This window comes from Lonchura striata, chromosome 7, assembly GCF_050655825.1.
Source record: "Lonchura striata isolate lonStrDom1 chromosome 7, ASM5065582v1, whole genome shotgun sequence".
NCBI classification, from domain to species: Eukaryota; Metazoa; Chordata; class Aves; order Passeriformes; family Estrildidae; genus Lonchura; species Lonchura striata.
This window is the reverse complement of record NC_140709.1, coordinates 24,010,210-24,154,388: the sequence shown is the minus strand read 5'-3', so window position 1 is coordinate 24,154,388 and position 144,179 is coordinate 24,010,210. Positions and strand designations below refer to the sequence as shown.

General features: G+C 39.2%; 3 protein-coding genes across 7 annotated transcripts; 2 read left to right on the top strand and 1 right to left on the bottom strand.

Annotated features, from left to right (window-relative positions):
* Window positions 1–15,111: 15,111 nt before the first annotated feature.
* NEUROD1 (neuronal differentiation 1) lies at window positions 15,112–18,842 on the top strand. Of its 2 annotated transcripts, XM_021531306.3 has the most exons (2): window positions 15,112–15,227; window positions 16,308–18,842. In XM_021531306.3, exon 2 carries the CDS (start codon window positions 16,317–16,319, stop codon window positions 17,406–17,408), a length of 1,092 nt encoding a protein of 363 aa, XP_021386981.1. In that variant the 5' UTR covers window positions 15,112–15,227; window positions 16,308–16,316; the 3' UTR covers window positions 17,409–18,842. The 2 variants fall into 2 exon arrangements, with proteins under 2 accessions (XP_021386981.1, XP_031361256.1); XM_031505396.3 differs by lacking the exon at window positions 15,112–15,227 and having other exon boundaries at window positions 16,302–18,842.
* A 7,932-nt stretch (window positions 18,843–26,774) lies between these two features.
* Window positions 26,775–79,501, top strand: CERKL (CERK like autophagy regulator). 4 transcript variants are annotated; one of them, XR_014956746.1, is made up of 14 exons: window positions 26,775–26,997; window positions 48,127–48,369; window positions 56,628–56,759; window positions 61,760–61,823; window positions 64,452–64,594; window positions 70,626–70,700; window positions 71,792–71,969; window positions 72,236–72,304; window positions 72,631–72,656; window positions 72,740–72,848; window positions 75,765–75,861; window positions 77,064–77,230; window positions 78,042–78,233; window positions 78,797–79,501. XR_014956746.1 is itself a non-coding variant. In XM_085585166.1 (13 exons), exons 1-13 carry the CDS (start codon window positions 26,775–26,777, stop codon window positions 78,121–78,123), a joined length of 1,587 nt encoding a protein of 528 aa, XP_085441292.1. In that variant the 3' UTR covers window positions 78,124–78,606. The 4 variants fall into 4 exon arrangements, 3 of the variants coding, with proteins under 3 accessions (XP_085441292.1, XP_031361257.3, XP_085441293.1); XM_085585166.1 differs by lacking the exon at window positions 78,797–79,501 and having other exon boundaries at window positions 77,085–77,230; window positions 78,042–78,606; XM_031505397.3 differs by lacking the exon at window positions 78,797–79,501 and having other exon boundaries at window positions 78,042–78,606.
* ITGA4 (integrin subunit alpha 4) lies at window positions 79,224–113,203 on the bottom strand. The gene is made up of 28 exons (XM_021531305.3): window positions 112,993–113,203; window positions 112,784–112,905; window positions 106,859–106,965; window positions 106,639–106,768; window positions 105,294–105,361; window positions 104,513–104,642; window positions 101,117–101,202; window positions 100,734–100,793; window positions 100,503–100,640; window positions 99,762–99,873; window positions 98,055–98,149; window positions 97,654–97,744; window positions 96,324–96,369; window positions 95,805–95,959; window positions 94,287–94,441; window positions 92,336–92,485; window positions 90,844–90,920; window positions 88,448–88,598; window positions 87,637–87,735; window positions 87,129–87,208; window positions 86,707–86,793; window positions 86,033–86,123; window positions 85,259–85,366; window positions 84,928–85,047; window positions 83,421–83,540; window positions 82,797–82,895; window positions 82,469–82,588; window positions 79,224–81,605 (listed from the first exon to the last, which is right to left on the bottom strand). Exons 1-28 carry the CDS (start codon window positions 113,175–113,177, stop codon window positions 81,513–81,515), a joined length of 3,075 nt encoding a protein of 1,024 aa, XP_021386980.3. The 5' UTR covers window positions 113,178–113,203; the 3' UTR covers window positions 79,224–81,512.
* Between the last annotated feature and the right edge of the window lie 30,976 nt (window positions 113,204–144,179).

The window sequence follows — 144,179 nt, the reverse complement described above, 5'->3', positions numbered from 1 at the left end:
TTTGCACAGGGACAGGCAGCGGCAGTCCCAGCAGCGGTGCTGCGCGGGCAGCGTGCAGCCGCACCCGGTGTCACAGCGAGCCGCGCAACGGATCGTGGAGACCAGGCACCACCTGCTGCCCAAAAAAATTCAACTCTTGAAATCCATCATTGCAGATTCCAAGCTAACAGGCGTCATCTGACAGTCTGAAGTAACCTGCAAATCTTAACTTAGTTCTGCAGAATTGCAAACTTTAACACTAGCCCTTACCAAACCCCAGAATCTCATGGCTACTTTGAAGTTTATCCACATCTGTGAGTACTAACCCAGTGTGCACTTTGAAATGCATAGTACTGCTCTCTACTCTGTAACTAGATTGCTTAAATAGATACGATAAACTGTTGCTAAAGTGACTCCAAAATTTAAACTATCACATTAGCTTCTCCTAACTTCAGCTTGATATTTATTTGTATGGTTACCCAAAACCAAATCTTGACCCTAACTTCCAAGAGAGCTATCCAAAATTTCAGGTGGAGCCTTCATTTTGTACCACACTTTCTCCTCTCTGAAGAGACCTTGAAAGGTCACACATAAACCTGATCCTGCAGTCCTAGTTGTCTCATATTCCCTCAAAGCCTTCACAAAAGCAGAGCAACACCACTCCTGCCTGAAAATTAAGAATAAGGCACCAGATTCATGAGGTCAGTCCCCAGTGATCTCATGCAACTTTGCCAAACATTGCAGGGGAGATCCATCTTTGAACAATACTGTCCTAACTCCTTGTGCTACACTTACTCTTGGACTTCTAGAAAGCTCAAGATGACCTACAAGTCCTGAAAAATAGAAATGCAGCATTCAAACCCAGCCTTGAACTTGCCTCAGAGTATCCTACAGATTGGAGAGAGAAATGTTCTTGTCAGTATTTCATGTCCCCGTAATTCTATCTGTAAGTGTACACCCATAACAGGGAACACAAGACTTAGGTGGAAATTAAGAATAAAGGTATGCAATTATTTTTTGGGAGGTCATCTCAAATCACCACAGAAACTGCTGCTGATATCTGATTTTCTAGAACTTGTCCTGAACTGCCCTGTTGCTCAGGTGGTTTGAATGAGACCACTATATGTTTCCAGACCTATTTTTCCCTTACCTCAGGCAGCCCTAACTTACATATGTCTCCAAATTACATTTTCCAAAACCTAAACTGAGTGATAACTGTCAGCCTGCGGGTGCCCAAACATGTATGGCTGCTCCAAATTTGACATTAACACAGGGCTATATTAACCCCATGGCTTTGAAAATCCAGCAGAAATCCTGCTGCTGCAACACTTGTTTTCCCAGATCCTAAACTGAATTTTAGCCTCAAATGCTCGTTTTGTTCAATGAAACTTCAAATTTTACTAATATATTGGTTCTCAGGGCCAGTTTCCTGATTAATTCTAAGAAAGTTTCTGAATGTGGGAGGGAAAAGTCCAAACTTGAGCTTTCCCATTCTCTCCGTGCTCAGATTTACAGGTTAAACCCGTCCCAAACCCAGTTATTCGGATTTTCTGTAGCGTTGTCCAGCCTCCAGGCAGTGAGCTGACGGACAGGGAAGGGCCGAGAGGCCCAAAGGCGGAGGGGGCCGGCCGGAGGAGGCTCCCCCGGGGCGGCGAGCCCCCCTGCCCGGGCGAGGGAGCTGCGCGCCCGTCCTGCCCCGGCTGGGAGCCCGTCCTGCCCCGGCTGGGAGCCCGTCCTGCCCCGGCTCCTGGCCCGTCCTGCCCCGGCTGGGAGCCCGTCCTGCCCCGGCTGGGAGCCCGTCCTGCCCCGGCTGGGGGCCCGTCCTGCCCCGGCTGGGAGCCCGTCCTGCCCCGGCTGGGAGCCCGTCCTGCCCCGGCTGGGAGCCCGTCCTGCCCCGGCTCCTGGCCCGTCCTGCCCCGGCTGGGAGCCCGTCCTGCCCCGGCTGGGAGCCCGTCCTGCCCCGGCTCCTGGCCCGTCCTGCCCCGGCTGGGAGCCCGTCCTGCCCCGGCTGGGAGCCCGTCCTGCCCCGGCTCCTGGCCCGTCCTGCCCCGGCTGGGAGCCCGTCCTGCCCCGGCTCCTGGTGTGTTCTGCCCCGGCTCCTGGTGTGTTCTGCCCCGGCTCCTGGTCTGTTCTGCCCCGGCTCCTGGTGTGTTCTGCCCCGGCTCCTGGTCTGTTCTGCCCCGGCTCCTGGTGTGTTCTGTCCCGGCTCCTGGTGTGTTTTGCCCCGGCTCCTGGTCTGTTCTGCCCCGGCTCCTGGTGTGTTTTGCCCCGGCTCCTGGTCTGTTCTGTCCCGGCTCCTGGTGTGTTCTGTCCCGGCTCCTGGTCTGTTCTGCCCCGGCTCCTGGTCTGTTCTGCCCCGGCTCCTGGTGTGTTCTGCCCCGGCTCCTGGTCTGTTCTGCCCCGGCTCCTGGTGTGTTCTGCCCCGGCTCCTGGTGTGTTCTGTCCCGGCTCCTGGTGTGTTTTGCCCCGGCTCCTGGTCTGTTCTGCCCCGGCTCCTGGTCTGTTCTGCCCCGGCTCCTGGTCTGTTCTGCCCCGGCTCCTGGTGTGTTTTGCCCCGGTTCCTGGCCCGTTCTGCCCCGGCTCCTGGTCTGTTCTGCCCCGGCTCCTGGTCTGTTCTGCCCCGGCTCGTGGCCCGTCCCTCTCTCGGTTCCTGGCCCGTTCTGCCCCGGCTCCTGGTCTGTTCTACCCCGGCTGGGAGCCCGTTCTGCCCCGGCTGGGAGCCCGTCCCTGTCCCAGCTCCTGGCCCGTCCCTCTCCCGGGTCCTGGCCAGTTCTGCCCCGGCTCCACGCCTGTCCCTCTCCCGGCTGGGCGCTCATTCCTGCCCCAGCTCCTCGTCCGTTCTGCCCCGGTTCCTCCCCCGTTCCTGCCTCGGCTCCGCACCCGCTCCTCTCCCAGCTCTTTGCCCGTCTCTGTCCCGGCTCCTCTCCAGTCCCTGCCCCGGCTCCTCTCCCTCTCCCTCTCCCTCTCCCTCTCCCTCTCCCTCTCCCTCTCCCTCTCCCTCTCCCTCTCCCCCTCCCCGTCCCTGTCCCTGTCCCTCTCCCTGTCCCTCTCCCTGTCCCTCTCCCTGTCCCTGTCCCTGTCCCTCTCCCTCTCCCTCTCCCTCTCCCTCTCCCTCTCCCTCTCCCTCTCCCTCTCCCTGTCCCTCTCCCTCTCCCTCTCCCTGTCCCTCTCCCTCTCCCTGTCCCTCTCCTGTCCCGGAGTCGCGCCCGCCGGCCCCGCGCCGCTCCCGGGTGGCGGCTGCAGCAGCGAGGAGCCCCAGTTGAAACACGCTGCGATTATCTAAACCCTGATGTGGCCGCTTTCTGCCGGTCTGTGCCTCCGCAGCAATTAGCTGTGGTGCACGAAGCGCTGCGGGCCGGGAGCAGCAGCCTGTCCCTGCGCCTTCAGCCAGTGGCACGGCTGAGTGCGCCCAGAAGTAAAGCAGCAGGTGAATACCGAAAATACAAATTTCAGTTTAGAATTACCAGGAAAATAAAGGGAAGTACAGCGAGGGAAATGAAAACCTATGTATTTGCACACAGTGATAGCAAAAAACAAATCGTGATGTTAAAATGTGAGGAAAACAGCCCAAATTCATCTAAAAATATGACACATAATTTTCAAGATGCACACTATATGAAATACAAGATGTCGAAGTAGTTTACTAAGATATACATTCAGGTGCAACACCATAACTAAATACTAAAACCACAAGCAAAAATATTATTTTAAAAATTCTGTAAAAAATGAAAGCTAAATTTGAAATGTGTTAAAGTATTTTATCAAGGCATACATAAATTAACGTATTTTAAATAAAGCCAATAAGAAAACTAGAAGATATCCTCCCGGAGCACCGAGAAAACCCCAAACAATAATAGGTAACACATAAAAAATGAGTAACAGATGGACCAACTGGAGGATTGTGCTTAATGTAATTAACATTAGCACTTACTGGTAACGGTTAATGGTCCTATACCATCACACCTCCCAAAACAAAGCCTGATCAGGGACGCATCAAAAGACGTGAAGGGAACCCTGAGGCATAAGTGCCATTTAGATCATGTTGAAGACATTTTCATCAATCTTCATGAGAAGTAACAGCTACTGGAGGGAAAGAAATGTGAGCAAGTTTCCATCTTGTAATCTCTGAATTTTCTTAAGTAACTAGACTTTTCCCCAAAAATATTATATATGGCTAATTTCTTCTCATGTCTTTGCTTCTACATCTGAAAGATTTACATCCCTTCACCTGTCATTCAATAATAGGATCCTATCTGAAAGTACCGTTCTTGCATTTTAAGACAAGAGTTTGAATTTATTGCAATTCTTCAAGAAGCCAAATAAAGGTTTAGCATATATCAGATAAGGGTTTAAAAGGTGGAAATATTCATGTCACTAGAAAATCCTATGCATTTTTTATTAGAGTTTGAAAAAAGTTTCCACATGAAGTTGCTAAAATGCCTTTTTTTCACTTCACAGTTATAGTTCTATTCAAAAGAACTTTCAATGAACTGATTGTTCATTCTGAAAACAGGTGTTATAAAAAATAATTATATGAGAAGAACACTTTTTGCTCATAAGACCTTGTTTTTGAAAGCTTATCAGTGTTGTAGGACCTACTTCAGAAAACTACAATGTGGATCACTAGGCAAACCCAGATGGCACTCACTAGGTACTGAGGCTGGTTTCCTTTTAGCCTCTTCATCATGTTTGAGAACAAAATAAAAAAAAATTAAAAAAAAACAAAAACAAAAACAAAACCAAAAACAAAGCCTTGAGTCCTTCCTAAAAGCAAATACTACCGAGGAGAGATACCTTTCGAATTATTTCGTATTCACAAGCACAGACGCGGTTTGTGAAGCTGCGTTTTTGCCTTCTCGGGTCTGTCTGTAGGACAAGTTCTTCAGTGCCATCTCCTGGTGGGCGCGACCCGCAGGAACACCGACTGTGGCGCCGAGCCCCATGAGGGGTTGAGAAGACGAAATGTCAGTTAGATACTTATTTCTGCCAACTTGTTAAACAGAATGACACAGTCTAGCATCAGATAATATTTTTTTTTTGCATATGAATTGTATAATTTGTACCAAGCTTTGTAATCTTACAGTACATACATATATACATATATATGAAATTACTTATGGAAATAAATGGAGCACACAGAGCATTACTGCTTCATGTCTAGAATATGCCAGAACGTTTGGGTTTTTTTCCAAATAAATGCAAATGTGAAGGTGGTGGGGGGTTGGTTTTTTGGTTTTGTTTTTGTTTGTTGTGGTGGTGGTGGTTTGTGGGGTTTTTTTGTTTGTTTGTTTGTTTGAGTTATCTTTCTTATTTTCATCATCTAATAAATATTTTCTCTATTGAGTACACACTAAAAAGACATCCCCATCTTCTCTGCCTCAAAAATCAGGCAATTTTTGCAAAGGAGAAGAGGGTCACTCTCATTATCATCACTTTATTGCTGACTTTACAGCAACCCCTCTGTGCCATCTTCAATTATATATGTGCTGAGCTGGACTGAGGACAGAGGTGGAATAAAGGCAATTTGTGCTCAGACATTAGTGCAGTTCCGGAGCAGGACGGAGCACCCACAGACAGAATCCTGCTGCTGTGTGAGCATGGCATTGTCCTGCATGACAGGCAGAGGGGCCTGTTGGGGACACAGCAGCAATGCTGTGAGCTCCCGTGGCCCTGCAGATCGTGGAGCACTGCAGCACCTCTCTGCACATTTTAATTGTGCAAGGCAACTGGCAGCTGGTGTAAGTTGGAGACATTCTTCATCTTCTCTAATTTATTTTGGAAGTTGATTGGGAATGCAGGAGGCAAATGAGCACAGAAATGGCTCTAAGTTACCTTGTTTCACGTCCTCCCCCACTCCTCCCACTCATCTGCACAGCACTGCCCCCATCACCATCCATCTCTCCACCACAGCAGTAATACACACAAATGAACTTTGTGCAGGTGCTCCATTTCTTCTCTGTTGCCTGTAGGAAGCAAAATATCTGATCAATTATTTTTTGCTTCCTTTAATATTCTAATGTCTGTATGTCACTACAGGCTTGTTTTAGTCTCTTTTAAATTACCTCATCATAATGGTAAAGAATATTATCTCTAATTTGCATCTCAATGCAAAGAAATGAAGATATATTCTCATGCACTTAACTGGAAACAAAACAAAGCAAAGCCTTGCTTTAGTTGCCTTTAGCGTTAAGTCTATTTAATGATTTCAGTTCTTTGTAAAAAGAATTCATAGAGAACACTAAATTTTTTATTAAATAAATGTTAGCCTTAAGGTTGTTAGAAGCCAGCTTCTGATGGTTAATGCATGAATTCCTGTGCCACTAGTGATGGACACTGAATGCCTCCTTCTCTGAGTCTGAGGCAGACTGTTGTCTGCTTCTTCCCAAATATTGCTGTGAATCCTTTTACAGAATTCCCTCCAGCCTGGTCTTAGACAAAATCAGTATTTGGCTGAATATTTTCTTGCTGGTTTTGTTACTGACTAAAGCTATTGGCCAGATAAATGAAAGCTGCCATCTCTTCAAACAGAAAATGTAGATCTAAGCAGGATTGTGTGTCTGTTCTTCAGAGTGATGAGCACAGGTGACACATCGGAGTTAACTTGGAGTGAGAATGAAACATGTTGCAGATGGACGTGCAATGGGTAGGATGACATGGGCTTAAGCCATACAGGGAGACTTCAGCTTCACTGAAAACCTCTCAGGGATCATTTTTTCAGAGATCCAAACTCAGATAGGCAGGACTTCCCTTCTGCCATTCCTACAAAGCTAAAAATGAGGAAAAGGACAAAATATTGTAAATGTGATCCCATACTGGGCCAGATCAAAGATTCATCTATACTGGTAATGTTTTCAGCAAGCCCACCCCAGATAGTTTAGTAAGGAGCAGAAAACAATGCAGTGCCACCAGTCCTGACGGCTCGGTGCAGAATCACATTGCAGCAGAAAAAGTGAGGGTCTCCCTCTATTCCTTTCCCCCCTCTCTCGCAGTCCTTATTCTCTCCTGGCTGTGTGCTTCTGCTTCTTATCCTGCATGAGTGAAGGTGTTTGTCAGGTCTTCTATGAGACAATGTAGCCAGCTCAGTGACAAAAGGGCTTTCTCAACTGAGTGTCACAGACACAAGATCTGTATCAGAGGATGGAGCAGATTACACCAAGAGCAAAGGGAAGAGAGAAATAGAAAAGTAGGCAGGGGGAATGAGCTTCCCAGCCTGAGCAGCATCAAGCTGTTCCATTTTTCCAACTGCATGCAGGAATCGCGTGGCTTTTGCTGAGCCCTCAAGGCTACGTGCACCTGCACTGTCACACTCGGGCTCTTCTCCTCAGTCCTTAATCCCAGGGTGGGAATACAGCCGTGCTGCCAGCCGCTGGCCAGGCTGACTCCTCATCACTGCTCCTTCGTGCTCACAGCTCTCACACGTCTGTCCACAGCAGCTGAATGAGCTGTCCCAAACTCTCAAGAGAAAATTTGAAATCAAGGTGATCCAAGAAACTTGTAACTACTTGTGGATCTATAGTAGAAGAAAGGGACTATAAATTACTTGAGATAGAGTAAATGCCTGACACCAGCTGAAATTACCAGCTCTTTTCAATAATAAATCATTTTAGAAATGCAAATCTATCAGAGGTAGAGATGATGTGAACCTTGACCCACCCCAGTTTAAAAGAAAACCAAACAAGAACAAGCAACCTGCTGACAGTTGCTTTTCAATCCTGGACAACTGTAACCTTTAAATTAATTTTGGAAAGAATATGTAGTCATTGTCTTTATTGATAGTTTTACAGAGCATCAGTCTACCTAAAGAGGACATGGATACAGAGGAACTACAGAGGATAGCTTGAAATAGATCTTTGAAAAATACATCTTAATGTTATACTCCATATTTCTTCTTCCACCAACGATTTTAAAAAGTCAGTTGTAAAAATGCTAGATCTCATTCTTCATTGTCTTGTAATTGGTTTTGAGTTTTTTGTGTATTGAAAAAGATTCTTTAAATACCACAGAAATACAAAAATAATAGATTTCTTCTCCACTGCTTCACATGTGCAATTGTTGACTACAGATCTGCAAGCCACCTGAAGAGTGTCCAGGTGAGAATTCTCCACTTCTGTTGGAAGGAGAAGTTTAACACCCCCTTTCAACAGTGACCCCGCTCTGCAAAACAATGGAGAGCAGGGTTATTTATTTGCTCTTGTTCAAGTGAACATAAACAACAAGATGCTCTAGCAAACTGACAATAGATTATTAACAAAGGGACAGATGCTCTTATCCACTTGCAAGGGTGAAGAGAGAAAAAATGGGTAAATATTTATATTATCATAGTGGCATGTAACTGGAGCTCACTTGTAGAGAAAACAGTGATTTACAAGCATGTTCCTCCTCTCTTGGGAATCCACATACACCAAGCAAAGGTTCAGCATTGAGAAAAAAACTCTAACAGAAGGAATAAGCCAGATGACAGAACTACAGGTTTATAGGACATACTTTTCTCTGGGCTCAGATGATGATTTGCAAAGAGAAATGTTTTCCTGGTCAAGACTCATCACAAATTAACAGGAAAGATCTACCTGTTACACAAGAGAAGTGAGTGTGCATTGTGACACACAACTTCAGTCCCAGCACCTCAGAAATAGTCCCACCCAGAGCTTTGGGCTGATGCTCAGCATTAAGGATGTCTCTCTGCAAGTTTACTCCAGCCAGAACATCCTTAACTGTTGCATCACTGCCTGCTCATGCCAGAGCTCCACTGCAGCCAGCCTTTCTTCAAAGAGTGCCTGACAGGCTACAGTGTGGAGACTGTTCCCCATCTACTGCTTTTTTCAAGCTTGTCCACACCTCTCCCCCAGTCAAAGTCACAGCCATCAGTTCTCTGACACTGAGCACCTCAACAAGGCTTGCATCTTCCCAGCTGAAAGGTCACAGAAAGTTAATTTTGCACAAGAACTTAAAATATTTTGGTGTTTGGACATATTTTTGAACCTCATGGACATTTGCTTTTGAAAGTCCTTGGAACATAATTAAATTTTATTTATGTCTAGCTTGTACTTGGTTTCAGCCCTAGGGCCTTAATATATGCATACCTCCTGGAGGTGAATTATAAGATTGCCCCCAGACAATGGAGGACAATAAAATCACACTCTGCAGGAAGTGATATAAGAACAAAAATGCTTTTTTGGATGACAAGATTTTCTGTGAATCTTTGCAGTGAGAAGAGGGCAAACGAAGTGTGCTATCTACTGCTTATCCTGTCCTTTGTGGATTAGAGGTTGAGACACCTCCTCAAGAAACAGAGAAGAAGCACACCATGTCAGTGTACTTTTGGGATAATCACACTCATAGCTGGGATGGTTGATGTCCCAGGAGCACCTCTGAAAAGCAGTCCCATGTGGTGACACACACTCTTAGGCATTTGACACAATGTTGTGAGCTAACAGTGACAGTCACAGGGGTAAAAAAGGAGCAGTAACAGGAATGGCAGAGGAAGGACATCTCTTAAAATGTGGTGATGTGTGTAACTAAGAATATCCTCATACACACCAAAAATGCTTAGCAAGAGTTTCAGCTGTGGAAGTGACACTGTACTGTGATGGGAAATGATTCTCCATCGTGCCCAGCTCACTGTGGAGTGCTTAAAGCACAGATCCAGGTGTGAACTCACTCCAAGAGGTAAAAACAAAGCCGCATTATGTAATAAGATTTAATGATTATTTGAATCTCTTTTTCCATCCCTGTGGATCATTGATTTAACCTTTCTTGTTTTCTTCTCAGGATATTGCTTAAACAAGTAACCATGTTCTGAGATTAATCAGGACCATTTTTGTGTATAACCCTTTAAGAGCATTTTGGCTTTAACATTCTTCAATAAAGGAGCACTAACAGAAGCAATAGATTTGCTAGGAAGTGCAAAACGTTGGCAAAAATTTTCAGATTGGATGGCCATAGGGAACAAACACATAAGCTTTTATCTGCACAGGCTGGGGTTCAACTGCTATTTTTTTCTCAAAGGAAAACAAAAGCAGACCTTTTAAAGCCACCACTAAGGAGATTTCTATTTAGAGAATATGCAATAACTCATATTGAGACAAGATTTTAATCTCAGCAAAGCTTTGGATAATCTGCTGGCACCTGTGTTTGATGCTCTTCCACCCCATTGCACTGCTTAGACTGAGGCCAAAGGCCAGATCCTGCAAGTGTGTTTGTGGCAACAGTCCTGCTTATGTGAGGGAGAGTTTTAGCAGAAAAGAGACAAAGACTGTGCAATCTGCCCTTGAAAATATCACCTGTGAGGAAATGACACCAATGTCATCATCTTTTATATTCCTTTAGAGCCTCATATTCTTTTTAACAAGCACTGCACCAACTGACATTGTTTGTTGTGGTAAATATGACACCAATGCCTTGTGCTGCCTTGCTTGAGGACACGGTGTGACGTATACACCACTCAGTCTGAGGGAATCAGGAGAAAGGTAATACCTAGGATGATTTTAGAAAGAATTGGGAAAGGTTTTTTACACGTAAATCTCAGCTGCTGGAGGCAGTGCATCAGCCTGTGTGTGATCTAGAGAGATTTTTATAGAGGTTTCATGTAAGCAGGGATGGGTTTGGTACTGTGTAGATACCATTAGAGATGCTGTGGAGTCTTGTTGCTGCTGAGGCCTCTGCATGCAACTGAGATGTGAGCTCCAGCTAACAAGTGTGATGTTTGCACAAGTTCAGCCTCTGCAGCTCAAGGAAAGAGAAAAAAAATGTACAAAATAAAAATGGGCTTGGGTTTGATAATTTGGGCACACAGTGAATGACGCTGTAAAAGGAGATAACGTGGCCAGGCATAGGAAAGAAAATTTAAAAAAATCTACATTGATGCATCTTACATAGATACATGTATCTTTCATCCCCTTAAAAAATGAGCACTATTCATTTGAAAGGGTTAAAAATAACATCAGATTTCTCTCCTTCTTTGATGCTGTGATTCATGTGTCCCATTTTGAAGTCTACACCCTGTGAAGAGGAGTGCATTATCAAGGAAAGAGGCTTGCCAGGGACAGAAGGTAATTTCCCGTAGCAGGTGTGTACAGCAGGTGGTACACAGTGTACCTGCAACGAAAAGGTAGATTTAGGCTAAGATTTTATTTAATATGGAAAACTTATTGCATCCTGAGCCACTACTGGGGATGTGCCAAAAATCGTGTCTGCAGCATGATTTATTACGTGAAAATACCACCGAACTAATCAGTGGAGTTACTAATTAATACAAATCTGCATTTTTGCATAAGCAATTAGTGCAAAGAGAGTGCAGTGAAAGAGGAAGTTTGACTCATTTAATCTCAGTGTCTATTCAAGCGGAAAGACCCACTAGGGCAAGGCACTAGGATCTACATTTGGATTTTTTTTCCTTTTGATTAGTTAAAGGAACTAAAAGGTCAAATTATCAATATTTAATTCAAATGGAAATTCATTTGTTCAAGGGGAAAGAAAACACTTTATTTAAACAAGGTGGGACTCTCTGGGGGTAAATGCCTGGATCAAAAATAATTAGGTTTTGCAGTTACAACAGCATCTAAATCCCTTCTGATAAGAATCCTTTTTCCTAATAACAGAGGTGGTTTGACACCGATAGCAAAGAGTGCTGACGCTATTTAGACTGTAGCTCAGGAGGTAGCCGGCCTACCAAAACAATTTAGACATTTGCTTTAATGGTACGTACTTCTCTGATTTGTTGTTTTTTTTTTTTTTTAATCAATTTGAATTATATTTTAAATCTATTGTGATTTCATAATTGTGTGCACTTGACTAAAAGAGTAATTTAAAAAGCTGATAATTAAACCTCGGTGGTGATGTATTTTCCATTAACTAAATAGAAGTTTACATTTATAGAATTAAAATAACAACAGCATTTATCTAGCAGGGAAAGGCTCAATAAAATTAATAAACTGAGGTTTACGGGGGAAAAGAGCAGAAAAGGCACCTTAATCAGCCGTACCAATTTTGGAGCCCAGATGTACACTGCATCCTAGAGAGACGCTACGCGGCGGTCTCACCCCCACCGAGCCGGTACCGGAGCGGCTCTGCACAGCGCTGTTCTCCCGCCGCGATTGCCGAGCCGCGGCAGCCCGAGCAGGCTGGCCGCAGCTCGGGGAGGTCCGGGCGATGGGGCTGCCCTCCGCTCCCATCCGCTCCTCTCGCCGCAGCGTTTGGAAACGGGCGAGCGGGGGAACACCGCGGGCAAACCCAAGCCGGCCCTTCCCGAGCCCGATCCCCACGGCGGCGGCGGCTCCAGCCCCACGGTGCCCACGGTGGGGTGGGACAGGGGGACAGGGACAGCGGGAAGAGACGTTTTCCCTTCTCTTTTTTTATTCAGGATAACCTTCGTGTTTTGTGTGCGTGCCTCTCTGGAGAGGGAGAGAACGGGAAACCTGGCAGCGAAAGGAGAGAGCCCGAGCAGCGCGGGCTACCCTGGCAGTAAATCACTCGCTCAATTATAAGCGCGGCTTCCTCTCTCCAATAGCTCCAAGCTATTTGGGGAGGCATCTTTTCCCCGCACTCTCGCAGGTGCAATATGAATCAATTATCTTAATTAAGATAATGCCGCAAACCCAAGAGATTTCATCGGGAGCGGATTTCGCGCTCCGGACAACTGTAAGGCGTTTCCACGGCGCTGCTTCCCCCGCAAGAACCCCCCCTCCCCGCCCGGCTGGGTCGGGGCTCGGCCCCGGCGGCGACCCGCGGAGGGGCCGCGCTCGCCGCCGCGGCGGCGGGCCCCAGGCGGCCCCGGGACCGCCTCCTGCCGCGGCCGGGGCAGCAGCTGGGGCGGGAGCGGGGGCGGCCGGGCCGGACCGAGCTTTGTTGGGACGCGTGCGGCTCGCGTGCCGCGCCGCGGGAGGAGGGGAGGGGGGCGGGAAGCGAGCTAGGGAGGGAGGGAAGGGCATAAAGGGAAAAGAAAAAGAAAAAGTAAGGGAAAGGAAAAAAAAATAAGGAAAAAGAAAGGGAAAAGGATAAGACAAAAGGGAAAAAATTAAATAATAAAAAAAATAGAGATAGAAAATAAAATCAAAGTATTCGGGAGGAAAAATAAACAGAAGCCGAATTAGAAGCCAGATGGAGAAGGAGGAGTCTGTAGGTCAGGGAGAAAAAAATAGGCACGCTTGGAGCGATAAAACCAAGCGGCTGGGGGAAGAGGAGAACGGGGAAGGTGGGAAACTGGAGCCGTTGAGCCAGGGGACGGCCCGAGCAGGGGAGGCAGAGCCGACTGCCTGCGAGAGCCGGGTGAAGAAGCAGCGCCGAAGCAGCGGGAAGAGCGGGAATGATGAAGGCGGAGCGGCAGAGAGCGCGGCGCCCCCGCGGCGCAGCGCTCGTCCCTGGCCCCGACGGGCGGCTCGGAGCAGCGCCTCGTACCTGTCGGCCCGGCTCCTCCACGGCCACGAGGGTGCCCTCGCCAATCAATCACCGACTGGGACGGAACGAGCCGGGCTCGGCGGGCTTAAGCCCCTCTGTCCGACTGCCTGCTTCTTCATTTGTCTCTCTAGTTACCTGCCAATCGACAACGTGTTGATTTCGTTTTGCTCCCAGGGAAGATGACTGACTGTGTTCATCACACTCAGAAGCACACGAGCACCCCAAAGTTCTCACCGCTCCCCGAGATCCAGTTTTGTGCCGGTGCCCTCCCAATATTTTTGCCGGGCGTTTCCCCAGCGCCCCACATTCCTAGGTGTATTCCCAGACAGACCCATTCAAAGGGACATTTTCCATCAACCGAGACAGGGATGGACCAGACCCATCTCTCTCCTGCGCTCTCCAAACTCGTTCGAACCTCACTGCCTCCAAAACGCGTCCGTTCCAGCAGCGCGCTGCCCCAGCAGCTCCCGTTAATGGGGTCGCGTTCTCCCGGGGGCTGCCGGCCCTGCAGGAGGCCCGGCCCAGCCGCCCAGGGTACGGGCATGCTGCCGGACCGTGGCCCGGGGCAGGCTCGCCACGGGCAGGGGCTATCCACCGGTGGGTCGGCACCGGCGCTTCCCGCTCCTCTGTGCCCCAGGGAAGGGCCGCAGCCGCGGGTGGCCCGAGGGTGCCCGCTCCAGCCCCACCCGCCGGACCGGGTGCTTCCCGCTTCCCACAGAGTACTGGCCGGCTTTGACACAACAAAAAGTAGCCGGTTGCCCTCTGTATTTTATTACCGGGAAGGCGAACATCCCCGGAGTCCCCTCCCGCTGCCCCGCCGGCCCCGAGCTATGTAGGTCACCACAGGAGAGAAACATTTTAGAAATAACCCGACTTGGAAAATTATCTTCCAAATCCATCTCCTCAGGGCGGAATTATTTGTTTCTCATTTAAAGCCTCAAGAGGTGAAAATAATTCTATTTTTATTGAGTAAATATCCGGATAATGCGAGCCGGTAGCACAGCTATAATAGGAAGGGGCTATCCCCCTCCTTAAAGCGCATCCCTAAGGTTTGGCGGCGTTTGCAAACTCCGCCGGGGCGTTTAAAGACTCTAAAGCCACCCACTCGGCGTCTTTCTTCCAAACTTTCCGTTAACCGGCAGCATTCCCACCGAAAACCCGTGAAAAGCGAGCCGGCAGGTGCGCGTGTGCGTGTGTCACAACAGCCCCGGGACGTCCGTTTTCCCCAGCACCGGCGAAAACCGGGAGAGGAGGAGGGGGCCGGTGGCGGCGAGAGGGCGACAAGGACTGGGACGGGGAGTCTCGGGGGGTCGGAGGCGCCCGTTAGGAGATGTGGGGGGGGCGGCGGGGACCCTCGGTGGCCGCCGCCCGGAACAATGGGAACAATGCGGCTCGGCGGTGCCGCGGCGGTGCTGTGGCGGTGCCGGTGGCGGTGCTGTGGCTGTGGCGGTGCTGTGGCGGTGGCGGTGCTGTGGCGGTGACAGATGGCGCGGCCCGCGGGTCAGCGCGGGCGTGGCGGCTCCGCGGGCGGGCGCGCGGCCGCATACAAATCAGGGGCGTCACGTGGGGGGGGCGCCGCGCGCCTGACGTGGGCGGCCATATGGCGCGTGCCACCGGGCGGGGCGGGGCGCGGGGCGGGGCGCAGGCGCGCGGGGCGCGGCGGCCGCGCGGCGGCCGGGTCCCGGTGCCGGCCCCCCGCCGCGCATCCTCCGTCCCGCTATATAACGGGGGGAGCCCGGCGCCGGGCAACCTCGGGAAAAAAAAACGCCACACGCACACACGCGCGGCGCCCCCGCACGGAGAGCTGTGCCGGGGTTATGAGACCGTCACCGCGCAGGAGAGGCTGAGCGACGGAGGTAACGGGAAACCGGGTTTTACCCCCGCGGGAAAAGGGTTCGCGGCGGCTGCCGGGGTGGGAGAGGACCCTGCGACGTCGGGGCGGACGGGATATGCCTCTGCCGGAACGGCTTCAGGTTTTATTGTCGCTTGCGGTCGTTCCCGCTGGTGTGTGCGGGCACACCTGTATCCGTCCACATACGCACACGTACGTGTGTCTATAGATATATATGTAAATGTGTATGTGCGTCCATGCACACATATAAATGTGTATATGTGCGTCCCTTTATTACATTGTAGAGACGCATATTGCATATGTAAATGCGCCTCCGCCGATGCACCTCCGAACTTTCGGCTCCCTTTCCTCGGCGGTCGCAGCGCAGGCTGTGCCTCGGCGGCCGTGCGGCATTGTTTCTTCCCGGTGTGCCCGACGCTACCGGGGGGCCCTCGCAACCCCACGCGGGAAGCAGAGGACCCGTTTGCAACAGAGGAGACGACGGGGACGGGAAGCCGGGGCCGGTCCCGCACCTGTTACCCCGGGCAGGGGCCGCGGGCGCCCAGTGCCAGTCCTGCGGGCGAAGGCGGGACCGGGGAGCAGGTGCTCGGCGCCCGCCGGGGCGGCACAAGCCCCACGCAGGGAGGTGACAAGGGGGAGCCGCGGAGAGCGGCGGGGACGGGCATCACGGGAGCTATCCGTCCCTGCAGGTGCCCTGTGTGTCCGTGTGTCCTCCTTCCCGTATTCGGTAAAAATGTTTAAAGATTATTTTGAAGCAAAACAAAGCAAAACAACCCAGGCTTGGTCCACTTGCGTCGTGCCGCCCGGGCTGGCTCCCGCACGCATAATCTGCTTATATTCCCCGCTAATATCGGCGAGTTACATAATGGTATTTGAACATATGTCAACTTAATTACAAGGCAGAAACGCGGAGACAATTAAAAGTTTGCCCTGGCACGGTGGGGAATCCAGGGCTTCCCTCGGGAGGGGGCGGCGGGACCGGGGAGCGAAGCACGAGCAACTTCTCCCCGCGGGCGGTCGCACGGGGCCACGGCCGCTGCTCCGGGTGCTGACACGTCTCTTTTCTGTCTCCTCCGCCATGCAGAGGCTCACCATGACCAAGTCGTACAGCGAGAGCGGGCTGATGGGCGAGCCCCAGCCGCAGGGCCCCCCGAGCTGGACGGACGAGTGCCTCAGCTCCCAGGACGAGGAGCACGAGGTGGACAAGAAAGAGGAGGACCTGGAGGGTCTGCACGCCGAGGCCGAGGAGGACTCCCTGCGGAACGGAGAGGAGGAGGACGAGGAAGACGACTTGGACGAAGAGGAGGAGGAAGAGGAGGAGGAGGAAGACGACGACCAGAAGCCCAAGAGGCGGGGCCCCAAGAAGAAGAAGATGACCAAGGCGCGCATGGAGCGGTTCAAGCTGCGGCGCATGAAGGCCAACGCCCGGGAGCGCAACCGCATGCACGGGCTGAACGCGGCCCTGGACAACCTGCGCAAGGTGGTGCCCTGCTACTCCAAGACGCAGAAGCTCTCCAAGATCGAGACCCTGCGCCTGGCCAAGAACTACATCTGGGCGCTCTCCGAGATCCTCCGCTCGGGCAAGAGCCCGGACCTGGTGTCCTTCGTGCAGACCCTCTGCAAGGGCCTGTCGCAGCCCACCACCAACTTGGTGGCCGGCTGCCTGCAGCTCAACCCGCGGACTTTCCTGCCCGAGCAGAGCCAGGAGGTGCCGCCGCACGTGGCGGCGGCGGCGGCGGCGGCGGGCGCGCCCTTCCCGGCGCATCCCTACCCCTACCAGTCGCCGGGCTTGCCCAGCCCGCCCTACGGCACCATGGACAGCTCCCACCTCTTCCACCTCAAGCCGCCGCACGCCTACGGCGCCGCGCTGGAGCCCTTCTTCGAGAGCGGGCTGGCGGAGGGCGCCAGCCCCGCCTTCGACGGGCCGCTCAGCCCGCCCCTCAGCGTGAACGGCAACTTCTCCTTCAAGCACGAGCCGGCCGCCGACTTCGACAAGAGCTACGCCTTCTCCATGCACTACCCCGCCGCCGCCGCCGCGCTGGCCGCCGCGCCCGCCCACGCCGCCATCTTCCCGCCCGCCGCCTCCCGCTGCGAGATCCCGGTGGACGGGCTGGCGCCCTACGAGGGCCACCCGCACCACGAGCGCGTCCTCAGCGCCCAGCTCAACGCCATCTTCCACGACTGAGCCTCCCCGCCGCAGGGAGGGCCGGGGAGCCGCGCCCCGCCGCCCGCCACCGCCTTGTTTCCAGCGGGCGGCCCGGCGGGTCCCGCCGCCGCCGCGGCCCCGCTCGCCCGCTGTCTGTGCTGCCGCTCCGCGCAGCGACGCTGTAAATTGGGGTAGGGGCATTGGGATCGCGTCAATTACCTGATCGGGATAACAAAATCACAAGCAATAATTAGGATCTATGCAATTTTTAAACTAGCGATGGGCCAATTACAAAATATATATGAAATCTATATTTTTCAACCAACGTTTTACTACTTGTTACCTTTCCCATGCTGAATTATTTTGTTGTGATTTTGTACAGAATTTTTAATGACTTTTTATAACGTGAATTTCCTATTTTAAACCATGCAGCTTCATCAATTTTTATACATATTGGAAAAGTAGAATTATATCTAATTTATACAAAATTATTTAACTAATTTAAACCAGCAGAAAAGTGCTTAGAGAAGTTATGTTGCCTTAGCACTTCTTTCCTTTTGAAATAGATGAAGAAGAAAAAAACAATGCACAATCCGGGCAATTTCTTTCCCATCCAAGTCTCTTCTTTTTCCATTTTTTCCCCTATTTTCTTTATTTCTTTTTCTTTACCCCGTACAATAAGAACCAGATCCCCTAGGTCTTGAGAAGATATAAGAACGATAGACTTATTTTCTATTAAAACATATCATTTCAACACATTACTTGCACAAACTTGTATATAAAGATTATAAGCAAATGCCAACACCCTTTTTAAATCAAAAGCTGCTTGACTATCACATACAATTTGCACTGTTTCTTTTAGTCTTTGAACCCCTTGGCATTCCGTGGTTTTGGTTTATTGGATTTGTTTGTTTTGGTTTTTATTTTCTTTCTTTTTTTTTTTTTTAAGATAACTTGAAGGTGTTAATGTTTCCAGGCGCTATAAATGCATGATTTTATACATGTTCACACAATCCGTGGTTGTCATATGCTCATCTTATAAATCTGAACCGAAATCTAATCAGGTTGTTAAAAGTCGGGCTATATACCTATTGTAGTCGATTAGTACGGTAGCTTGAAACAAATTCAAACCATTTAATCCGTAATTAGAACAATAGCTATTGCATGTACAATGCAGTCCAGAATAAGTGCTGTTTGAAATGTAACGCTGGTTCAACTGGAATCAATCTGTACTGTAATTTTGTTTGTAATCCTGTATATTATGGTGTAATGCACACTGGGATTTTAGAAAAAAATATCCATCCTTTGGCAACAACATAGTATTGAACATTTGGTCGAATGTTGCATTTTTCCTTAAATGTGATTTTTTTTTTCTTAGTGTGAGTAATTCCTATGGGATTATTGTTTTATTCGGATAGCTCATGAAAGGTGCAACACTTATTATTTGTAGAATAAAATTGGACTAAAAAAATGGACACGGATTCTTGACTTACCTTGAGAAGCACTCGGGGTGGGGGGCGGCGGGGGCGTTCGTTTGTTTCCAGCGAACCCGGCTATTTGCAATGCTGATTTGTTGAATGAGGGGAACGGGGCAGAAGCGCACTTCGCCTGGGAGCTGCGGCTGCCACAGCTCCCGCACCCGCCCGGGCAGCGTTCAGCCCAGCCCCGGCTCTGCCCCGGCTCTGCCCCCCGGCCCCGGGCCGTCCGCGTTCAGCCCCGGCTCTGCCCCCCGGCCCCGGGCCGTCCGCGTTCAGCCCCGGCCGGGACCGCACACCGGGAGCGGGCGCCTCGGCCCCGGCGTGGCGGCAGCAGGTGCGCTTTCCCCCGGGCAAGGCAGACCCGAACCCACGCCATCCCTCCTCTTCCCAGACGGGAAATGTATTCCTTTAATCTTCGCTGATTACTCTGAGGCTTAAGAAACCCCGAGACACAACCTGCGGGAGAGCAATTCCCCTAATGACCAGCAGCAATTATCAACAGGTCTTTGCCTCCGACCATCAGAAACAAATTTAAGACGTTACCTGAAATACTTTATATGAAGTCTGTCACAAAGCGGAGGTATTTCATAAATATTTCAGCTAAACCCAGCAGAAAGTAAACAAGCTTTCCTGTGGATGAGGGCATTTTCTTTTCCCCAGGAGAAATCAAGCTTCTGGCGTCTATTTTAAAGGTGTTTGTAGCTATGGAAATCCAACGTGTAAGCATGGCAAACCTGTCCTAGCAGTTCAGCAGCCCCTGCTGCCAGGCTTCCCCGTTAAAAACATGCTACAATTTAATTGTGATGCCGCCTGATGCATTTTGCAGCATTTCCCTGCATTTTGCCGGAGCCTGCAGCTCCACACTAGAAAACTGTTGCTGAATCTGAAATGAAAGAATGCAAAATGCAACTTTTCAAGCACCTATTAACCTTTCACAATCAGTGGCAATACAGGTAAGTGTGCCTCAGATAACCCGAGGGAGATAAATGAATGATGATTTTTCAGATAAAATTCGAAAAGCTGACCCAGGTTTGCTTGCCTTTTGGTTATGTGCCTTCTTCCTAAATACGAGGATTCTTCTAGTCAGTCAAGGGGCAACTCACATGCCACCATCTTTTATTCAAAGGCAGGCACAGATGTTCCTTCTGCAGGGGAGGTTTTAATTTATGAAAATGATATTGTTTATGCATGAATGCACTCTGCATAACACACAGTACTTCCATCTGATGAGAGAAATACCACAGAACCAGTGCCAATGTCAGGAACATATTCTGCAAATTTAGTCGCTTAAATGTTTAATGAATATTTGGAAGGCATTTCCAAAGCACAAGAAACCTTTTTGATTACCTTTTCTTTTTCCATTGTTAATAACAAAATTCAACTCCTCCAGCCAATGCAACCTACTTAAAAGATCTACCTAGGCTATCTCACTATTTGCTACTGTGATACTTCAGAGAAAGTAATATTTTAATGTTATGAGCAATTTAATAAGGAAAATTAATTAGGCATTTTCATAACTAGAGGCTCTATTTTACAAATTACTGGCAAGTTTTCTTATTTCAATTAGTTTTGGGTGGTTTTTTCCCTACCACCACCCTTATAAAATACTGGAGACCTTCCCCCCTCCCCCGCTTTGCTGATGCTTCTGATGTCTCCATGATATTTCTTTCCTACTGTTAACATGAAGCCAAATGTTGAAATTTCTGCTCATAACTCCCACAGGAAGATCTATCAAGGTCTCTTTTAATGGAAAGAATTACTCACACTGTTCCTGTCCTACGAACATATCGCTAATTAACTAAGGCTATAGTGGGATTATCCAACTTCCGCATGCAGAGTCAACTCTAGGGTTGATTTGTACCCACACACACACTGGGTTAGCCAGCACAGGCCCAAAACTCTATTTCTAGGGCTGGTTGTGACCAATGGCCTTTCTCTTCTTCTTCATGACATACTTCTGACAGCAGAAATTGCTCTGCTACCAGCGCATGCTTGAGGTGAAATCTGCAGGTGCGGTATACGAGAAACAGTCACGACTTGCTGCTGTTCCCTTCTTGGTGCTCTGGAACAACAGAAGAGGATCTGCGGAGGTTGTGGACCCTTTGTTGGCTGTGACAGACACAGCTGAGGAGTCTGAAATGATGGAATTCCAGGATACATCCACAAGATGCCTGGGAGACTGAACCCTCTGGTTTTACCTAGCCCAAAAGAAAAATGTGCCTGAACAACATCAGACCTTGGTCCGGTGCACTCAGAAGGAGTCTCCAGGCGAAGGGAAGTAGATTCAGAAAAAAACAAGATTCCTGAATTCACCACAAGAAAACAGAGAGCCACTTTCTCCAAAAGATACTGTTACAGAATTTTAATAAACTAACACGGAAAAGCAACATGCAATTCCAGAGGAAATAAGGATTAATAGAAATAATTCTAAATTAAGTACTGAGTAAAATAGAAAATAAAACAATCATTTTCTATCTTCCGTAACAGTAAAGAAATCTTGCAATTATTTCAATATTGTAACTGATTAGAACTACACCCACCATGACCTTATCAATTGCTTTTGACATATTAAAAACATTATTATCTTTTTTTAAAAAATACAATACTTCTGGTCAGAGAACCATCCTTTTAAATAGTTTTAAAAACCACAGAGTTACATTTCATTCTCTTTTATATATATATATAAAGTATTTTAAGATTTAAAAAAAAAACAAAACAAAACAAAAAAAAAAAACCCGCTCATTTCTCACTCATTTCTATTGAGGGAGAACAGAAATGAAACTTGGAGTTCTGCCTGGTGTTGTATCAGGGAAAATATGTAGAAATTGCTCATTATTTTTATTGACCAAGATGGGTTCTATGGTAATTATTTCAGAAATTATAAATGGTCTCCATTCTTTCCTTAGCTGAAAATCCCATATTATAAAAAAAATCCTTGAAAAACATAGTACATAAATACATACTGCAACAGTGAGCTGAAGCTCTACAAATATACTAATATCTACATAAGTGTTTTTTAAATAATTCATATACGTGTTTAACAAACTGTCAGAGGCTATGCAATACAAAATTAAAACTGACAGTGCTCTCAAAGCATTCTCTTAAGTATTTAGGTTGCCTACAGGGTATGTAAAACATAGAATATCAGCCCTAGTTTTCAGTTCCCTAGCTTGTAGTAGTTTGCAGCATAGACTTAACTGCATTTTGCATGAAATAAAAGCAACTAATATTCACATGTTTACCAACACTGTGACAATAGAAAGCAGTAGAAAATAAGATTCAGAAGGAAAAAATTACCTTAAAAAGATAGCACACCAACCTTAATGCAAAGAAAAGACAATATCATCTGATCAATACATTCTCATTTCATACTCTTCCTATTACCACATTTTCCTCTGTTGTTCTGATTAAGAATAATTTAAGTTCATTTTATCAGGGAATATCAGGAATGGCTGCAACTTCAGGCTGCATTTCTGCAGCTTCTTATACCTGCATAATAATTTCACTTGTCTTTGTTCTCTTTGCAAAGGTTTGTCCATTTCCTTACCTACTTTTCTTTCTCTGTTCTTTAAGGCTTTCCTTCTTTTGAAAATTTGAAGATGTTTAGCAATAGTAATGTTCTCTTCTGCAGACCATTTATACCATTTTCCTTTGGAATAATTTATGGCTTTGCTTATCATGCAAAAAATTTGGTGTTCTGCTTAATGTCACTTTATGGTAAACCAATTCAGAGCTGAATTAATATTAAGAGGTACAAAAGATTATTTTCTAAAGTAGAAATGTAAGAAAGGAGCATACATAGGAGAGCTCATATCTGTGAATGAACAGCTGAAGTATAACTGACTATACACTAAACTCTCATTGTATAAACACATACTGTAGCCAGAAAAACATACAAGCCAAGGGTATGCTGCCAACTTCAAAATTCAGGTTTCTCCAGAAGGAAGTCTCCATTAGCTACAGAAAACAAGTCAACTACCAGAAATATTCAGTCAAAAGCTCTGGAATGAGGATATTTTCCCCAGAGTGTCCCCTCATCACTTTTTGTCTAAATTCCTGTTCCTTAACTTGAACATCACATTTCTTATGAATCCAAAACTGGCCTAAATCCCTCATTGCCTTTTTACAGACACTTTTTTTGAGGTGGGAGGACATATTTTCCAATAGCAAGCTTAACCTGCTTGCTATTCTTCAGTGAACACTAGTTATGCTTCCCTCAGTCATTATTTCTGTCACAGGTTGTCCTACTTCTTTCTTCACTTCACAAGGTTCTTCTGGAAAAGAGTTCTGAGGCTCTCACTACTTCTTAGCATCTAGAGAGCAAGGGATGCTTTCCAGAAAGACACATTGTTAATTCAGGAGAGCTTAGCTCCTCTGCTTCTTTCCTACAACCTCTTCGTCCAGAGGATGCTTCCCTCCCCGAGGCCATCTGGTTGTGCTCAAGGCCAGCACTCTGACCTGGGATAAAACCTCCCCTGGTTTTGTCAACAAAAACTGAGAACAAACTCTAAGAAACCATGAGGGAGATGTCCCCTCCCTCATGCAAGATCTGTGATTTAGAAGAGGCAGCATGGTGTCTGCCTTCATCTTATTGCAGTCATGTCTGTGCCATATCCAGGTCCTGACCCACAAACTTGTCTGGCTTTGGACCTGCCTTGATAACACAAGCTTCCCTGGTGGCTGCTGGGCTAGCACTGACACTGCCTGCTGTCACCTGGCCTGACCTAATGACTCTGCTTTTCAGCTTGGTGCTGGACCTACCTTGATACAAGGGGTTTGTCTGGCTGTTTGGGCTCTTGTGGAACTTAGCTACACACAGTTCTGTTTGCCTTGGTCGGGTACATGGGATCCTACCTGACTTGTAATCACTCTAAACCCCATTTCCTTTACGAAGCAGCCTGCTCCTACTGTTCCTCAGACTTTCTCCCCTTGTGCTTCTGGCTGCAAGGTCGTGAGGTCACTACTGAGCCTTAAAAACCTTGAGCATCCCCACCTGTAACCCCCTCACTGACCTTACGCATGAGCTTGGAGCTCTATTCAAGTTCACTCTGGGACTACAACTTTTTCAATTACAGATGCTGTGTGATGCTGGTCTGCAGCTCAGCCACAGTCCTGATCTGGCTCTGGACCCTGCTGATCCAGACCTGCCTCATCATTATAAACTTGGCTGATGATTTAGGTCTTTGATGAATTCTAACACCCTCCCCAGACTTCCTTGCTCAGCATGTGGGCTCAGTGCTCTGTGCTGCTCGAATGCCTACTATACAATTCCTACTGATTGTCTTGCATCTTCTCTCTCTGATACGAGAACATCACGGAAGATACTACATTAGATCATTCACACAACCATTTCTTACAAGAAAGTTAAAGGGAATTTTATGTGTGAGAGTTTCAGACATAGCCTAGAAAAATTGATAAAATTATATTGCTGGACTATTCCATGCATTTCCAAATTCAGTGTGCAATTCTGAAATTTGTGATAACTAAAAATAAAAGTCTGTTAGAATAGACTTGTTTGGAACCTTTCCCTCCAGGAAAAAAGTGTCTGCCTCAGATTTACAAAGAATTGTGGGCATTGAGGATTTATGAACATCAGCAAAAACACAATGTACAGAATTTTGTTTTTATCACTTTGTAGAGTTATCTTACTATTTTATGTTTTTATCTAATATATGTAGTACCTTAACTGTTACTGTTTTAATAGACTTTTCAAATAATGCCTATAAGAAGGTGTTAGAAGCTGTAATTACATCAGTTGAAGGATATTACAAGTCTCTTAGGAACTGCAGTAGTTTCCCACTGGTAGTACTGAAAACACTATTATTTTAGGGTTCAGTTTACCTTTTCCTCTGCCTTAGGAGAAATTATCTGGTCATAATATATAACATACACTAAATGGTATAGGCTAATAAATTGTCCCAGAAACAAATACAAATGACTGCAGGGAATTATACAGGGCATACAGCCTCAAAAGAGATTTTACTCTAGCTTCATATTGTGCTTTATCTTCCAGTTAATGATTTAGCTTTCCTCTTGAATGCCATCAGGGCAAACACATAAAGATCACTAACACCAAATAACAGTAACAGATGAGCTGGTTCATCTACTGCTGTGTCAGAATGATAAATGTTAAGGCAAGCTCTTGTTTGGCTCACAGTTTTTCCTGCCTCATCACTAGTTTGTTTTTTTGCTTAAAGATATTTTGCACAAAAGTTCTACACTCCACACATTATTTCAATTATTTATACCTTATTCTATCTGATTACTTTGCAGTTGAGATATTTATATGCCAACAAAGAAGACCTAAGGGACAAAACCAAAAATGATATAATTACTAAAAGCTTTAAGCAAACATAAACCTTATGTGGTCATGTGATTCAGAAAGGCAAATTGGTGATGAATGCATTTCAGTAAAAGCTGTATTAATGGCTTGATGCAAATTGAAAATGGATTGCATATTTAACAAATATTTCAAATATACTTTAAACATGACAAAGTAATAGATAGAAATAAGCATCAAAAAGTTGTACCATGATGACTTTTAGAATGTGTTTTAAACCTGTCTTCTCAGCTACGTAATAAGCAGCTTGGTACTGTTTTTATGGAATTATGAAAGAAGGCAAAGGCCTTGAGAACATGCATCATCTCATGAGCTCTTGGCTGGTTTGACTGCAACCAACATTTTGCTTCTACAAGGCTAAACATCACAGGATACTCTAACATGCGGCTTGAACCGTATCTTGTATCCATCAGCAAAGGGCAATGTTTTCAATGTATTGCTTTATTTCTCAGAAGGACAATTACATTTGTATTGTTACAAACATTAAAGATAGAGTTAGTGAATTTCTTGTTTAAGAATATCCTTTTCATGCCCTAGCAAGCCACCATGACATTCGAAAACTTTATAGATGTACAAGTTTAGCCCTTACAGGCTCAGAAGCGTGTTATGAATGGGAGTTGGCCCTGCACTCTAATGTGATTGTCATCAGTGAATCTTACAGCAGCTGAGTAAAGCTGTCATACTTCCAAAGAGTAAAGTCTGTAATTTATAGAGCAAGAGTAAAGTGGTCTTCCTCCTCTGCATTCAAGCTTTGAGGATGAGGGATGACTGCAACCTTTCTGGGTATTCCTTCTGCACCGGCCCACTTGATAGCAGATCTGTTCTAGTACGAGTCAGTACCAGACTCCAAGTCACTGTTTTGCTCGAATGCAATGTTTTGCATTCTTATGAATGAAGAGTACAGCTGAGTGATGCCTCCACCCGGGTTTATGGCAATAACCTCTTTTGCAGCAGGAATGCCAACATGGTTTTTACATTAAGGGTATGTCAGAGTCACAACTTGTTAAAGACAGCCTTTTTAGGATGGAAGAGCTATTAGAACTTCGTGTCGTAGTTTTCTGAAACTAAGTAATAGCAATACTGTTAATGATAACAGAAAAGGGGAAGACGTGTGACTCTGACAAGGAAAATTAATTTCTGTAGTGGGAGCGTTCCTTCCTCGGAGAAGTAACTGAGGAGAGAACAGCGCTGAGATGCCCGAGTGCCTTCGGGCCGCTGTTCCCCGCGGGCAGCGCACCTGACGCGGTGGGGCCGGTGCCGCCCCGCGCTCTGCCGCTGCCGGCAGCCGAGCCCCGCCGTCCCGCCGCTGCCGGCCGAGGGCCCGGCCGGCGCCCTCCCGCCGGCCCCCGGGCGGGGCGGCCCCGCCTGCGGGGCGGGGCGGGCGCGGCTGGGCCCGGCGGGCGGCGGGCGCTGCGGCGGGGCCGGGGCGGAGCGGGGTGCCGGCTCGGGGCCGGGGCGGAGCGGGGGTGCCGGGGCGGAGCGGGGTGCCGGCTCGGGGCCGGGGCGGAGCGGGGGTGCCGGGGCGGAGCGGGGTGCCGCGGGGGTGCCGCGGGGGTGCCGGCACGGAGCCGGGCTGCCGCCGCCGCCATGCCGGGCGCCGCCGCCCCGCTCGCCCGCCCGCAGCGCCGCGCCCGCGCCGCGCCCCAGGAGCGGCGGCGGAGGGTGGTCCCGCTGGCCGCGGCCCCGCCGGCCCGGGAGGGGGACGAGCCGCTCCTCAGGGGCATCTTCGAGATCGGCAAGAGGAGCTGCGACGTGGTTCTGAGCGCCCGGCGGCTCCGCTGGAGCCCCATCCTGCCCGAGAGCCCCACAGGTGGGACGGGGCAGGGCGGGGCAGGGCTGTCCGCCCGGGCCGGGGCGGGCTGGGCTGTGCGGCCAGCGGGGACAGGCGGCCGGGGCAGCGCGGGGCAGTCACCCTAAGCCGGGATTGCAGTAAAGTGCTTAAAGGCAGTGCTGTCGGGCACCTCTGTTCCCTTCGAAGTTACTTTGCTGACTGAAAAGAAAAAGAAATTGTTCATAACGCTTTGAGTGTCTTGTACCTGAACCAGCTCTCTCTGGCAAGAATATTGTCCTCTTGGTGGGTCATACGAAAGGGACAGAAGGTAGAGAGCATGTTTTTAAGGCCTCTTAGCCCCAGGCAGAGCAGTAAGAGGATTTGATTTTGTTTCTACGGCATCAACTTTTCCCGGCTTATACTCTTTGGCAGCTACGGGAGCTGCCAAGTAGAGCACAGAGGAGAGTATGGTTTTGCGGGATGTGCCTGAGTTTTGTGATGAGGCTTCTGTTGCCACGTCGTTGCTCTGTGGTGTTCACACGGGGACACACTGAGAAAGTGTGGTTCCAGGATTTGATCAAGTGAAACAAATTATGTACAAAAGTTTAAGAAGCAAGGGAATGCTGCTTGAACGTATCCAAATAGATATTTTTCTCCTAGAAACTGTGAAAGCATATACATAGTTGTAAAACTGCATACACCCTCCTAAACGTGCTTGTTTATTTCAGTGACCTCCCAGTGTTTGCAAGAAAGAGGAGTCAAAGTTGTTGTATTCAGGAATGCAGTTTCCAGGCAGCGTGTTTGCCTTCCGGGATGGCATGGTTAGGTTGTCGGGCTTTTTATAAGAGTGTTGGACAGAACTTAAAAAGTTCCTATAGGTAAGATCTCATCGCCATGGAGTCAGCACTTTGAGAAGCAAAGAAGTAGTCGCAGATGAAGTTATTATGGTTCATTTAATGTAAGCATGTTGGGATACCGGAGCTACCGAAATTGAACAAATAAATACACAGTCGTGCCCTGCCGCTGACTCCTCTCTCTGCACAGTGTAACCGAGTTAATGTAGTGCTGCCCTCACACTTAAATACCTGCACCACTGAGTTCTGACTGCCTTCAGCCGGTGTGGGGACACAGTCCCTCCTCTTGGGGAGCCAGTCTGGTGCCTTGTGTAATGCTGGTACTTACTGCTGAAGGCTCTCTTCCTTCTCATTTGGGACTATCTGCAGGTCTCTGTGTATGTGATCTGTAATGTGATTTATTAATTATTTAGTTCTGTGTGTAGACCTCTAATATGAGTGTCACTTTACATTTTGCCTCCTTTAATGTAGGTTGAATTGCCATATATCAGGAACTAGGTCTGTAATTGTCTTGTAATCATCATCATTGAAGGATATTAAGGTTCAGACAGGAAGAATAGATTCTGGTGTATATTGCCCCATTCTTCCAGGGATGGGGAGTATATTCTGTGGTTTGGGATTTGTGTGTTTTTGACTTTTTGTTTGTTTGTTTGTTTGGCTGGTTTGGTTTGTTTGTTTTCCTAGGAAAAATTAATCCCTCTCAGTTGCTACTTTCATACAGGCATCAGAAACTTTTCATAGCTCCTGAAAGGTAATGAAGTATGCAGTGCCTACAGTCAGACCTATAGCAGATGGCAGGACTTCAGGAGCCCTATGGAAAGCAGCACTATGAAAAGCTGCTGCCAATTTTATCAGGATTTGGGCTTTTGCTGCACATGCATTAAATATATGCTGAAACTTCTTTCTCTGACAATTTGGTTTTATGCATTGAGCTGCTGAATAGTTTCATTTTTGAGAGGCTGCAGTTGCAGCAGTCAAATGCAAATTCTGGAACTTGAATACTTTTTCTCTCCCTCATTCTTGGCTCCCAGTAGCACTTACCCTGGGGTGTTCTGTACTGGTGCTGGGAGGAGCCATCTGTGGTAGGGTCTCATTCGTACATACGTACAGCAGTGGAGTGTTCAGAGATGGCTAACAGCTCTCTGGACAAGTCTTTCCACTGGGATTTGGCTTATGCATGTTCTCTCCAACCCAAAAGCTTCCTAATGTAGCTTGCCTGAGGCTCTGGGAGGTCAAGCCAGGTCTTCACTCTTTGCAAGTGCTGCTGAATGTCACTTGCTTGGACTCATATGTAGCAATTCTTCCTATTTGAGGGAAAGGTCTTTCTTCTATGGCAATTGCTGTAGCCTGTCAAAATCAGAGAACTATAAGGTAGTTGCTTTATTCCCTTTTTCCTAATCTCCTATCCCCCATAGTTCTCTAGATGAATTCCTGTCTTGCTGAAGTTGTCGTTTGTCATCTGCAGCTCTGTGGTTCCGATTGTTTGTTCTTACACGTGGTAGGTTGTGCAGCCTTGGCTCCTCCAGATTCTACCAGAGCTCAAAGCTGCAGCTCAAAGTTCCCAGGCAAGGGACATCTGCTGTGCCTGGGCCCAGGCACGTCACAATGATGTATGTGTAGTTCTTCTCCGCTGTGCTGTTCCTGGGGGGCTCTAGGCAGCCTGATTATCCAGAGGACTTCCTTCTTTACTCTGTCCTGGTGTTCTGCAGCTTCTGTCTTCAAGAGGCTTTTGGCCTATCTACCTTCAATTAGTCAATATCTAAACTGACCTCTTCTTTCTGAGAAAATTCTTTTTTTGTGTCAAACCACGACACTACCCATGCTTGCTGATGATTTTTGATGGCTTTCTTCATTGCTCACTCTACAGCAAAGTTCCTACCTCTGAAATAAGCATGACCCATTATGAATTTTGTGTGTTATTTGTTATAACAAAGCTTATGGCAGAAATGAGTCTTGGGCAGGCAGCTGGGTGTGGAGCCTGAGGGAGTGAATGTGTCAGGTGGGAACGTGGACAAGTGTGAGGCTCAGCTGTCCCCTTGGAAAGGCTGCAGCTCCAGCCTGGGTGTGCAGCTCAGCTGAGCCTGTTCCCCCCCCTGGGGGCACAACCCCTCTGACCCGTAGCTGGTCGCTTGCTTTTAACAGTGCCCTGGATGCCCCAGTGAAAAGCAAAGCTCACAGTCAGTAGCTGGTAGTTTTTTTCTCTAGCTTCTTTCTATGTGGCATTCCTATGCTATAATAATGGAAATTAAGAAAAATACAAGGCTTCTCTATTGATATTCCAGCCCTGAACTGTGGAGGTTTTCATTTGGAATGCTGCTTCAAAACTATAGCAGATAAAACTATGTTAAGTACAGATTTGAATATTATATGTGATTTTTCAAAGTTCCCAGAAGATCATTTGTATCCTCTTTATGCATATGATTTTTTTTTTTTTTTTGTTGCTAAATAAAGACTTTAATTCTGATAATTTTTAAAGCCTCCATCATGTTTTTAAAGTTTGCTACAGAGTTTCTAAACTGACAATAATTGCAGTTTTTCAGCAGATTTCTGTCAGGAAGTGTAACAAAACTGGCAATTGTCCAGTGCTTTACCAGTATGCAAAGCCTGGAGGATTTTGATCATCCTGAAAAACTTTTTAAGTGTAATTTCTTGTGTGTTTAGTGTACTAAACTGAATGGTATATTAAGTCATTATCTGACTGACAGCTTGCAGGTGGGGCTAATAGTCAGGATAATAATAGTAATAATCTGGATAAAACTTGCTTTTTTAAGTATAGGTAATTGAACATAATTTCTAAATTAATTAAAGAACAAGGAAATAAGACCTTGGAGTAATCCAGAGGTCAATGTACTGTTGAATATATATTTCACGATGAACAAGATAAAAATAAAAAATATATACTTTATAATTAATTAAAACGAATCAATGTATTGTTTAAGTATACTAGTCTTATCTGTAGTATGCTGTAGTTGTTGTTGATATTAATCTAAAATATAGATTTACAGATATTCTATGTAAGTGCAGCAATAGGGAAAAAGAATCACTGATGTATTTCAACAGTGAAAGAGTCAGCAATAAAGGACTTAAAATTAATTCCGAGTGCATAGTGGCCTGTTGCCAAGGCTATTTAGGAACAGATGTGGCTGAAATAGATACCAATAGTCTGTTTGGGATCTCTAAAGTAAGACATCTGTCAGTCTATCGGTCAGTCAGGAACAATGGCAGTGGAAACTAGCTGTTACAAAAAGTGAATTACTGAAGTTCCAAGAGGACCGAATTCCAAGCTTTTGGTTCTACTTCTGATATGTAGAGAACATATTTTGTCCAAGTGGCTCACCTGCTACCCAAACAGAAGAACTATTTTAAGGAAGAGAATTAAAAAATATGAAGCGTAACTGAAAGTGAGGTATTCATGTGCCATGTTAATACATGGATTAAAACATGCAGTTTTGAACAATCCCATGGTGTCTGAAGTTATAAGACTCTCAAATCTTTTCCCAGGAAGTCTGTAAAATTAATGTATTTTAGAAAAATGCTGCATGAAGCTGCAAAATAATCTACTAATCTACAATTTATTGTGGAAATGGAAAAATATTTATGGAAGGAGTCTTAAAATTTGTTCTTTATTTCAGGGGACTGTTTTGTTTTTTTCCTTTATTGAAGATCAGTTCATGTGTTTGTGGTACAATTTATGTTGTTTCATTCTTTCTGTTCTTTCTTTTATTTCACACATTGATGCACCTCTTTGCTTACATTAAAAAGGGCTAACATCTTTTGGAGATCTGATAGGGCCTTTTATATGCACTTTAATTCTCTACCTCCAAAGAGAGACATCAGATATTTAAATATTTGTTCCAGGAAAAAAGTTCCTTTGCTAGTTCTTGAAAATTATATTTGTGTCTTCAGGTTTGGATACACAGCAAGTGTTGCCTGCATTAGTGAGTTGGATTCTGATGCTATGGGAATTTGAATAACAGGATTTATTTAGCTTTCCTAGAAAGTAACCCTTCTTTATGGTCTTTTTAATGCAAAACTTTCTGTTTATGAATTTGTGGCTCTTGTAGGCCATCAACTCAGCAAGTTTTAGGCTTGGATTAAAGTGATGGGCTTTTTTTTTTGTGGTTGGGTTTTTTTCCTTTGTTTCTCCTGTAGCACTGTGTAATGATTAAGTCTTTTCCATGTTCTGTTATTACAGCTAAGGCTGTGTTTTGCTTTATTCCTCTCCTCCTTTCTGCCTGGGGAGTGAGGCTGGTGCCTGGCTGGGTGCTTGGCACGTTGTGCATCATGGGGCAGTTGGCACACCAGGAACAAGCCAGGCGTGGCTGGGGCTGGGCTTTGGCACTGAGCAGGGGGATCGAAGGATTGATAGGAGGGAACTGAAGGATTGATAGTTGGGGATTGGAGGATTGATAGGTGGGGATTGGAGGATTGATAGGTGGGGATCGGAGGATTGATAGGTGGGGATCGAAGGATTGATAGTTAGGGATCGAAGGATTGATAGTTAGGGATCGAAGGATTGATAGTTAGGGATCGAAGGATTGATAGGTGGGGATTGGAGGATTGATAGGTGGGGATTGGAGGATTGATAGGTGGGGATTGGAGGATTGATAGGAGGGGATCAGGGGGCAGTCAGGAGCTCTGTGTGGGGGTGAGCTGATGTATTGTGGGTGCAGGGGCTCTGGGGCAGTGCCCCGTGGGTGTGGGAGGGATTTGTGGGTACTGTGGAGAGGGTGTGAGTGAAGGGAGGGGATGCTGGAGCTGTTGCTGGGCAGACAGGGAGACATACAGGGTGATGCTGTGGTGGGAGGGTGTGTGCTGCAGGGTGAGGAATCACTGGGGAGTTAGAGGAGACATAATAAGGTAATAAGAAGTAGAATGTGAATTTATTAAAAAAAAAATATCAAGGTTCTGTAATTTTCTTGTTCACAGCGTAGTTGACAACTCTTGACTATGCCTTTTGGGCAAAGGTGTGCAAGAATCAATTGATGGTCCTGCTTATAGAACATGATGAAGAAAATCCAAAGGTGTATATCAAAAAAAAGTTGATATGCTAACCAATCTTTGATACCCATGCTAGTGATATTTTAATATCCACAATAGTGCTGTAACACTGTAACTCTTTCTCAGTGTAAATGAGTGTTCCTTTTAAATTATTAAAGAATATGCAGTCAAATCCCATATCTAAGTTTTCTTATCTTCCCATATCTAAGAGAAGTCTCTTATCTCAGTTTCTTAATTATCCTGGTTTTTGGCCCTTCAGAAACACTAACTTTTTTAGCCCTTCTTTCAGATCCTAGATGCTGTTGTATTCTTTCTTTGATTGTCATTTATTATATCATCCCTGAATCTGTACCCCTCTCTTATGCGCCTTTGTCTTTTTCTATTGCATCAAATGTTTCCTACTTATCTTAACTTTTAAGTGTAATTAATTGGAAAATGCATAAAAATGCATTTTTTTTTTCCTGCAGTTGCAAAATAGAAATAAAAGCAGGGAAGTCTGCCACCTGCTCTTGTTGGAATCAATAAAACTAAACTTAGAGAAACAATTTTGCTCTCCTTGTAAATGTCACGTTAACTACTTATGTTACAGAAGCAGCAAGTAAATAATAGATACTGTTGCAATTATGTAAAACCCAAATAAATAGATATTGGATAGAAGAAATCCCTTTTTGTTTGCTGTTTGCTTTAGGTTTATCTGGCTATATTATGCACTGCCTTTAGAAGGAAGGTTTTATTTAGCACATGCAGTACTCCGAAGGTATTTTTATCCTACTAAAGCAATTTATGAAAAAGCTTAAGTGGTTGAAAATCTGAGAACATAATCTGAAGAACAGAATAATCTGTGTTCCTTAACATTTGTGGGTTGTGGAATGAATGTTTTCCTTTTGAGGAAATCAGTGGTCCTGGATTTTATGACTTATGTTGCAACAGTATGTGCAGACAAAAAGCCATAATGTGTTGAGTATCTGATACATGTATTACCATATTGCCATAAGGAACTGCTATTATGTTAGACACCAACTGATTTCGTGATAGTGTTGGATTTCTCTCACATATGCTTATGTTTTTGTACAGATGATCCTTTAGGAACATCTGCTAGTTTTGTGGTGGTATCTGCTGTTTCCTTTCAAAATTTGACCTTTTTGCCATTTAGTGCTGTGACTGCTATAGAATTGTGTTTTACCAAGATCCTTTTCTAAATTGATTCCTGTCTCATAGATATTAACTGTCAATTTTTTGGGTTGTGATTTTTTTAAAAACTTTTTAAACTGCTGGCTTAAAATAAGTGACTAGAACACCTTCCTTTCAATTGTTCAGGTTGTTTCAAAAATACTGGTGTCTGTGGACTAAAAGTGTGGATGGTACGTCTCAAACTATTTCTCTAGGGAGGTAGTTTTGGAACTCTTGTCCTGTGATTTAGGAACCCTTCCCTCTTTAGTTGAAGAGAATATTTGAACAGTGACTCAGGTGTTATAAAAGAAAATGGACATTGTAAGCATCGTTGTTTTTTTTGTGTGAGACTTGATGTCTGGTAGCCTACCTGTAAGGGATTTGATGAAACATAATTCACTTATGTTTAAGATCTGGTGGAACTTCCTCCTTCCCCAGTTTTTCACTTACTTGTCATAGGAATATTTTAAATCACTGACAACAATTTTTTCAATGACTTGGTGTAACTCACTGGTCTCTAGCATATGGCTATTTCTCACCTGTGTGTTGCAAGTTTAAACAAGTGGTCAGTTCATTAACAGAATTCAGTGCTGAACTCTGAATTTCCTGGCTTTTGCCTGTTTGAGCAACGTCAGATGGTAGCTGGATGCTTTTCAGTACTGAATAGTTGCTGTAGTTGTCAGTTTATTTGAACTGTGACAATATATCTGTTCTGCCAGTCCATACACTCAAGTGAATATAGGAAAGTATTCTTTGTGAGGCTCTCAAAATGCAAAGCAACAGATGTTATGTACTGCACAATTATAGGTATCCTGGAAACAGATCTTTACACAGAGCAGACAGTCTTGGAAAAACAAAATTTGACACGTGAATGATCAAGTTAAGGGTAACAGCAATGAATCCTTATGAATAAGTATAATGCTGTTTTGCACATACTGAGCTGAGTTTGGGTAATTAAGTACTCATTGTTATATTACCCTCCTGTCATTTGACAAAAGTTTAAAAATTATCTTGTAGTTATATTTTTCTGTGTTGTTTTAGTACAGCATAGTATAAATAGAACAAGTATTGTCACTTAAAAATAACATATGAAAATGGCTTTTGAAGAAAGCCCTATGTAATTCTAAGGAGTGAAAATTCTTGTAAATAGGTTGCTAACAGTAAATAGGAAAACATTCAAGGTGATTTGCTGTGTTTCTATGTGAAAATAGCACATCTTTGCCTGGCTGATCTGTTGACTGTTCTGAAGATGGTTCAAAATGAGATTGCTCCTGTCCAAGTCCTCTCTCTGATCTCCTGTTTGTTGCATGGCCTTTTAGAGACTTGTCAAAATGCTCTGTCAAGAAAGGCACTGAAAGATTTCACACTTGGATGGTTTTGGGTTTCCCAAAGGCCTGCTCTGTCACATCTATGTAATTGAACTTGGAGTGAGGTGATTAGCTAGGGATCAAAATTATTGTGGTGCCAGTGAATAATATACTAACAGTTAGATGGCTATAGATGGTGGTAACTCATGTCAGATTCAAACTTTGAACAGATTTGTGATTTCATTCCATATATTCTGCAGCTGACATTCTCTGGTAAACCTAAGTGTATTGTATGTTTTCATGATTGGGAAAAGATTGTATACAGATGTCTATTTTTAATTTTGTATTGTTTTTATTTAAGGAAAAAGAATACTCTGAGTATTTAATGTCAAATGTAATGTTTCTTGGTCACTTGACTGCAACACACTCATTAAACAGGGCTAATAGTAACTGGAGTTGGTTTGGAAAACAATGCTTAGGAGAGAAATATGTACATGATCAATGTTTGTTTCTTTTTTTAACTGCAGTACAAGTTAAAATTAAATAAGAGCTTTTTTTTTTTTTTTGTAGTTAATTATTTAAAATATGATGGAGATGAGCAGGTGGTGATTTTGAAATTTTGTCCCTAGGTCTCACTTGTTTTATGGAAACCATTTGGGGAACGTACACACAGAAATTCAGTACTGAATGTATCATGATTTAAATGTACCCAAATGTTTGTCTTGCTTAAAGCAGATACTATTTTTTTTTTTTTCATTAGCATTTAACAATATTGATTTTATGCAGGAGCAGAGCAATAAAGTAAGTTCTTGCCTACAGCACAACTTCAAAGGTATTGCAATTTTACAGATTTGACTAGGCAACAGGACAGTGAGTCCAAGAGTGTGAATAATTACACATAGTGAAATTATTAGTGTATTGATCTCTTACTTGAATGCCATCATCTTGGAATAAAGATCAGGAGCTGAAGCTATACTGTTCCTAATGTGCATGATTATAGGTTTATCATGTGGAAAATGTCATCTGTCACTTAAACAGTTGTTAGGATTATTATGTTAAGGATAATTAGAACGTAAGTAGAGACTAAAGCAGATGTTTGTATGCTCTATAAACCAGCAGTTATTTAACCACATCTTGGATACTGTGTGCAGTTCAGTGTCCTCAGCAAAGGCAATGTGGGACTGGAGAAGGTTCAAGGGGTGACAGTGGGTAAAGGTACATAATGGCTTCTGGATGAGAGTGGCAGACCAGGCTGGCACTTTTTGGTCTGCAAGGAAAGTACTTGAGATGGTCTGGAACAAGTAGGTGGCAGTTTTGCAGCATAAGAAATAAAGTGCTTCTAATAAGGCTGAGCAGAACCAGACTGAAAACCAAATGAATAGATAAGAGAACTGTAACACTTACTGCCAAAGGATTGTTAATGCTGAAAGATTTTGTGGATTCAGATGGAGATAGAAGGTCTCATTTTACTGCTCTTAAATGTGTAGAAACCACAGTCAGTTCAGGATGTCCCAAATGAAAACAGGTGGGGAATGGAAAAGTACTAGTGGGAAACAGAATAAATGCTTTCTTTATTCCTTCTCTTCTCTTAGCATCTGCCTATGGCTATGGTTTGATATAAGATACTGGGACAGATGGACATTTGCTCTGTCCTGGTATTGCTGCTCTTACATACCAGAAACCAGTTGAATTATATTTAAAGGATATTTTGAGTAAAAGCACACACATCACTAGTTTGCAATTCCACCAGTGTCTGCAGTGCCAAGCAAGATTTGATGATAGAATTTGAACTTCAGCTTGCCTAACCTTCCATTTGCAAGGTACTTCTTTTTATTGGTGAAACAGTACCACTTAAAGAAAGTATGTTATTTGCCTAACAAAATACAAAGGGGTTAATTTTATTAAATGTTGGTTAAGAATTACAGAGCAGGAGCAGACTGTATAGGAAACTTGAATTTCTTATCCATAATTCCCTTAAAAATACTGTTCATGTGACTGCTTCCAATTATTGTAGTATTGGGTGTTTTTTTATATATTTATTTTTGTTGTGGAGAAAGGAAGGTAAATTCCAAAGACATAGACTTGTATAGGATAAGAGTCTAAAACAATTGCAATTGGTCTAGTTTGATCAATTTCAGATAGGGAAAAAGTGTAACTTCAATATACTTTGATGGTATTTTCCCATAAATATATTTATGGAAAAAATTATATTTATTTAAATAATTATTTATTGAAAAATATATTTATTTATCCATAAATATATTTGAGAAGATTTCTGATGTTCACAGAAGAAAACCCTTAATATAAAACATCCATTCCTGTTTGTTATGTCAGCCACTTAAAAATGTGTGCCAAGATATCAATACTGATTATTACTTGAACACAGGTGGTGATAATTTTCTTGCACTAATTCACTTTATGGCTAAGTCAAAGATTATTGTATTATTTGTAATATGCGTCTGGATATGTGTAAAAACTAATATTTCTTAAATTTACTTTTAAATGAGGAAAAATAGACTTAATATTGTGATAAAGGAAAACATGTATGGAATAGTAACAATAACACACTGTGCAAGTGTGTGCTGAAGAGTCTGAAGATGCATCTCTGTTGCTGTGTGGGTGCTCTGAATGGGAATTGCTCCCTGACTCTGCCACCATATGCAAGATTGTGATACTGTGAGTAAAATTCATAGGATCTGCAAGTAAGATACTTACTTCAGCCTCATAATGACAATCCCTGTGCATACTAGTGTAATGCTAGCATTTAGAAGTTTGAGGAAGTAAAATTTTCTGTATATTATGGGAGATTTGAAGTGCATCTTTGTCATCTGGCGTATTTATTCAACAGTGAAGACTGATCAGAAATTGGCTTGTTTGTTTGTTTTTATATGTCAATAAGTAATCTTTCAGTTTGATTTTAGTACTTAGTACTAGGATTAGGAATGTAAATGTGAACTGCAAGTGCAGTTACTGTACTGGAGGTAAGAGGAGTTGGTAGTAGATGCCAAATAACTTGCATAAAGTACATTGGAGAGGTTTGTTTGAAGTTGTTGGTGCATGCCAGGATGCAAAGCAGACATTGTGGAGCATTTTGGGGTGTGTTTCTTTGGAGGGTTTTTTTGATGAGTGGCTCTGTTTTAAAGCAGTCAGAAAATAGGTAGGTTTCCATATATGTACTTAGTATACTAATACAGTCATTTGATATAAAAGTGAAAGTTAGCTCTATACTTAATGTTGAATTTCATGGTACTCAATGTTGACATTTTATTCATAAAGCATTTTATGAATTCTGCATGTTCTCTGAAATGCATTAACTTATTCTACTTTATGCACTGATTATGTCACAATTCAAAATGGAGATCTCCAGATTTTTGATAATCTCATGAAAATTTCAAAAAATATTTAAATGACTCATTACCATTTATTAATATAATTTCTGAATGGTATAACAACATAAAATATTAAAACAACTCTAAGGGCTACACCTGATAATTTTGAGTGCATTTTAATTTTCAGAATAGCATTATATATAATTTTTTATAGACTAACCAGATATTGCCTAGCATTATTTTTTTCTGCTAAATATTTTGTAGGCCTGTTGATAGACTTTATAAGCATCTGATGCAATGGACCACAATTTAAATTAGCTCAGAGATATTTCTTATCTGCAGTTTTTGTTTGACACGGGTGTGTTGCAGTGTGCCTGCTGCTCGATGCAGTGAGCGTGCCCTGAGCTCGGTGCAGATCCACGGGCACAGGTGGGTGTCCTGGTGGCACCACGCAGGGAAACACATGGCACTACACAACATGGGGCAAAGAGCACGCAGTTGGAATTAGAAATCATTTTCTGGATACCTTGGACGTTTGTGCTTGTTCATGTACGGGTAGTAATTTCTAAAAAGGGTGTGCATGTTGTTCTATTGAACATTTGTGAGACACACAGCACTCTAATGTAGTTATCCTTACTTTGTGCAGAGATGAACTATTGTATGAGCTTGTTTGTGTCAATATTTTAATAATTTATCTTTATAACTGCTTTTGACTATATTTATAGTAACATTGGCACCCTGTGTACAGAAGATAAAATCAGTGCTGAAAGGAAACTTGCATCCATCTGGAAGCAATAAACTTTTCTAAAAGACTGCACAGTGTTACTTAATCCTGTGATTTCTCACTGTGAGTGAAATTAAGGTTTGGTTCAGTTGTGTCACATCATATTGGTATCAAATCTTTTGTGAGAGCTATGTCATAGTGTTAAGCTACAAAAAAAAGAAAATTAAAATTGATGACAGTCTGAGAATGTAATTTCCTCAGTCCCAGAATTATGCATCATCGCAAATGGAGTCAATTCTATATAAGAAAAATAATTGTAATACAAGAAAGCTTCTGGAGTGTTGCATTTTGTAAGCCTTCTCTTTATATGAAGTGCTAATTTGTATACTGCACAATTGACTAAGAATATCTTGAATTTGGTGTTGCATTCCAAGTAATTTTTTTATTGTACATCTATCATGTAATATAAATTATATTTTTTATATGAAAAAGTATTTTATAAAGTTAGAGAAATATGAACAGCGTCCATAAGAAGAAAGGGAAAAAAAAAAATCTCTATTATAAAGATAATCTAATAAAATTCTGGAAGTTTTTTGATACTTTTCTTTTAAGTTTGTTACTAGTGTGGTATACATGAACAAAATAGGATTTATTCACCCCTGCAGGCAAAGTGGTGTAGCCTGCATTCTTCCTGTTCCTAAGTGGCAGCTGAGTGTTGGGGTGAGGGAAGGGTTTTATGCTTGTCAGAGGTTCTGGTGGTGCTATTGCCATGTCTTGCCCTTGGGCTAGTGCAGGAGAAGCAGATACAATGATACAAAGGATCACAGAGTTTCCTTCATAAATCTCTGAAAAAAAGGAAATAGACCAGAGATCAATGAGGATAAAGCCAAACATATAGAAGTTCATGGATGAGCTCATCTAGCAGCTGATAGCTATGCTTTGATAGCTAAAAGCATCACTTGCTAGGGTACATGAATTATCAAGTTTACAGAGGGAAGTTGAATTGTCTTTAGAATGGGCTGCTTGTTCTTTTTTCCTGAAGAAAATATTTCTTGAAAACCTTTTCCAGAAGAGACTAAAATTCAGATATTTGAGACATGATGAATTCACTGAACACTGATATTTAGCAATGTGGATGGTTTCTAAATCTGTATTTGAGGCTGAGGCAGATCTAATGCAAGACTCCAAGTAAAAGTAATTGTTAACTTGTATTAATCAAACTCAGTAATGTTATGTGGCCATAAGAGGTAATTTGTTTCCCCACTTCCCCTTATTTTCTGAAATGACAGAAGTAATTGCTGTGATTGTAGCATAAATTAGCAGGTACAAAACATTGTATATGTGAGATGCTTTCAAGAACATGTAAAATTAAGCTCATGTTTCCTCTTTGGCGATTCTTTAGTATATTTCAGCTCTGCTAGCCCATTCTATTAAATCATGTAGGCTACTAGATACCAGTCTTCTCTTTATTTCAGAAATCTCTCACAAAATAATTTCCCTTTTATGATGGCTGTATATTTGGTCTGTGTAAGACCAATCATTTAATTTGATACATATGTTTGGGGAGGTTTTGGGAAATGATGGAAATCAGTGATGCTATTTACCATGTTGTTACTCTGAAGTTCCTACCATAAGTTCTCTTACTTATTAAATGAAAAGCCTCAAAGTTTAAGCCACTAAGGTTTGCAGCTACTTGCCAAATCATATTATGAAATTAGGCAGTATGTGGGCCATATTCTTAATATAAAATGTAGAGCTTTCTATAGTACATTTCCAGTGACCTCTTTCTTGCTCTGATGTTAATAAGAAAGTGTAATTATTAAAAGCAAAGCTTTTGCTTAATGCATCCTCTCAAATGCTTCAGGATGGGAATCAGTCCTTGTCTGCCTTGCTTCTTTTCAGCTTACCTTGTTGTTCTAGCATTATTCCCAATAGATCTTTATGCTATTTTAAAATTAATCATCTCCTTCAAATGTATTTGTAGAATGAAGGGGAACCTCTTCCTTAAGCTGAAGCTTTTTCTCTGGAACAGCGTTAGACCTTCTGCTAAAGCTTCAATCACACTTTTTTTGCAGAGGTATTTACTCAATTAGCTCTCTGACTTCTTTTCAAACTGCCAGTGTCAGTATGTTTTTCTAATGAAATTCTGCCATTAGCCTGTAGTTAATAAGCAGGGTACTTCATTGCTCTATGTGAGAGCTGAGTCAAGACAGTAATGAAAGCTTGATGGATGGATGTCTGATGAGCCTCATGACCACAGGAAGGCCTTTTCCATGGGCTGCTGACCAGGATTCTGGGTATGAGCATGGCTCTGAGATGTGGTCATGCTCAGAGGGGAAGTCCCAGGCCTGGCCTTTCTCCACAAGGCCTCAGCTCCAGCAAAGCCAGCCTCTGAGCTGTACTCAACTATGCTCTTACAGTGTGGGATCCTCTTTTCTTTTGGTTCTGCCAGAACTAAGTAGTTGGGTGATGGTTGTTCTTTTTGGAAGTTTGCCTATTGCCATCATTTAAAGCTGTAGTGAAACTTAACCAAATTTTAAGTGCTTGAGTCTGATGCAGCTCAAGACTTCAAGGACTACACCAATTGTCCCCGAAAGCTGCCCTTCTTTCAGTTGCTGTGATAGGATGCTGTGCACAGGGGCTGTATGTGCAACAGCCCTGTGGTTTGGTGGGGATGTTCAGAAGCTTGAGGATTCGTTTTTAACAGATATGGTGGAGAAGAGGGGCTGGAATCAGCTGGTTGTAGTGTCTTGAGGAAAGAACCATTTGAAAAGTGGTGAGGGACAAGAGGAGAAGTGGAAAGGTAGAAGGTTACAGTTTTAGATGGATTTACCCATGCTGTGACTATAGTAAAAGTGTTTAGAAATAAGTGAAATTATTCTGTTATGTAATGTAAGCCTTTATCCTGTGACTGAGATTTGCATTGGAAAATTACTTGGATTTTTTGGCCAGTGTTGTGTTGAAAAATTGAGACTTGAAGTACAAATTTATTCCGGAATTTTATTTTACAATATGTCTGCTATTCTTTGTAAAAATATTATTTTTTAGAGGTAGCTATCTGTGATAGTAGTTTAAAATAAGATGACTTCTTCTTTTCCAGTTCTTACTGACTCTTTGGGGAGTTACAATTGGAAGGGAAAATGCACAGCAGATTGGCTCAGGCCATGTTGACTACCTGATGAAAGGAGACAGTCCCAGGTCTTCCTTCTTCCCTGCTGTGAATTTTCATAGCATTTTGTAGCATCTCTAGTTTTGTAGGACTTGTGTTGAACTGATTGTACTAAACAATGTGTCAGAAGAATAAACCAGGGGAAAAGTGGGCAAGCTCTGTTACTTTAGGAGATGATTTGACTCAGCTGGGTTCTGCCCAGAGCCAGACTTGGGGAAAAGGGCTGGACTGCACAGTCATGGCTGGGGAGTGGAGGGTAGGTGTCTGTATTGAGAGAGGGATTAGCAGGAAGGAATTGCATTTGCTTGGCAAAATACATCACTTCTCCCTAAGATTCTCTAGAGAAGGAGAATGAAAATGGGTTGTATTCCTGTCAGATGTTTTTAAGCTCAGTTTTCTGCCCTGAAGGAATACAGCTGCTGCTGCAAGTGAATAGCTGCCATTAAAAGGTGAAGTGAGTAGTTGCACCCTGCTTTTTCTCTCCAGCTCTGCAGAAACCGAGATGCATCCCTTCAGTCCCTTGTAATACTTTCTGAGCTCCTTGCTGCTCCCAAGCAGGTTATTGCACGCAGTCTGAGAAATGCATTTCTGGATTAGGGCCTTACTTGTGTTAAACTTCTCCTGTAACACCTTTTTAAAGGACTAGAGTAATGTAAAACTAATCTTCAAAGAAAAACCAGCCCTTCCCCAACCTGGCCCTGGCTGTACCACCTTCTCCTCAGCTTACGTTTGATACTTTTGGCAAACAGAAACTGGAATTTTGCTTTCTCTGCTTGCAGAAGAGAGTAAGAGGCATAGCATCAAATTTTACCAGAAGTGTTGCATGACCTATCTTTTTGAAATAAGAAATCATTCAAAATTCATGTGTTTTTTGAAATGGCTTTTCTGTCTCATGTTTAGAGTAGTTAAATAAGTGCTAAATAGCCAGAAAAGCTTTGCAGTTTTTCTTGGCTTTTCTGGCAAGATCATATCTGCTTTTCTCACTGCCAGCCCTTCTTAATCAATAAGTAGCTGAAAACTGTAGAGGTTTTATGAATCAGCTGCATGCTGCTTTCTGTGCTTTGCTGATTTACAGTGAGGGAAAAATGGGCTTAGTAACTGATGGGCTAGTAGGTGCTGGTTTTTATGCACTAGACATGATACTAAATATTCCTAAACATAGATTTATAGACATACTGTCAAAAATAATTATATTTAGAATTCTATTTTTCTTTTTTAGTTTATATTAATATAGTTATATTTTATTGTATGTCCCAAATTGTTATATTGAAAGTAGTGTTCATCCAGTGTAGGATGGTCTGTGATCAATGTTATAATAAATAAGTGTTTCATAATAAAGCAGTTCTATAATAAGTACTGATCACTGTATTTCTGTATTTTCTTTAGTATGGTCTTGATGATTTTTTAAAATTTCTAATTGTTTCTGTTAAGTTCCACTGCACTCAGCTGTATCAATCAACTATGAAGGAAGTAAACTTTGAAAATGTAGTGGGGCAGAGGGACTAAAATGTGTATAAGGTTTAATTAATCATTATAGTCAGGAGGGCTAGGTGTCTTGTCAAAGGTCACAGGAAGCATTTGTGACCAAGGGAGTATAACACTCTTTGCTTAGTGTCCAATTCTTGTACTTGAATTATAGTCACATTTCATGTGTGTTTTCTGGTATTTTCCATGTACTCAGATATTTGTTATGGAAATCAAGTCCTTAAGTATCACATCTAGATATTGGGCTTCTGTGGTAAGATAACAGTCCAAAAAGTGGTTCCTTGTTGAAGTGTTGGTGTTTATACTTAAATACCACATTTTCTTTAAAACTGTTCTATTTTTTCAGTAGTAATGCTCTTTTTCTTTGTGTATATTTTCATCAATTTTGCTGTAAACATGAGGCAGTTAACACTCTAAACTAATTAAAACTTGGTTTACTATTTACAATTAAACTCTATTTGTGTGTATTAGTTCCTCATCTTTTGATTTATCTCAGTATAGTTGATTCAGAGATAATTTTTTTGTTAAATAAGAGATTTGACTACCATAAATAGGAAAAAGATAGGATAGTCTCATCACTTGAAATTAGTGAGATGACAAATAGGGGCATAAAACTTCCTAGAAATTCATCTATCCAGGCAGGTTTTTCTTTTTTCATGCTGTATTTGGAAAAAAAAAAAGTGGACATGTGCAGAAACTGTGAGTACAATTAGCGTCAAGCAGATAAATCCAACTCTAATCCTGTTTACGCTCTACATCAGACAGATGTGCTGAGATTGATTCAGACAAGCCCTTGGCTTATAGTAACTTTTTTTTAAAGTGCCATATATTCTGGTTTTGTTAGATCTTTGTTAAATGTTAAGTGCTGTTAGTTTTGCTCTTCCTAATGCTTGTAACCTACTTTATGCAGGTTCCCTCTCTGCTTTCATGATGACAAGGCAGCCTGGTAGAAGAGATTATCTTTATTCCTTGTAATTAAATTGACTTTTTTTTTTCAGAAGATACAACAATGGGAAGTGGGTACTGAATTAAATAAATAGCATGATATCTAATAGATGTACACTTAAATCTCTTGCAAGAACAGATGGTACCCAATATCTTTCTGAGTAATGTGAGAGGACAGTTAATGTCCTGAAACTGCTCGCAATAACCAATACAATACTAACGAGCCAATGCGGTTTTCAAAGTTTAAAAAGTGTCTAATACAATATATACTTTATTGCAAAAGTAAGCTTGGTTGTTACCTCATTCTAGAAATATTTTATAAATACAGCTCATGACTTAAATTTTCTCTATTTGGGTTGTTTTATAAAATTATGCTGCATTTGTGATGGTCTTATTTTCAGTAAGCAGAGACAATGGAAATTATAGAATATGCCTGGGATTTTATGCAGATTTCTTTACAATTTTAAGATAAAATGGGCTGTCCTCATCCTACTAGCTAATTCAGCATTTTCTCTAGAAAAACTTGAGGATGAAGGTTTTTACAATTCAGCATTCCTAGAGTTTATATCCTTTTCCAGGATGCCTCTGGAAATGTATTCCTGTAGAACCAACAAGGTCAGATAGTGGTTTTGAAGGTCTAGTGCTGACTAGTAAGAATATTTTATTTTAAATATCAATAGTTTTGATGTGCATCTGAGCAACATAAGAATTTGATAAATATAGAGGAAGAGGAAAATGCACAAACAAGTAAATAACTAGCTGAAATAGTCATGAGAAGAAAATTCAGATCTTACCTGGCTTAAGACTAAATGCCATTTTATGAAAGCTAGTGGGGAATAAAAAGTGTTTTATCAGGCCTCCATTTTACTTGACTTGTGCTGGATAAACAGGCTAAAGTTTGTAACTTAGTTCTGGTGCACATTCATAACATTGGCATAATAGAGTTCATGATATCCTCAGCAAAACTAAGAGTTAAATCCAAAATATGGTTTATTTTAAAGAATGATTTATTTAAAAGTATTTAAAAAACAAACTCAGAATATTTGCATTGGTCTGGGGAAATGAAAGTTGCAGCTTAGTTACTGCTACAGAATGGTTGTGGTTATATTTCCATTCTCCTAAAACATTGAGGTTGTGTGCTGGCATTTTCAGCGCACTGTATGTCTGACAGTGAGACGTTGTGAAAAAAACCTAAGCAGACCCCCTCAAAAATTCTGTTTTAAAAGTTAAAGCAAGTCTTTAATGTAGATATTAAACTATGTAGTTCTAGGTAATTTGGGACCTCACCAGTCAGTTTTTAATTTCAGGCCTACAAAGACTATTTACCCTGAAATGTTTTAGAAGAGCAGTACAAATTTTGACAGAAACTTAGATCTTGGGTTTAGTAATGTTAGTACCAAGTTTGCTTGTACAATGTTCACTTTGAGTTTCTGTAAAATATTAGTTCAAATGGAATCCGTTATACAGTATTTTTTTCCCGCTCAGTTCCCTCATTTTTAAGGATACATTGACTGAAAATACTTTTTCAGCCGTTGTGTACAGTACTTCAGGATTTATGTTGGGGGTTTTAAGAAAATTATTTAGGTGAGTTTTCTCCTGTTTATTTGCTGTGTACTTCTGAAAATATGGACTTGCCTGTGTACTATCTCAATGCACACCAACATTTACTTGTCCCAGTATTCCTGCTAGGAGCGGAATGATTTCAGCCCAGTTTTACACCTTAGTAGCTGATTTATGGAGATATTAGGACGATAAAATCTAACAAGTTGGGAAAAATATGTGGGAATTATAACAAGGTCATGCTTCTATTTGTTGCAGGTAATTTGATACAGAACAGGAAAAAAAATGGATTTGTTGAGAATTGTGAGGAGAAGTTATACTGACTTGAGCTTTAGCTGTGTTAGCATGGCTGAGAAGCCATCCAGGATTCCTGGATAGAGAAAAGATCACTGCATAGCCTCCTTTCAGAAATTATGTTGAGAAATGCCAGTATCAAATTGTCACAAGAATTGACAAAGTCATTTTTTCCTGCCCAGAAAAAGTATATGACTTTCTGAAACCCTTATCTTCATGTGGTGTAATGAACAGGGGGCGCTGTCCATCTTTCCCTGGGTGACAATTAAAATAGGTTTTCCCAACACTCCAGTACAGCATGTATCATCTATTGATCAAACAGAATCTGCTACAGTTTTTGCTATTGAGAATCCAGAGTTGTTGCTAGATTTGGGGAAGTTTTCTGGTTTCTAGCATTTCTTGCCTTGGGCTGGAAAGGGACCTTTATTGATATGCTGTATCAGGTCTGCTGTAATTATGAAGAAAGCAGGGAAAATTTTCTTTCTGTGTCCAAAGAATCTAATACCTACAGGAAGGTCGATATTTTTCCTTCGGTTTGTGTATTTGACTTTGGTTTTGAGGAATCTGAGTGCAGCTCAATAGAGCAGAAAAAGGAGAAGCCTGTACCATAGTGCCTCAGTTGATAGATCTCCAAAAGGCACTTGGAAATGAAGTGGTAGCATCTGCAGCCACAGTATCCATGTAAATAACAGCCACAAGATAACAAAACCTTCCCTGGGACGAGGATCTTGAACTGTCGCAAGAACTTTTTTGGAACTGTTTTTCTTGCCTTCTAAACTGAATTCATAAATCAAAAATGAAAGCAAAAATGGGTAACACAGTTTTGGCTTATTTGTCTGACTGTTTTTTCTTGACTGTTTTCTGACACATTTCTGCTATAAACACAAAAGGTAATTGTTGTAGCAAATGAAAAAATATAGGGAGCATATAGTCAGCTTGGGTCATAGCACACTTTCTAATCTATGATTTACAAGTATAACTGCTATGATTGCTGTGATTTAGGTGAATAGAATAAAGAATTTGCTTTTTGAATGCGAATTTAAAAACGTCTTTCTTAGAGTGTGAAAATTTAATAATTTTTTTGAACGCCAGAAAGCTGAGTAAATAAATAACCTCTTTGAAATTGTTTTGTTTGTTCAGCTGGGTACATAACAAAGTTGGTAAAACAAAAGACCAGTGATTGAGGGAAATCATATGTCATAAGTTTCAATGAAAGCATGAACAGATGCAAGAAGTGAACCTAGAGATGAAGCCCTAACAATACTTTTAGTTGTTACTCCCAGTCACTGTAGTAATGCTTTTCTTTTTGTTTTTTTTTTTTCCCTTACAGGTGATTCCAGTGTGGCTTTACAGGCTCAAGAGGAGATTATCGAAATGAAAGATGTATTTTCAGTAAAACTGAAACGTCGTCGCTTTGCAGGGCAGAAAAAAGGTGGTACTTTGCTGGGTATCACAATTTTTAAATGCTTGAATAAAGAAGAGAATAAGCTTACAGACTGTGCTATCCATTTAAATAACTTAAGTGAAGATCATTGTCAGTCATGGTTTAGACATCTGAAAGAAATTTTAAATGGTAAGCATTTAATTGAGGTTGATGTCACATTTATTTCTGTTGGCAATACATGAGGCTGACTGAAGCTCAGAAACATCTTACCTGTGGAAATTAAGACACAGATAGGAATCTTAATTCTGGCAAATGTTTACTACTGAAGTTGTACATGGTCAAGTGTAAAATCTATAAAAGTGACAATAATTGACTAATATGTCTATAAAAATGAAACAAATTGGTGTTATTTTTGGAAGAGTTTTAGAAGCTACTGAAAATAAGTGATTTTCTTTAGTCTTACTGAAGAGTCTTTTGGGAAATCTGCTTCTGAAACAAAAAACATATTTAGTTGATATTTTCACGTGAAATTGCATCACACCTGATGGTACTGCAGTAGTTGCACTTCTGGGAGCTCTTCAGGAACTTTCTAGTGACGATTTAGGAAATCCCACTTGAGACCTCTATATTCCTTAGGAGCCTAATGGGGAGAGACTTTCCTCATCATAAATACACAGGTGGCAGTGCTCTTAAGGTTCTGTAGGATTCCTCTTGCATTATTTGATACAAAATTTATTGACAATAGGGATGGAATGCAATTCTTTACTTTAAAAGCATCTTTCTGTGTTTGCCTATGCTAATGCAAATTTCATGATGCTTTGTTTAACCAATTGTAGTGTTAGTTGGTTGGGGTTTTTTTTATTTTATGGAAACTCTACCAAAAAGAAGAGAAAATATTCACCATATAGGGAAAAGAGCCCCACAAGTTCAAGCTTTTCACTGTAGTTTATATTTGAAAGGCACAGAATGTAGCACACTTTTGATTTAAATACCCAAAATGACATCCCTTCCCCAATACCAAACTCTGATTTAACTCCAAAAGGTGTCTCTGTTTACAGATTGTAGCAAATGAGTTTGTTTATTACAGAAGAAAAGCAGTCTATCTTGCAACACACTACTAGAACTCCAGTTGAATTGTTAAGACTGAGCCAGATTATGGAATTCAAATCTTGTACATCTGTAGTGTTTGTAACAACACTTTGAATAAGAATTTATGGTGTGCTTCTACTAAAGTTTCACAAGCAAATATTAAAGAAACAACATAAGTTATTAATAGTGCACTCTTGCATTGTTTGTTTGCTTTGGATTTTCCCAATGAAGATGGGAAGTGCCTTTCCTTTTCCCCTTTTGAAAGACTTTATCATGAGGTATCTCAATCTGCAGAAGTGCCAGGATTCCTGTAGATCTCCAGCTACCCATAAAGGCAAGGACATTTGCATAAGGAGCAAATGTCTGTTTTGTTCCTAGATTACTCTCCATTTATCAGGAGCAGTGATACCATATGGTCACAGAAAAAAAAAAAAGCTGTAGAATGTCCAGCTCAGGTTGCCTTGACCTCAAGGTGCAGCCTCTGTTTTATAGCTTTGTAATTGGAAGCCACCTGAACTGGAAAAAAAAGTGTTCTGTGCAATGCTGTTTCTAGTTCTTGCTTCAGTCTTTCTCCAGAAGCTCAGACCTTGTACAGATGTTTCTTGGATCTCTGATCAGTACATTTTTTTTTCTCCTTGCCTTCTACTTCAGGAATAAACAGGACTCAGAGACATAAATATAACCAAATGAAACCCTCATCATACCAGTTGCTAATGTGTAAATTCTTCTAAGTCTAAAAGTATACAATGCAGCTGTGTTCTGTTGATTTCTCAGTGGCTGATATTTCTGTGTAAAACAGTAAAAGATTTTCATAGTTTTTGCTGCAGCTTTTTTCTTGTTTTTCTTTTTTTTTTTTTTTTTTTTTTTGTAATAGTTCTTTTTAATGAACTCAAATTGGCTGCTTCTGGTTTTATCCTTCTGAAACAGTAAATATTACCTCCCTATCCTCCCTCCTCCTCAGTCTGTCTGATCATAAAATGATTTTTCATTAACTGCTACATTATTTATTTGAAGGATTTTTTTATTGTTTCTGGGCTGGATCAAAGTAAAAGCAGGTGATTTATCAAAGTAGGAAAAAAACCCCATATTTGGTCAGTAATATTTAGACATTCTGACAAATGGGAATACATATTACTGACAGGTGTGTTTCCTCTGCAGATAAATGCAATTTATGCTTGTTTACCTTTGACAAGTTTTTAGGTTTTTATGCATATACATTAATTAGGGAACAACAATAGCAAGTTTATTGGTGATAATATGAGCCAAAGTTTATCTGGAGGTTTCTAATCAAGATTTAAAAAAAATTATTTTATAAATATATTTTATATAAAATATATTTATAAAATATAAGTTATTTTATAAATACCTTTTGTATTTTATTTTATAAGTTTCATGTACACAGTTTCCTTTTTACAGTGTGATCTGTGTCTGGCATGAATATTTCATACGTGTTTTTCCCCTATTAATTTTTGTTATCTTCACAGTGAGTGTCCTATGTTACTTTGATTTTGTTCAGAGTACTTCAATTTAAAATTTAACTGAGCTATAATTTTTTATGAAGCCTGTTATCATGTGAGTGAGCACACACAGATATAAGTGTTTAGAATTTAGTTACAGTGACTGCTATTATGATTCTTTCTGTGTGTGTATGACAGGATAACAAAATATATGTGCCACCATCCTCCCATATTTAAGTTCGTTCCTATTTTCTGCCTGCTGTTGCTGCTGTTCCAGTGCATGCCAGCTAGATATGAAGAGCTTGCTCACTGATAGAGTGTTCCTGAAACCTGATCTGTACATCACATGTGTGTTAAACTGCTGTGAGATAACCACTGCCATCCTCATGCACCTCTGGAGCCTTGGCTCTGGGCTGGTTTCTGTAAGGCCCCAAAGGGCAGCTTAGAGAGGGTCTAGTGTGCTGTCCCCTCGTGTCAGCCCTGGTGCACACCCCACTCTGTGATTTCCATTTATACATCTCATCTTTTCGTACAGGATTCACAGGCATAGCATGTGGGAACTCACTGTGTCAGTAGAATTCACTGTTTCATCTGAAATCCTCTGCACATCTTGCAATCCTTTACACAGTGGTTCTGAAAGGGTTGAGGCAGGCTCAAAAATGAGAGAAAATGGACAGTTGTCAATGCTCATCCATTTTTTGAAACAAGATAAGACTTATTAACAGCTGATTTGAAAAAGCTTTAGTTAAAAATTTTGTAAATTAACAAAAGACTGTAAATGTGGTTAGGAATAAATGATAAGGTAGCAAAATAAGCAGAAAGTGCATTTTATTTTTATCTACTGTTCTGTATTATCTATCACAAGGGGATTTGATATGAAAGCCTGAAACTTCATGCATGAAGTTTTAATTAAACCATTAATGTTAAACATTAACTTAGCTTAGTTAATATTAACAGTGGTGTCTCCATAGTTACATCAGTGACTCTGTCTAATATTGTTAGTTTTTCTCATGTATAATATTCCTAATGTTGTATAAAGTATTTATAAATGTAGGTGGTAATGACATGATTCCAGGCTCTTAACTTTTGTAACATAAACCCATTTTCCTAAGGCTGGGGCCTGAAAGCAGCACAGATGTATGTCTGAGCACAGCGTCTCTGCTGCCCTAGGAGCCTTTGTTTTCAGAACACCCTGATTGACCCACCACCCTTCATGGTTCACTGATTCACTTGATAGATCAAGTTTAAACTAGTGCATATTAGCACATTTGTTAGTACTAGGGGAACAGTTGGCCTTCCTGCTTTAGGCTGCTGGCTCGTTTCAAATGGAGCAGCCAGGGGAAACAATAGCAGAATACCAGTTAGGGGAGCCCCAAAAGGCTGGCAGACTGGGATCAGTTGCACACAGTAGTCAATGACATTGATTCATTCATATAGATGTTGTTTAAAGACAATTAAAAGATTATTATTCAGAAACACTTTAAAGAAGCTTCACAGTAATATTCTGTGAAAGTTTAATCTTTGGCTGTTACAGGATATGCTTTCATTAAACTCAGTTGTTTGGTGCATTCTAATGTGTCCAGTGCACACCAGGAATGATAAAGTAATAAATTTTGTCATGATCGTCCTTCATGTCAGTTGGCAATTATTTGGCACAAATAAAAACACTTCAGTAATGTAACATTCCTGCTCAAATGACTTGTTTTTGAAAAATATTTTCATCAATGAAGTATTTTATCTCTCTAAAAAGCAAATTCATATTCAAATACTCACAAAGATAATATCTTAATACTTTGGTCCTGTGAATCAATTTGGTTCTTGAAAATCTTGCTAGGATTTATGTATTAACCCTGATATGCTTTTCAGCAATAGTCCAACAAATGTAATTATAAATACAGTTTCTGGTTTAGAATGATTTAATGAATTAATTTTTCTTAAAAAATTTAATTAAACCATTTCCTCAAAAATCTAGGATTTTTTCCCCTCACCAGCTGAAAAGTCTATTTTCTTTTGCCTTCATAGGATTTTTGAAACTTTATATTGCCACCTAGGGTTAAACTTTTACATCTCATATGCAGAAACATTGAAGTGAGATAGTGATGTTTGCTTTTCTCCCTTCAGTTTTCTCCTGATGTCTGTTTCGCAGAACTGTAACTCACACTGTCTGGGTAACAGAATTTTTGACACTTTATCTGTTTTCTCTACTTCTACAAACTGTACTTTGCTATTCTTTCCCCCTGCTTTGTCTGTATTTGTATATTTGGGGGTGTGTTTTTGGTTTATTTTTTGTAACTTTAAAGGTATACTTAGATATCTATGGCTGAAGTCCGTTTTTACAGATTTTTAGCTCTGGGTGTTGGTGGGAGGTTGAGTGTTAGGAGGACCAGCTGATCACAGCTTCTTGTAAATAAGGTAAGAAACATGACAGCACATTTATGAATTTGGTTAAATCCTTTCTCTTTTGATGCAGAAGTCATTGTTCTTATAAGTTATCAATTTAATTTTGACTGATGCTTTAGGCAAATGATCAAGTCATAGAATTTTTTTGTCTTAATATTTTTATAACTTCTAAAAGACTGCAACAATATTAGTTTGTGTATTTCAATTAAGACACTGTTATAATGTCTTTATGATAGTTATTTGTATGTATTAATAGTCTTTGGGAGCTTTTGTTTAGACTTCCATGTTTGTGTTGTAATTCCTGTAAAAAGGCAGTTCACTGCAGTACCTATCTGCGGTGCTTCCTTCTGTTTCTAGAGACTCAAGAAGATTTTAGGTTGGAATGGACCTCTGGAGATGATTTGGTCTAGCTTCCTGCTCAGGGCAGGTGAGCTTCTAATAACGATCAGGTTGCTAAGAGCCATGTCCGGATAAGTTTTGAAAATCTCTAAGGATGGACAATGTTTAAGGATGGACATGGCTTAACTGCCCTCATTGTGAAGGATGTTTTTCTTTCTTTCACACTGGAATATACCTTGTGCCACTTGTGTTCATTGCCTTTGTCCCTGCGGCTGCGGGAAGCCCGGCTTGGTGGCCTGTGACTGCCACAGGAGATGCTCAAGGGAAGATTTCGGTGGATTTTGTCCTTGAGGCTGCCAGGGCGCTGACTCCTGCCTGCGGCTGCTCTGGCCCCGTGCCGCAGTGGCAGCTCTGTGCAGCTCTGGGCCTGCTGCGCCTCCGCCTAACGCGGGAGCAGTTCTTCAGTGCCAGGTTCGGGAGATGCTGAGAACAAGGCTGCAGTGACAAGCTATGGGCTGCCGGCTGGCCTGCTCCTGCAGCCCGGCGAGCCCCTGCCCTTCCGGGCTGTCCTGGCACGGCTCCCTCAAGCTGGCTCCGGTCCCTCGGGAGCTGCCGGCGCTCTCTGTGGCACTGTCCGCTGGAGCTGTCTGTGCTCTCTGTGGCACTGTCCGCTGGAGCTCTCTGTGGCACTGTCCGCTGGAGCTGTCTGTGCTCTCTGTGGCACTGTCCGCTGGAGCTCTCTGTGGCACTGTCCGCTGGAGCTGTCTGCGCTCTCTGTGGCACTGTCCGCTGGAGCTGTCTGCGCTCCCTGTGGCACTGTCCGCTGGAGCTGCCGGCGCTCTCTGTGGCACTGTCCGCTGGAGCGGTCTGCGCTCTCTGTGGCACTGTCCGCTGGAGCTCTCTGCGCTCTCTGTGGCACTGTCCGCTGGAGCTGTCTGTGCTCTCTGTGGCACTGTCCGCTGGAGCTCTCTGTGGCACTGTCCGCTGGAGCTGCCGGCGCTCTCTGTGGCACTGCCCGCTGGAGCTCTCTGCGCTCTCTGTGGCACTGTCCGCTGGAGCTGTCTCTGCTCTCTGTGGCACTGCCCGCTGGAGCTGTCTGCGCTCTCTGTGGCACTGTCCGCTGGAGCTGCCGGCGCTCTCTGTGGCACTGTCCGCTGGAGCTGCCGGCGCTCTCTGTGGCACTGTCCGCTGGAGCTGCCGGCGCTCTCTGTGGCACTGTCCGCTGGAGCTGTCTGTGCTCTCTGTGGCACTGTCCGCTGGAGCTGTCTGTGCTCTCTGTGGCACTGTCCGCTGGAGCTCTCTGTGGCACTGTCCGCTGGAGCTGCCTGTGCTCTCTGTGGCACTGTCCGCTGGAGCTGCCGGCGCTCTCTGTGGCACTGTCCGCTGGAGCTCTCTGCGCTCTCTGTGGCACTGTCCGCTGGAGCTGTCTGCGCTCTCTGAGGTGCTCCCTGCCAGAGCTGTCTGCGCTCTCTCTGCTCCCTGCCCGGGCTCTCAGCTCTCTCCGTGCTCCCTGCCGGGGCCGCCTGCGCTCTCTGAGGCGCTGCCGCTGGGCCCGGCCCCGTCCCACGCTTGGAGGTTTCGCTGGCTCATATTGGACATCGTCCGGCTTTTCTCAGACCTTTCTTGTAGCTGATCAGCAACCATTCCCCCCAACACATCCGCAGTCCTCACCAAGTTGCCTATTTTCTTTTTTCTCCTTTTTGAAAGAGGTGCTTTTGAACACAGGTGCTTGTTCCTGCAGGCATTCAGGATTCTCCAGCATTAATTTGCCGTGCAATGACTTGGCACTTTGTGCAACATTTTGACGTAAACATGGTTATACATTTTTTTTTTGGTGTATGATTTTGTGGTTATAGCAGCAAACTGATTCAATAATTTCCTTCAGTATCTTTAAGAACTCTTCTAAATGTTCTGACACAAACTGGATAAGGAGCTAGTTTGTTTTCAAGATTCTTTGATGTGATGAAGTAAATGGAAAAATTATCTCTGTGACTTCTATAATAATGCTTTGATCATAAGGAATACTTTCCTCTTTAATGTTGAAATAGTGTTCAGCTATAATTTCTTTGAGTAATTGTTTCTGTTCGGTAGTTGAGGTAGAGTAAGTGGAAGGAGCTGCAGGAGGCCCCTGCCGACACTCTGAGGGTACATGTGGCTGCAAAAATTGAAGTAATATTCTTCATGGGGCAGGAAGATGTGATTTCATTCTTGGCTCCCTTTGGAGTTGTGGGCTACTACTAATTTTGTTCTTGAATGTTGAAAGCAGTACACTTGCTAGACATTCTAGCTTTTATTTGGCTAAGAAAGTGATACTGAAACAAAATTCAGAATTGTTAAAATCAAGCATTTTAAATAAACACCAAAAGAAGAACAATATTGCACACTAGTGCTTGCTTCTTGTAGCAAAGCAGCCTCACTGAACTATGGCAATTGCAGGAATTCTAGGAAAGTGAATTTGAAAAGTAATGTTATTGGTTTAATATGAGTTATTTACTCTTCAACAAAATGCCATGTTTCAAATAAGAAAATTACTTCATGGGATCAATGTGCAAGACAAGGTCCAGCTTTGCATAGCAGTATTTCTGTGTTATTTCCTTGGAGTTTATTACTCCAAAGGCCTAAATTAACAATAATTCTTGTATTTCCAAATGGTACTGCCAATTTGCTATTTTTTTGTAATTTTGGACCTCCTTTACAAAAAGAAAATTTCCTTTGGACTCTTTGATTTGCACTCTCAGAAAAGAAAAGTGTTGGATTGTTGCATCAGTTTTGTTGGTGTTACTTTCATATGCCTGCTGGGAGTGAGTCATTACATTCCAACAAGGATATATTTTTGTGTTTGGGTTTTTATCTTTTTTGGTGCCCAAACTTCACATTCACCCTGCTCCTGAATTAGGGTTTAACTAGGCTGTGACGTATGCATTTTTTGTTTTGGTTCCTACACCTGTTTATTAGCTGTACACACAAAATTAATCAATATTGTAATTTAAAGATAAGTAGTGCACATGCAAGAAGAAATTGAGACTTTTTTTTAGACTGTAATTTACTTATCCTGTCCAAGTATTGTAATGGTTCTGATTAAAAAAAAATAAAAACAAAAACATTTAAACTGTAAAAATAGTCAGTTTATGTATAATCTTGAATGTCTTGTTTTCTTTTTAGGTTTTCAAAACAGACCTAAATCTTTGAAAGTGTTTGTTAATCCGAGCAGCCACAAAAGAGAAGCCACTAACATTTATTATGAAAAAGTTGCACCTCTTTTTAAACTTGCTGACATAAAAACTGATGTCACAGGTAAATTGCTTCAGAGGTATAATTTAATCCTTTGTGAAACTAATAGTTAAGCATGCAAGACAATTTGAATTTACTGCTTATCCTTATTGCCTTTAACTGCAAGTATTGCATTAGGAACTGTAGTTAATACAACACAATGTATTTTTATTTGGTCAAAAAGTGCTTCAGTAAATCTGTTATTGATTCAGTATTTTTCACCTATAGAAATCAATACTAGTAATTTAGTCTTTTTTCCTATGTCTGTTCTAACTGACTTGAATATCAGTTAGATATCAGTTTCAGCTTAAAAAAATTATAAGAGGTCTCATCTTGCAGTTGTTCCTTAAATTTCTTATGAAATGATGACTTGTTCAGGTTGCAGGACAAAAATTATTTTGATAAAATCTGATTTAGCCATGAGAATATACTAGTGCAATAATGGTAGATGAAAATTATCTTGCTAATTTTATTCCCTGTATCCATGTATTTTTTTTAACTACTTAGCCCACAGTTTAAAGTAACATCAATGGAAGATTAAAGACACATTAGAAGAATTGCGAAAAAGATTGTGTGCATTAGAATTCTGTAGAAATAATTTCTTAAATGCCCTGAACTGAGAGGGAATGCCAGCAGCTTTATATAAATTTTAATTCTCACAGACATAGTTTTCCACCTGGAGGGCATGGAGGGTGTGAGCAGACTAATAATGCTGTCATAAAAGAAATTGACTTAGCCTTGTTCGGTCACAATTTTAAAAAAGTTTTAATACAAGTTGTGAATACAATTTGTGGAGGTTTCAAAAACATTTTTACTAGTGGAACAAAAACAGATTTAAGTTTATTTAAAAATTATTTTTCTTTGAAATTTGAATAGGAAACTTCTTGGTTGAGCCAGAAAAATGCTTAATGGCCTGTCATTCAATTGAGGTTATTTTGGCAATGTTGAAATAGTCCTGTGCTTATTAGCTGCCTAACACTCCTCCTACAGGCAAAATGAGAAAACTGCATTGCAGTTTTCAATGCTGGTAGAGAACTAAATAATTAAGAATTATGTTTTGGGTTTTTTTTTAAATAGAGGGGGATGGTGGGCGCTGAGTAAAAGTTCTGTCCACTGGTACCCTATTCAAATAAAACCAAGTGATTTATTTCGACTAAATTGAACTGGGTTTTTTCCTTCCATAATTGTTTTGGGTTTTGTGAAGTTGGAGTGTGCCATTTGCTGTTCCTGCTGTTTTGGAACATGGCCAATATTTATAAAACTGGTGGTGTACCAATCTGTATTAGGTACTGAAATTGTGAAGGCTTTTGTACATTTTTTGCACTGAAGATAGTTTGCATTTTGACTTTTCCACATACATATCTATAAAATTCATTGAATGCCAAATTAAAACTTGTTGAGCACAAAAATTTTATAGCAAATTTGAACTTCTGAAGTGGCTCCTAGTTCATATAAAATAAAAAATTTGCAGGTTACTAAAAACACTTCAGAGCATTAAAGATTGACAGTGTAGTGCTGGAAGACAGAGCTCTTTTCCACCAGTCTTGTACATTGGTAGCTGTTGCTTCCTCTCTGATCAAGCTTTCCAGATCTTATTCTTCATTATAGCTTCTCTTGGAATAAACTTCTTATGTGTTTAGAAATATTTTCTGCCACCCAAGGATATATGGCAATCTAAAGACATGTATGTAAATAAATGAGTGTATGTAAATAAGTGAGATGTAACATTTACTTTTTTCTAATAATTTCAAAATTTTGTAGAGTTTTCTGTTTTTTTTTTCTCCCCCAAATGGCTTTGTGTGCTGTGCTTTAATAATTTCAGTAAAAATAACCAAAGGTATTATGGAATGGATTGTGTTTTGCTGGGTTTTTGGGTTATTTTTGTCACATGCAGTAAGCAAATCTTTTGCAGTAAGCAAAAAAGTGCTTAGAGCTCTAGAAAGTGTGAATTGGCAAATTTAAACTGAAGCAGTACTTTTAACTGTGGCTAAGGTGAAAAAACAGATAAAGTCTGGCCTCTTTTAAGAACTGGGCAATTTTTTGTGCTGCAGCTGGGATGGGGCAACTAAGGATAAGAATGGTGACTCTTCCAAAAATTGAGTTCTTCAAAATCTCAGTCCACTGTTGAGATGCCTGCAAGTACTGGCAAACTGTGATAATTGAAGCTAGTATTTTAGAAATACATTAGTATTTTGCAACATCTTACACAAATTTAAATAAAAATAATAAATAAATAAGAATAAATAAAGGAAACCCTGACAGAATCTTGGCTTGTCTCACTTCTCTTCCTAGTTTTGACTTTTTTTGCTTCCATTTATAAACACTTACAACCTGGACTTTTAGGCAAAAATAACAACCTTCCCAAACTCCTATTTTTATGGCTGAACCACAAAGGAAAGGAATGTTGGACAAATTGCATTGGTTTTAACTTAACCACATGGTAAATACCAACAGATAACTGGTGTTGATGCTGGATGAGAAAAAGCTGTTATCAGTAACAGTTAATCCCATTGATTTTAGTCTGTGACAGGAGTGCCAGTATGTTTAGGTATCACATGAAAGCATCCCCTGTTTCAAAGTGTTGAACTAATTTTATATTGCTTTTTCTATGTGTAGAGGCCAAGCCCTTGGTTCTTGTTTGCTATGTGAAGGGGATGCTAAAGTATTTTTGGAGTATGTGTGACAGTTCAAATGAGGTGCACTTTTGGTGTCCTTCCTCAGAATGCTGTTAATCTAACACTTAAGAACAAAAAATTATTGAAAAAAAAAAATTCTAAATTATGCATTAAAATGGTCAAAAAATAAATAGTATTCTTATGATAATGATTTTGACAAATATGAGATCTGGATTGTTCTCCAACAATGAAAGAAGCTTTCTTCCTATTACCAAAATGCATTGAGTAGTTTTTTTTGTTTGTTTGTTTTTCCCCCTGAATTGGAACAATGCCAAATATTCAAACACTTAGCTTTTTTTCCAGCTATCAGAATGATTTATACATGCTCTTCTGGAGGCTGTCAAGCCTGCAGAAAACTTTCTAGACATGGTCTTTTTATGTCTCTATTGGATTTTTCTAGGTTCGTTTTCTACTTGAACTATATTCTATATGTTCTCATAAAGATTTTAGTGAAAACCTCATTTTTTTGACTGCCTTTTTGTTATTATGTGTCAAAATAGATCCTCTGTCATTCTGTCATCAAATTTTAAATTTCTTTTAATTCCCCAATCTTAAGCCTTGTACAATTCTATATAATTTCCAACTTAAGCTATTAAATACAAAGAGGATGGATTTGCTCTCAATCTGGCTAACATTAGTAATTTTTACTGCCTTTATTGATTTCTATGTAGACATGAGGCTTCTTTATTTTCATGTCCTTGTTCTTTGAGTGAATTAATTCTGTAACAGTAAGCATAACTTACATTACATTAGGAAAGCACTGAGCATGTTTTCTGTTACAAAATAAATCTTATTTACTGTTCCATTTTAATTAGACTGTACTCATAACTTTCTAAATGTCATCGTGTTCATTTAAAAAGGCATGTAACCTGGTAACCAACTCTATTTTCATGGGAAGAGTTTCTTTCACAGCTAAGCAATGGTAAGATATTTGAACCTTTCTGCATTTTTGCATGATGCACACTTTTATTGGTCACTTTTCACACGGCCTACAGATCTTGATAAAGGCATTGTTCCCATTGGCAATGCAAGGCTGAATATGGTAGCTTATATAATGTGCTTTGATATTCCAGAGAGGCCCTGAATGGAAGTAAATTCTGTAAATAATTCCCAAAAGTTATTACAGTGATAGGTGTTTCTGCAGCAAAATGATAAATCTCTGCCTTCCATATAATCAAAACAACTCTAGTTTTTTAATTAAGAATTTTCAAAACACCAACCATTAGAACTTTTCTGGTTCTGAATAGGGGATTTTGATGTTATAGGCAATATTAAAAAATTTTAGTATGAAGTCTAAAAATGGTATCACTTTTGTTTCAATTTCGTTTTCCTTCTTATTTTTTAGGCAAAAAAGATACATACGCTAACTATGTCCACACACATACTTGTGTGTTTGTTTAAATAAGAAGAGATAAGGGTGTTTTCAGTTCTTGTAAGCAGCCTTTGAATAGTCTGTTGAAATATTATTGGAACAGGTACAGCTATGGAATGATTGTTTTAGACATAAAGACTAATAATTTTAGCAGTGTTTAGGAACACTGGAGAAAAGCCTTGAACTATGTGAACACCAGGGACAGAGAAGCATGAAAGATTAATGTAATTTTGCATATAATGATGCACATTCTTACACAAAAAATCCATCTGCAAGTGTCATGTCAGTCAGCAAAAATCTTTGATGGGTGGCTGCAGCTGGGCTGTCTCTTCTGGCAAAGCTGCCCTAGAAAATGCTAAATGTAGTTATGATGCTTCGTGCCATCTGTAGTATGCCAGTTTATCCTGTCTTCACTGGCATTTACAGTACTATATAGGGTATCAGCAAACACAGAGACATCAATGTGGAGTGACAGATTCATTTCCTCCAGAGGCTATGAACTCTGGTGTATACTTGTGCCACCTTCCTCTGTGTGTTATATGCTGTTGTCACTGGTATTTGGCTTGATTTCATACTTCTGTGTTTAACTCCTCTTATTTTTGATTTAGCAATTTGCATATCCTAACACAAAGGCAATTAACTTTGATTGATCCTGAAGTAATTCAATCTTAACTGAGGATATGCTTATTTTCCTGAAGTTTACCAACTGTGTCAGTCCTAGAACTTACATTTTGACATGAGAAACATCTTTTTGGATTATCTGAATTAAAATGCATGAAATAGCCATGTATCTGATAGCAGCTGAAATTAAATGTTTGGCCTTTTAGCTAGGATAGCTGTAAAATAAAACTTCTTATACTTTTAATGCATTAATTACTTAAAAAATAATCTGAATTGAGTTACTCTGTTTTCCTTATGTTGGATGGACAGAATAATTTAAAGTTATCTAATCTGCTGCTAACTGATGTTTTCCACAGTAACTGAATATGAAGGACATGCTCTCTCAGTGCTTAAAGAATGTGAACTGCAGGCATTTGATGGGTAAGTTGGTTAGTGGCTATGGAGGTTAGTAAACCACATCATGTTATTTTTTGTTTGTATTACAATCAAAATTATGTTAGAGAGTATTTAATGAGTATTTACTGTTACTCATATATATGAAACTTGAGAAATTCAGTTCTCATTAAATACTTTGGTATTTATTACTTACAATAGAAATGTATCTTGGATTCATAAATAATGGTAAATAAACATAACACTCTCTGAAGCATGCTTCATGAGGGTTTCAGTCTCTGTATTTGTAAGAATACAAAGATGAAGAAAATGCCTGGATTGTATATCTTCTTTCACAAATATCTTCTACACGGAGTCATGTTTGAATTGTTTCATCTTTAATCTTTGGGTAGGCACTTAGGACTTCCACTGTAAGACTTTCTCCAGTAGCCAGATCCAAGCTGGAAGAACAGAACCCTTTTGAAAAACTACAGTCATGTGTCTTATATACTCCACCTTTTTTGCTATCCATTTTTTTTAGAGACGCAAAAATGTAGAAATGGCAAGATAACATGTTTTTTTTTAATTCATTGCAATATGTAAACAAGATAGCAATCTGCAATTTCTGGGCTTGATTTTCTCTCTAGGAGAGTTATGGTTCCTTCCAGGTTAACAGAATATCAAGTAAACTGAAGCTTATGATTTGTGGTAATAAACTGGAAGTTTATAGCTCAGTGCTTTCTGAAAGTGACACTCCTATGTGTTAATTCTTTGTCAAAGCTGTTTGTTTTTATAATTTCTATGATTTCTCCAGTCACTATTCTGTTTTGAAAGACCACAGGCAGATGTCTTATACACTCTACATTTTATGCTATCCACTTTTTTTTAGCGACACTGAAAATTGAGGCACTTTGTCACTTTGGCTCTTTACCCCTGACTTGTGGCTGAGCTTTGGTGACAAATAGAGAGACTGCATTTGTGGTGCTGCTATCTCAGCTGGGTTTTCCTATCTGTACAGAGACAGAAATAGACAATGCCCATGTATATATTTGTTCCCTAGTCAGGAGCTTAAAGTATCAAGAATATTTAGAGTAGCCTGGGTTAGTCAGTCCTTAGTGAATAGTTGATTAAGAAAGTTGCATCTGATGGTTAAATAGATGGTTTTTGTTCTCAGAAAGATGTTTCTTTTTCTCTTTCTTCTTCAAAGTCTAAGTAAAATTTGTTTGCTCCAGACTTTATTCTCCTTACGCATAGCAGGCTCTCACTGATTAGCATTGGAATCCCAGGTGCCTCATGGTATCTCTATTTCCAGCCAAAAAGGCAACTCTTGATGATTAATGCTAAAATAGTAAAAATCAAAATTAGTAGCATTTTGGTGTTATTCCTTGGACTCTATCTACACAGCACTCCAAAATCAGAGGAAAATATATCTGTTTTCATGAGTTTTAATAGCCAGAAGACAATTCATACAAGTCCTTCTGGGTATTATACAGTTTTTCACACTTCAAAGATTAACTGGTTTTTCTACTGTGACAGAGAATTTTAAGCTTGGGAATAAACAAAAAGTGAGTTAAAAGAAAGGCAATGACTCCTGATTGCAAGCAGGAAGAAAATGTACTTCAAACTTATATTCTATTCTTCAAACTATATATTGTATTTTTTAAAATTTAATGTGGCAATGTTTAGCTATATAGAGGAAACATTCCTAAAAATTGGTGATTAAAAATCAGTTTGGAAATAATAATAGAAACTGAAGAAAAATATTAAAGGAGACAAAGTAATTGGATTTAAACATTTGGTAACATTAATAACATAATGAGTGTTTTCTTATAAAGATCTGACCAGTTTTACCTGATTGAATGACTGGACATAGTTTCACAACTGCATTCATACAGATATGTGAAAAGAATATAATTTAGGTGAATTCCTCCCAAAGTAACTATGTCACTTCTGTCATAAATGCTTTGAATGTATTATTACTATTCCTATCCTTAAAATATGTTTACTAATTTGGAGAATCACTGTAATGTGTACTTAAATAAACAAAAACAAGGAAAAAAAATGTTTGCTGTAACAGAGCTTTTACAGACAAATGCATTCCTCTCTATAGCCACAGCAGGTGGGAGTTTAATTATGTGCTCCAGAAGCAGTGATTAAGTACCTTTGTGCAAAAGATTGCTGGCACTAGGATTTTATACTTTGCTAAATCCCTCAACTGCCTGCATAGTGTATGAAAATAGCTGTTTTCAAGTGTTTTTTAATTTTATTGCAATATTTGGTGAGTTGTTACTGTAAGGGCAATTAAAAAGCATTGAAATGTTTGTATGGGTCAGCATTGAAAGATGTAAAGAGCTTTTCCACCGAGGCACTCAAGCATGTGTTTGGTTCTTCATCTGATCAGTTTATGTGCATGATGTGTGGTAAGGTAAGAAAAACTTCATAAGTTTTTAAGTATATTTACTCCTACTCAGAAAGCAGAAATAAGAATGCTTAAGGAGCATTTAGGTAACATTTACAGATCTGACAGTGAAGCCCAAGCTTGTTGTTAAAAAAAAAATATTTTCTAGCTTTTTGAAATATCATTATGTATATGGTGTGGGGTAGCTGCCTTCCACTTGTTTGTTCAGCTATGGAAGAGTTTGTTTTGAAATGTTTGGCATTTTTGTTTTGTAATAGGGTAGTTTGTGTTGGTGGGGATGGATCTGTCAGTGAAGTTGCTCATGGTCTACTGCTCAGAGCCCAGATAGATGCTGGGATAGACACAGAATATGTATCAAAGCCTGTCAGAGCACCGGTTCCTCTTGGAGTAATACCAGCAGGTGAGAATGAAAGGTACTGTGACATTTTGTTAGTCATCTCTTTTTAGTCCCTCTGACATGTTTTACAGTTTTGGCTACTAAAGGCAGTTCTTGATGCTAAAGCTTCAGTTATGTAAGGGAGCTATTGAACAAATGTCCTAAATCAGTGACTTGTATTGATTACAAATTACTTGATTTTAAATTGTAATGATAATTTATAGTAATGACACAGATAAGCTGTTTGCCTGAAGGAAGAAGCTGAGAAAGAATAAAAATAAAATAATTTTCAGTTGATCCATACAAGATCAAGTTTCACTCTTATTTCCTGACAGAAATGGTACCAAATGAAAACTTTATTTTCTAGATTTTCCTTTTTTACATCTCCAGTTTTCTTGGCAGAATTCTTAGTTGGATTTATGCTTACGGTCAATTTTAAAATGGTGTCCCAGAAATGCATTGTGTATATTATATTTTAAAAAAAAATGTGTACAAAAAACTACTTTCTCCTTTAGTTTTACAGACATGAAAATCTGTCTCTCTTAAAAAGTCATCTTGCTCTTTTATTAATTTATATCTGGTGGTGTGGTTTTGTGTTGGGGGTTTGTATGTCCCTTCTTTTCAGTGTTTGTATTTTCCCTCCTTGGAGTGTAGCTGTGCCCAGCAGGAAGGCTTTGGCAAGAGCTGTTGTGGTTTAAGCCCAGCCAGCAGCCCAGCCCCACACAGCTTGTTTGATCACTGCCCCACCTGTGGGATCAAGGAGAGAATCAGAAGTGTAAAAGCTGAAAAACTCTTGGGTTGAGATGAAGACAGTTTAATAGGAAAGGCAAAAGCTGTGTGCACCAGCAATGCAAAACAAGGAATTCATTCCCTGCTTCCCATGGGCAGACAGGTGTTCAGCCATCTCCAGGAGAGCAGGGCCCCCATCATATGTAACAGTGGCTTGGGAAGACAAATGCCATCACTTCAAATGTCCCACCCTTCCCCCATTCTATATACTGAGCATGGTGTCATATGGTCTGGAATATCCCTTTGGTCAGCTGGACTCACCTGTCCTGGCTGTGTCTCCTCCTGAAAGCTTTTGATGCACCCCCAACTTCCTCACCAGCATGGCAGTACAAAAAGCAGAAAAGGCCTTGGCTTTCTGTAAGCTCTGCTCAGCAATAACAAAAACATCTCTGTATTATCAACCTTGTGCTCAGCACAAATCCAAAACACAGCCCCATATTAGCCACTGGGAAGAAAATTAACTACCCTAGCCAAAACCGGCACAAATCAGTACAGTCAGGGTTGATTCTGGACTACTATATGAATCACTTCTCTTGAAAAGAAGAGAGGTATTTTTGCATGAACACTACTCTCTGGTGTGGATGTTTGCTAAGACTACTTGACATAGTTTCTCAGATGTTTTTAACTGGTAAGGAAAACATTCCTACAGCCAGTAAAACAGCAAATCACTGTTTTGAGTTTTTTATGAAAAAAGGAGCATGTCACTTTGAGCTGACCAAAGAGATTTTTACATGCTTTGATTTGGTTTGCATATGTAAGAGGAGGATTAGTTGCTTGTAAAGGAGCAAGATTAGCTTTCTCTCAGGTTAAAAAACCCTTGGCAAAAGAAACAGCAATCTCAAGGACAAATTCATTACCTCAATGAAGGTACAGAAGTTGGGCCATCACTTACCAGCTCAGTTACTGTGAGTATCTCAATGGTGCTGAGGCAGAATCTCTGCAGCCCCTGACTCCGTGTTGTGGGTAGGTCACTGTGCCTGTCATTGGTGCTTTCTCTCCTCAGTTTAAGACAAATATGTTGTGATCAGAAAGGACTTGTAAACCCAAAAGAATTCCATATGGTTTCTTACACAGAATGGCATAGGTTTTGTGAAAGAGGGTCAGAACAGTTTATAAAATGATATTGTGAGAAACTCCTAATAGGTTCTTAAAAGTGATCTGTTGCTTGTTTGATTTCCATATTCCTGATATTCCATGAGGTACTCAGTTGGGAAACAGGTAAGTATGATACTTGTTCTCATGAGGATACAACTCTGGTCAGTTAACTTTTTTTCCCACCAGAAATCCAATGTACAAAATTATTAGGATTTTCCAGCCAAGTAGAAACAGCAACTGAATTACAGGATAGTATTATGTGGGTGGCTTAAAATCTGGTTTTATCCCCTATAATAAGTACTTAAGTCAGCATTTTGAAATTTCAGTCATCTTGATGGGAAGAAGATGCTTTTGAAACAATTTACCTCCTAAAGAGAGAGGTCCAGAGGGGAGTATGTTTTTACTGAAATACTCTACTGAGCTGCCTTATTGTGGTCCAAATCAAATGGATGAGATATGGGGAAGCCTGCAGTTGTACTGCTGGCCATTAGCAAGAGTGTTTGTTGCTATGGGAACTACTGCTAAGAAACTGTATGGAGGGGGAACTGGAGAAAGGGGAGGGGGAACTGTGGAAGGACATTAAAAAAGCTATCCAGTTGTTACAGAACAAGAAACAATCTATATCTGATGCCTGTAAACGTTTTGATGCAAAGTGGTTCATGTAAATAAATTCACGATTCCCAATTAAATCAGAAAATAAAATATTACTGAGGGACCGTTAATTTCTGTAATATTTCAGGCAAAGAACCAAAATGTTGGTGCAGTTTTCATCAGAATTTTAGCTATGCTTGACTAGGAAGTCATTACATCACATTTATCTGTTTGGATGGGGGAGACATTAACAGCCTTATGAATATTCATGTCATCTGGTTAATTAAGTTAATTGTACTGCAGAAGTGCTTGCACTTCCAAGGACAATTTTTTTCTCTACAATTTCTGTTTGGTACCTTCATCAGTCATGCTTTACATGACCTGCAGATACTCTGTTCTTATTGAGATGCTTTTGCACTTTTGGTGGGAAGGAGGTGGTAGGAAGTTGTTTTTAATGTCAGGAAAATTTGTAGATATTTTGAGCAGAATTGCATTTTGGAGTAATCTTCTTTGTTTCTGTAGAAAAAATGCTGATGCTGGATATTAAATAGAGATGCTGAAATTGTATGGATAAAACCTTTTCATATTAAATTGAGTAGCTGAAGTGAGAAGTAAAAATGTGACTTACTAATGTGTGAGCAGCGCAAGTCATGGGCATCAAAGGTTTTTAATCTCTGAAGTAATATGATAGCATTCAGGGGAACAGTTGTTATTGGTAAATAATATCTGAGCTCGCATAGGGGAAAAGAGATTACTTGGGAGTATGAATAATGGCATTAAAACCATTATTGAATCTCCATTTAAATCAGAAAGGCTTGTATCATTATTTTTGTATAACTTTTATAATTTCTACTTTGTTTATAGGCTGCATGTTTTGGGTTTACTTGTTTTGGTTTGGATTATTTTCTCTGGCATCCTTCTTGTATAGGACTTAGCTAATAAGGCACGTTATTCAGTCATTATTGGGATCAAAACTGCTGGTAGGCATGTACCAAGTGAAGTTTTTAGAGAATATGATGGTGCTTTGCTCCCACAAAACTGTGCTTGATCCAGTTCTTCAACTTGTGGAAAGGTGGATGTAGTGCTTTTGTTTTTGAACACAGAACTTGTTTTATCTTCCTCAGAGTCCTGAAAGGGTGGAATTTTGCCTTGTTTACTTCTGCAAATGTTAATGAGCTCCAAAGATTTAAGAGAAGGATGCAATTACTTGTGCCTATCCAGTTTAGTAGGAATGAGATTTAAGTCTCATTAAAGTCAGTTTGAAGATTGGTACTGAATTCAGCTGTGGTTGTTTGGTATCTTACTGCCATCTGCATTGATAAATTACTCTTAAATCAGGATTACAGCTTAAACTCATACCAAGCTTGATCTTCCAAACTATATTCCACCTTGTGCTTGTTAATTAGCTTGATCTTCAGTGAGAAGTGAAACATTTTTTTTAGAATAACAACTGCCCTGTCTTGACACACAGGAAGTAAGCATGGTTTGCCTGACTTATAACAATCTGCTGCTTCTATGTGTGATTTCCTTTGTTTTGGAGACATAACAGTTGATAAGAGCTGTGTAGTACTGATTGAAGGAAATATTTGAGTATTCTTCAGTTGCATTTTTAGCTACCTTCACTGGCAAAGCAGAATTAGTTGGATCTGGAAGTTAAATCCCTGGCATCATTCAAATATGAAATAGTGTTGAGAATTTACTTGTAGTATTCTGGGAAGAAATGCTTTTTAGGTCAAATGTAGGGGTTTTTGTAGGTTTTGGGTATCTGTTACCTTAAAAGATGTACCTCTCTTCCTTCATATAGCAGGAACTCAGAGCTCCTCTCTCTGATGTTATGGCAGCTTTCCATGAAGTTCTAAATTACATTCAGTGGCTAAGGTGCTCTAAGGACTTAACGGGTGATGTGTGAGATTCCTAGATAGGCTAATTTTTTTTTTAATTTAGAGAAATTATTGGAAAAAAATCAAAGATATATTCCTGAATAATAATGTCATGATGCCTTTAGAGCTTTGTAATTATGTACATCAGTAATTGCAAATTCTGCATTTTTTTCCACACTCTGCATGACATAAAAGCAGAATTTGGTGATAAACAAAATTTTTCAATCTGGTACATTATTCTTTAGCAGTGCTTTTTAAATATTGAGTGTCTGTTGCTTGACATGTGGTAGTCTTTTTCTTTCTTCCCTTCTTTCCCCTACTTTAGAAAGACAAGTAATTCTTCCATAAAACTTAGGGCAAATTTAACATCCAGAATTGTCTATTGCTGCTGTAGAATATTAAATAATTGAAACAAGAAAATTATTTGAAAATCTATACGAGCTCATTTTTATATGGGAATGTTAGGTACTAGACTGTTCTTATGTAATTTTTATTCTTTTAATTAAACTTTTATTGAATTATTTATCCCTTAAGCAGTGATATGAAGAAGTCAATATTCTGCCTGTTTGGTGGCAGGCCTTTATTTTTCCAGAGGTGAATTCTTTTGCTGATTGGCTGAGTAATGCCAGAAATGAGAAAAATAAATTTGAAAAATTTTTTTAAAAGACACCTGTTTAGTAAAGACACAACTGCTCCTTCTTCATGATTTAAAAAATAAATTTATATTCAAAAGTCAGCTGATGCACAGTATTTTATGTCCTAGGCATTAAAGCAGAAGGGCAAAATTTACATAGATATCTCCATGTTTCTTACCCAGGTAAAGTGCCTTGACATATCAATCACCAGCAGTCCTGGGCCTTCAGAACTCTGCTTCTTTATTTTGCAGACTGACAGCTGATTTTCCACTCTCTTTCAACTCTGTGCTGACATAGCTGGATTTTGACTTTTTCTTCTATTTGCAATCTGATTTACTCACTCCCTTGTTTCAAAATCTTCCTCTTCCTCCTCTCTCTCTCTCCTCATGGCTGGTGGAACGACTGACTGCCAGTGTCCAGGCAGTGCAGATGAAAGTGAGATGGATCAGTTTTGGTGCACTGAACACAAGTCACCTCTTTGTCAGATGTCACATTCCACCTTCCCTGGTTTTCAGTCATTGAGTTGTTTCTTGTGAGGCTGATGTGCAGTAGTTAATTTTATTCAGTGTTCCAAGAATCTAAAATGTAGCCACAGCAGCTGTCTTTGACTAGATTAAATATCATTTAGATTGAAAAATGTACAGTTTTACACTGTCTGGGTATTATTTTATCAACTTAAAAGTATTCCCCAAATACATCTTATTAGTAATCTGCCTTCTAGTTCCTTAGTACAGCACTTGGGTACATAAGAGGTGATGATTAAGGAGATGGTTTTAAAAAATCCAAGCAGGCTATATGTTGAAAAGCTTGTTTCTTCCACTGGTTTGTTTTTATGGCACTTATGAATGAGTTTGCAGAGAAGATTTTATAAGCCTCTGGAAGTTTCAAAGGTTTTAATTTCATACTTTTCAGCATTTCTGCTGTTATCAAGACAATTAATGGACGAGCTTTATTTCTTTGAACATGCAGTAATTAAAAATACTGTGTATGTTTGTCCTGGTTATTTTGTATCTCTCATGGTTTTTTACAGCAGGGTTTTTTTTGTTTTTTTTTTCACTTTTACAGGTACTACAAATATTTTGGCCCATACACTCTATGGTATTAAACATGCAGTGACAGCGACATTGCACATTGTAATGGGTAAATATTTTTACATTCATTACCAGATTATAAATAATAAAGCAGTATCTAGAAGTTTGTCATAACCAGTGTCTCAGTAAAGGCATAGCATTTTGCTGTGTCACTGTAATCTATATTGTAAGGCTTTTAAACCCAAATGATTCTAACCTGGTTTTAGCTCCAGGTGCATTTCTTTTAATTAGTAACAGTTTCTATAAGAAAGTTGTATTTACAGAAGAAAATGTATCATTTGCCACTGGGTCTGCACAATAAATGGGTTTTGAATGTGAAAATGTATTTATGCTAAAAGGGAAAAGTAGGTTGCTAGTGCAAACCTTATTTTTGGGTCTTAGAAAAGCAAATACTTTGTCAGAAAATGTTAATTTTACTCTCAAAAGAGTCTTTCTTTAGAACTTCTTTTAAATTAAAAAAAGAGAAGAAAGATTAAGGTCCCTCTTGAGTAGCTCTTGGTCTTGCAGTCTGCAGTGGAAGAGCCTTTGCTCTATTTCTCAAGTCGTAATACAAAACCCTTTACAGGCAAAATCTAAACCTGTCTTTAAAAATCAGAGACACTGAATGCAGTGGAAGATGCCCTGGGTCTATTTAAAAAAAGTGTATATGTCCTATCTTGAAGAGAATCATACGTTTATAACTGTAAACATAAATACACTTAAATATATAAACATGAATACATTTAAAACCTATGTTTAAGAGTTCCCATATATCCTCCAGTACAACATGGTGTTATTACATGTTTTTGGTGAAACAATTGCAGAGATTTATGCAAATATGAGCACAGTACATTTTCGTTGATTCTTGTTGTTGAAAATGTGCACAGAATTGAGTTAGACCCTTTGCAGCCTTATGAAGTAGCCAAATGTTCTACCATAGCTTTAACATTTTTAAGTATCTGAAATTACTACTGTGATAGAGTCTTAATTTTATCTAGATTGATTCTAGGTTTGATTAGTAAAATTCATTTCCTAAAGAGAGAGGAGTCTGGAGGGGTTCTTCCCCCATCTAAAGTAGATGAAAAACAAATGGTAAGTTGTGTGTCATTTGAAATACAGATTTTTTTTTTTTTTTTCTCTTCTCTGTCTGTGAAATTTTAGGACACACTCAAGCAGTAGATGTGTGCACTTTCAGCACTCCAAGCAAGCTGCTGCGCTTCGGGTTCTCGGCCATGTTTGGGTTTGGGGCGAGGACGCTGGCTTTGGCAGAGAAGCACCGCTGGATGCCCTCCAGCCAGAGGAAGGACTTTGCTTTCATCAAAACCCTGGCAGATCTCAAGTATGCCAAGAGATGTTATGTTTTTCTAGTATTTCTCATTTCCTTGAGGAAAGTGAAATAAACTACGGCTCTCTTTGTCTTTATGAGATTTATTATCTTAATTGCAGACAGGTTTAACTCAAATGTGATGTATATCCCTCTTACAAGTTAAAGAGGAGATAAATTCTGTACATTCAGAATCGCCTGAAAATCATCTTAACTTTGATAAGTGTGCCTAACAATCAGAATACTGAATTACATCATAGTAAATGTCAATACTTTTCTAGGCCGGAGGAATGTGAATTATCATTTCTCCCTCTACAAATTCTGGAGGAAGACACTCATGAAAAGGACAGGTAAGTAAAACTGGCTCAAGCAATTCCAAAGCTACAGAAATGTGTCTTTGAAGAATAAAATTGTACAGATTCTTTACTTTGTTCAAGTTTAATCAACAAGTGATATAATCTTAGGAGTTATTTATTTTGACAGCTGCAAACTTGTACATATTGTAAAGTGTTTCCTGTAGAGGATCCTATAGAGGATCTTGTTACAAGGCAGTCTTCCACTCATTATTATTGATTTTCTCAGTTCCACTAATATGTTACTTTTTTTATAAAGTATGTGTTGCTTAAATGTGCAACTGACTTTAATTTTTTTTTACCTACATGTTTCCACCTTTTAGAAAGAAGAAAGGGAGAATGGGAAAAGGTGAGTTTCTGCTTTTAGGATTTTTTAAAAGTGAACCATGGCTGATTAACTGGAGTAATATAGAATTACTCTGTTATATTTAGGTAGCAAGGATCAATTGCAGAAAATTCAGGGTCACTTCCTGAATGTGAGCATTATGGCAATCCCTTGTCTGTGTTCAATGGCACCAAGAGGCTTGGCACCTAATACGAGGTCAGTATGGGTTTAGAGAATTAGTCATGTCTATAAATTCTGACATCTTACCTTAAGACCTTGGCTTTTCCGAGAATATGAGCCTATGTTTAGGTAGTCTAGTCCCTCTGGACTGGGGGAGGGGGCATAGACTGCAGCAGACTCGATAATCCCAGGAATTGTAATCAGTTTTTGGATCAGGCAAATAAGGTCAAGCAGTCTAACTAGAATTATGAGTGGATAATTGCTGTGATTAAATTAGTTGGCAAGTCTGACTTAAGTAGTAGTCATGGAGCAGTCATCTGTCATAGGATTTGCCTTTATGGGGAAATTTCACCCTTAGATTTAATTTTATTTTTTCTGATATAAAAGTGACCCTCGTCTTCTGCTCAACAGCCAGCAAAAATGAAATATGAGTCTTTCTCATATTATTAAAGACTAAAGTTCACACTTGTCTTTTTCTTATTATTTTTTGTTTGGTTTCCCTCAGAATTTGATAAATGAAGCTTCTACTTGCAGGGTTTGGGGAAACAAAGCAGTATGTAACCTGGTTGTTGACATTGACTCATTTTTCCTTTAGCTTCTTCTTGAGAGACTGATTTGTATGTGACCAAAGCAGTTCTTAGGTAGTAAATATTTGTACCTGTTGTATCCAGTTGGCAACTGAGCAGAATAGCAAGTACAAACTTTGTAGTTGTATGCAAAGTATACAAAATGCTCCCTCAAAAAAAGAATGCAGAGACCTGTGTGTGTGCATGAATGTATAACAAAAACACCCCAACACTCAGGGAAGTTTAGGGAATGAATCTCTTTTCTTTCATTAGATTGTTACTAAGTGAAATTGGGGAAGAATTGATGAGGTGTTTTTCTTCAAAATTGCTGGTTCATTTAGTAGAATTTTACTTCTTGGAAACAATATAGAACCAAATTATTTATAATTAAACTCTTAATGAGAAGTTTTCTTTGCTCCCAGGATCCTGCTAATCTCACAGTCCTCAAGATAGTGCTTGAATGCTGTCCCATTTTAGCGACTTTGTTTTGCATTTAGTGTTTTATATTCCAGTCAGTTGGAAAATTCTGATGAGAATTTTAGCTTTGCTTTCTCTTTCTATCTGTTCTTCTCCATTTCTCAGTGACAGGGAATTTTGTAGCAACTCCATGCACTTATTGCAGGTTTGAATGAGCCAGTTTCTCTCCCAGTGCAGCTACTCAGTGGATCTCCCTATTTTTTTTTTTTTTTGTGTAAGAATAACGATTGTTCTTGCATCTCTTTTTAAAATAATCTCAAAGTATGTAGAGTAGGAAGGGTAGACTCAAACAGGAGCTTCCTTTGTCATAGTGATTAACATATTGTCTGTTAAGTCTTTTCAATGTGGGAAACAAGAACGTGGCACTGATTGCTGGAGACTTGAGACCCACTATGGAAAGAACTCGTGTAGGTTTCTTCTCTCTCTTCTTTTTTCCCCAAGAGGTTTCTGCCTTGTGAAGACATTTGAAGTGGGGTGCAAGCTTTGGCTGCTGCCTGTAACACCAGTTACACTGGTCTAAATTTGTAGAAATGTGTCCAGATACATTTAACTGTGTGTGCTATGGCAGCCCTGTGGGATGTGTTTTTCACAGCATAGGTGTTGTGCTTTACTGCAGATGATGCTTTTTAGGGAATTAATGAGAATTCTTAGTCATTTCTAAAGATGAAAGGCCCTAGTGCTGAATGTCCAGTCTGCTGTGCCCTCTTATTGAAACAAATATGATAAGGAGGCAACTTTTTAAATGTCATCATCTCTCCTGAATCAGCAAAGTACTGCTGTGCCAGGTGACTTGCTTAATGTTTATGTAACAATTACCCTCCCAGATAGTGCTGCTACCATAGTCTGAGAACATTCCTGATGCAGCTGTTCAGTAGCTATCTGAAATATCCCTTTCAGTGCTGGTAGCCTGGAAGTAATTTTCTTTAAAACTCCTTATATATTTTCCAAACACAGATGCTGAATAAATAAATAAAGGAATAAATGTATGCACGTATGTGCAGAAGATAGGAAGTACACCATCTCTCTCCAGAAGGCACTCTCAGATACTCTTGTTGAACACTGATCTGGCTCTGTAACTCAAATGGGACTTAGGCATGGTTGCATGGATATTCCAGTTAGTTTCTGTGTCCAGGTACATTCCATTAAGGAATGGGGGAACTGACACTGGCTCAGTCTGACCCCAGTTCTCAGTGATGCTAAAATACCCATGGAGGCTGGATACTGAGAGCCACTGAGCACTGAGCCACTGCACTGTGGGGGCTCTTCTTGTTTAATCTCTAGTACATGCCTGTTTCATCTCATACAAAATTCTTAGTCCTTAATTTTTTTTTTTTTTTTTTGGTGAAATGTATAAATAGAACTGTACTAAGAACTGCTATGAGAGTGTGAGTTGGAGATGGCAGCCTTTGTTAGGGCTGCATGGGTGTTGGTGGAGGGGGTGGGGGAGCCCATCTGCACTGGGTCTGTGCTGGGGGGGCTTCCATGCACCATGGCACTGCTTTCTGGGTACAGCTCTGCCTCACAGCACTTATGGTAACTGTTATTTGTTGCTGGAGAGAAAAGTAAAAAGAAAAGTTCGTGATCCCCAATGTTTAAAACCCATCTGTTAAGTAGAAAAGCAAGCTCTTCTTAGATTATATGTATTGTATTCAAGAAATGGCTATTGCTAAAAGTTATTAGTACAATATAAGAATGCTGAATAACTTCAGTGCTTAATTTATATTGATCTGTGGGGTGGGGGATCAGCAAAAAGATTTGAAAAACTATTGAGACTATCCTATTAATTTACTCTGTAGGCTTTAAAAATTTTTTCTTTCTAATCTAGGCTATTGAAGAGCCTTCTGTACTTCCAAATTAATGAATTATCTCTTTGTAGATTAATGAATTATCTTTTTGGTCTGCTTTTCAGGTTGAACAATGGAAGCATGGCTCTTATTGTTGTACAAAATACTTCTCGAACAGAGTTTATAAAGCATCTGAAGAGATACAGCAGTGCAAAAAATCAGGTACCATTAATTTCTTTCTGGTGATTATAAAAAGAACAGTTAATCGTGAAAGTAGACAAGCTGCAAGAGTTAATGTTAGCATCCTCGTAAGGAGACTTAGCTTCCTGTCAGAATACATTAGCCCCTTTTTATCTGATTTTTTTTTCTTTTTTTAAATCACTAGACTAATACAGATTAGCCTATTTCAGTCCATCTGTTGTGGTTTAAATTGTGTTTGTGTTGTACCATAGTTTTATGGGTGTAAAGCCCTTCCACCACAATAAGGAAACTCATGCCATGTCTGAATTTTGTATAGTACAGAGATGGAGAATGCAGAACTGGGGGGGCATCCCACAACTCTGTCAGAAATTGGTAACGTTGGTAATTTCAGCAGGTCATGGCATGCTGTGCTGGTAGCAGTGGGTTGTGAGCATTGATTTTTAGCAGGTATGCATCCCATCTAGTTATGATGCTTGCAGAACTGTATTTCAAGATTGTAGTCATAATTCTGTCATGGAAGAGAAAAATGAAGCATTCAAACACAGATCTTATTGCTGTCTAAAGCCCCCACTGCATGGCCCAAGCACACTGGTACTCATTCAGATGTTATGGGATTATGTGAAATCACTGTAGCAGGAAGGTTTGGGTTTGAATTCATCTATAGCCAGGGAGTTTGGGGGAGAGATGGGTGAAAATTCTAGGTGACAGCACTAATGGCTGAATTGAGGAAATAGCTTAAGCTTTCCAGTTATGCTTTTGGAGGAAGGCCTTGCTTTTCTCTCTGTCTTTCTAGTTACAAATCAGACGAGATGTGGGCCCTTCTTTAAGCTTAAAACAACCATTTACTAGAATTCTAAGTAGCCTGGTTTAGGACAAGATTACTGGTAATGATGAACAGAGAACATCTGCTTGGACTTTCACATATTCTGAAAGTATTTGGTATGTGCAAAATATACCCCCTTACCTGCAGGTTGATGGGAGTCCAATATGGGAATACAAATGGACACTACCATTTTTTTTCTGAGGCACTATTTAGGATAAAAATACCAGGTTAATCTATAAACACTAGCTGGAATACATAATGGCTCATGTGGTCAAAGCTTGAGTTAAATGTTCCCACTCAGGACAAAAAAAGTGCCAGCTTTTAGATTTCAAGTAACCCATTTTGTTTTAAGCTACCACCTGTATCTTTCATCTTCGTTTGCTGTCTGTGTTTGGTTTAGTTCAATTTTCCCTTTGTTGAGACCTATACAGTTCGAGAAGTAAAAGTGCAACCAAGATTTAAAAGTGGACCTGATGCCAAGGAAAATATGTGTCTGAATGCAGAAGGAAACTACCCTTGGAATATAGATGGAGACCTAATGAAAGAAGCATCAGAAGTTCATGTTCGGTAAGGTTCAAATCCCATTTGGGGACCGTATACCCATAACAGATTAGTGCTGCAGTCTCAGATGTGTTACAGCTCCACAGAGCACAGATGGTACCAGGGTTAGGTGCTCAGAATGCTCCTACATAGAATTGCTTGCACTGCAGGGTCTGGCTCTTCCACCATCATTTGGGCCTCTGCCTTAGATGCCTTGTGTTCATCTTTGGAAAGGTTTGTTATAACTCACACGGCCTTTCCATCCTGGTGCTTCATCAGCTTCCACTCTAGTTGTCTTCTTTTTTGTTACCTGATTACTTCTTGTTTCTTCTTTCCTGCTACTTTACCCTTCCATTTCTTAGAGATGTATATAATGTGTCTCCATGAGGAGCTCCTTTTGGGACAAGGATTCCTACTTGGAAAGCAGCATGTTAGGGTTAAGAAAAACACGTAGTTCTTCAGTTGTGAAAAATTTAATGCTGCTAGAGAATAGTCTCCATATCCAGCATCTAAGAATGAGACTACAAATACATAGGAAGTGGGAGGATTATCAGTGGAATTAAGTGGGCAGTGGCTCATTTTTCTGCAATGCACACAGGATTAGTTGAAGGCACACAGCTCAGGATAAGTCTGGTATGTAAAATAAAAGGCAGATCATGTTGTAGGATATAGAATAGATTCTCCTAAAGATGATCCTATTGGAATTGTCAAAATGTAATTCACCCTGATTTATTTCCATATAAAAGCTTGTACATAATAATTCTCCTCACCAACCTCAAAAAGCAGCCCACCCATTGCAAGAGTTGATGTGATAAAGTTTGACTTCCTTGCTTCACAGGGTGCATCCTCAACTTATTGATCTTTATGGAGTGAACACTGATGACCTGGAGACTTCTCAAGTGACATGCAACTGCATATAGAAGGGACACATTGGAAATTCTGTAATATAGAATCCTATTCTCACCCCTATGCACAACTTTCCAAGGTCTGGACTTGTACTGATGTCAGTTGTAGTAGAAGCTTAAAATTGGTAAGGGTTAGGATTTGTTCTAATTTTAGGTTTAAATTGATATTAAATTATATATTTTATCAGGGCAGAATCATACCTCTACTCACCAGCTCTAGCTAAAGAATAAAAAAATAAAAATGTATGCATTTATTTTTTTAATAAAGTACTTCTATTTCTAGTTATGATTTTTAATGTTGCCTTAATATATTTGCTCTCAAAATGTTTCTAGTCAAATAATAGAAATGAATATGTTGATGTGCTGTTTGGCTTTCCTTTGTTAAAATGTATTTTAAAAACTGCTCTTTGTATAAAATTAATATTTTCTCTGTCTTAAAACTGAAACATTATTCAGCATAGTTTTTGTTGTTGCTGAGAATAAAGTTGTGATAAATAACTTAAGAGTTGACTTAAATTTTTATAATTTCCTTGTAAAACACAGTGTTGGAGTGTTTTTTTTTTTTTTTTTTGGTAATTTACTTAATATTGAAGACAATTATTTCAGAGGACAGCAAATTAAGACTATTTTTTCTGGGAACTGCCTTCCTTTGAGATGAAAAGTAGCAACCATGTTTTTCTGTTTGCAGGACCATGGATAATGAATGTTTTCCTGCTCACTCCTCTGGGAGTCATTCAGGAGGCAGTGCACAAATGAAAGCTGCAGTGTCAGGGCACAAGTGAGTTGTTTAGGTGCTTTCTTCAGGAAGCAGCTGAGTGTAATGTGAAATCCAGTCTTTGTATGATGTTGCTAAATCAAGGGCTTAAGCCTTTGCAAGAGATCTATAGCTACTATGATTTTAAATAGTTGTAAAAATTCTTATCTCTGATAAATACACAGGACTGAGTACTGCAGAGAGGATTTGGCTCCTAAACCCAAGCAGTTGCCTGTTGTCCAAGTTACAGGGGAGCACTTTCCACTTAAAATTCATACTCTATCCCATCAAGTATTTTTAACATGCTAAGGCAATTCAAACTAAGCTTCTTTAAGTTGTTTAAAAAGGCATTCCAGCAACATTTAGTAGATTTAACTTATTTATTAAATGAAATTTAACAAAAGAATTGAATTTGCAGAACAAACAACATTCATCTGTTTAACTTGCTTGGGCTTTTTTTAATAAAATGCAATTGAATAATACTTTATAATCTTGCCACCATCAGGACATAGTACATTCATTTTTTGTCAACCTGGTTTATAAAAGCTTCATAATTTTGCTTCATATCCTAAGAAAAGGCAGCCAACATATACATGTTAACAATCAAACCTGAATAAAAAGTGTACAATTTGCAAGGCATCATTATCACATGTACTGACTTATGTAAACTATTTCAAAGATAAATAAAATGCTTTGGTTTCACTTCCTTGCATTGTTTGTACTCAAAAAAAGAAAAGAATGCTTCTTCCAGTATTTGAGGTATATTTTTCACAGTATGCTGTAATGTCAAACTAATTTCTGTTCAAAGGTTTTTTTGGTTAAAGTGCAAAAATTCACAAAAGCCATTTGGAAGGTAAGCATTTTTTGGTAGTTTTCACACAGATTTGCAAGAAAGTATTTCATTCTTGACATACTTTATTTTGACTTTTTAAAAAAATATATGCACATTCATTTGTCCTTGCACCGTAGGTATTAAGAGGAAAACATACTTGGGAGTGATCCACATTTTTGGCATAAAATGAAGTGAAAAAAAGTTACAAAATGGTCCCAAATACCTTTGGAATCTGTGGGCAGCATAACTTTTATGGCACCAAGCACTCTAGTAGCAGAAGTGCTTGCTGAAGGCACTTGCTGTGGGTTTGAGTTTCAGGCCAGTTCCCATAGGATGGTACAGCTCTGAAGCATTTGTACAGGTGACATTCCATTCCTGGTGCCGTTCAGAAGGACATCCAAGGCCCGGCCTCAGGGCTTACTCTGTCCTTCTGCTGTAATAAATTCACTTACTGAAGAAACTGAATGTTCTCCAGCTGTTCTGGGGAGCAGGGGAAGGTTTTTTTCCCTTGTGGCTTGTGCTGTTTCACCAAAGCTAGGTGGCAGTGCAAACTTAGCTAGCTGAGGAAACTTCTGGAGTAGCAGCAGTGGTTTGATCCATGTTTCTGTTCAGTCCTTTGCCTTTCTGCCAAGTGGCTGCTGAGGGTGCCTGTTTGGATGGTATTTATCTGACACCTTCCAAGAACCCAAGCTGGCTCTCCAAGTGACTTTCTTAAAAAGTACTTTAGAAAAAGTACTTAATCTAAAGATAAGATTTGGCCCATTATGGTTGGCAGTTGGAGTCTTTTGGGTATATGTGTCTGTTTTGTCAGCTGATGCCTGCTGTCTTTTTTTTCAGATTCTGGAAGAATGCCAGCACTAAATCCTATAATAAGTACTATAGAAAAATATTCAAATAAATAAAAATAAATACTTGCTTTAAAAAATCCCACATAGAAATAATTCATTGGAGAAGTCCAAAATCTTATGGCAGCACTGTCTGAGGAAAGGATGAAACAAGTAATTCTATCATGCTTGCAAGTACCATGTTATAGATGAATACAAATAATAATCTCCAATACATTAATCATTCTACAGCTGCATCTCCAGGCTACCCCACACAATTCCCTGCTCTGAATTCACCTTTGGCCTTCCAAGTTCTGACTTGCCTAGGTGTCTAAGTACCTTCAGTGATGTGGCTGTGGCTGTGAAGCCAAAGGTTACCTGCATAAGCCCAGAGCTTCTGAGAGTTGTTTTCTATGTCTGTGTGTTCTACTTACAGTCCTGTGGGTTTGAGACAATTTACTCTTCATAAAATGCCACACAAAGATGAGAAAGGATTTCTTCTTGAATGCCTGATCAAAATATTATTGAAACTTTAAAAATCATATAATAACTTGTGCTAATGAGTTTGAGATCTTATTTTCCAGGATTGGCCAAAAATTATTACTTTCTACAAATACTTGCTTTTGGTAAGTAATTCTTCTTCTCTTTATCTTTAGTGTCCTTCTGTCTGTTTGAAACCACATATCTATATATATATATATATATATATATATACACACACATATATATATATATATACACACACACACATACATATATATATATATAATGTGGCATTTCAAATATTACTGGGAGACTTCAGAACAAACTGGTGTACCATTTTCATATTAGAACAGTACTGTAAGGTGTATCCTCCATACAGTTCAAGGAAATAAAGCATGTTTTGTAAGAGCAAGTAAGCTCAAGGCTTAGGTTTCTTGTTGCTGATGTTTCTCCTGTGAATTAATCTGAATTTCAATTTCTTCATTTTAAAATAAAATGTTTATTTTCCATCTTAGTCATTTTTGTTCCCACTTTTAAAACTCCAGCTGTCTCTTCTGTTTGTGTCTTGAGGGGCCGGTTTGTATTTCCTTTTGAAGAAGCCAATCTGAAATACATAATTTGGAATCTGTTGTCAGCAAATCTTTGTCATCAAATCTAAGCCATAAAAGATTAATTAAAATAAAAATGCCTATGCATGGAATTTATGAAGTCTGGTATTTGCCAGTGCTTCATCATACCAAGTAATTAAGTATTACACATCAATCAAAAAAGTAGGTTTGCTTTTTCTTCTTTTAATTTTTGGGAGGCTAATACTCTCCTGTATGGAGTAAAGACTGGGGCTTGTGAACTTTAACAGTCCATAGAATCCACTGTTTTTAAAAATATGGTAATAAAATATTCCAGTTAAATTTAATTTCTACATGTCTGTGCAAAAATGATGGATGGAGAAAGTCTTGTTGTAGGTAAAGAAGTTAATCTCTTAATCATTTGTCAGAGGATCTGCATCCTTATTAGTTATCTCTTTTACTTAGGCACAGATTTTTTTTAGTATTTATGTTGCAATTTGAAATCTTAAACATTTTATACTGGTATGAAACCATGTTTTAAACTATCAGTCATCATGTGACAAGTGACATTAAATGTGGAGCACCATTGCACAGAAGTGATCCATTTGATATCATTAAAATATATAAATCATTTGCAAACATGAGATGCCATATAAAACATTGTAAAGTGATTTGATGTTGAGCAACAGAAAATGTAGAACATGCAGAAGATTAAATGAAATGAAAAAATGGAGAAATACTTTTGAAGAACCCCAAGTTACAGGAGCAATTATCTTTCTTTAGAAAGGATGGATCATAATAAAATGTTATTTATTCTTTAACCCACTTTAACCCAGATCCAAAAATCCTTCAACAGTATGAATTCCTGACTCAAAGTAACTAAGGAATACTAAAAACCTACCTTCCATAATATAAATGAAAGGACCAATAACAAGGTAACACCAACTATTAAGCCGAGGGAAATAATTAGCACAGTAACATGGTATTTTGGCTTTTGGTGGTGCACTCCTTCCAAATAGACCTGCAAAACAGAAAATAAGCTTAGTGCTAACTTTTGTTTTTTTTCCCCTAATAGATACTAAAAAACCTGGGAAAATTAATTAATTTTTAAAGTAATTAACACTATATTCATTGCTGATGTACAGGTATGTATAGAATTGTACAATATCAATTGCTGTTAGTTTTTCTACTTTAACATGTTCATCACAAATATATAAGAGAATTCTTACATATGCAACTTGCTTGTCCTTATGTAGTTCAATAACTTTTTCATTTTTTTCTGGCCAGACTGTTGCTCTTACTTCAAACTTCAATACTGATGCATCATCCTGATTAAAAAAAAAAAAAAAATCTATATTTAAAAAAATAACTTTAACACACTGATTCCTGCCCAGCAAAAAAATGATAACACAGCTGCTGACAGAACCAGAATCCCACACAAACACACAATGGTGTCTTTTTCTGAGCACAAAACAAATTAGTACCAGAAGCTGGAATGAAGCCAGGTTGGATTTTACTTAAGTCCACATCCATGCTGCTTTTCTTGGAAAAATACAATTACAAGTTGAAATTATATCTCCATCCTACTTAACCCAGCCAGAATAGGCAAAGCAATAAATACCATAAATAGAAAGCGACAAACTAAAATATGTATTTTTGTTTTTCATACATCACCTTGAGCCTTAGCATTGGCAATCTAATATAGATTAAAACCTAAAAGATTTAGATTTAATCATGTTTGAATCATGTTTCACTGTTAGAAAACAAATACTAATACATTTAATTTATATGCAGGGAATACTGCAAATATGCCTTGAAATATTCCCCTCAAGTATGAAAAATTCATGTGTTACCATTTGTAAAAGTAAAGGAGTAGCCTCCAGATGCAAGTGAACAGTTGCTTCTTTTCCACTTTCCATGTTTCCCAGCTTGCAACGTATTTGTAAGCAAAGGCTGTCATTTTTCATGCAGTACTGTACAAGGGAGGGAAAGATTCAAATTTAATCTTAGCAACTATATAATCTTAGCATTAAAGAGAATAGGAACTGACTAAAACAAAAGGATTCATGTTTATTCTTGAAAACTCAGGTTATAACTTGAGGTTGTCATCCATCACTGTCATTCCAGAGGTGCTAAGGTACAGTAACAAGAGACCAACCTAATTGTATACAAAACACATGTAATTTTTATTAAAAATTCAATTATTTTAAGACTGAAAAAGAACAAGTGTCATAATTTGTTTATATATTTATGGTTTATTTTTACACTGTTATTTCAAATTAGCTTTTATCAATAATGATGAATGACAATAACTCTATGCTATCCAGTGCAAACAGTGTAATTGGTTGATCCTTACATTTGTACACTGACAACTAGCACCACTTCACATAGCTTTGGAGAAGACAAAAACACAAGGCTGTACATGATTATGTTTATTATATCTTTAACATTATTCTTTATCCAAGCCTACCATGCTGAATACTGGTTGGATATTCTAGTGCAGGTTGTATCTCAGTCATTGGCTGATATTTCCTGTAATGTGCTTACTTAAAAGTCCCAAGTTAACAGTTCTTAAAAATAGCTAGGGTTTTTTTGTTTGTTTTTTTGTTATTTTTTAAGATGACAGATTAAATAATGTTGTACTTTATCAAAGACAAGGTGTAGGAAACAGATTTCTAGGAGGACAAAGTCTCAGCAATGCAATGCTGAAATAGCAGCTGTGGTTTGGACTGTGTAGTGGAGTGTCTGATCTCCAGCAGGGTCTGTGAGCAGGAACAGAGGGATGAGCCGGAACTGGCCATGCATGTATGGCACTCTCCCAGCCTCCCAAATATTTTTTAATAGCTTCCCAGCAAAATATGATTTCCACATATTTTGTAATTCTTGATTTCTATTAACTTGTATAGTCTTCCTTAGAATTCGGTTATTTTTAATATTCAGGGGTTTTTTTACCTAGATCCTGTTAGTTATGTTTGATGGCACTGTTTTGATGAGGAAAAGACAATAGTTGATCTGCATACTGCATATAATTAAAATAGAGCCTGTTTTTCCCTGATGCATCATTTTCTGTTTGTTACTGAATTTCCTCTGCTGTTCTGCTTGCCCACTCATTCAGTTCCATACCCCCTTGGCAGTTTTTTGTAGGTGCCTGTCATCCACCCTGACTTCAGGAATGTGTCATTAATCAACTTTATCCACTCAATTCTCACCCCTTTCACTAAAGACACTTATGACTACCCTGAACTTATCACAGATCCCACCACATATCCTTTGAAGATGGCTCTGTGACTTCATTATATAAGATACACTCTTTTCTTAAGGCTTATTCATACAGTCATGATGCCAAAAGACAGATCTTACCATGTGCCTCTTTGCAGGCTTTGAAAAGAAAGTGATGACATCCTTTAATATGTTTTCATTTCTTTCTGCTGCAGTACAGTCTCTGGGATACGTATTATAGGAGCAGTGTCCAGCTGTTGTCTGAAAATAAATATAACATCATTATTAAAAATATAAATTTTATTTCCAGAATTCTGAAACATGTGGGGCTGAAGATGATCCTGTTCTAGTTCACTCTGCTTCACCATGGCTAGCAAATCAAACATAGACCGAGTACTTAGCTGACTCTGTTCTGCTTTTCTTTTTCATAGAATTCATACAGCTACCAATACATTAAGTAGCCATTGCTTACCTTGATATCCAATGGGTTGAATAATTTGGAGTCCCTGGGTGGAAAAGCATTTGGTATCATTATCTCTAAGTTGGTATTTGGAGACATGCTTGGTCCTGCACTGATAACCTTGTGGGGAAGAGGTGAAGAGTTCAACAGTTAGAACTTCAAGAAACAAAACCATACATATATAAATACAGAAAACAGCACAGAATGGGGTAGCAGCTGCTCTGTATGCTGTCACCAAAGTGGATTGTGCTAGGAGTGTTAACATCTTGTTCATTCATTCTGTGGGCTTGCTGAACCCTTCCCTCCTCCAAAGCTGATGACTAAGTAGTGCTAATCTGTGATGAGTACCTGAGGTCATACAGACTGCCTGCCAGGAGAGTGTGCAAAAGGAACTAGGAGAGATTTATGTCCAAACTCCTGCTTTTAGTCCACTGCAGACAAATTTGATTCTATTGGTACTCTTACAAGAAGCTCCTAACTCCTTTTTCTTACTATAATTACTTTTGAAGTGTTTCTGAAAGGAAGAAGTAGCCAGTCAGAACTGCTCTACCACTTTCAGTCCTGCTTGTGTTAGGAAATTTTTTTCTGATCATTCAGTGGAGAATTTGCCAGGCCAAAAAAAAAGTATTCTAAGAGGGATTAACAGCAACTTCCCATCATTAATGCACAAAATGGTGCCCTTGTACTCTTAAAAGTTTCCTTACTGACTGTCTAGACTGTCATTAGATGCACTAAACATTAACCTTCAAAACAAGGGTGACAGGGTTTACAAAGGAAAACTCTTACATGGAAAGTGAAGTTGATATTTTCCTTCATACATGTCACTGGTGAATCTCTCTCTTCTGCTCCATAAACAAATGAAGTTGGTGACACAAACCTACAATGGTTTAGAAATTGTTAATAAACAGAATTCCTATATATCATTAACATAAGTTTCTGCTTCACATTACCTCCAGTAAGACTGGTTGTAAGAAAACATCCAAGTTTGCTTTTAAGTAAATCTAGGAACATAGAAATCATCTGCCTTTGGAATGGAAACCTTCTACATTTGTACTCTTTCCTTTGAAAAAGGCAGATCAGGAAAAAGTCATAAATATGCACCCAAAGCTATGCTCCATGAAGGCCCCACAACAAACCCAGAGCATGACTCATGTTAAGCAAGGAATCTGAGGATCTGCTATGCTCTTATTAAACACATATTTTTGTAAAAAATATTCCACTTTTTAAAACATGTTGGTCTGTTCAGAGACAAGGCTGAAGCACCAGAGATACCAATGGTCTCCTCTCACAGTAGTGGGAAAAAACTCTTACAAGTGTCTAAGAGCCCAGGACAGCTGTGCTCACTCAGTCCCAGGATTTTTTTAGCTACGTCACACTTCTGCTTAAAAACTTTGTGAATTTAGAATAGTAACAAGACAACAGTTCTGTGGATGTGCAGGTAATACCAACTGGTGACTCACCCATGAGTATTTAACTCAATCTCATATTTTAGAGGTATAGATAACGTCAGCGTGTTATCCAGCAACATGCTCCCATCTTCATTTTTACTACAAAAATGCAAAGAGAGAAAAATCTGTATTGAAGGCACCATCATAAGTTATATACTATTTCTGTAAAAAATACTAAGCAGACCTTTCAGCTTATTAAAATAAAAATATTTAATTGGTAAGAACATGCCAGGCATTAATGCCCCCCACATTTTTTACAGGCAAAAACCTAGTTATTATTTAAATATCTATTACATATTTTTGATAGTTTTTCTTCCTCTATTTGATTTGCAGCCAATTTACTTCCTTGCAATCCTGCTTTGCTAAGCCTTTCCAGCTATCTGTTTTCCAAAGCTAGTACTATTTTTCATTAAGCAATTTTTATTAGCCTTTACCAGGTAGCATTAATGATGATGTTGAGGTCCTCTTCTGCTCTGGTTAATGAGCTTGCATCCAAGAGGAAACTATAATCCAGCTGTAGAACAAATAAAATTTTCCTTATATTAATTGATAGTGTATCTTGACACAGTTTCAATGCAAATATTTTATTAAGCTCATTTAGAATTTCCTTGCCCTAAAAAATTCAGAACTAAAGAAATACTTGCTTTTTGTATCTTCTAGTCCCTTTCTATTGACCTAACACATATGTCCATGGCATTAGTCAGCTCACTTGTCTAGAAGCCAAGCACAATCAGTCAATGCACAATACAAAGTTCCTGAATGAATTATTCCAGGGAGTGTTTAAGCAATTCATTTAAAAGTAGTAGGAGACATACAGATTATCTTACATGGTAAATTAGTTGGGAATGAAGAAGAGACCCAGAGATTTTTTTTCCCAACTATGAAAATCCTCATAACATATTTAAGGTGTTTCTAAAGCTAGGCACTTCATTTACAGCTTACCTTTGAGTTGTGATCCACATATAAATAGCCAACACTGCACTCAAGTGTCACTGCATTAATTTCTTTATCTAATACTGCACAATGTATCTGTTTTTCTTCCTAAAATAAAGGACAAGTTACTAATGATTAAAATAAAAAAGGTGTTTTTTTTCAGACATTTCAAATAAAATGCACACACTAAAAATGGATGCTTTATATTTTCCTGAACCAGGTGTTTGTTATTTCACTGCTGCCAATATCCAGTACGCCCATGATCACTTTAAATAACAGATTATATTGATTATTGTATCAGTTACTTCATCTGCTTCTTGCTTTTACTGAAGCTAAGGCACATGCACCAGGATCCAAACCCACTATGCTAAAAGCCAAGTCACAAAGGTGCATCTGGGGGATTCTACATGGAGAACAGTAATTTTAAAAAGCAGAAAGTGAGCACAATTACAATATTTTTATGAGCTTGTATATTTGGGAAAAAGATTCAATGAGATCTTTGTGATCACTAAAAACATGATCATCAGCCAAAAACAAAAGCTGCAACATCCTGCAAATATTTTTTTTTATCATTTATTTTAGTTGTTACTGAAAATATATAAGTCATCTGTATTGATTAAATTGCACTTGATTTAGGTAGCTAAGAATTTTAGATTTAGAAGTCTAAGAATTTAAAAATTGATGTTTTGGCAGCTTTTGATTAAGGGGCATAGGTTCAGTCTCTAAAGAAATTTAACAATTCATAAACATAATTTGAAAAACACCAGGCTGAAAAAGAAAAATATCAAAGGATTACTGTTTGAGATTTTCTTTTCCTTACCAATTCTAAAACTCGAATGTAATAAAGACCTTTAGGGATCTGAACATGGAGGAGAGTTTCATATGCATCATCTCCAACATTAAGCAGAGAAATGTTCAACAATAAAGTCTTCATACTTCCAACACCAAGGTACGTTTTCTTATCATGAGGCCTATAAAATTAATGATCATAATATAAATGGAAAGTAATTTTAGAAACAGCCTGTAGGCAAAGCTGCTCTTTGTGGTAGTTTCAGTTGGTTCTGACAAAGCTCAGCTGGAGGTGTAAGGGAAGGTTTTCCTCAGTTCTGTAACTAAGGCATGAGACCAGTTATTGACGGTCACCCCTTAAAGACTGATGTGGTTAGTGAGAGAGCAAGGAAATTGTCATCAGTCCAGCTGTGCTTCTGCCTTTACAAGCACCAGTCCTTTCCTTCACAGGCCAGAACAGCAATGTATCACTGCTACAGTACTTTCAGACATTACTTCAACATTCACTCTGCACCAAAGATGTGGGATTGGAGAGGGGCATAGTGAACACACTTCTCTTATGATCTATGTAATGTTCTATAATCATGTTACAAGTACAGACACCCTGTCAGGGGCTAAAAGTAAACTTCAGCTTGACATTAAAGTTTAATTAAGACTCGTAGAAAGGGTGCCTAGAAATAGACATTTATCAGATATTCTGGCTTGAAACCAAAGCATTAGTCACTGAACACCTTTGGGAAAGAAGCTGGCACTTATAAAAGCAACAGAAGGCAAAAGCACTGCATAAGCAGATAGGTTCCAAGACAAAAGCAAATTAAAGAAAAACACAATGTTAACATTTTGGTAGCTTGTCAAGTTTAGGTTAAATTGGAACGTTGTTTTAGCACTTATATAGCCACCACTCACTCCTCTTACCCACGTTAAAGCTAAGCTCATTAACAATATGCTGTCACAAAGATGCCTCCCAGCTTAACACACAAGCACACAAAAGCACCAGGTGCACATCTGGGACTACAACAGAGCTGAACTACAGCTTTTCCCTGGTAATCGTATTTCATTCTTCATTAAAAAATGCATGATGCAGACTAGAAACTTACAGAGCAGGCTAAAATCTAAGCAATTTAAACAAAACATGATAGTGTATACATGAAGACTTGTTACTCAGTAAATAAAGCATTACATCCCTATTTGATTTCATTCTTTTAAAACCAAAGGTGTTTCTTCTTCAAGGATAATGAATGCATTCTGTCAAGACAAAATAAATTATCACCTCACAGCTATCTAGTTTTTAATCGAGATTTTAGGGGCACAGGGTAATTTAAGGTGATACTTCACACTTTATCAAGATATTTAGACTATTTATTTACACTGCAAATCTGCTACTGCCTATGACATTAGGCACCAGTAGCAGATTTGCAGTGTAAATGTCATGTATGCTGTAATCTGTTTTTCTTTCTTAGAGCTTGGAAGTGCTTACAAAACTGCATTTCTAATGTCACAAATAAAAATGCTGCACAACCATTCTTTCTGAAAAGTTTTTGAGTCTTTAACTAAAATAACCATCCAGCCTAAGAAAATGAAAGGGCTTAAGACTAATGCTACAGGCCACAAGTCAAAGTGGGCAGAAAGATACTCATCTTACTCTGAAATCTATGAAGATGACAAAGTTTTTGCTCAGGATCACACAGGTGTGATTAATCTGCATTACATGTCTGTCAGCATCTTTTGATGACATTTTAGGTTGTTCAACCTAGTATTTTGATTTAAGAAGAATCAACTTTAAAAGTGATGAATGATACAAGAAAATCCAAGTTACATGTAAAATACCTAAATAGCTGAGATTCACAACAGGTACGTGTCCTCTTTTTGCTCACCTGTATTTCTTACTTTGAAGCAGAACAGTCAATAAAGAAAAAGGTTGTGTTGATAAAATACAACTTAAAACAGTGAAGTGGCTCTTCTATTTAAGAGTATTATATCTTTAATTTTATACTCCTGATTGAGACTTCATACAGTGAAAGTACATTATATCCATAAAGAGCAGCAGGGAAAAACAATAGCTTGTCAATTTTAGAATTTTAGTTATGATGTCTGCATATTGAGTATGCATTGTGGAGTGTTATCTTATCCCAGTTATATATGAAGTGTAGAACACAAATTTATGTTTCTGTTAAGATGTATTTTATGAGCTGTAAAATCTTCTAATTATGCAATAACAGTTCTCCAATCATATAGATTTCTGTTACATTTCCTGAAGATTTATGATTTATAAATAGTCTTCAATTAAGCACAGCCTTACTTATTTTTTTTCAGGGAGTCCTGAGAATTTGCAAATTACTGTTATTTATATACAAAAGATTAAGGAATAATTTAAATAAAATCATATTAAATCTTGTCCAAAAAAAATGAAAGCTACATTCTACTTACTTTGGAAAAACAACTTTTCCAGAAACTCTCAAGTCAGCTGAACAATTTTCTTGGGAGCAAAATCTTGCAAAAATAAACTGTAAAAGCCAAATAAAAAGGCACTTCAGTGTCTTATGCTTCCAATAGTGAATAACAGTATTTCCAGAGAAAGTAACCCACCACCTAGTAACTAAGCACCAGGAAGTGTCCAATAGCTCTTACTACTAACATACAATTCTATCAGGCTATGATTTTTCCTTTTCCAAACACATTCTGCACATCCAGGATAACAGTGAGGCTTTCCAGACTTAGTCTGTCACAGTGAAACCTGTGGGTGTATGTTCAGACAATTTTTACAGCAGTACATCAGGAGTGCAGAACGTTTTAGAAGATCCAGAACTGATGTCTGTGCAGTCTCTCCTGTAATACAGCACATTAATTTTTGCAAGAGTTTAATTACACAGCCCTTACTTATCCTACTGTTAGAAAGGTTTGATGAGAGCAGAGACACCATGATTTGCAGGTGTCTGAGCCTTGGTTATCAGTAAGTTACAGGGCACATTTATGTCACTGTATTCAACATCACCCTCTTTCTTTCTTTCTCTAGAACTCTGAGGTTTCTGAAACAAAATTTGGAATGAAAATGAGAAATCAAAGCATGCCATTTAAAATAAGCTTTTACATATCTCAGGAGTTCTGATGGCCAACTGTACCTCAGCTACACAAACCAGAGAAAGTTGAGTTGGAAGGGACCCATCAGGATCACTGAGTCCAGCTCCTGGCCCTGCACAGGACATCCCCAAGAGTCACAGCCTGTGCCTGAGATCATTGTCCAAATACTTCTGGAACTCAGGCTTGGTGCTCTGACCACTTTTTTGGGAAGCTTATCATTGTGAAAAGTTAAAAATTCAGCACATTCTGACTTTCACTCAAGTCAAAGTCTCTTAATAAGTTCAGATTTTTTTGGAAGAAAGGTAAATTTCATAGTTACTAAAGGATAAAGAATATACTCTTTCTTTCCCCTCACAGACTGTATTTGGAAACCTGCAGTACCTTTACAGAACTAATATTTCAACAATATTAACACTTCAAGATTAGTACCATCATGATTTTATGTATTTAACACAGAAATAATTTTAAAGTACAATTTTATATTGGAAAGTGACTCATGTATTTTCATAGTGTAGTTGAATGGATATTTCAAAGAGTGAATTTCATATATGGGTTCTAAGATATATAGTACTATTTATGCTGGCAAGTTCTCTGCACATACCTTTTTAATTTTTATATCATAATACAGATTGTATACAAGTTCTGTATAAAAAAATTTAGCAAAAAATCAGGCTTTTTTTAGCATTATGGTTTATTAATTCATATCAAGACACAATCCCTAGGTGTAGGTCTGGAAAATGCATTCTTTCACAAGCTGTGACTCAGTGAAGCTTTTTATCTGGAGATTAAAACATGAATATTTACTCACTGCATTGGGAAAAAAGAGAACTGACACACTAACCTTGCTTTTTATAACATCTTTTTCTTTCCTGCGTTGAAGAACAGGCTGAAGAGGTGGAAATTCTTGAACATTTCTTTTCTGTAGGATATGATGCCCCAGCTGATAACTCGCTTCAACATGGACAGGAGTCAAGATATCCCTTACATCTTTCTATGAAAATTGGAAACCTAATGAGTTAATCATATAAGACAAAACATGTATGCTTATGTTTTAACGTTACAAGGTTGCCCAGAACTCACTAAAACAGTAAACTCACTAAAACTTAATGTAAACTAATTCCAGACATCTTTGTTGCTAAAGGAGGCAATCAGAAATGCATAAAGGCATAACAGATGCTCAATGACAGCACCAGCCATTTCAGAATGGATGATTCTTCCATGAGGAGAAATCTCACTGAATAGTGAGCTTACTTCTGTCAATAAACCTGCCTCACACACCTACGAAAGGCTGCACTGCCCAAGTAGGAAAATAGACAACGTTGGCTAAAATGAAGAAAGTTAACCAGTGGAATGAGGCCAGACAAACCCAATGGGTATTTACATATGAAATCAAAAGGAGTTCTCCCACAGTACAACTAAATCAAGTAGTGACTGCATTTTAGTTTTCTGTCCCTTTGTTTCCCATTCTGCATTAAAAAGATTGAACTACTCAATAAATGACTATTTTGTACATGAAGCCTTGCCTGTGTAGGAATGTTCAGATCATAGCCCAAACTACCTTCTTGTGAAAACTAAACAGCTTGAAGCATCAACAGGAACAAACCTGATTAAATTACTCCCTAAGTGTAGGGGGTAGACTGACACTGATTGTCCTTCCACATGGCCACTATTTTAATTCTTATCTGCAAGCTTGTGTTGGCCAAATCACATATTATCTAATTTGTAATAATTTTCCACAAGGTCTTCTCTGCATCTGCTTTATATTACTTCCATTATACTAATTAGCTATTAATTAGCCTTTACTCAAAATACATAAAATTTATATTGTCTCTTGCAAGGACTGTACTTGACAGACATTCACACTTACTTAACTTCAGGAACTTCATACAAGTACAAAAACCTCAGTGGGTGGAAGGAGATGCTTATAACACTATTAATTAAGAATTGAAAAGAAAATTGAATTCTGTGGAGGAAAAAAAAAAACCCTAACGATGGATTATAGGAAGTGATGAGGCAAATCAATTCCTTCCTCCTACACAAATATCTGCTAATGCTGGTACAGCAATCTGTACAAGGTCAGCTGTCAATCACATCTCCCTTAGTTTACAAAATTATTAGAAAGTAAGTGGCAATTTGCCATTGCTCCTGCAAGCAACATTCACTTAGGTGCATCTATCAGTTGAGATGCATCTGGGAAATTTTCCAGTAGGTAACATAAGCTTTCCTTTCAGCCCTGAAGCTTTTATGATGAAGAACTGGCTTCTAATCATGTCACAAACAAAAAGCAAGGGAAACCAAGGAAGAAGAAAAATACTTTGAAGAATATTTCCCTGCAGGATTTTTTTGTAGCTGTAGAAAATAAAATTTATTTTCCAGCCTTTGTGCAAGATCAACTGCACAGTCACCTTGATGGATGTTTATTTCAAAAGGTCACAGAATTGCTACCTTGAGGATTTCAAAGAAAACACTAGGCAAACTAGTCCATTATTTTATTGACCTTATTGCCCCTTACATCTAAATATTATCTCTCTTCCCTCCTAGATAAGCTCTAACAGGAGAGAAGTCTATTTTTTGTGAGTTTAATAAAATGTGGTTCCTTTGTGTCCACTGATTTTTATTGTTTGTTGTGGTTTAGGACTTTCCAGTTTTTCCAAAATGTTTGTTTTGGAGGACAAGCTTCTAAAATTATGTGATGCAATTTTAAACAGAATAGGTTCTTTTGTAGCAGTCTGCTTTTCAAAGGAGAACAAATGATTTACAAAACAATACATACTGAAAACTAACTACATTACCCTCATAAATGCTGAATGATCTTTGCAGGCAGTAATGTTGCTGTAAATCTTTACTTTTCCTGAGATTGTATCATATGTTCCATTGGAGGAAAAATAAAATCTTGCTTGTGTATCCTCTTTTCTGTTCACATCAACACTCAGATTATAAAGCAGCACTACAAAATAAAACCCAGGGAAAATAAAGGTTATAAAATATTTAAGTGTTGCAATCTTAATGAATTTATGGTAGAAATTACCATTTCTGAGTCACTTCCATAAGTATATTCTGCAACATCCATTTTAAAATGCTCTGCTTAAAAACTCTGACATAAATCCATACTAAGAAAAACTTCCAGTACCCTGAAAATTGATTGCTTCATGGCTGTTCCCTGATACATGCATTTATATCAGGAATAGTTTATCAGGTTGTATTTATATTTTCTACCAAAAATCCGTTTATACAAAACCCACTTCAGTTAGAGGGCTGACAGTAACTTACAACAAACACTTAAGTCAATTAACACTGACAAATATTGTTTAACTTCACAGTTTTTTCTATGTAAGTAAGCATGAATTGCTATGATAACAAATTGTGAGCAAGTTTCAGAGCATAACAGATCTATTATTTCTAAAATTTTGCCAAGGGTTAGTTTATCTGCAATTTCTACTAGTACTTTTTTTAAATTAAGAAGTCTTATGTACAAATCCAGCAAGGGTGACCCAGTCTGATTGCTCAACTTTCAAAATGAATATGAGTTTCAAAAGATCTGATAAAGATCAAAAGACATACAACTTCACAGTTCATCACTGCATGTGTTCTCTGTAACACACTCCCAAAGGTTATTGTCTGTTCTCACACTGAAGAGTTGAGCAATTTGATTTTATATACCATGTACTTGCAGGGCTGTTTATAGTTTACAAATAGCACATGACAAATAGGCTAAAAGCACTCAGGCAATACAGTCAAATTTAGACAATAAGTGATATTAAATTAATTCACCATGAATAGATAGATACCACTTCTAGCAATACCAGTTTTTTGCCAAAAGCAAAATATGCATTATATAAAATACAGTACAAGATTTATTTTTCAGTAATTTTGGTGGGACTCCCTCTCTTTCACAAAATGCCCCACAATGGTAAGAGCAGCTGCTTGAGCTAGTTTGTGAAGGAATGTTTTTTCTCTATTGCTAAGTGGAAGGCAGCATCCTCCAGCAGTCCCATCTGGTTTGGTCCATGCCTGAGAAGATTGCTGTTAGAGGACATCTAAGGACATCTAAATATCACCCTTTTAATGCTTCTGTCTCTCCAAGTAACTCCAGGAGTTCTAGCAGGGATGTGCTGTTATTCCAAATTGAACAGAAGTGTAATGGCTTGATGTTAGAGGGTAATAATGATATAAAAAAGGTATCCATGTTTGCAGCTTTTCATTTTATACTGAAGTCAGATTAATGGTATATTAAATACCAGAAGCATTATTCTGTAAGTAGGTGCATTTGAAATGAATACGTATAGTGGATTATTTTTCCAGTAGCTTACCAATATAACCAGGTACCTCTCGTCCCCTATAGGTAAAGCATAACTTCAAATTCATACAGGTGGCAGGCTGCTCATTTTCCATGCAGTCCAAATTAGTTCGATTTATTGAATTAGAATGTTTTAAAGAAGCTTCAACAATTATCACTGGTTTTGTTCTAAGAATAGAAAAGAGTAACACAAATAATGTTCAGATAAAGCTTACAGAATCTGCAAAAACTAACCATCCCTGACAATCTATTTTTATATTTTAGAATTATAATTTTAAAGTTATCTGCATTTTTCAGATAGTTTCAAATAGTTGTACGCACATACTTTTTTACATCAAAAAGTTACAAAACTATATTTTCGTTTTTTCAACATGTTTACTTAAATGTTTAATTTGTAGAGCCTTCTAGATTGAAGTTGAAGATATCAAGAATATAATGAGGTTAAATTAAACTGCTGAGACTTAATAAATTCCACTAAAAAATAGAGTTAAATTGTATAGTCTTCAGAAGTACTGAAACATGGCAATCTTACCTCAGCACCACAGCAGAATCAGAGAAAAATGCACCAACTGCTACATCTGCACAAAAAGAATGTATCAATAAGCAAAATTTGTCAACAGGAATTACTTCCTAGGTACAAGCATTTTATAGCATATTCACCTTCTGGTGACTATTAAGACACCATTTGTCTTTTATTTAATAGAAGGGATATATGAGGATTCAAAGATAGTTCCTCAAACACTTGTGCACTGTCCATAAATGCTGCATGCTAATTTGCTGGACTTCCAGATATTGGTAATGTGATGATTTGATTTCTATTCCATATTTAAGTGGTTGATACTGAAGGACAACTCAGCTAAGTAGGAGATATTTGCCTTTTTCTTCATCCAGATATTCAACATTGCTATACATGCACATACATACTAGTTTTTATATAGATAACTGATTTGCTTATGTCTATTATATGTATGAAATTATACATAGAGAGAGAGAAGTATTTCTTTTATTCCAAACAAACTGAAACCTATTCATGCAAGAAGGGAATACAGACAATAGATATACCTCTCCAATGAGGCAGCAAAAGTGAATTGTCAGATGAGGATGTGACTGCCAGATTAGTAACCAACAGCTGACCTGTGAGCAGACTACTTGCAACCTGCCTTTTAGGCCAGCATTACAAATTAACTTGGATAGCATTTCTGTGGGCAGAGCCAGAACACACAACATGGCAACTTTGTGCTTTTACATCCTCAAGAGCAGGACAGACATACTTGACCTAAGACTTATCTGGAAAATGTCAAAATGTTTGGATGGTATGTATAAAGCAATTACTATATTCTTGGCACCAAGTTAGCACTGCTTTGTCATGGCCACAAGAATTCCACAATGGTCTTAGCTCAAAGCCATGAGCCCTAAGTGAGGTTAAAGTATTGTTCAATCAGATTGAGAGTCAAGGAGCCCATGACTCGTGTCAAAATGCAGACTCTGGGAAGGCCAGCAATATATTTAGGTTAGCATACTAGCCTGGACAACAAACATGCTTCCAGTGCCCAAAGCAGCTCATTGTGACATTTGTAGATGAGACATCTGCTTTAAAGATATAAATCACATTTCTCTTCCCCTTGTGCACTATGATCTCACTATTACATTGTTCTCAGTCCTTAAATAATAGTTAGATGACCGTGAAAACTGACTGCCTGGCCTCAGTGTTACCTCTTCTTTTTTATTCCCAAAATACGAGATGTGACATGTCATCTCAGTAACAGATTCTGCTTCTGTTAAAAGTATCAAGCAACACAGTAGGGTTGTTCCCTATGAATTTTTGTTCTTTTAAAAATTAAAAATAAACAAAGTTAATTTACCTTGATAGCCATTGTCATCTACATCAATGCCACTTGATATGGATTGTCCAAACATGCTTAAAGAATTACTGACTTCTTGTCCTTGTATTCTCTGAGGAGAAAAATGTAAAAGAGAAAATTATTCTTGCAAAGCTCATCTCCGAGTTACAATTTCCATTGAAAAATGCTAGCAGAACAATCATGCTGCTGAACTAAAATCCCATAAACCATTTTAAAGCTCCCAAAACAATTTTTTTCCCTCTTATAGGTTATATTATGACTGGAAATCACAGACCACATAAAAATTTTCTGAAGTCTTTTCATGTAATTCAGATGGTCAGACCGTTAAATAAAGGGAAAACCCTCTCAGATTTAAACTTGAGGTTTTTCTGGATTGGATATTTTGCATTGAAAAAACATACCTGTGAAAATGATGGTGTTATTCCATCTTTCCTGCCATTGTATATATAAATAGCCCCTTTTTGATCTTCTTCTTGTGGAGCCCCAATTGCCACATCTGTGGAAAAACAATTTGGCCATGATCATTGACTAGGAAATATGACCACTGAACAGTTGAAGAAATGCAAATCTTGGCGCTTGCAATGCCAGACCAGATTTACTTGCCTGAATTCAAAGGCAATGTTGAACACAGATATAAAGCAAACAGAAACAGTACAGACCAGCTCAGTGATTCTACCTTAATTACTGTGTGAAAAGCAACAATCAAATATTGCCATTTTGATAAAGACAAAGTTTATTTCTAGCAATGCTAATTTCAACTCTTAAGAGGTTAAAAGGTTATCATGAAAGAAGGCAAAATTGTCTTTAAAAAATGAGGAAAAAACAAGCCTTGTATTTCTCAAACAGTGATGATTTTCCTGCTCTTTCCACATGGATTAAGTCACTGAAACACAAGTACTCTTGTTACAGTGCCCAAAATGAACCATTTATTTTTCTGTGAAATGTCCATAACAGTTAATAATATGCTTGGAAAGGCATTTAACAAGGAAATGAAAGTAGCTGGTTGGTACAAAGGGATATGTTTCATGTCTAGATGACCTAATCCCAGAGGGGTGTGGCAACTCATAACAAACTGAATTAATGTACCTACTCACCAGTGCACCCTCAACAGCCCTTACAAAAAACTCCCATGGTTCAAATAGCCAGAGGTTGTTAACCAAACAGTGAAGGGAGGGATGGGGAGATTATTTACACCATCTTGAAAGTCCCTATTAATAACTGGGAACTTCCATTTACAAATAAGCAAAAACTGAATTATCTGCAAATCAGAAATACTTTATGCTGCACTGAACCAAAATCACAAGAAACACAAAGCCTTTGACTGTTTGGTTTTACAGAGCAATTCTCTGATTGAATTCACGTTGACTGAATCCATATTGTGGTGACTAAGCCACAATAAAGCTCATCTCTCTACCAGTGAGATGAAATGGGGCAGTCAAGTTGTGCCTGTTAAAATTACACACACATTCTTGAGGTCAGATTCTACACCAACACACACACCATTATCTTTACAGGGCTGATACTGATGGTCTACATCATTGAAGAAGTTGGCTCTGCTCTGTTTTTTAATTAATACAGAAAATGCTTTGTATTACCCAATTTCTCTTTATATTTTGCTTCCAGCCTTTTTCTTACATTTTTTCCTATTGCCACCCTCCATATTACATCCACTTTTTATTTCAACATTACCACAGCAGTCTCTCAACATGAAGATTGTTTTCAAAATCCCCATGTATTTAGTATTTACTAGTGACAAAGAAGCAAATTTTGACTCAATTTTTTTATGATTGTTACATAATTGTCAAATTGTTCCCCAACCTTCATCTTAGATATTTAACACAGGATTAATGATTCCATTTGAGGTCCAGCACCAAAAGTTACAGATTATACTATCACTATGTTCATGCTCTTCATTAGACAGAAGCTAGTCCCTTGGTGTTAAATGGCAATAACTGTCAATGACTGTGAAGCAGCTGTATTTCAAGTCAGAGAAGAAAAGTCAAGTCCAAAACCAAAAGATTTCTCAGACTTCCATAATCATTCTGTTTGTCATGACATTCCACTGATCAGAGAGAATTAAACCCAACAGGTTTTCTTTGTATTCTTACCTTCAAAGCCATCATTATCTATGTCTCCTAGATTGGCTATGGACTCTCCAAACCTTGCTGCATATGAGTCACTCCCGCTGAGCTCTATGTTCAGCTCTACCATCTTTGCTTCCTGAAGGAAAACAGTCAATGGCACATTAATGGAATACTACTCAAAATGTTCAAAGTGCCTTAGATACCAATATATAACCCTACCAAACTCCTTGTAGAAGCAGGTATTTAGTGTAAGAATAGTAAAGTGATGACACTTTCACTTCTGAACCTTAGAAAGAATAAAAAGAAGCCTATTCTAATGCATGATCTGCCCAGTCATGTCGTTTGCAAAACTGAGGAGTACCAGTCTCTTTCCTAACTGGTACCAGTAACTGCATGCAAATTTTTCATTCCTTGTTTGCTTCTGAAGGGTTTGGTAAGTTGCTCTTCAGATGGCAGTTCAATAGGAAGCAGGAGTGGAGAAGAGTTTGGAAAGTGGCTGCAGTGGCAAGCTGTCACCACCTACAGCTCCTCGGAGAGGAACCCTGTCTCTCTGCAGTTCCAACCCTGGTGGGAGTAACTGTGCTACAGCCAACACTGCAGCCTTTGGGGGTGTGCTGTGCACTCCTGCTGGGGCAGTCATCACAGCTCTACTGCTGCTTTTTCCATATCTGGAAATATGGGGTAAGAAGAGAGGAAAACTATTCCTCCTAGCCCATTAAACCAGAACGGCTGTGTTACCGTGTGTTTTTAAGAGAAAATACTTACAGAACCTGAATTAATATAGACATAAACTCTTCCCTCTTCTCTGATGGTACTTTGCATTGGAGCACCAACTAGTAAGTCCGAGAAGCCATCTGAATTCAGGTCCACAGCACAAACTGCAGCTCCAAAGTAAGAACCAAGCTGTGTGCAGACAAGAAATCATCATTATTTTTGAAGTTTGATGAAGAAGCGCTAGGAGTTATAAGGTGCAGAAAAGTAATATGATAGATTTACCTTTTTACCTCTTAGTTCAAATAGAATATTTAGTTGCTCCCCATTGCTAAAAATATATGCCTAAAAGGAAAATACAAATGGAATTCAGCAAACTGTAATCTGAAACACTTCCCAGTGCTTTCTCTACAGCATGTGCTAAAGAATCAGCAAAACAACGCACAACATCACAAAGTACAGCTATCTCCTGCACCTACCTGCATCTTCCTTGGACATCATACCTCACATCAATGTTATCCCGAGTGCCTACCCTAATTCCTTATTCAGCTTTTCCCCCCCGAGAAGTCATATCTGATACTTGTCTTTAATATATTAATCTAAATTGGAAGATCATGTGTTTTTGTGAGGTTATAGTCTTTAAGCCAATATTATAGACAATTCCTTACTTTACCAGTCTGCTCCTGCTGGGGAGCCCCTCCAATTACTTCTGTACTGGATGGTGATAGAAAATGTCCAGCTCCAACAGAATATCCTGCAAATCAGAAACGCACTACTCAATACTGGAAATGCTATGTAACAAAGAAAGAATGGGAGCACACCTTATAAAAACAGTCAACACCATAAATTATCATGAGTCTGACATTCAGACCTCATGCAAGTTAGCAGTGAAAACAATAGAAACTTACTCCAGACAGTAAGTTCCATCAAGCAGGAAAAAGTGTCAGAAACACTCATTTCTTCTCAAGAACTCAATTATATGCCATATTTCAAAAGACAAAATAAATTGCAAACACCTTCCATTAATGCATATTCTGCAATTGTTCAGTAAGTCCCTACTATTAATACAAATGAAAATTATCCAAGTGCTGGAATGTGGAAATAATTGATTCAACTGTTACTCTTTGACTATTATAACTGGATTAAAGAAAAATTAAATGTAGTGCTACTTCTATGTGCACATACACACGCAGAGCACCATGGACACACACATGAAAATGTCGGGAACAAATTGCAAAGCCTCATTATGCAATAAGAAAACATTACATCAGCTTTTGTAAATAAATCTACATCACAAAGCATTTCTGTACGTGGAGAGAGATCACAAACAGGACCACATTTTGGTGCAGACATCCAGACACAGAACTGCAAAACAAAGGCTAGCACCTTAACTTGTAGCTACACAAGTCATCCTTACTCTTTCCAGAATACATTACAGCTCAGTTGAAACAGGGAAGACAGAGAACTTATTCCATTACTCTTGCATTTGCTGAATGACTGCCGATGTTCACAGCACACAGAGAAAAAAGAAAAATCATCTTGGACAGATGAGAACAAACTTTGAATCTTTCATCTGTGAAGGTAACTGCCTAGAATTCAAGTTCTCACTAAGTCACCTTTTTCTTTTCATATTTCAAGCTAAAAGAGATAACAGAGTAATTTATCATTTGAAGGTCAACACCTAGTTTTTATTTACTCAACAAAAAATTAAGGATGCACCTCAATTTACCTCCTCTGACACTTACTTTCTAGTTATTTTTTTTTACTAAAGTAAAAACACTGCTAATTCTTAAGGACTTCTAAAAAAAGTCAAGCATACACAAAAATTACAGTAATCACATAAAAACCTCATTTTTCTCTAATGGTATTAAAATATTTGGCAGGGGAAGGGGAAATCACAAAACTGACACTTTGAATTTAAAGGCATAGAGAAATGAAATTTTATTTCCAACTTCATTGTTTTCTCCTTTTTATCATCACTACAGTTTTTCAGTTTTCTGAAATGTTACTTGCCCTTCTCAGATTTCTAAAAGAAACTGTCTTCTACTTTATGATTTGTTTAAGGCAGTTAAAGTGACTACGGTTACTTTTTCATCAGGGCCAGCTGATTTGAAAGACTGAATAACTTTTAAAATTCCTTTTATAGAAGCCAGCTACTACTCTCCAAGAGACTCTGAAGTAGTCAAGAAAATATTACCTACTATTATGTATTACAAAGATCCAATTTCTTTCTTTCTTTCAGTTGTCTGGTATATGAACACCTTTGTTTCTTCCAACTTATGGAAAATGCTACAATACTACTGCACTTCCTATAGTCTCTAGTTTCTTCATTATTATTCTTTAACAGTTTAATGAAAGACATAAATAAAGATACCAATGTCTTGCTCCCTACCAGTGCAAGAGCAGAGTAAGTAGATAGTAGAGGAACAGAGTAAGTATTCACATGCTTGAATTACACTCTGGTCACAATACACTTCCACCACTTGGTAGGGATAATTTTATTCATTACTTAAGGGAGCAACAAGCTCAGATGTCTCAAAAAAATAATTTGGTAGTAGAATTAACAAGGAACAGATTTTTGTCTTCAATAATTACAAAGATGGGACAGATGCTGAGGGAGGGAAGGAAGATACCTTTAAATCCGTTCAACCATACTATGGGGTTTCAACCACATTATGAGGGAAAGGAGCAGAGGTTAAAGTAGCATGAAATTGCAAAATTCCTGGTTTATCACAGCTGCTACTGTAAAGACATACAGATGAGTTAATGGTGCCCTTCTTCACTTTCCTGTAGAAGGGCAAGTTCAGAAGACACATGGCTCTGCTGAGCCAACATGCACCAGATCACTAGAGTGAAACAAACTCCAGCTGATTTCAGGTTCTGGATGGTTTTTATCCATTTGCCTGGACCTGATTTCTGGCTGTCAATAATTTGACTCATTTATTACAGAAATTCTCATTCTTATACTCGTAGAATCAGAAATCTGGAATTAACTTTTTTTGTCTAGACAGGTACAGTATTTTTTTCTGCTGATTACTATAGGAAAGCTAGAGCTTTGCTTTCTTTGAAGCTCTTATTTTGTCCTGTGAAAGGTTAGAAGTTCTACTGGCTGACCCTAGGGATCTGGGTGTCTGATCCCCTTTTACCAGACAGTCTCTCTTCTGCTTGTCTTTCCCACAGAGTCGCTGTGGCCTTTGCAGAACTGAATTCTGAAGTTTTAGTTCACTGTGTTTCACAATAGCTATTTCATAATGTGACAGCTTCCTATTGTCAGAGGAGTGGAATCAGAAACAGGAAATGTTTATCCACGTGAACCGGAGCTTTGAAAGGGAAAATGCCAAAACCAATGGTCACAAGCAAAAATATTCTTGCTTAGGAGTCCAGGAAGGACAGATGAGCTGTTCTCAGTGTAGTGAGAACATTGAAGTTGCTGTTGTTTTTTTAGCATAAACCTTTCCAAACTGTAGCACTAAATTCAGCTAGTTACTTGGCTATGGGTACATGAGTAGAACTTCACGGCTTTGGTTACAGACATGATGTTTGCCTTCTCAGTCAGATACCCAGACTAAGATATGTTTGGAATAAAGAAGAAAAAAGATAACCATCGGAGGAAAGTTTGTTTCTAAAGGTCATAGCATACGTCCCCTTATTGACAATACAATTAAGAATTGCTTGCTTGCAGCTTTCATGTAAAAATCTTTTTATATTCCTGTTATATGTGAAACCACTGTCCTTCCATGAAAAAAGAAATTCTTGGCAGCATTTCAAACTTGACTGAAATGAAAACCATTACTAATCAGAAGGATCCATACCCTTCTAAATCAAGAAATGGTTAAAAGTCAGTGGTGAGATGATAAGAATAGAAATTCACTGTTCGAGAAGTTTCCTCATAAAAAGAACAGAGGGGAAGCCTTATCACTATATAATATTTAACAAAATCAGAACACATCTTTAGAACTGTTGCTTCTGAGGTTAATAGTGAAAACAATGAAAAACACTGTGCACTCCCCCCAAGACCAGCTATTTAGCTTATATTTTAGTAAAGTGTTAAATGTTTTAAATACCTAGATAACTGCCATATTTCACTTCGTTTTTTGAATCTGTGTAATAGTGGATTGTATTTGCAGTTGTATTGTATACAAAAACAGAACCAGTCCAATAGAATGATCCAGGGGCTCCCATTACAATTAAATCCTAAAAGAAAGTAAAAAAACACAGCCATGTTATTCACATTGAAATATTCACGAAAATAAGCAAAGTAAGTAAAATGGTCTTTAGATCTCCTGTGAATTCTATGAAATGCTACTGGAAATGCATCTGGCTCAGCACTGGGGTTTAATACTAAATGACAGAAAATATTCTCCAGACTTCATAAAAATACCATTATTAAAAGCTTTAAACTGTCACAAAAAACTACAGCAGGAATCAAGATATTCTCTTCTCAAAAGAGTTTTTTGGAAATTACAATTTAAGGGTGGAATGGAGATTAAATAATATAGAATATTACTCTGTAAAGCAAGACGGTAAGCAATATAAATGTTACATCAAATAGATTGAAGAGAATAATAAAATTTCACCCTCTGCTACAGCCATGGCCTTTTTCCAGATGAAAAATAAATTTGGATTTAGTAAGGTGTAAAAGTATTCTTGGGAATAAAAATTAAAGTCTTACTTGGGAATTATCATGCAAGTCCTAGCAAGATTCAATTAAAAATAAATTAAAGAGTTATTTTTCCCACCTACAATAAAATACAGCATTGATGTTTGCATTTGCATATCCACTTTTAGATATTATACATAAAAGTAAGTATATAAACAGAGACACTTGGTATTTTTAATACACACCTTAATGTAAAAACTAGACATTCCAGCTTGGCATGACCCATGGCTTTCTCCAAACTTTCGTGCATGATCTGGGAATGGGCAATAAATATTAAAAAGAATGAGAAGCACATAGTTCCAGCATTTTGTCACCAGGCTTTCAACAGAAGCTGAGACAACTTAGGAAAAAAAACAAAACAGCACATCCCCCAGAAAGTTGGTTTTCAGTTCTGTAAGAAAACTAAAAACACTGGTTTCCACTATGTAGTCTTTAGGTGCAATACAGTGTTGTAACAAACTCAAAACACTATGTATCACTTGATCACGCCTGCCTTTGAAATATTCTGACTTTAAAAGCTATACTTTCAAAATGGTTCTACAAACAAAACAGCCAAATAGCTTGAACACCACATGTGGATACTCTTCCACTCCATCCTTTGGGCATACTCTGACAGGCTTATGTATCTTGACTGAACTTGCCCTGTGCTCCACTGGTGCCATGAAGGGTTTGTGTTGTGGCAGTCTTAGATATACTGCTTTCATCCTAGCAATCCAACACAGTCCCAGCTGTGTTTTCCTGCAATTCTTTGCTGACTGCCTGCCATCAGGGTTCCCTTCATTCCATACATAGATTTGTACACTTAAAGTCTCCAAAGATAAAAAACATGATTTCACCACCCCTTGTAACAGTCTCCAAAGCCAGTAGTGGGACATTTGATAGCATTATTCTGTCTGCCCAGAAAGATAAGATTGTCAGCTGATCCTTGCATTGGCAAGGCACAGGGACATGAGATCATTTTCCTGGGTGGGTGGTAGATAAGAATGGGAAAGCATGAATGGAATAATTTGATAGATTCAAGTCTTGACTCTTACTGTGCTCCTTAAGTTCTCTGAGGAAGAACCCCTGAAGGTCTCATGCTACAGCAGCAGCCTTGGCAGAAGGCAAGGACAAGGCCATGCACTGTCAACCTTTGTATCAAAGGCTAAGGAGCAGATGGCAACAATCACTTGCAGGTATTTCTGCTGCTCTGCTGTGAGACTCTCTAGAGCAATGACAAGAATAAAGGAAGGAAAGATGTCCTCTACTGGCCTGGTTTTGAGGAGCACATATCCTTCAGCAATGCAGTTAGGGAAAAAACTACTCTGATGCCCTGTTACAATTATATTTCTTGCCTTTTGAAAGCAGGTTTTCTTTGAAGTGATAAACATCTTTGCATCACAAACTGGGCTCATATCATCAGCACTCACCCTCCAAACCTTTGGCTGCAGAACACCTACTCAGAACACATCACAAGCTTTTCATAAACTCTGCACCATTCAATTGTGTAGCTCACCCTTCCCTACAAAAGGACTCAAGCCTTTTGCTTACCTATATAGCATGGGCATATTCTTCTGCTCAGCTCAGTTCGAAAATCAGGAGGGATGGCAAAACAAATACCATGTGGCAGTTTGTGCTCATTTTTGACGTAAAACACATTTTTCCATCTATGTCCACAAGCCTGTGGATATAAAACAAACACAGCATTTGACACGGAAGTCTAAGAAAGCTGGCTGCAGTCTGACACACAGGCCCAGTGGTTAATACATACAATGATAGATCCGCCCTCCTTTGGTTGCCTCGATAAGCTGACACCCAGCCACTGATTATCCCGCTCCTCCAAACACGTCTTCCCACAGCGCTCGCCACTGGGATGGCCTAGGAGACAAAGACCAGTGCTCTGAACAGAGGGACAAGGTGAAGAACATCATGGTGGGTAAGAGGAGCACCCAAGAACTCTGCGGGGACAATTCAGCAATTTGGGTGTGGTGGATCTGACCTCTGTCTCACACAGGTCATGTAGGCTTTTTTACTTTCTTCTTGTGCAAAGAAGATTGTGGGTAGCTAAAGGGAATATACCGGTTCTGAACACGACAGGCCAGCAGTGAGGATGGACTTCTCCATCATTACTCAGATAGGAAGTGACATTATACTTAATTCTGGGGAAGGGCTGTCCCTGTAAGTGCTCTTCAGCCTAAATGTAAGAAACACAACTAATACCTGTGAGTGCCACCAAAAGTCTAGCCCAAAGTAAACATCTCTCCAACTATGTGTCTATTGGTAGCAGACCTTAAAACAATCTCTACTGCAAATAGCAATCAAATGAATGTTGTGTAACTGCCACCACTACTGGAGATGGCAGATCATTACCTATGCGTGTCCTGCATGCTTCTTTCATTGTTGCAATTATTCACTAACAGATCTTAGTGGTAGTTCTTAATAGAGTTTTTTCTTAAAACCTTGAGAAAACACACTGAAATGTCTTCTAACTGTCCCACAGCCCAAAAGGCTACAGTATTGCCAAGATAGAAAACATTTTCTTTCTTCTGGAAAGTAGTAGAGATCCCCACAGTAAGGAGAAGCTACACATTTATTCTAAGTTATATAAAGGAAGTTTTTAATTTTTAAGATGTTTGTATGAATAAGCATTAATCAAATTGCTGAATCACTATTTTCTATGCATCAGCATGATAGTTTATGAAAAAAACTTCTTATAAAATAAGGAAACACACTAGGTCATTTGAACAAACTCTTTTGCATAATTTTAAAAACTTTCTCAGATTGAATACAGCTACAGGTGAGCACAAAATGTTTGAGGTTTAAGGGTTAGTTTAGTTACCCAGAAGAGGATGACAGTACAAACTAATGCTGATGGGGTATTTTTTGCATGGAAAAAAGCCCCATAAATCACACCCCACACCTTCTCACCCCTCGCCCCACCAAAAAGCCTGCAAAAATTAACCCACCAAACAAAACACCTGTGCTGAGAGCAGAACTGGCATTTATTACTGTCCAGTGCATTAGAGAGTTTAAATGAATACATAGATTATCCTATCAGCCAATATAAGAGAAGTGAACGTCCGTGTACTGAATATATACTGCTTTTCAGAAACAAGTGTGGAATTTAGTTTCAGAACTGAATTTTTGAGTAATGTAATGGAAAACTTCTCACTTCCTAAGGGAGACATTTCCATGGTTTACATGAATTATAGAGCATATTAATCTGATTGAAATCTCCCCAGAAAAGAAAACTCCAATTCACTCCAATAAGTAAGAATTAGTCCTCCTTTAAATTGCACAAGGCACTTCTGGTAAATCCCTTCTAGCAATGCATTCCATCCTCTTCTAACAATGACTTACCTGGGACTTGCTTGTATGTGGATTTGCAGGAAATGGAAGAAGTAGAGAAGACCAGGGCAAAAAATTTAGACCCCAAGAGACTGAGAGTTTTTATCAGTAAATCAAATAAAACCAGACAATGATGATGTGAGAGATGAGTAAGTTCAGCCTGTCTCAGTGTTTCCTTCCTGTGCCTCTTTCAGAGGTTTGTAACAAGAAAAAGCACCACCATTCCTCAACACTCATTGGACTGCATTCCCCTTTTCCTTTGCTCCAGTATATATTGATTCAGGATTATTCTGGCCCTCTGCTGACATGCTGCCTTATGTTTCCTCTCTTTTTCTGACTGGCAAGTATTCAACCACCTTGAAAGTACACACTTTTGTGGGAGAGAGAAGCAAGAACTTGACATCCAGACACACTGATGAGTCCCTGATCAGGGTATGACATTATAAAAGCTTTATCAAATGAGAAAATGCAGTATTATACACAAGCAACAGAGCAGCACTGCATAAGCTCAAGAGGACACGGCAGCTTGGTTGCCTCAGGGAAAAGGAGCACGTGCTTATCACAAAGTCACTGAGAAATAAGTAATTGCCCATGCCTGTGTACATTACACAGCTGGAAGATACACTTCTGCTATAATCCCCTCTGAACAGATCCACAGAAACAATGCAACCACAGAAAATATAGTCATAACTTATAAAGCCACTTCTGGGTTTGGCCTCAAGGATCACAATACAGATGTTTGAAATGTCATCTGAGAAACCAGTTGTATATAACTTGCTCCAGTGTTTTCCATGCCCAACAGCCTCTCATCACCCATTTTATCCTCCCATAACTCCTCTGGTCCTATTGCTAACTGATGAAAATGATGAAGTCTGCTGCAAAGGCAATAAGCTTTCTGACATCTCCTGCTCCTAGGTGTCAGGGCCTCAAAGTCTATTTTTACTCACCCAGGAAGTATTTTCTGTTTTCACAGACATGAAAATGACTTCAAATATCAGACATATTTCAAATGACTTCAACCTCAAACATTTTAAATGATACCTGTTTCCATCCTTGTGTAACAGACCTAGGTCCAGAAGATCCCATGTTCCTTGGAATAAATAGTATGGCTATTTGAAAGAGGTCACTTGCAATGTATGAGCAGTGCAAGCAACATTAAAAAGCCACACTACCAAAACTCAAAGTTACTGAAATCAAAGTTGAACAGACACAGCTCTGTCTTTGGGGAAAACCATTAACTGTTCACTTTTCCATTGTAACGATTCAGCTGGGGGAGCTAGAGGGCAATTTGTTCACAGGTTAATTGTAGCAGAGACTTAAAGGAAGGGAGCAAGACTGAAACAGCAGGCAGTTTTCTGGCCTTATGTAAAACAGTACACACGGAATTTACTGCATTCATTTGTGACTAAAACTAATATTTTCTTTAGACTGGATGGCAAATTGCACAAATTATTTCCTATATACTTTAACCAGTCAATCACCGTTTCAAATCAGACAGCAGTGCTATTGAAGAATTTCTGTAACATTTTATATGTCCAAAATTCAATAGGTCAAAACATAAGGAACTTTGTGTAAATTCCTCTGCATTAATCTGTGAGTACCCCTAACTGATGCGAGCAAGGATTTGACACTCAAGACGAGAAGATGGACACTTAGTGCTTCGACCTGAAGCACTGTATTTTGTACTTGTGCCTGAAGTTTGATTACAAGCCTCTGCATCTAACATAAGCCATTATTTAAAAATACTCCAAATACAAATTAATCTGCAGTCTAGAACACTTGACATCTTAAACAGAAGTACTAGTACTCAAAAAGAGACTGAAAAGTCTTCTGTTCATCTATCAGAGAGAGATTTAAAAGTGCCAATGAGGGGCTAGGAAAACAGAGACTTGCTAGCATATCTCATTACTTTTTTCAGCTCTTAAACCAGCCCAGGGCCTGCAACATCTTGAAGAACAATAACATTCTTTAAAGTATGTCTGGATGAGTTATCCCAGATGCTGTGATGATTGCAGCATAAGACTGCTCCCAGCAGCTCTTTTACTACTGAAGAAGCAGATAGGAACTTGTGACACATAAAAAGACAACAGCAGTTTTGTGTGATCAGAGGCTTCCTAATTGTTCATGAATCCTTCATTAATTAGTTATGCCAGTTTCAAGGCTACTTTAGCGAAAAGGAGCGACAAAGTATTTTAACATATTTGTATCTCTAAGTAATTCACACCCATTTATTACAGTGCCCCCACATTTGGAAAGCCACATCTATTGCCTGTTATCACCTATACTTTTTCATGACTTATAATTAGAAAGTTACCACCTCAAAGATGTTTTTACCAGAACAAAATGCGAGTTCAACTATTTAAGAGCAAGATAGCAACACTTATTTCTCATTGTGCCTGTTCAGCAGTGCAATATATTGCCACACATTTTTCTAAGGAAATTCCCTATTCTATGAGATCAGAACCCAAACTCGAATGAGTTAGATGAGAGTTAATCAAGTTCAGCTTTGTAATTCCAAGTTCCCCTGCATATTTCTCTGACCTCAGATACTATACCACTTCATTCACATCCCATGGACTACAGCTGCCTTTGGCTTCTTCATTGACCTCAATGACCTGTTTTACAATACAGCACTTCTTTTCAGCTTCTATTTAACTTCAGAAATACTACAGGCAAACCTTAGTGATGCAAAGATGTCATCTAGCAGTAATGGAAACCTAGTTTGCAAAAATATCATGTGGTATCACTGTTGTTTTAAAAAGTATGTTGTGCAACCTGCAGCCTTTAATTCTGGGAATAGAGGCCATGTTAAGCTAAGCCTTTGGAACCACATAAACTTTTTCATATACCTGTTGCCTCCTTTCAATTGGAACCCCTTACACTATTGAAGAAAATCCCATCATATTATTTCTTTAGAGATTTTGTTTCTCCATTGGCTAAATGAGCAAACTGAGAGCCACTGCAGATGTTTGTAGGTTTCAAAGAACCTGAAACTTTCAACCCTTCTTTTATTTCCCCCACACAGTAAAGGACTATTTTTATTGACTTTTAGCATATGTTACTTCACCATTTTAGTTGACCTCTTAGACTTTTTGCAAGCCTCCTCATAATAAACAGGCAGTCAGAAAAAAAAAATCTCTTTGTTATGTTTAACTTTTAAACAGCTATAGTACCGGAATGAAATTAATCAACAAAACTCCGAAAAACTACTTGGCCTGGTATAAATTTAATTTCCATTCTTTCTAGCAACAACTGCTTGTCTATTTCTTATAGGACTACATAAAAAACACCACTGAAGTACCCTAGGTTTTGTAGACCAGTTACAAAATGAAACTCTTATATTGATTTGTAGCCAAAAAAAAAAAAAAAAAAAAAAGGCTAGAACCTGTCAGTTCTAAGTATTATGCACAGACATGTAGAAAAATAATTGGTTTAGTATTTTTTTGGTTACAGAATGCTGAGCTCCACCCTGACAGCCACCAGTTCATGGTGTGCTACTGCTTTCAAATATTTTGATAGCCTTTTTCCCGCGCTGCTTCTTACTGGGCGATGTGCTCATAACGGATGGGATACTCTTGGTCGGAGGGTGACAGAGTACAAGGGGAGGAGGATTCTCTCATAGCACACAAATAGCGTGAACAGCACTGTATGCAAGTGGGACAGGAAGAGAAACCAAAGTAATTCACACGTGTTCATGGCAACCCAGTGCAAAGCCTTCCCCTTTTTAACAAGTATCAAACGCTTGAAAGTTGAGTAAGTGCAGCCAGTTACATCTCCTAAGTATAGAGACTGTGGAGATAGAGAGAAGTGAAGTTAAATGAATAACTGTTCAGCTGAAACTCCAATAAATCTGCAAGCAGGGAGAACCTATCAGCAAGACAACTGTGGTTCAGTTACTTCAGGGTGACTTCTACAAAGAGAATGCTTTGCAGGAGAAAACAGGATTTAGGCACATACTTCCACCCTCCCATCCCTGCGCTTATTACAATCACCCGCTGCCCTGAAAGCTACACCAGCTCTTCTCCGCAGAGCAGGCTTAGACCGAAACTCTCACGGGGCTTTTGACTCGGAGGCTGAAAGGTGCGAAACGGCTGCAGGAACGGTATCTGTCACACCTAACTTCTCCAAATTAAGTTTTGGTGCCTGTTATCTCTCTTGATGCCGCCGCTGCAGTCCTTGGGCGATAGCGCTGATCTGGCCCTTGGGCGAGAAGCAGAGCGCTCCGCAGTTTAAGCCGGAAGGGCCCAGCACGCCCCGCACGGCAGCGGAGCGGAGCCGCGGTGCGCGCACGGCGGAGGGCACGGACCGTCCGGCCCCGGCCGCCGCCCACGTCCCGCCGCCGACTCACCCAGCTGGAGCTGCTCGCACCCTCCGCTGGAGTTCCCCCCGATCCGGCACCGGAATACGTCCCCGGGGCTGAGCACCGACTCGTTGGCGGGCCAGCTGGCCCGGGGCGCGCCCGCCACCAGCCTGCGGGGCAGAGACGGCAGCGTGAGGAGCCGTGGCCAGGACCAGGCGCGACGGGCCCCCGCGGGGGCGGCCGGGCCGGGGACTCACCATCGCTCCTCGCCGTGGCGGTGCAGGAGAACAGAGTACCCGAAGAAGGTCCCGTTGCTCCCGCGGAAGAGCAGCGCGTGCTGCGTGTCCAGGTTGTAGGGCCGCGCCGTCGGCAGGCACTGCCACAGCAGGAGCAGCGGGGCGGCCCAGCCCGCGGCGCCCCGCGCCCTCCCGCAGCTCCGCATGGCTCCGCCGGCCGGCAGCGCTCCGACGCCGGCTTCCCCCCTCTCCGCTCGGCGAGAGGGCAGCGCCGCGCCCCGCCCCGCCCTGCCCCGCCCTGGGGCGCCCTCCCCGCAGCGCGGGCTGGGGGTGTCCCCGCGGACGGGGCAGTCGCACGGCCCCGCCGCCGCCTCCTCCCGCGCGGTCGCAGCCCCTCTCCCTGCCCAGGCGGCGGGGGCCGGGTTTCTCTCCGCCTCGTCCGCGCCCACGGGGACGCTGCGGAAGGGACACGGCCCCCGCGTCCCCGGGCACTGCCCCCGTGGGACGCGGCTATCCAGGCACCGGCGGAGCAGAGAGGGCCGCGTCCCCATCTCTTCGCCTCGACACCCTTGCCCGGCCCAGCCCGCAAAGGGGGAAGGAGTTACTGGAAACTTATCCTAAAATCTCCCGCCGAGCAGCGGGCGGGCGGCTCAAGAGCAGAACCGTGTTCTGAGAAAGGAAGCGTGGAGAAGATTTGAGTTTTCTGTTTAGATTTAAGAAGAAACCCAGTACCCCTGTGTTGAAAGCCTTCCACGCAGTCGCTGTGCTGAGGGAGCCTTGCCTGCTGTCCCCCGGTGTGGGTATTTGGTTCCTGAAACCAGTGCCGCACAAGCAGGGCACTGGCCTACCCAAGACTTGTTGCACAAGACTGCTGATGGCGCCTTCCTTTTCACGTGTCATGTAGTCAAAACAATCCCCCATCGCTTCTTGTACATTTTAGAGTAACTTTTGCACATTCCTATTCAGTTCTTCAGTTGCTGACAAAGTTAGCGGCCATGCCTCCAGACAGCAAAGGAACAAAGGAAACTGAGCATTGTGCAAGAGATCTGGTATTTGTAAGGGCTCCCTTGATCTTAGTGAGGAGCATTTCTGTGCGTGTTTTCAGCAATCAGTTGCTGACTCTTGATTTAGCTCATACTGAGTTGTGCTCATCCTGAAATCAAGGCTTTTATTTCTATCTGCAAACCTTGCCTTACTGAAATCCTTTGAATACCAGGTCTTCCCTGTTGCTATAATAATCCCTGTATATGGATAACCTATGTATAACAGTATTTTGAATCTGAGAAACAAGAACAGAAGAACGTCTAAAAAAAAATTTAGTTACAAAGATTACTTACTGAATCTGGACTAAAATCCAGTATGATTGCAACTATTGAATATTATACACATTAGAAATAACAGTGAGATTTCCCTAATGTAAATTTAGAACATGGCATTTTAAACTCTTGGGAAAATACCCCCCTTGGAAAGTTTCACGTTTCTGCAAAATGCTGAGCAACTACCAGAGTGGGGCACTGAGGCAATGCAGAGTGAAACATGCAGATGTGTAGTTTCTGGAATGAGATCAGCACAGTGGAAGATCTGACAGCCAGTCATCAGTGTATCTTTTTTTGATTCCTCATCTCTAGAGCCATCAGAGGGCTTCTCCGGATGAGACTGATGTGGAGCGGTGGCTGTTTCCTGCAAAGGAGTCAAACAGCTCCTCAGCTGCTATTCATCTTCCTTCCAATTACTTACATCAAAGGAGTTAAAACAATCAACAGCAGCTGTGAATCTGCATTTCTACTACTCAAGAAGTTTTCACCCTCATTTTCAAAGCAGCAAAACAAGCATGAATCAAAACTGAAATGCTAAATTGTGGTTTAGTTGGTGAAAAATTGTAACATGGTTGTACCACCGTGATGTTGGAACCATGTTGAGATAGTGGCTGTGTTCCTAGCTGACAGGAAAAGGTAGATTGTAAAGTGGTGGGATTCAATTATTGATGCATACATAACTGTTTATCAGCTATGATATGAAATTGAGAGCTCTATATCACCTGTCAGGAGGAAATGTGTGTGTTGTCTCCTAGACTCTGCTAGAGTGCATGTGATAGTGATCCATCAGGCATCCATGAAATCAGTGGAATACAAATTACTGGAGAGTCAGAAATCCATATTTTGAGAAATTTTTGCAGGTTTCAGTACAATTCAGGTACTAGAAAGAGATCAGAATAAATGCAACTGACAATATGGAGTAATGGAGAGAGAATTTGAGTTTTATTAGAGATTTAGAGAATTTGCAGAAAAGGTGGAACCAACACTGGAAGCCAAGTACCTGTATTTACAAATCAAATATCAGTTATGTATCAGTTTATATCTAAGTTATCCTGAAATAATAAAAAAAGTTCTCCCCAAAACATCTTGCTGCTATTCATTCTCAACAGCACATCTCTCACAGTCCTTTGTGGGTTAATAACACTAGAAGAAAAATATCCCAGTGACTTGCCTCTTGTGCTTGAATTTGGTTCACCATCTAAGGCAATTTCAGAGGAGCCAGTGGGATGATTTGTTAATTATATTAGTCTCAAGTTTGGCAACATTTTTTACAGCAGATGTGTGCATTTCATCTGACTGTCCTCATCTCTTGCTGCTTGTTCTTGAATCATACAGTGACCCTGTTATGCTGATACTGTTCAGTGTCTGAGCAGTGAAACACATCAGAGAAGTGATCTGGGTTAAAAATAACTCAGACAAAAGCCCCCAAACCTACATCACATTTGTAGCTGGCCAGTTGTATTGGTTGTATTTATAGGATGGTTTAACCTGATGCTGCAGCTTTAGGAACTTTTTCAGGTAACAGCCTTAGCTTTCTACAAGTAGCAAGTCTACGAAGTTAAAACCTACACATCTGACTTAAAACGAAGCAATTTCTTTCCTTTCTTTTCACCAGTGCTAGTGAGAAGAAGGGTAAGAAAATTACTGAATAAAGAACATACTGATTCTGACATTCATTCATACTGAATGTTTGTCACCTTTCTTCTTTGGAATATATACTTTTTGATTCCCTAAGCTGGAAGGCATTTGTATTAAATTAAGTCCAGTGTATGGGCTGGTGTTGGGTAACTGATCACATAAAAGCTTTTGCTGTGTTATAAATACATGAAAGCACATGTTGATAAAAATCTTCATGGATATGGCTGCTTTCAGCTGTGGCTGTCCCTGGTCTCCTGTGTGCCACATAAGCCTACTGCTGCTTATGGAAGAGTGTCTCCACATCTACTCTGAATTCGAAATAAAAACAAGCAGTGGTTGGGATCCTGTTCCTAATTAGAAAGACATGAAAGTTTAATTTTTAAATTGTCTAAGTACTTAAATAATGCTATTTCAAATTTGAAGTTTCTAAACCATTCTGATTTACTGAAACATGGAAAATTTAGGGTTTTGGTCAGACCATAACTACATCTTCTTTTTATGTAAGCTTCTCCTCCTCCACCCCCCAACAATGGCAGTTGGCCACAGAAGCTACTATTCATATGCTGTCATCTGAGAAATTATAGAAGGCAAATACACTCTTACCTCTAAGGCTGTCTTCAAGAAACTTCATCTTCCCTCTGCTGTAAGATACATGTGAGTTCTCATGAAGAGGTTGCATTGTCCACTGACAAATACAATTAAGCACAGATGTCTGATGCACCAAAAAGAAGCAAATGTTAGCAAGGGTCTTAATTGTATCATTTTGTTTATATTCTCTTAAGAGATCTGAATTTCATTTAGAATCAGTTAAAGAGAAACAATCTTTTAATTTAATCAGCTTATCATATATTTACAATCATATAATGTCCTTTTAGGAAATATTTTTAAAAAGTTTTTTCTTCCCTTGAAAAATTGTGCTGCTGAAGTAAAGACTGATCTGCCAAAAGAGCTTTCCAGAATTTAAACATAAAATAGTGTCATACAGACAATGACTATGACAACCTGACTAGAAGAAGCAAACAAAAGATAATTATTGTTAATAACAGCTTAACTAATAACTGCATTTTGATTTACAGATAGGTAGGACTGGAAATTAATCATTATATGTATATGTGTGATTGATGCATTGCATATCCTTTTTTATTTTTTAAAATTTTGTCAAAGATTCTTGAGTTGCAAGATCAGACACAACAAAATATCTGTTTCTGAGAGGAATTGGGCAGTAACCTTTTTTCCCATCCCAAAGGAATTGCTGAACTTTTGAAACTTTCCCATCTGAAATTCAAACAAAGAGTGTTTTCATGCACCATTTCTGTGTCTTTCTTTGTAAAAGTCTGGTTCAGCAGAGTTGTAGCATTTTTTTCATTATTATAACTTTTAAAAACAAATATTTTAGTTAGATCTAATTTCTTTGAGATAAAAAGGAAATATGTATGTTCAGAGAATTTCAACATAAAAAATAATAATTTATTTAAATCAACACTTTTCCATAATTAATTTTCCATAATGAATCAACATTTCAACACATTCATCTCTACACTGAAAACATTCTGACCACTTATTGATATTGTGTTTCTATTTTTTTTTTTCATATTTCTGTACTTCCATAGATTCCACATGTCTGCTGATGAGATTGGATGCAATGGGAATGGAACAGAATCTGAAAAAACTTTGTGTAAATTTATTTCTTAGCTGCAAAGCCATTTTAAGTTAGACATTGGTCTGTTACATCTGCTAAGCAAGATAAACTGGAGCACAAAGTAAAAGCACAAGCTTGGCTATTTAAACAATAGATATTAGTTTTGCTGAAAAGGAGGATCAGTTCTGTACTCAGGTATGATTTTATGGAGCACTTACCATTAATGTTAGTTTCAATTTGCATCAGTGTTTAAGTATGTGCATGTATCAATACAATGGCAGTGTTATGTTATACAGGATTGCCTTAATTATTTTTATTTTACAAAGGTTTCCATATAAGAACACTTAAATGAATATTTTGAAAGGAATATAAGGTTCTTTGTTGTCTCTGTCATTTATTTGTAAGTTTTTTTAATAATTTCTAACAAAAAATATGTATGGTCAATGATTGGTGCAAGTTGGGCAATTAAGAGTTTAGAAACTGAGTCAAATGATGCTGAGGCTGAAAGTTTTTGTCTCCATAGAAAAACTAAGCACTATGAAAACAGCCCTCAAATTAGAAAGGTTGGATGTGTGTGGACCATGTTCTTCCAGCGGTGAAAGCAGCTAATATTTCAGATAGGAAAACTACATCACAAGACCTCCTTATTTCTTGAAAATAATCCACCAAAAACTCAAACTGAAACAGTTGTTGGAAGAGAACTGTTGAAAGGAAACACCTGGAGGAAATGCCATTCCAATTTCAGTCTTGTCTTCAGTATACCATAACATACATTTTTCAAGATGTGATCCTGTGCTTCATCAGACTACATCACAATGAGATCATACCTCTGAATATGGACTCCAGGTCACCTTTATAAAGGATGGTAATCATTATGTCTGATTCTGCTTCCTGAGAGAGTATATGAAAAATATTTCTCATCAATTGGTAATTTTTTTGATGCTAGCTTGAAGTCCTGTATATGATCCAGTACAGCAATATGATAAGAAGGAATTATGGTAGAAGGCAGTGAAAACTGGGTGATTTTTTTATAGCCATATAAATAACATGAGACTTTTGGCATTCTTCAGAAGAGATGAAAAGATTTTTCTAGATTGTTATGTTTCTTATGTAAGTATATTAATATTTTTCTTGTACTCCTTTCATGGATACTCTTAGTATGAGTTCAAAACCCATCCATTCCCCATACTGTGTCTTCATGAATTTATTAACCTCTTTAAAAATTAGGGAAAACAAAAATTTTCTGGCAAGCTATCATAGTTGTTAAAATGTCAACTTCAAATGCCCAAGTACTGGCATTACATTTGTAAGTAGTCATTTTACAGCTGTGTATCTGTGATTTTATAGTTATCAGGTCCAATAAAAGTTTAGACTCTGGCAATTTAGACATTAAGAATTTTTGTTGGCTTCTAGGAACAAGAGCTAATCTGTATCATTGTCTTGAAATTTGAAAGAGAACTTTTTTTCAAGTTACACTTGGATTAAAGGAAAATGTAGTAGTATTGAGACTAGGCAGACAACAAAGAATGTAGAGGGTATACTCCTAAGAGTTCATCCACTTACAGGTAACCTTAGCTGTTCCTGTTATTTTGCCAAAGTAGTCTGTGTCTATTTGCCTGTTTCTTTGGCTGTTTTTTTATAATGGGCACTATAAACCATGTTACAGGTTGTTGCTAGAAAACTTGTAATGAAATAAACCAATGAGATACTGTTCTGCTTCACAAAGTTTCTTTGAGTTGTCCTTGCTCTGTTTTAGAGTACTGCATGTAGTAGCTTTAATATTTTCTTTTTTAGGTTTGATTTTCACATGTCCTAATTCTCAGTTTATTTCTGAAATGTTTTTATTGTAGCTGGATGTATTTGAAATGTATGTAGCCTTTTGTGCAGCTGTAAAATCTATAGACTTATTGCCCAGTATACATGTATAAACCATGTACATTAATATTTTAATTTCATATAGCATGGGCTATGTCTTCTGTTGCAAAATGGACCTGAGAATTCATAGCATACTCATGCTTTTCCTTTCCATTATTCTAAAAATTTACACATTCTAGATACATTGGGATCAGGTCTGAAAAACTTTTTTAATTAAGTGTTTATTATAACTGAGCAGGTGCTAGATACATTGGGATCAGGTCTGAAAAACTTTTTAAATCAAGTGTTTATTATAACTGAGCAGGTGCACCACAGTATATCTGGTCTGAGGAGAGAATACCTTGAGTGCATTTTTTCTTCAAAGAATATTGATACTCAACTTTTGTGGCTAAAATACACCACTCCCAAAACAATTGTGTGTTACAGCAACACAATAAATAAGATACCTTAACCAACTTCAGCACAGGAGTCTTCCCTTAAAAACAACATATTACAATTCAAAGATACCCTTGTTTTCCTAAGGAAGGAATAAGATCTATTATTTTCTTTCCTTTTAATGAAACAGAAGTACTTCCAAAAGTCAAGGAAAGGCCATGTGTGTGTCTTGCACATGAGTGGTAGTTTGCATCCAACTTCGCTTGCTGGTCTGTGTCTTTGTGGGGAGATCTGTACAGACACGTGGAGCAGTTACTCTCTGCATACACATTTATAAAGAAGCGGGAAGCACGGTGAAACCGGCTGTTTAATAACTCCAGTGAGACAATCACTCATGTCCTAGAGGACCATGCAGCTGTGGCTTGGAATTTTAGTGAACTGCAAGATCAGCTCATACATGAGCTCCTTGTTAGAGACTCAGTGACTGAAGTTGTACCAGTTTCCAGCTCTATCTGGGAGCTGGATTTAATGTAAATATACCTTGGATTTGTGTATTTGTTTTCCCTCAGCTGCTGCGCTGGGCACCTCAGGGCTTGGCCATGTCCGCCACACGTTCCCTGTGTTCTCCCCCATCTTGTCCCGACCGAAGAGGCTCGGGTGAATCCGTGTCGCCTGGCAGGGAAGGTGTTGTGCCTTGAGCCTGGAGGGGCTGCTGGCAGGTTGCTTAGGGTGTCCCTGGCAGGCCATGGGCTCCAGGGGTGCAGGCGCGCTGTGGCAGAGGCTGGCGGGCACCCTGCAGTGAGCACAGCCGGTTCCACCGGCTCCGGCCGGCTCCCTCAGTGGCTCCTGAGGGCTGTGCCGGGCAGCCATGTTCAGGACACCGCTGGCAGTCCCTGACAAAGGACAAAGTGCTGCTCAGGTGCTGAGGCGTGGCAGGAAAAGAGTGAGGGACAACCCTGCAAGCACCAGGGGTAGGGCAGGAGTGGGAAAGGCGCCACAGACGCCAGAGCAGAGGCTCCTGCAGCCTGCAAAGACGAGACGCCATGAAAGGTACCCAGGCTCCAACGGGACCTCATCCTGGTCCAGTGGATATGGCCTGGAGGAGCTACTGCCTTTGGAGAGCCCATTGTGTAGCAATGAAAGGAGTGTGGGCCTGGAGAGCTCACACTGGTGCAGAGCTTTCCTGACAAGTCCTGTGGCCATGGACAGTCTGTGCTGGAGCAGGTTCTCCTGGCTGGAGCCATGGCCCCGCAGAGCACACACTGTAGCAAGTGGCAGGAATTGCAGCCAGCCTGGAGCAGGTTCCCCTGGCTGGAGCCATGGCCCCGCAGAGCACACACTGTAGCAAGTGGCAGGAATTGCAGCCAGCCTGGAGCAGGTTCTCCTGGCAGCCACCGTGGCCCTGAGGAGCCTACACTGAAGCAGCTTCTCCTGACAAGAACTGAGACCTGTGGAGAGAAACTTCAGCCCAGAGACAGGAACCTGCAGCCTGTGGACAGGATGAACACTGGAGCTCGGAAAAAAATGTGAGAAGGAGGGAGAGGCAGGAAGGGACTTTCATGTACTCATAGTAACCTCACACTCCCCATCCCCTCTGCACCTCTTGGACATGGCTGGGGGATATATGGGACCTCAGAATGAAAGAGTGAAATTGAGTGGGTGACAAAAGTGTTAGTGTTGGGGAAGGTGGTGTTTTAATTTGCCTCCAAATCTATTTTAACTGGCATGAAATTATTTTCCCATGACTTGATCAATCTTTTCCTGATGCCAGTGACTTGTAAGTGATTTCCCTGGCTTTACCTCAGCCCAAAAGCTTTTTCATAATACTTTCTGCTCTTATCCTCTTTGAGTGGGACAGTGAGAGAGAAGCTAAGTGGCTCTCTGGCAGCCAAAGTCAACCCAAAACAAAATTCCAGGCCTTTTTGAATTCCACAATATTGCTTTAGTCTAAGTAGACTGGAGCCATAAATTTTGAGGTATAACCAATATTCAGGACAGTTTTCAAGGTATATTTAAATTAATTTATGTCATATCACAACTATATTCTCTATTTAACTCTCTTACATAAAGCATGATTTAGTGCTTTTTTAAAAAAACGTGTTTTTTGTGCAGTGTTCCATGAGAGTCATGATAAACGAAGACATAATCAAGATCTAGTGCCTGCAGAAGAAACAAGCTAATTCTTCATAACTAAACAGTAAGAAACCATACATTTTTGATTTTTACAGATTTTAAAGTGATGTTAAGTTTCTCATACGAGGTATAAGCAAAGGTTCCAGCTCTTGGTTATACAAATATCTCACTGAGGTTTACAGCTGTTACAAGTGTCACCTCTGGTAGCCCTTTCCTACTACAGCTTACCCATGACAATCCTTCCTGAGACTGTACAGAGGGTTGCAGAATTTAAAAACAATTGAGGATCTTGTCCTCTATATGTGAATTTTTTCAGTTTGAGATAAGGTGAGTGGAGAATCTACAGCACTGTATTTATGACATAATGCTTAGAGATACGCAATTGCACCATAATTTTAAGAATAAAACGTTTTCTTCTTTTAGGCAGAGTACAGTTTTCTTTTTATGGTCATGATTTTAGAGCAAGTAGAAAGATTACTTATAAAACCCCACACCTATATTTAAACATCATTATAAATCCTATGTGGCAGCACTTTTATTTTTATATGAAAAATTATGTTAGTATTAACCTACATTGGAGAGCCCATTTCCACATAAGAAAACAGCAAAAATAATTTAGTTTTCTTCTTTCTTGTGACATATCTGAATCAGTGTTCTCTCTTTATTGTCGCTGTCAGGATTATTTCATGTACAAAACTGACCATAAATGAGCATACAGTTTGCACCACAGACATGCCTGTGGGGTAATAAGACATAATATCTGTTTTGAAAAATGAGTGTTACTGATCTAAAAAAAAATTCTGCATACTGAGATCACAGAAGGCAGTTTGGAGAAAAGTATACCAGAATTTAAGTGTCATCACAGACGGATAAAAATAAGATGTTGAATATGTATTTTGTGTAGCTAAGAGAAAATTGTGTGCTTCACAGAGAAACACTCAGATCTAGAGCTACCACAGGCTGAACATCTTCAGCAATGGGCTGTGTCTCTGTGACCTTCAGTAGCTGTTACAGCTGTTTGGCATTTCACTTAATGAAGCAGAGATTTTTCCCTACTATTCACTATTCAAGCTTAGACTGGGTTTGAAATTCTAACCCTTTAATAGCTAATGGAGTTTTTCCATTGTTTTCAACAAGGCCACAATCTGTGTATTCATCTGGGACTGCGTGAACACTAAGTATGATCATTAGATAAAATCAGATTAAATTTGCTTTGCAGTGTGATTTTTTGGATTGTTTTTTAGGTTAATGAAAGTTAATCTTTTAATTAAAACCCTCACAAAAACTCTGGCATATTTGTTTAAAATATGATTATGTAAATACTTGGTACAACGTATGAAAAATTGGTTCTCTAGTTAGATTAATTTTCCCAAGATATTTGTATTTTGAAATGATTCAGTGTGTTATAATGTCTTTGTTATGTAGTATCAGTGTTATAAACCTGTTTTCTGAAAAGATGATACAATTTTTTCTTCAGAAGTAGAAGAAAGTGGAATATTGTACATCTCTTTCTGAACAAATTTTGTTTCTCCTACTGCAGTTACTATAAGCACAAGTCAATAAACAGCCTTCCTCATGTCCCAGTGATTGTAAATCTTTCAAAGTTAAGTTTAAAGGTCTTTACAAACATAAAACTTATGAAAATACCGAGTTAAAAAGGCAGCCATCAGTTTAAAAAGAAATATGTTTCAGATAATTTTGACCATTTTACCACTTAGTCATTTTCAAAGCTATTGTTTGTCTGAGACAGTGAATAATACATGAGCAAACCTGATAATCAACCAAACTTTTATATTTTGGAAAGCTTGAGTTGGGCATATCCTTTCATGTTTACAGCAATAACCTTCTGAACCAACTGAGTAACTTTTCTCTCTTTCATCTTGTCTAGATCCTTTCTTTTATTTATCTTTTGTTTTCAAGGCCAGAGATGTGTACCTGTTTTGAAATTAAACATAGATTTGTGTAATCTCATTTTTAGAAGCCTTTTGAGTATTCATCTTGTGTTGGCTGCTTCTTCTCCTTTCATGGTTTAGCTCTTGAAAATGCTATTAGACACAGTTTATGCAGACTGTGAAATCAAATAGCTCTGTTTAGTCACATGTGTCAGTCAGTAGTACAATTCTGCCCCAAAACAGATACTAGGGTCCAGTGTTCACAGTCACTCAGCTTCATGTAGCCATAAAATGTTAAGTATTTTTTAAAGTTTCTATAAAAAGTGCTTTTTAAACCATTAGCAGCTGCAATGACAGCTGGATTTCAGGTTTATTCTTCAGAAAAGGGTAGACTAATCCCAAAAGTTAATGGTAGTAGGGGCCTGCTTTCCACAAGAGAAGAGAATTTTAGCTTTTCAAATGTCTTCATGTTTAAATGGAACAAGTTGACTGATGGAAATCCCAGTGCAAATGTTAGTGTTCCCTGAAGTTTGTTTTATTGTACTTTTCTTCTATTAATCATGGTTCATGTCTGCTAGCTGTTAAGTATAAGCAATACGTAATTTTTCACAAGGGATTTTGCTTTTCCTTATTTTGCATATTAATTTCTACAAAAGATAAAGCAATAAGAAGTATTGGCAGTAAAATTTCAGAGTAAAGAAGAGTAATCTGGAAACAAAAATATTTCACTTGCAATCATGTATTGTTTGGAGTCTATAACTGTAATGAGTCAAAGATTCATAAAATCTTAGAATACCAGATTTGAAGGGACTTCAAGGATTATCTGGCCCAACCTTCCTTGGCAAAAGCACAGTCTAGACATGATGGCTCAGCACCCTGTGCAGCTGAATCTTAAAACTGTGCTGTGTTGATGAATCCATCACTTCACTGGTGAGACTATTCCAATGGCTGGTTGTTCTCACTGTGAAAAATTTTCCTTGTGTCCAATTGGAATCTCTCCAGGATCAACTTGTAACCATTACCACTTGTCTTTTCCATATGAGTCCTTGTGATAGGGGAATTTTCATCTTTGTATCCATCCATCCATCCATCCATCCATCCTTTAAATATGGGAACACGGTGATAAGGTCTCCCCTAAACCTTTCTTCAAGGCTGAACAAGCCCAGCTCTTGTGGCACTTTCTCATATGGCAGGCTTCCCAGACCTTGGATCATCTCTGTGGCCCCTCTGTGCATCCCCTTTAGCCTGTTTATGGTTTTTGGGGTTTTCTTTGGTGTATCAGGGACCAAAACTGAACACATTATTTCAAGTGTGACCAGAAAGTAGCACCTCCAGGTGGAAGATAATGCTGGGATACTGAGTAGGATAATGATTTCTGGCTCTCTGCTGGTGATGCCCCTGTTGATGCAGCCCAGTGTCCTTCCTGCTGGCTTTCTTTGCTGCAGCAGCACTGTTCACTCCCACTGAGCTGCTTGTCCACCAGGATCCTCAGTCCCTTTCACAGAGCTGTCCCCCAGGGAGATCCCAGCCTGTGCTGTGCTCCTGCATTATGTTTTACCAGGTTCAAGGCCTTTACGGTTATTTTTAGCCCACTCTTCCAGCCTATTCTTGCCTTCCTGCAGCATGACTCTCCCTTCTGAAATGACCTCTTCCCTCATCAGTTTGGTATCAGAAAATTTCGTCAGGCTACACTTGATCCCATCACCGAGATAATTTATGAAAATATTAAAGAGTATTGTGCTCATTATTTATCCTTGTTGGCCTCCACTTTAAATACGGGAAGATGCAGAATGTAGGTACAGATGTAGCTATAGATACAGTTGTATATACACACGTACCCCTAGGAAAGGGAAAATCACTATGTCTTAAAAGGGTTAAAACTGATGCCTATGCATCTTTTAAAATTACACTTTAAACATGGCCAACTGTATTTCAACAAGGGCTGTTGTAGCTGTAAAGAGAGAATGCAGCAAGCACTGTGCTATTTACAAGTAGGGAAAGGTTTGTTTAAGTCTGGGGAGATATCTGAAGCAGATTCATAAACACAAAGGAAGTGTCATGTATAGTTCTGGTATTTAGATTAGAATTGCAACTCTGGATCCAATCAGTTGAGCACAGGGTATGACTTCAATAGATGCATGTGTAGGAGTGAGTGTTTGCCATCTAAGGCTGTAGCAGCCAGCTGAGCTTACAGTGAGCCGTGACTTGTAGAGAAATACACCATAGTAAATCATGCAGATCATATATTAAAAACTATAACATGCAGCAATACAGTTTGTTAGGCAGACTGCAGACTTTTATTCCATGTCTCAAAGCTAAATAGTGTGCGCCTGAGAGAGGGTTGGGGATGAGAGGTGACTGGAGTTAAACTGATTTATGCCTGCAGAGAATCTGGTATGGTGAATTATTTTCAATCACTCCTTGAGCAGTAGGTATTTATTTTTATCTATCTAAAATATTTCCCTCCACTTGCCTCTGTTAGCAGTCATTTCTGACATGAAATGTTTGAGAGCAATTTTACCACAAGTAGGACCAGTTTCAGTGACAGCTGAAGTTTTCCCATAAACTTGTGTGGATTATGCAATTTAAATGGACAGAATTCAGTCTTAGCTGCCTGTTACGTTGATCATAATCACAGCTACTTTTTAGAGAGTATTTTTGTAGTCTTTGCACACATGATCTCTGCAACTGAGAGTGTTTGCATACCACGCAGCATCTGCTTTGGTTTTTACAAGATCTTAACAGATGCAGTCAGGAGCTATGTACAGCTCCCCAATGTCTAAAAATACTTGTATTTCAGTAATCTCTTGTGCTATAATCACTGTCCCATACAAATGTAATAATCATAAAGCATTGGAAATTACTCCTAAAAGTCAGAGCAAATGCCCGCAGCATGTAGCCACTGAATCTTTTCTTTAACAAAGAAGAACTATTGGAGCTAGAGGATACTAAAGAAAATGCTTACTTAAGGAAATACATTGAAATCTTTGTGTCAGTACAGTTTTAACTTAAATCTTATTAGAAATACTTTGAATATCATATTGACCCCCCCATATAAAAGATGTAAATCACATATTTTCTTAAACTATTATTAGTACTTGGCCTGCACAATTTCAAATTAAGGAAATTAAGAAATTTCTTCTATTTTCTTCATATTAGAAAGAAAGAAAACTGTGTTTAGTTTCTGTCTGAAATATAGATACACCATTGTAACATAGTGGAAGGAAGTCTTGGGCTCAACTTTTAGTTCTTCCACAAAAGTATCATTGACTGAAGTGAGTGATATGCCAGATGAAACAGACTGCTTATAGTAACTTTAACATAAATATAATGTCCAAAAACTGTAAGGAACTCCAAGTAAAAATCATGTGTGCCTCTTTCAGACGTGTGCAGTAGATCTGAAACTAGAACTCATCCTTGAGATAATTGCTGAAAAGAAAAAATAATTAGGTTCTGAAAAGAAAACATAAATAGGTACTGAAAAAGTTGCCTCCGCTCATCAGTAAAATTATGTTTGGGGATCTTTGTTGCAGAAGGAATCATGAAGCTAACATTTGTCTAGGTTTCCTGTCTCCTGTCCAAGTTTTCATTGGCAGGAGGAGAGGAGTATGGATGTTGTTTGGGATTCCCAGGGTTCCAGCAGGACTCTGGGCTACAGCCTTTGGAACTGGTAACCACTTGTCAAGTAACCGCCACTGGGCTACACCCTCTGAACTGGTAATCACTACATATAGATTTTTTGGTTCAGGACAGGTGCAATAAGTTCTAAAGTGAGCAAAGTAAGAGCAATATTAGGTATGACTCTTCAAGGTAATACAAAGGGCAAAAGTTTCAAGCCAAGGATGAAACAGGTGTCTGAAAAGGTGTGCCATTGAGGAGGGATAGAGTGAGACAAGAGTGCACATATAGGTAATCAAAGCGAGAGCAGGATCTGTGAACAGTGTATATGAATGACATCAAGCATGTCTCTCCTATTACTTGAGACTTGTATGTCAAGGAAAAAGGAAATGAAAAATTTGTTAGGCAGCTTACTCAGACCAGAATGAGCTTTCAAATCTGACGTCTCCGTGTATTACCAGGAAAGATGTCTCTAGTTAGTCAGATTATATCTTCAGCACAAAATAAAAACAAACAAACAAAGAAAAACCAAACCAACAACAGAAACAAGCAACTCCAACCCCAACTCCAGGAACTGGATGACTTAGGGATTCTAAAGGTAAATGATTTTCAGGTATGCTCACTTTTATGGAACAGACATCAACTAATTAACAGCTAAATAACATGTGACTTGAGTGATCTATCACATATAATTATGTGAAAATAATATCCTTACATTTTAGATAATCCATAGGCAGTAATTTGTTGGGACAAGTGTCAGTGAGCAGTGATGAATAGCAAGCAAATTTTGTAAAATCATTGGTTTGTTGTTCAGTTCTAACAGGAAAAATGACATGTAGTAAACAGTGTTATTTTTGAATGTTCATCTGATTCTACTAGAAGGGAAAAGATGACAAGGTTTCAATTCTTATTTTCAGCCATTCATTTCTGTATTGCAAATAAGTCATAGATAGGAAGTCAAGAATGTTCTTACAACATGTTGTAAGCAACTCTATCTGTGTGTACAATAAAACATTCTTTGGTGACAATGTTAATCCAAAAATGCCAGATGTATAATATTCTCATGTGTGCTTTTCTTGTGAGTTTCATGTTCCAGTTTTCATCTCCTAAGGTTTTTGTTTTCAGGAGCCAAGGTACACTGGAGAGCAGTCCAAATTATCTGACATCTTTTAAGTATGAAATTTCAGAAATTTAGAATGAAAATCGTAGGATATTAAAGACATTGGGTAACATAAATTATTTGTTAACATGCTTTAATTATTATGGGTACTGAATCCAACCTTTAGCCAACAGCTAGTGATGCTGTTTGTCCTTTTTACATATTACACAAGTTTGCTCTTTTACCTTTTGAATCACACTCAGGTCTTCTACAGCCATCCTTGGCTTAAAGTGTGCTTGCATGACAAACCTTTGCTTAATCATTTTGATCATCTTGTGTTAGAGAAATAGTGTTTGGCTGGGTTACTTAGATGCTCCTTTGTGGACCCTGTTCCCAGGTGACCATCCAAGGTTAAGTGTGCTCTGATATCCATGTAGAATCAGTTTTCTTCATAGAGGCACAACTTTCAACACTAGAAGTGTCAACTGCAACCCCACAGAAATGGTGGTTTTCCTATCTTCTTGCAAATGAGAGCTGCCATACACTGCTGCATCTCAGTTATCAGGATAGCATATGGTGGGGGTTTACTGATTTTTATATCCTAGTGTAAACTTCATGCACTTTTTAAGCAGAATGAATCTGGGAAGATTCCTTTGAAAGAAAAAGCACCATTTCTGCTTTAAATGGTATTTTTATTAAAGCATTCCTCTGTACTAAAACAGTCTTCAGTTTTTTGATCTTCTTTCAATGCAGATTAGGATGTTCTTGAGCTGAAAGTAAAGCATAAAATAGAAAACAAAGTGGATTTCCTCTTTATTATGTTCTATGATGCGTATTTTTCTTTAATTGAAAATTTATGGTTTTCCCTACTAACTGAAATATGTTATAATTCACTCATTTTCATAGAATGTAGCATAAAACAACAGCACCAGGAAGGCAAGGCATTTTGGATTTTTTTATCAACTACAATAAATGACATGCATACAGGAAACATGAAAAGACTCAGTATCTTAACTGTGTATCTAAGCTTAGTCTCTTATCTCTATCTTCTGTTTGTACAATAAAACACTTTTCTTATCTATTATTTTGCAGAGTATATTTGAAGCAACCAAAGTTAGGCATTTACTGAATTGATTTCTAAACCTCAGCAAAACCAGGTCCATCAGGAGGATGTAATGTCAAAATATTAATGCTTCTTTTGGTCTTTCTGAAAGTGATTAAAGCATGACCAGTTTTGCTGTGGGGCTTATGAAAAAATAAAACTTGCTCACTGCTAGGATTTTAGATTCTTGAGCTAATTTCTTCTTTACTAGAATTTTTGTAACATGAGTTTGCCAAGTACTTTAACCATCTCAGTGGGCAATGAGGTGACACAGCAGCTACAATGAACTATTTCTATTTGGATAGGTCTTTCTGGTCTGCTACAAACGTAGTTTGGCTTCATCTATATGCTCAAATAAGTACAGATACTAGCTAGCTTATGTTTCCAGGGGTATGCAAGAAAAAAGGCTTCTGTCTTGCAAAGACCTTATACTAAATGGTATAAAATGCATTAAGGAATGTACAAGCAAACCAGCAGCTCAGCCTGTGCAAAGAAGGGAAAATTGTGTAGCACTCAAACTTAAAACTCCCGTTTCAATACAGCAATATTCATGCAACATAATTTGCTGTTTTCAAACAATAAAACATAATTTCCTCTTCTTTACAAACTTACAATTCAAACAAATTAAGAGAATTCTATTTCCAGCTTTGGTGACATTTTTTAAGGGAAGGGAGTAGAAGGGATGGAATGTCTTTTTTTTCAGATTAATTTTTACCAATTCTTCCTATTTCCCATTAGTGCCTTTTTGTTCCTACTGTCTTCTGACTTGTCCTAAACTATGCCCTGAGAGAATCTAAACTCTGCTGCCCTACAGAGTGCATAGCTGAGTACTTTTTGAAAAGATCCAGGAAAAAGCCATTCCAGGCCACTTTTCCATAAGGCCTGGGGATTTGGAAGACTGAGCATTTTCATCCCTATATACCTTGGCTGTGGATAAAATTTTGAGAGGGTACTTGGATATAACTGAGAGACATTAGTTACAAACAACAATAAAGAAGACTTTAAATTCTTTAAAGACTACTAAGTAGAAGCACTGCTTATATATGAAAGTTATATCTGATTTCAAGTGAAGATCAAAGAGATTATTTTATGTAAGTGGTAAAGTGGGCTGATTTCTGAAGGACACAATAAAATGGGTGGGAGAACAGGACAAAGGAAGAAGTTCAGGATCGCTGGTACATAGTATTTTTTGGTGTATTAAAATGGAGGTTGTGTCAACACTGTTGTTAGATATTGGTTGCTATCAACAGAAATTAAAATGAAGTTGTATGGGCTGAAAACATTCCTTTGTTTTCTAAACAAGTTTCTAACCCAAAGGTTTGATCAAGTCATGTACCCATGGGTTAGAAATGAAGCCAGGTGGAAGTAGTTAAAGATAAAAGCTTTAGTACCACCAGCTCTCTCTAAAATGTAGGGAGACAACAACTCAGAAGAAAATAACACAGCTTATTTATTCCTTGTTTTCTACACTGGTTTATTTTCTCTCCGAAGATAAGACATTTTCTAAGCAAAAATTTGAGGTGTTATTACATTAATTGGAGTTATCTACATGATAACCTTCATGAACTCTACATGAGAAAGGTCCAGATGACGTCTGCTCTCAGCATGACTCCCGTACTAAATAGGAAGCAGATACAGAAAAAGAAGAGAAAATGTTGAGGCTGATACAGTAATTTCTCCATTATCTTTAGAATTTTTTTCTTAATATAATACAGTGGTTCAGTAGCAGTAGGTGGAAAAAGGAATGAAGGACATAAAGGAAGGTATTTCACCTGCAGATGAATTTTTATCTAGGAGGTCATACCTGGCTAACTCACCAAATAAAACCTCTTATAAAATGTTTAATGTCTTGCTTGCTATAAAAATAATTTTATTATGTTACTGAACAATGTTGCAACAATGAAACATTAATAAGAAGAAACAAGCATGAACATTTTTGTAAAGTTACTTGTTAAGTATTTATAAAAGCCTGCAAACTGCAGAGCTACTGTATTGAATTAAATTGCCACCATTTGTGACAAATAGAACATATATAATGTAATAATGTGATTTTAAACTGTTTAAAAAATCCAGATAAGTGGTAGAGACAAGACCCTAGAGTTTTTCCCATTGAATTAAAAAAAGTCTAGGCTACTGTTGTAAAAATTCTTAATTTAGTAAATCAGTATCAGTGACATATATGCTGAAAAAAGCTTGATAGGTGGAAAAGCTAGAAAGAATATCTCAGTCATGAGCAGAAGTTACTGGATCTGGGCAGAAATTTCCCATGAGAATCCTTTTCTGTTGAGATATGCAGTTTTAGTTTGGTCAACTGGACTGAAATTTTTAATATTCATTACAATTTTCACAGGGGAAATAAAAAAGGAAGATGTGGTTCCTTGGATTTGTGAACCCTTGTCTGGTCACGCAGCAAAGCCACAGTGGAGCCAGGGCTGCTTCAAGATGGGACTCTGACCTCGAGAGAGGCCCATCCCCCTTTGCCCTGGGCACTTTGGCCACTGCAGAGCTGCTGCCTTTCAGGGTGGGAAGGCTGCAAGCCGCAGAAGTGGGTGACCTCCAGGGACAGCCAAAGGCCCACTAATGGGGTCACTTCATCCTTAGGCTCTGGCTCCAGAGATTCCCAACTGTCCCCTTTAATGACCATGCTAGGGGGTTGAATAAGTGATTTAATAAGGCCATTGGTGGCTTTTCCTAACCATCCAGCTTAGAAATCAGTAAATCATGAAAAAATAGTTTGCCTGGGCACACCTCCTCAAACTCCAAGCCTGTGCAGAGCCAGAGGCTGAAGTACTATACCTTGAAGTCTGGGTGGATGTGGGTGTGTTGGTTGTTGGAGCATTGTGCTGCTTTGAGTCGTGGGGCAAGCCCTTGGCAATTGTGTGGCTGCAAAGGGTGTGACGTATCTTGGAACAGAAATCACCATGTACCTGCCATAGCCATTTTGCTTAGCAGACACATGGGAGATTTTGTGCCACTGAGTGATGTGGTTCTCTTCCTGCTGCTGCTGTTTTCTTAATGCCCGTGACAGAACGAAATAGCCTGTCACTCCTAAATTGAACGGAATGGACGAACCTTCAAATATCTTATTTTCCTGTTCAAGTTTCAAAAAGTTCAACTGCAAAATATATTTTTTCAGTATTAACAAGAGTATCTGTTGCTGCTTAATTTAAAATGAGAATAAACTAATAAATCAGTAATGAAATACTAAAAAAATATAAAGCCCAGGCAACCCAGGAAAGAAGGGATTGCTAACATTATGATTGCTTAAGTTTTGAGAGAAAATTTCCCAACTCTGCTACTAATTTTTTAATCTTTGGGGTATTTTTCTATAATATATGAGTGGAAACAGATGTTCTCCAATATTAACATTTGATCTGTGTGTAAAGAATTAAGGGTATTATGTACTGTCAAGGCAATGAGTGATATTTAACCATGCAGAGTCCTGTTAACCTCAGAGAGAACTGCAGTGGTAAGCGTCTGTCTATTGTCCACAAACCTTAGAGTAACCTATTATGACAGTCAAGTCTCTGTAAATGATATGAAAGTATTTGAAGAAACAACAAGGTTAATTTAGATAATTCCCAACAGGGGAAGGTTTTCCTTTCCAATAGAGTTAGAGCTATGAAATAGTTTTCTTTGTATAATTCACCAATAATTTCAGGTATCAATCACACATTTTAAAATTGAGTCCTTTTCTTAAGTATTTCCAGCATGTTTAGCTTCTTTTGGTTCTGCAGGCCAGCCCCAGGGTGGGCTTAAAAGGCTGTTTCTGTTTAAGAGGATCACTATCTGATATACTCTTTCTGTTGTTCTTATTCTGATTCCCTTCTTGACCCAGATCAAAGAAATTGGAAAGTTATGAAGTCAGCTTTTCACTTCAAGTTTCCTCAACTACTCAGGCTGGAATGCCCAAGGGAAAAAGCATTTAGCAATGATAGCTATGTTATTGCTGTCTCAGTACTGATCTTCTTGGTCATGAAGTTAAGAATAAATTGTGGTAGGGACAGAGGCTGTGTAAATCAACCTCATGGTTATGAGAGCAGAGCTGTGCTGCAGCTCTTACCCTTCCACAAGGATATTTTAAGTAAAGTTCCCCTGGATCTAACATATTTAATAGATAGCAGATCTGATGCTGTTACTTATATAGGTACAGGGGCTTATTTTATATGGCCTTTATGAAAGCACATTTTTGGACATCCAAATATTTGCTCCAAGCTCCCTGTACTTTATACAGTCAATATTGGTACCAACAAGAGGAAATTCCCCAGAGCAGCCAAATTGCTTGAATTGAAAAGAATGCTTGAAATTACTTCTTGAACCCAGCATTTTCCAAAGTCATAGCCATAAATCTGCCAGATACATTCCAAACTAGTATCTTATGACAGATTATTCCCCTTGTTATACCCAATGGAAAAGACTCTAATCTGTGCCTTCTTTGTATTAACCAAGGAGGCATACTGAAGAATGTTAATTTAGAAAAGATTAATGTGATACAACATTTCATATTAATTTTCAGTTTGGAGAGTACTTATGTAACAAAACAGTTCTAAAGAGCTGGATACATCAGTGAGACCACACTTGTTAGCAGATGCAGCACTGTAAATAAGGGATTTGTCATCAAATGTTGTATGTCAGTCAGTGGACTACATTAATTTGTAGTATGCATTAATTAAAAAAGACAGCTCTACTCTAAATATTATAGAAGAAACTAAACTATTTTATTTGTTAGAAACGCAGAAATCATAAAATCTGAAATCTCTGTAAACCTTCAGGAAAATATATGCCCAGGAAAAAAGAAACATTCAGTGAAAATTTCTCCAAATCACCTGGATTTTGATGCCCTGAGCAGTCATATCATAGTCATGAATGCTTCACTGCTAGTCCTAGTCATGTAAATTTGAGTTGTGTCTCAGATGGAAATGTTGGATCCACATTTGCAAAGTTGGACAGGCTTTGTTCATGTTTTCAATAGTCTTGTGAGACTCCTTTAACTTAAAAAGAACAGGCTACATTCTGCTGTTTGGAGTAATATCAGAGGAATAAGATGAGCAGGATAACTATCAATAGAAATAGACAAGGATTAGAATATACATTACTATGACCTTTGCTGTTCTTAAAGTGAAATTAAACAATACAATGCTTGAAAATTAAACAATAATGTTTGAAAAATTATCCTACTGAAAATTGAAGTAGGACTTTGTTGTGTGCCCTATGAAGAAATCCACTGAAAAATGTGAGTCTCTCAAAAATGTGAGACACTTATTATCACTAAGGATTCCCTAGATTCCCTACTTACCTTCACCACTCATCAGACAGGGTTAGGTACATCATCTCTGAAGAAGAAGAGTAGCTGTGGACCAGATAATGTACATGTATTTGTATCTGGATTTGCTATAAAGAAAACATTGATACTTGCTTTGTCAGGGCTTGTAGCAAAGCACAAAGGCACCACTCTGTGAAGAGATTTGGACAAATTTCTGTCACTGAAGCACGTTATTTAAGAAAAACAATATGGAGAACAGTGAGTGAGGTGATTTTATTTCATAAAGCTCTGTGTAATATCACCTAGATGTCGACATTTATGACAAGAAGCAGATTTAACCACTCTTAGCTGATCCATAAGGTTGTGTGGCTCTCTCTTCTTGTCCCCCTAGGGGTGGCCCCCCACACCCTCTGGGGTTAGTGCCATGCTTCTTCAATATGTCACAGAAGGGAAATTAAATTAATGGCTTTCATTGTTTTTCCTGGAAGAGAGGCAAGTTTTTTATGAGGATAAGCTATCCCTTGTCAAGAGAAACTTGTGTGAAATCTCCTTCAGGGTGAAGCTTTGATCATTATTCTTACACTTTTGGAGTTATTTTTATGTTTTTTGTGTAAAAAATGACAAGGCAAGACTGTAACAGTAAGTTATAAATTCTTTCTCATCGAGTAAATGTAGTTTTTCCTATGTGCTAAAAGTTTGTGACATCACCTCTAAATCATAGTTAATCATTCATCCTAGTATAATTCATCTGTGTTTGGACATTAAAGAAAAATCAGTCAGACATACTTAAAATTTTTTTTGGTGCCAAAATTCTTTTCCGCATTTCATTCCCCTATGAAGTTAGCTCCAGTAATTTTGAATTAATTTAGAAGGAATGGCTGCGCTCAGTAGCCTACCCACCCACAGATGCACGGAAAAAGCAGAAAAGATTAGTATATGATGTACTAGGACATTGTGAACAGCAGGCTACATTCTTCCTTGAGATACAAGGAAACAATAGCTGGGGATTTGTACTAACTAGGTTATTAGTAAATATCTTCCCAAAATTCCAATTTGTGTGTGTAAATATGGCCTGCAGACTAACAGCAACTCTTTCTCACTCTTCTGAGTTATTTTTAGTGATAACCCCAGATTATTAATTAGCTCAATCACAAATCTGCATAAATTAGGTTGTCACAGTCCACTCAGTTTCCACAAGACAGTTTCAAATACAGCACAATGTCATGGCAATGGCTGTCACTTCACCATCTCTATCCCCAGCTCTGGCTCTCTGACATTTCACATGTGATAAAACCCTAGTATGGGAACACAAATGCACCATAAGATTCAGCTCTAAATTCAAGACAGACTGAGCCTGAGCCCACGAATTGGCCTGTAGCTAAGCAGAGCTGCACATAAATCCCTAAAAAACATGTTAAGTTAGAGATCTCTTGTTTATCCATTTCATGGTTTCTTTAACATTTAATGCTCCAATTAATTTTTCTCCATATTAATCTACATGTCCTTTTTGATTCCCTTGGATTATGTTTTCTGGATTTATGCTTTCTTGATTTTTTTTTTAATCCATGAAGAATAAGGTCTCCTTAGTTCCACAGAATTAAAACAATCACAGTTATTTCATTCCCACAAGAAAAAGGGAAAAGAATTTTTTTCCATTAGACACCTACAATGCTTGTAGCATTATTTTTCTATGGTATATTTCTTTGTTTGCTTTGTAGAGGTTTATAAAAGCAAATTTCAGCTTGCATTAAAATTTGTTAAGTACCTTTTGCAGTGCACAGAACATTACACCTAACATATGCAATCCCATGATATTTCTTTTTGTACTCCGCCTGTAGAAAAAATTGCATACTGTAAAAATTAATTTATTAAATATTGGTGAATGTTAGATGTGCGATGACATATTTCTTGCTAGCTCAGGGCCACAAGCTAGTGCCCTATTTGCAAGATATTATTTAGCTTACCTAGTTTGCTCCTAAGCCATGATCCATTTAAGCCTAATTGACATTATTTTAAAATGTTTTGCCATTTTTATTAAATTTTTGTTGTAAATTAAAGCATACAAAGAAAACTCACAATTTTTAGAAGCCCACAAGTAAATATGCAACAGACTCCCTACCCTTGGAATATTTTTTTTTCTGTAGGTCATATATGTACATGTTAAGCAATTAAAGAAACAAAATTTACCATGAATTCAGAAGTCCTTTTTCATTGTATAATTATGATGTGAGGATCTGTCTTTTCATAAGCTTTGTATTGCATATAAAGTAAACAGCAAAGTCTTAAAAACATAAGATTAGCATGAAAGGATTTACCTCTAATGTAATGTAGTAGCAACTACTAATGTAGTAGCAACTTTTCCAGCTTGATGTCCTTTATTGGTATTTTTGTACTAACAGAAGCAACTTGATCAAATTCTAGTGCACCATCAGTATTGCTTGATTCTACCTCTCTGTGTGTAGAAATATAACTTATCGAAAGATACTAGTAACCCTGCTGTTTTTCAACTTTAGCAAACCGATTTGTCAAAATACATTTTTTTGTTTAAAAATGAGATGAAAAATTCATGGTACAAGTTTTCAGTCAGCAATTAGATCTTGCGAAGTATTTTTTGATAAAATGAAACAGGCAAAAATCAAGTGGCAAGAGTTTTACCTGGACAGCAGTTATTGAGGCAAGAATTTGTGGGAAAATAAGAAGTATTGCACAGGAAACATCCTTGCTGAATCACATAGAAAGACAATTCCTATTCTTCTAATGTGTAATAAATGAGAACCCCACATATTTGACAAAACAAAGGTAAGCAGAAGGAAAATGTGTCCTAGGAGAGCATGAGTATAGCCCAGAGGCTATTCCAGATCTGTTAGCACAAACGCCTTTAGACCTCGCCACAAAGCCAGATGTTGCTGCTAGAGTCTTCCCAAGGTTGGCATCTGGGTCCTGGCATGCCCCAGGAGCAGCCTGGGGTGCTACCCCCTCATTAGGGTAGGTGCACAAACATAAAGGCTGGGTGAATTGCTTCTTGTCTCAGCTGAAAGATCTGATTTGCTTCAGAGTGTAGATCTGATGTGAAATATTTGAGTAGAAGTGCCACAGATTAAATATTTCTCACTCTATATAGAAACATGTACAGCTATTAAATTTGATTTCCCTTTTTTCTACTGTTTGGAAGCTCTTCACACACCCACCCGCCCCTCCCCCAGACTTCAGGCTCTGTGTAGTAGTACTTTCTCTCAATTTATAGGAATTTGTTATGGCATTCATGAGGTTTAAAAATTGTGTAAGTTTTCAGGTTGAATCTTATGAGGTTCTTGTAGCCTTTGCACAGGATATGTCCATCACTGGTTGCCATATTCTGTCCTAAACAGATAGGATTTCACCCACACAATAGGGATACTGAGCAGTAGCTGTAAGCCAGATCTTCAGCTGGCACAAGCTGCACTATGCTTAATCAACTTCAGTGTGAAGCTATGCCAGTTTGTACCAGCTGGGCATTTAGCCCTTTGTCTGCCCCCACATAAAAACTGTGTTTATCTGCCTTTATTGAAGCTTTACATTTTGCATGTGAGCATAAGTAACATTTTCACTTTAGAGCCAAAACTGACTTTTTATTTCATTTCCCATTTATGCTCCATCTCCATCCATCTTGAGAATTAAATGCACACAGGGGAGGGTAAGTAAACTGCCTAGGAACATCTGGGATGCATAGAGTCTCTGTTCCAATCTCCAGGGAGAGCAACCCATTTGCACAGTATGTCTGGTGAACATAGAGCTATTACAGGAATCAGTGGTTACTTCAAAGATTTAATGGAATATCCAAATCTTGCTGTGCTCCTTTCCCTTCACCCACCTTTGGTGGCTCCTATCTGAGACCAAATAGGTCAGTAAAGGACAGGTGCTATATGAGGGAAAATGGACTTGGTCTCTGTGCCAAAATCCTGAAATAGCCATGTATTTGCAATTTTCTGGGTCTCCCTGCTTCAGACTGGATGAGATTGCTACAAAGTCAAGTCTGCTTGTGCAAACCTGAATACATGAGCAGTCATGTATCCTCCAGTGCGATTGATTTCAACTTCAGTGTCTAAGTGCTCACCACATGAGTAAGGCTTGAACATAATAGCTTTCTGATAGTGTTCCAAGTTTGGGGGGATATATGAAGGTTAATTGAAGCTACAGACTTGGCAACTTGCCTCAAATGGCTGTGTGCCATGGTGTTTGGGGATTTTAGCTGTTATATGTATAAGTAATTGCTCTTTACCAAATGCTTTAGGGAGAAGAAAAATCACCAAATCTAAAACTTAACATACAAAATTCTCCACGCAAAAAGCTAAAGCAAACCAAAACCTTCAACATATGTAAGGTAAGCCTTGGCACTGGGACTGCTATCTAGCACCAAACACAATGTTCTTGCTTCTGAAGGCATTTATCAGCAAATTATTGGCTCAGTAGATTTAATCTTGCTGTACAACAATGATATTTATGAGAAGAGCCAGGCTCATGCTGCATACCTGGAGACCTGGCATACAAAAAGGCATCAAGCAGACTGAGTCTTTTTAAGCCCATACTTTTCCCATCTGTCTGTTCTTCTGCAGCACTGAGGTTTACTGGCCCCACACCATGTTAGCAGAAAAAAATGTGTGCACCAGCCCCTGTAGGAGGGGGTTTGATATCCAAAGATTCAGCAGATAATATACACAGGGTAAAGCATTCAGGAGTCAAGCTAATATGGTGAATTGTGAATAGTGAACTGAAGGAAAATGTTCATTTTTCCCATCCCTGCTATACAGGTCTTAACCTCCTGCAAAGGAGTCATGTGGACAGTCAGAAAAATAGTGATTGATACTAAATCCAACAGAGTACATCTGTTATGGCCCTTAGTGAGTGCTGCCAAAGAGAGTAAGTTTGTGTTCACATGAGGGGCTTTAGACATTTCCTAAAGGAGTAGATCTTCTCCCAGCCAATGCCCTTGACTCTGTGGGGCACAATGGATTTCTCAGCTAGATTATTGTTTCTCCCATTTTAATAGTTGATATGTTTTCAGTCAAAGCCTGATCATCTGATAACGTATAACAAAAATATATTAAATATTCATGTTACTGTGGTTAGAGATAAAAAAGGGTCTTTAAGTCAAAACTTCAGAATAAATACTAATCAACATATTCCCAGGATATTAGGAATATCCTTTGGATTCTGGCATCAGGAGAATGCTATAAAATTAACGTCTGTCTCTTTCTGAGGATGGCAGCATTAGCTCAGCTGTGCCAGTCTGACTGCAGCAGTCAGCAGAAGTTGTGTATGCAGCCACAGAACTGCAACAGAGTCTGATCATCATCCTGATGAAATTACACTGATCTAATTTGCACGCTGTGAAGACATTTGGCACTGGCTGGATCTGAGCCGTGACATCTTCATTGGAACTAAAAGTACACTAAGAAGTGACATTACATTTCATACTCTTTTGTGCCAGATTGTGGCATTTCTTCCCCTTTAAAGGCATTATTTCAAGAACATTTAATTTGGCTTTGATATGTCTGCCATTTTGCTATGCAGGAATGTACTGAGCCAGAAAAGCTCAGCTGTAATAAAGTTTGGCACCATCAGCCCACCATATACCTGCACCATCCTGTGCAATTTAATTGGCATTCAGTGGGTTGATAAATGGATTGGCTTAATGAGACAATATACGTGACATATGCAGGACTCTCCTGAGGAATAAGATTCATTTTTGCACTTCACACATCAACATGCTACAGATACCAACACAGTCACCTCCAGCAGCTGTGCTATAACCAATGACATGCCTTCCAGTGTGTTGACCAACATCTCTGCTATCTCTCAAACTAGCTTTACATCATTTTCCATTTAAACATTTTTCTTTCTGAATTTTTTCATTATCTTTCTAATTGCAAAAATGAAGCAAGATACTGTAACTGCCTTTGAGAGCTCCTGTGTAGTATAATATCCATATATTTTTCTGGTATAAATCAATAGCCTATCTTCATAGCTTTCTGAGGATCTCTACCTCCATGTTCAGAAAAAGCTTCTAGTTGTAGTTTGAATCAGTAAAAACTAAAAATATTCAGTAAAAAAACCCATAAAAGTAAAGATCTATTTTATGGAGTTTTAAATGACTGTGAATAAGCATGACTTATTCTTCTCAAAGGCTCATTTGTATGGCAGAATTAGATTTATATTAGAGCCATCTCTGAATTGAGTGTGAAGATGGACTTTCTGGGAAGTTGCAGAGTAGCTGACAAAGGAGAGCATTTCAGTGATATTACAGTACAAAAAATTTCTGATTGCAAAGAAACTTTGTTCAGACTTTTTTTCAAAACAAACCTAATTTTGCCTTAGTCAGGAATGAACAAAAGAGCATCAGTAACATAAGTGATCTGGTTCAGTGCTTAAAAACCAGAAGTTTCATGGTAGATCTTTGAATTTTGCCTTTCAGATGTAACCATGAATGCAATCAAAATCCTTTGATGTTTTTCACAGTCCTGCATCTTGGGGTTAGAGATCCTTTAAGAATTAAGATTTAACAACAATCCAGAGGGCTAATTGTCTTGCATGGACAAGAGAGATACATATCCAGCTTTCTGGGGTTTTACAAAGTCTTGGAAAACAGAGACAGAGAACATTAACCCTCTTACACAACAGACACAGAGACTTAGTTTCTTAGCTGATATAAAAATGTACAGATATATGTCCCCTATTTTAGGGAAAAAACATTCAGTATGACCAAATTCTCAGTCATCATTACCACCAGGATAATGAAGATAAAATGTAAACAGTTTTACTGGTCTTTCTCCTCTAGTGTAATTCTGAGGACCAGATTCAGATGCTTTAAGTGAACCAGTTGTTTATCAAGATATAGAAAGGAATCATTACCAAAGAGCTGGGAAAATTTGTCAAAATAATGTAGACATGAGGAAAACTGAGAGCCAGAGCACTGTTTTCCTATTTTGCCCTTGAGAAACTGTGTTAGGATTTTCAAAGGAACCTCAGGGAATAAGGAGGCAAACTCCTGCTGAATGTACATCCATATTAATATATTAAATTCCATGTTTCTGTTGGAAACAAAAACTTGTTCACATGCCCATTAATGTACAGATTCACATTACAGGAATGGCCAATACTTGAACCTGGAATAGAAAATTTGGCAGAGGCAAAGCGGTGAGCGAGGCTGCAGCTGGCTGTTGCTGAGCTGTGCTCTGGGCTATCTCAGTACCTGCCACTGGCTTCTTGTCCATAAGGTGGAAGAAGCCCACGTATCACTGCCTCGGATTTCAACTGGGTGCCAGTTTGATGCTTGCTGTTCTGCTCTAAGGAAAGCCTCATACATGCAAATAAGCCCAAGGAAACTAAAAAATGAAACGGTGTGTGACAGTTTCTAATTACTGCGTAAAAACAACATATGGAAACTTCATTGTCCATTTCATCCCTCAACATGTACTATCAAGTTAGATTTCTTTTGCTCAATCATTCTCTCTAGAGCATTTGGAGCTGCTTCACTTGTATTATATGAAGAAAAACAGCACTTGATATGAGCAATGTGATGGTTCTACTTTCTCTGTCTGAGCTTGTTAATCTCATGGAGGGTTTATAAAAAAGCAACAGCCTTTCTGGGTTGGCAAAACCAGTAGTGTTACAAAAAAGCAATAATTTCTAAATTCTTTTTCATAAATATTCCATCCATGATAATGAATCATATTTGAAAATGTATATATATTGAGAATCAGGGGAATAATATAGCATTTAAACACAGCCATGGTAAATACTAACAAGTAGAGAACATCACATACTGATGTGTGTTGATGGGATGCATTGTTGTAGATCAATGAAGGAATAGGAAGTATGACTTCTGTTTTCTGTACAATTAAATAGGAGGAAGTATTTTTCTAAGCTTTTAAGTGTTTTCTCCTAGATTTCAAATTGAAATATTTGTGGAGGCATGGGAAGCATGGAGGCATAGGAGAAAATTCAGAGGATATGGTTGGGTCAAAGGAACAAAGCACATATCGAAGTCCCATTTTCTATGAGCAAAAGTCTTGCAGCCTTCCCTATCAAGCCCTGTGGCCACAGAAGCAGTCAGTTAATGAATCAGAAAAAAGCTGGTTACCAGATGTCCTTACTTATTAACACACACATTGCATTCTGTAATGGCATTCACTAAACAATCTGTGTCAAGCATAGATCTGCTCTGTTTAAAGGTCCTTTTTCAAAAAAGCATTTCTAACTTTTCTTCCTCTGTGATTGATTTCAGGTTAGCTGTTGTTTAAGATGCTGCCAGGCATTTTGTCTAATTGAAATTTCTGCCCTGTTCTGAAGGTTCCTAAGGTACCAAGCAAAACAAAACTGTTTTCAGCATTTATCCTTTTACTCTTCCTTCCAAAATGATAATGAAATAAGATAAAATAAATAAAAAAATATTAACTTAAAAGCAAAGCAGGAGAGAAACCAATTCTCTTTGATGGGTTTCCACTGCTGCTAATTTTAATGCCACCCATTGTTCAGCTCTGCAGTCTAATTTTATGTTAATATCCTGAAAGTTGTCAAATCTTGGCAAAACCTATGCATAAATTACACAGAAAGTAGCTCACAGGAGGGGGAAAGTAATGACTGTCATGGTTAGCCAAACCCATTAATAGTCTGACAAGCAATAACCCAAGAGCTCTGGTCAACTGCTGCAGACATCTGTGAAACTTTTGCAATTAATTTTTTTTGGAGGAGGTATCAGCTGTGAAATAGCACATAAGTGACTGATTATTATCAGCTCTGTTGGTGAGGGCAGAACTGATCAACTCCAAGCATTCATCCTTCTACCACATTATTGGTTTATGAATACAAAAGTTTTTTTTTTCCTTATTTTTGAGGCACTCTAATCTCTAGAAAGGGAAAAGGAGGAGCAGTTGCACATGAGTAGCACTTTTACATGATCTTTCATATCAGTAGTTTCCAAAGAACTTTACAGAGGTCATTAGCATTATCTCTCTGTAAAGTGAAGAAACTGAGGTAGAATTAATATCTGTGTGCTTATGCACATGACAGAACATGAGTGAGGCAGACAAATGGATAGAGGGACTTTCCTGAAATCATATATTAAGCCAGAGATATGTCTGCTCTGTCAAGCACTGCTCTAGAATACTGTGAGGTCATCTATTTAAAAGCCGGAAATAGCATGCTGTGAAAAATGTAGCTCTTTGGTAAATGATTTATCAAGGTTTTGATCAAACAACTTTCCCTGAATTCTAGCTTATA

Excerpts from the sequence above, each read along its gene's own strand:
- CERKL (XM_031505397.3), top strand. The coding sequence starts at position 26,775 with ATGCCGGGCGCCGCCGCCCCGCTCGCCCGCCCGCAGCGCCGCGCCCGC. Across the intron at positions 64,595-70,625 it reads TCTTGGAGTAATACCAGCAG|GTACTACAAATATTTTGGCC; the intron begins GTGAGAATGAAA and ends TCACTTTTACAG. Across the intron at positions 75,862-77,063 it reads ACAGCAGTGCAAAAAATCAG|TTCAATTTTCCCTTTGTTGA; the intron begins GTACCATTAATT and ends TGTTTGGTTTAG.
- ITGA4 (XM_021531305.3), bottom strand. The coding sequence starts at position 113,177 with ATGCGGAGCTGCGGGAGGGCGCGGGGCGCCGCGGGCTGGGCCGCCCCG. Across the intron at positions 106,966-112,783 it reads GTGCGAGCAGCTCCAGCTGG|GCCATCCCAGTGGCGAGCGC; the intron begins GTGAGTCGGCGG and ends TTTGTCTCCTAG. Across the intron at positions 86,794-87,128 it reads ATCATCATTAATGCTACCTG|TAAAAATGAAGATGGGAGCA; the intron begins GTAAAGGCTAAT and ends GCATTTTTGTAG.
- NEUROD1 (XM_031505396.3), top strand. The coding sequence starts at position 16,302 with ATGCAGAGGCTCACCATGACCAAGTCGTACAGCGAGAGCGGGCTGATG.